The 144,179-nt window shown below is 33.4% G+C and overlaps 1 protein-coding gene across 7 annotated transcripts; it reads left to right on the forward strand.

The window, feature by feature from the left end:
* The first annotated feature begins 24,683 nt into the window (after positions 1-24,683).
* On the forward strand, positions 24,684-76,291 carry LOC138713443 (uncharacterized). Of its 7 annotated transcripts, XR_011335869.1 has the most exons (8): positions 24,684-25,360; positions 28,684-29,020; positions 33,976-34,175; positions 42,947-43,058; positions 60,419-60,511; positions 62,530-62,613; positions 65,416-65,734; positions 73,948-76,283. XR_011335869.1 is itself a non-coding variant. In XM_069845549.1 (5 exons), the coding sequence occupies exons 1-5, from the start codon at positions 58,978-58,980 to the stop codon at positions 72,689-72,691; spliced, it is 864 nt and encodes a 287-aa protein (XP_069701650.1). In that variant the 5' UTR covers positions 58,362-58,977; the 3' UTR covers positions 72,692-76,285. The 7 variants fall into 7 exon arrangements, 3 of the variants coding, with proteins under 3 accessions (XP_069701653.1, XP_069701650.1, XP_069701651.1); XR_011335870.1 differs by lacking the exon at positions 73,948-76,283 and adding an exon at positions 72,261-72,300 and having other exon boundaries at positions 60,419-62,613; XR_011335868.1 differs by lacking the exons at positions 60,419-60,511; positions 62,530-62,613; positions 65,416-65,734; positions 73,948-76,283 and adding an exon at positions 51,904-52,769.
* The last annotated feature ends 67,888 nt before the right edge of the window (positions 76,292-144,179 follow it).

The following is a 144,179-nucleotide window of genomic DNA, read 5'->3' on the forward strand; positions in this document are numbered from 1 at the left end:
CGGTCCTCTGTTATGAATTCGGGTGGTCCCTGGTTAGGTTATAGGCTCGGCGCCAGATATGCAGGGAAACGCCACTTTCATAGTACTTTAAATTCCTCTTTTGTTGCTGAGAATAGAGTGGGAAATGGGTAGACAGGTGGGGTAAGAAATTTCATAAAATATTAGTAGGCCTACTGGGAGAAAAAGTGAAAGGCGATTGACATGAGTCATTTCCAAACTCTGATATTTTCAGCTATAGTGTGATACACAATTCGTTTGATTTTTTTCTGTCTTTTTCGAAGGACCAGAAGGGCAGAACTCGAGGACCACAGGTGGTCCGCGGACCATAGTTTGAGAAACGCTGTGTCAGAGCATTAAAGGCAAGAAAATACGTACGCAGCAATTTATAGAATACATGCTCATACATCCATAAATAGGCCTACACAATACACATTACAGAATGTATAATTTTACGATAATCAGCATATTGTTAGGTTTCAGAGAATCTAAAATTATATTAACATACATTACTCTTAGATCACAAGATATAAATATATGCACCTTGATTACACAAATTCTTATGGCGTCACGTGACGCTGCCTACAGGAAGTATAGACACAATAAATCTAAGCAAAACTTTTACAGCTATAAAAAATTAGGAACAGAACAACGCAAAGCATTAGAAATGCCAAACGCCGTCATGCTCTCAGTCTTGTCGACCCCTCCATTTCCTCACGGTGTCATTGGAAGCATTTGCGTGACATGAGAATAGGAAGTAAAACCACAGAAACTGAAATCGCAAACATATCACTTGATAAACTTAATCAATATTTTACTTCACCACTCACCTCACAACCTGATAAACAACAAAAACTTAACACCATGAATACACTCTTAGCCATTCCTCTTCCTACTCGCGAAAAATTTTTCTTTTCTAACATTACAGACACTGAAGTTAGGCAGGCTCTTAAAACACTAGATCTACAGCGCAAAGCTCTGACAACATAAACATTGTTTTTATTAATAAATTAATCGATATCGTGCTTCCTGTGATAACACATATTTTTAATTCTTCCATCATTACCTCTACCTACCCAAATCTCTGGAAAACGGCTTTAGTGCGTCCAGTACCTAAAGTAAACACACCTACATCTCGTAAAGATTATAGGCCAATCTGCATTCTTCCCGTTCTATCAAAGGCTCTTGAACGTATTATCCATAAGCAATTAAGCAAATATCTGATTTAATTTAATATTATCGACCCCTTCCAATCTGGATTCAGAAGTGGGAATAGCACTTCCACTGCTTTCTTGAATTTAATTGAAGATATACGAGACGCTATGGATAAACGACTAGCTCTGACAACATAAACATTGTTTTTATTAATAAATTAATCGATATCGTGCTTCCTGTGATAACACATATTTTTAATTCTTCCATCATTACCTCTACCTACCCAAATCTCTGGAAAACGGCTTTAGTGCGTCCAGTACCTAAAGTAAACACACCTGCATCTCGTAAAGATTATAGGCCAATCTGCATTCTTCCCGTTCTATCAAAGGCTCTTGAACGTATTATCCATAAGCAATTAAGCAAATATCTGATTTAATTTAATATTATCGACCCCTTCCAATCTGGATTCAGAAGTGGGAATAGCACTTCCACTGCTTTCTTGAATTTAATTGAAGATATACGAGACGCTATGGATAAACGACTAGCAACAATATTAATTTTATTGGATGATTATAGCAAAGCATTTGACTCTGTTGACATGGATCTACTACTAACTAAACTTCGAGTGTTAAATTTTTCTGACAGCGGTATCACCTGGATGCATTCCTACCTCACTGGCCGCCAGCAGCGTGTTGTCTTCAATAATCGGTTTTCTTCCTGGCAGACAGTAGAGTCAGGATTTCCCCAGGTTTCGGTATTGGGCCCACTGCTTTTCTGTCTCTATATTAACGATATCGCTAAGTCATTTAAGCATTGCAGATATCATATTTATGCAGATGACGTTCAATTATACATTTCCGCCAGTCCTGATACACTAAGTGACTGTATTAATAGACTCAATAAAGATCTCGAATCTGTATCATCTTGGTCTCAACAATTCCGACTTAACTTAAATACAGATAAATCACAGGCTATCTTATTTTCGAATAAAAGATTAATCCCCGATATTTATAAGCGGAACCTTCCTCCTGTGACTCTGAATAAAGCGATCATTCCATTCAGTTCAACTGTAAAAAACTTGGGAGTTTATTTTAAATCTAATCTTACCTGGGACACGCATATCAACCACACATACAAGAAAGTATTTTCCACTCTTCACTCATTAAAAAGACTGTACCACTATCGAGCTATTAAGGCAGACGTTTGTAAGACTCTTATTATGTCACATTTCAATTATTGTGATGCTTTATTCAGGTGGATTTATCCCATAAACTGCAACGTGTTCATAATGCGTGTGTTTGCTTCATTTGTAATGTCCGCTACTACGATCACATTTCGCCTTCTTTCGATAAATTATCGTGGCTCAGGTTAAATGAGAGGAGAAAGTTACATTCCTTTTTCTCCTATATCGAATTTTGCACAACTCTGCTCCCTCTTACTAATTTGTCCGATTCCACAATCTTTCTCGCTATCATAACTTAAATACTCGGGCACAATATGATAACACGCTAGAAAGGCCACTCCACACATCATCTCTTTATTCTTCATCTTTTACTGTTGCTACTTCTCGTCACTAGAATTCTCTACCGCCTGAAGTCAAGGGCTGCCGAACTTTAATTTCTTTTAAACGTAAATTAGAAAAATATCTTATGATTAGTTGTCAGACCAAACGCGTTGCAAATATTTAATATAATGTATTCCACTGTATTTATTTTTATTGTTTGTTTCTTATTTTTATTGTGTAAGCATGTAAATCGTGTTTATTTATCACTTAACACCAATATGTATCCTATTGTGTTGTTTTTTATTATTAGTCTATTTTTTATTGTGTACATTTTATTCAATTGCCGATTTCTGGTTTAATTGTGTGAATCCTAATTACTTGATATCTAATACTAATATATATTCCAATGTGTTTATTTTTATTTTTATTTTTACTGTGTACATTTTTTTATTGAATTATCGGCTTCTGTTTTTATGTGATTCGTATTTGATTTTAACATTAATATGTATTCCACTATGTTTATTTTTATTTTATGAGGTAAATTTTTATGTAACTACTTCTTTTGATCTCATTATGTACCTAAATTGTATCAGTATGTAATTACTTAATTTCGATCCACTTGTATGTTCAACTATGTAAGCAAGTTTTAATCCTGGTTGAATGTAAGACAAGATCTAACGGCCTTAACTCTGCCAGGTTAAATAAAGCCATTATTATTATTATTATTATTATTATTATTATTATTATTATTATTATTATTATAATCAAATTCTTAAGTGAAATAAAATATGTGATAATCGGTATAGACCTGTTGTTAAGTTTTAGAGAATCGAAAATTATATTACTGGTACTTCTAGACCACAGGACATAAGTAATCTGGCAAAATATAATGCGCAAAGGTAGTCAAATTACATTGAATTCATTCTTCAATTAATAAAGGGAATGCTATCAATTATAAAAAATACCGGTACCTAATACATTGCAAACAATAGGTAATGTGAAGACCTAAAAATAAACATAATCACTTTATGCAAAATAAAAAAAGACATAATTTTTATGTGTGGATTTCTTTACATATTGTATAGTTATTTTAAATAAATAAAACAGATATATTACCATTGCTTGCGGAGTGATGGTACATAATTTTTATGCACATATGTAATATCAATAAGATGCCATTCCTTGCTTTTTTTAATAAGATATATTCGGCAAAATGTAGAAGAGTTATTTATAGGTGAACTCTGAATCATAAGTTCAAAAAGAAGGCTCATTCATTCATTCATTCATTCATTCATTCACTCATTCATTCATTTATTTATTTATTTTGAACGAAAGTTGATTATCTTGCAGATAAATTCATTTGCATAATAAAAACAAAAAGTTATCTTTCCACTAATATGTTTAACATCTGATGTGTAAGTCTAAATAATTCACTCAGTGGGATTTCTCTACAGTCTAGTATACCTGTACTAACAATTAAGTATTCTTTATTGTCGTAAACTACTGATTGATTTTAATGATAGTGATAGTGTAACAACAGAGATAATATTATATCCTTCCTTTTGCAAATGGCTTGGAAAATTAAACAGGGATGGTATATCATCTTTCAAAATTCTATTGCCATTATTTCCCCAAAAATCTGTATCTTTAAAATGAGACGAACACAATTTTACATAATGTGAAGACACAAATTTGTCTCTTATTATAAGAACAAGCTCGGGCTTCTTCAAAGTAAACCTGTAAACACAGATTGTTGCCTAATTATAAACTTTTTCAACTATGGTATCTAAGATATACATATGTTACAGTTGCAATGTAGCCTCCAGAATTCAATTTTATTATCTTAAAGCGTTTGTACTTACTTGTGAAAAGAAATTCCTGACCCACTAAGCCACGTGTTATTGCACTTAAACGTCGTACATGAAAACACTATTTTTCACTATTTACAAAGCACATCACTTCAGATCGAATACGCCGGCAACAGCCGAGCAGTGCACATCATTCCGAGTGACTAGGAAGCGGAGCTGTTTTTGTGTTACGTTATAGTTTGATCAATAATAGGAATATAATGGCAACTAAAATAGTGCGTCAACATACATTGCGAACATTTGATAAAGAACAACAATGACCTACAGCCTTAGATGTTCACCGTTAGATAGAAGAAGTATTGAAGATGAAGGACGATGAACTACAAACCATTCAGCTTGTTGGTAAGCAAAATGCAGCATATTAAAAATTTACTTCCTCTGCCAATTATGAGCGCTACTTACAGCGACATACTGGAACATCAGTAGTGGAATTACTTAATGGTGCTACGACGACAGTGACAATTACACCTGCTAAAGATGATTATGTTTCCGTCCGTGTATTAAATATCCCACCGGAAGTTCCCAATAATATGATTAATAATAATTCTTTATTTATACGGCAGAATTAAGCCCATAGGACCTTCTCTTACACTCTACCAGGTCACAAAGTATACAATCAGTGAAAAATTTAACAAAAAGTTAAAGAACAGAATACTAACATATTACAAAAAAATAATAATAGCATAATAAATCGACACTAAACAACATGAAAATAATACCATAATAGAAAAAAAGGAAAGTAAAATACACTGAAATATAGTAAAAGCAACTGATTTAGTACAAATAATTAATATGAAGAACGTAAGGAAGAATATAACAAAGTGAAATGTAATAAAACTAATAAAAAATAAAAGAAATACGAAAATTAAATAAAATTCACAATAAAAGGGTATGATAATAAATTCATCTTGTGATCAAGAGAACAAAAAGGGGAAAGGAAGAAAAAAGATATTTATATATTTTTACAAAACTATCGCAGAGAAAAGGGCTTATAACTGAAAGAAATCAGAATTGAAAAAATGCAATTTTAGTTTATTTTTGAAACTAGACAGTGTCCGACAGTCTCTGACATGTTGTGGTAGAGAGTTCCAGAGATGAGCTGCAGAGACGGTAAAAGATGAAGAATAGAAGAATGTTCTGTGTTTAGGAATGGAGAGTGTGATATAGTGTTGTGAGCGAGTATTTACTCGTATTTCGTGATATGAGGACAAATGTTGAAAACTAGAAGTTAAGTAGCTAGGGTTAGAGTTTTGAAGAATATTGAAGAGTAAAGTGAGAGAGTGAATAGTTCTTCGCTCTTTGAGATGGACCCAGGACAGCATATTTAGTGAAGGTGTGATACGGTCAAATCTACGGACGTTGTAAATAAATCGAACACATGCATTATGAACACGCTGTAGTCTGTCTGTCAGTCTCCTGTTAAGGTCAATGTAGAGAGTGTCACAGTAATCAAAATGAGGCATCAAGAGCGACTGTACTAAATTCTTCTTAAGAACCAACGGAAGGAAATTTCAAATTCTTTTTAGTATGTTATGTTGCAGACCCCAAATGCGTCTCGAAAAAGAGAGATCTATTTTCAATTTCAAAATTAGAAGAGAAGTGGGTATTCAAAGGATCAGAATAGGCCTATTAAATGTAGTTGTCAGTATGTCAGTATGCCACTTGATACTTTGGTTTTGATATATTCTATAGGCCTACATCTCCATGTAAGGTGTAGTGCCCAATGTTCGTCCTCTTGCCTAAATTCGTCCCCCTGGTTTTCCCCTATAATATGTCGCACCCTGGTGGTTGTGAGTAGAAACCATCCCTTCAATTGGAGCGAGTATTATTGTCTGTTTCGCTGTTATTTAAGTTTTTAATAATGAGTGAAGTTGGAAAACTATTCTTCTTATATATTCTCAGTAGTGCTTCACAGCCCAATGTACGTATTTCCGAAATATTTTTGCTTCTATATAGATTAAAGTGTCTATACAGTCAGCGGATCGGATATAGCAGCGTAGCTAGGACAAGATGCCGCTATACGTTTTTGGTACACATATCTATATTTCGTCCACCAGGATCTGTCTAAATGTTGTCCCCAGGACGAAATTCAGAACTTTATTCCCATCTGTTGGATTTTAAGAAGATTGCTGTCATTTATATTTCAGGCCTGACTAAAACGCATTGAACTATTTAATCTCGGTTTAAACTGTGTACAATGTTTTCAAGTTGTTAAAAAATATCATAAATCAAAGATGTGTTTTTTTTCCGAAATGTTTTTAAAATATTACATATTTTCAATGATCATTAGTTATTAATAAAGTTGTTTTTGTTCTATTTCTTTTAATTTCACTGCATTATTAAAATAATTTCCACTGAATGCGTTAAAAAGCATAGGGGACGCAATGTAGACCACTTCATTGAAATGTCAAAAAATGCATCAATTCATTCTTCATGTTTTATATTCCATTTGTTTCCACATTTATAAATTTATAATTCTGTATAGTACATTGTAGCTAGATGTTGAAGGATCTTAATTACATAATTTTCTAGTCTTCAACTTTAATGACTAGGGCTAGGATTTTGATGACCTATAAATCATGAAACAATATCCTAAAAACAATGCATTTATGATCTAAAAATCTTTCAAAATGCCCTAAAAATTGATCTCACATAATTGGCTTAGTGTCCACACCTGTGGAGTAACTGTCAGCGAGCCTGGCCGCGAAATCAGGTGGCCCGGATTCGAATCCCGGTCGGAGCAAGTTACTTGGTTGAGGTTCTTTTCCGGGGTTTTTCCTCAAGCCAATAGGAGCAAATGCTGGGTAACTTTCGGTGCTGGACCCCGGACTAATTTCACCGGCATTATCACCTTCATTTCATTCAGACGCTAAATAACCTGAGATGTTGATACAGCGTCGTAAAATAACCCAATAAAATAAATAATTGGCTTAGTAGGAAAAGAGATTTTGTACTACTTAATATTTAGACTAGTAATTAAATTAAATTCTAGTGCCAACATTTAAGTTTATTTAATTTTACATAATTTTTTCTAAGTAGTACAGTTTAATTTGATTGTCCACACCTGTGGAGTAACGGTTAGCGTGTTTAGCCGCGAAACCAGGTGGCCCAGGCTCGATTCCCGGTCGGGACAAGTTACCTGGTTGAGATTTTTCCGGAGTTTTCCCTCAACCCAATATGAGCAAATGCTGGGTAACTTTCGGTGTTGGACCCCGGACTCATTACACCGGCATTATCACCTTGATCTCATTCAGACGCTAAATAATCTAAGATGTTGATAAAGCGTCGTAAAATAATCTACTAAAAAACTTTAATTTTACCTGATGTAGTTTCCATATAGTCCACCGCAAGGCCAGTCTTATCCGGAACTAGCAGGCATTGAGGAGTCTATATTGAAGGGGTGGTTGTACTGATCCATTACGTGGGGTGTACTATGTTAATGTGGCAATATTTGTGTAGAAAAACGATTAAAATATTATACAAAATAATGGGTATTAATGAACAAAATATGTAGAGAAAATATCAAAGGAAACAAACATTATTTTACATTAGTAATGGGGATATATGGCCAAAATTAAAAGCAAATGCCTAAAAAATGACCGAATAAAACAAAAAATGCTCTTATGAGTTGGAACAGGAAAAAAAATGCAAAACAATACCCTAACAAATATGTCTTAAAACACTCAGTTTATCACATAACATATATGTAAATACTAAAGCAGCAATGTTTCTGGCTTACTAGAAAAAAGATGAAATTTCATCAAAATCCTAGCCCTGTTAATGGCTAAACAAAAGCAAAAACCAAATGGGGCACGATAAATGGGCACCTTACATTATGCTTCGTTTTTTTTTCTCTTGTACGGAGCAGTGACCCGAAGGCTACACTGCAGCAGGTTTATTGCGCTTACCACTTCTTTTCTTGTGAATGATTGGGAAGCCGAACGACCGCGCTCTTGTACGTACACTTAACGGCAAAAAGAATGGGCCGTCGACAATTTCCAAGTTCCAGATACACAACATTGGGACATGCAAATCACAGAAGCCTGCAGAAAAGTATATTCTATTGTCCATGTGCTAAAAAGGATAAATGTTCTTCTCCCCTCTTGCTTAAAAAAGTCCCTTGTGCAGACACTTGTATTTCCCTATTTTGACTATGCTGACATTTTACTGACTGACCTCTCTAGCGACAACAAAACGAAACTTCAACGTGCTCATAATTTGTGTGTACGTTTTGTAAGCAATGTTCGTAAATATGATCATATTACCTGGAAGCAATAGGTTGGCTTAAACTAAGTAAGAAAAGAAATTTACATTCACTTCTCTTTCTCTTCGAAATATTGAACTCTTCTATTCCTTCGTACCTGTCGTCTCGCTTCACGTACCTTTCTTCCCACCATAATCTGAACACACGCTCTCGTCATGAAACAATACTAACAATACCATCCCATCGCACCTCTTCATACTCATCTTTCACAATAGCCCTGCCAAGACTCTGGAATTCGCTACCTGCTAGCATCAGGGACTGTCGAAATAAAATTGAATTCAAACGCAAACTTACTAGGCACTTGGTCAGTAATTGATTTTTGTAAATAGTTTCCATAATCTATCACAAAACATTTCAATATCCAGTAACTTCGTCACTATACAATTTTCTTATTCTAGGTTTAATTTGTAATTCAGTAAATATAAAATATTCTTTGTTTTTTTTATGATAAATTATCTAGCTTTCATTAGTCAGGTAATCTTTTCGTACTTTGATTTTTATTGTAATTTTAATTGTAAATTTAATATTTTAATTTTATTTGTAATTGTAATTGTAAATTTAATACTATTAAGTAATTTTATTCTTCATATTATAGTTTGAATCTTCTGGTTAAATAAATATAAATAAATACTACTAATACTACTAAACATTGCGCATGCTCGTCTTGTCAAAGCCGTAATTCACCAGGTAACATATAATAATTATTAATATCTAGCAAAACATTAGGAGATAGCTATTTTCGTTTGCTACTTTGGATTCAGTGAGGTCTAATTATAAAAACTCACCTATTCTTATTCAGGGGAAAATTGAAAATTTGAAATTTGTCGATCAGTGATTCTTGAAATAATTATATTACCGGAGATAAGAGTCGAACGATGCTACGATATTAGTTGCATTGTTGCGTTGCGTTTCCATGGAAATGTCTGAATTGTAAATAAGCATGAAGGATGAAGCAAGTTATTATCTCAGTGAGAAGTGAGGAAAGGTTCCTTCTTGGGCGTGCGTATTGCATAACATGGCGATGAAGGGGTAATGTGTGTGTCGTAAGCAGGATGAAAAGTGGGCAGCAAGAAGGTCAGTGGTTGCAGAACGCGACATTTTGAAGAGAGTAAAGCAGTATGTATTCAAAATATGTGTTGCCATGATCTGGTTATAAGAACTGATATATTGGAGTTTATTATTTTATTTTTGAGTTTCTAATTCAGATTTATATACTGATACTATTATTTTTAAACGTGTTTCAAGTGACAATGTTAGTAGCATAATTAACTCTTTATATTATGGATAAATCTTAAATTTACTTTTGGTCCTATTTGTTGACATGGTTTCTATGGACAAGAATCATACAATTTATTATGGATATAACTAATGAAATATTGTGGTCTTGTGGACAACTGTGTTATGCAAGAGTTTAATTCCCTCTATATCTCTTATGACTTTTGAAGATATTATCAATTTCTAGTGAATATTTCAGTTTTCTTTTGAAGTTTCAACTTGTGACTATACGTGTTTCTAATTTAGGTAAACAAACTATTGTAGGCCTATATATATAGGCTATATATATTTTTTTTGAAGACTTATTGATCGACCTCATTTTAATATTTTATGTCTTTGGTTGAAATTTGTGATGGTTTTGCGTGATTATGGATGATACTCCCACAACTTCAAATAGTATGGACAATACAAGATCCTTCGTAAATTGTAAAATCTATTATAAACAATTCACAACCAGAGGAATTGATATTCAGATCAATCGATGTCATAATAACGACTCTTTATCCCAAGCTGTTTCTAATGAGGAAACTACTCTTAATACTCAAAATTCAGATAAAAATGTATCACCTAAGAATTTACGTAAATGTGAAATATGTGGCCGTCTTTTTAAAAGCGTTAACCGTCATATTGTACGTGCCCATCCTGAAGTACATAGACATATCATCAATCACTCATATAATGATCCTGTACTCAACAATGAATTCACAAATTCTTCGTCTCACCCCGTTCCTTCTACATCTTCAACGTCTGAAGTACATAGAAATATTCTCAATCAGTCATATATTGATCCTGTACTCAACAATGAATTCACAAATTCTTCGTCTCAGCCCGTTTCTTCTACGTCTGATTCCCTACATGATAATTTTTATCTTAAGTATTGGGATACACAATTCAACACCTTAGCTTGTTTTGATGTCTCAGACAATGCCGTCTTTGATAAATGTGTTGAAAAATATTGTCATTACCTTAAACAATCAGTATCTCAATGTAAAGGGCCTCAACATCCTGCAACAACTTATTACAAAAAACGGCAAGGTAGGAAAAATAATCCAGATGGTATTACTTATAAACAGTGAAAAAATCCTAAAAATAGAAGTAAGAAGAATTCTGAGAGAAGGAAGAACAATATGCTTATGATTTAGCACAATTTAACTATTACTTCCAACTAGTAAAATAGTGCAGCATGTATTATCCTCTAAAGGTCCTATGCAATGTAAGTTACCCGTTTCTTCGGTATACGAATATTACAACAATTTATGTGGTGTCGCCAACAATTGCACACTTGATAACTATCAGTCATCTTCGGTACCCGATTATTCAGATCCTGACAATATTATCATCACCCCTGAAGAAATTGCATTTGCATGTAAGGGTATCAAGGTTGACACTGCACCAGGTGAAGATGGAGTCAGAATGAAGGTCATTAAAGAGCTCCGTTTATATAAATCTCTTCCATTGATTGCCACATGCTCCGTTGGGGACATGTTCCGCCCTGCCTTCGACGTGCACGCACAATTCTGATTTATAAGGATGGTGATCCAGATATTCTTAAGAACTGGCGTCCAATTACGATCTATTCTGTTCTGCGCAGAATTATTGAGCGTGTAGTAGATATCAAGTTACGATCTTATCTTGATTTAAGTCTTAACCAACGAGGATTTATGTCTGGTCCAGGTGTTTTCCTAAATTCCTCTAATGTTAATGGATGCCTTAAGGCCTTAAGGATTCAAAAGTTAATAAAAAGGATTGTTGTGTAGTCTTTCTGGACATTTCTAAGGCATTTGATCATGTCTCTCATCAACACATTAAATAAACTCTCAATGCTATGCCTGTACCTCCAAAACTCAAGATGCTTATAACATCGCTTTTAATAGGAAATTCTACTACTATCACTCTTAATAAAACTACAAAGACAACCCCTATAATGCTCAAGCTAGGAGTTGCACAGGGGGCTCCACTCTCACCAATTCTATTCAGTGTTGCTCTTGACTTCGTGATGAAGGAATTGCTGTGTATAGGCGTCACATTCACCCACTTCCAGTAAAGCTATGGACTGATCAACAATATCTTGATAGCCTCAGAATTAAGACTGTTTCATAGGACAAGGCCCGATTATTCGTCATCTTGATATGGTACACCAGACACCCATTTTCAGAGGACTCAGAGAAGACTCGACCACATGGTTAAGTTTAGGATTATAAAAATTCTGGCATTTAATAATTATTTTCGGAGCACTTCCTGGTGGAATTTCCAAAAAAAAAAAAAAAAAAAAAAAAAAAGTTCGAAACCTATCTTTAAAACATCAACGGATAACCCTCTATTGGCCCATGTGACCTGAGAGTCACATCCAGTAATATATTTTTTTTAACTAGAGAGGGAATGTTCTATTGTTGACTAATGTGACTCCAAAGCTATAATGTGGCTGCTGTTTCCTACATTTTTAATGTTCTCTTAAGTTCATATTTTGCTCACTAGATGTCAATATTTATTTTTTACCACCATGTCATGCTCGACCAGTGTTACCTGGAAGTCAGAACCATGTCTTGCAAAATAAAAATTAATAAAAAAATTCAATTTTTCCATTATGTGCTACATAGGAAATTAAACGCAGAATAAATATGGGAAATGCCTGTTATTATTCGGTTGAGAAGCTTTTGTCATCTAGTTTGCTGTCAAAAAATCTGAAAGTTATAAAACAGTTATATTACTGGTTGTTCTGTATGGTTGTGAAACTTGGACTCTCACTTTGAGAGAGGAACAGAGATTAAGGGTGTTTGAGAATAAGGTTCTTAGGAAAATATTTGGGGCTAAGAGGGATGAAGTTACAGGAGAATGGAGAAAGTTACACAACGCAGAGCTGCATGCATTGTATACTTCACCTGACATAATTAGGAACATTAATCCAGACGTTTGAGATGGACAGGGCATGTAGCACATATGGGCGAATCCAGAAATGCATATAGAATGTTAGTTGGGAGACCGGAGGGAAAAAGACCTTTGGGGAGGCCGAGATGGAGATGGAAGGATAATATTGAAATGGATTTGAGGGAGGTGGGATATGATGATAGAGACTGGATTAATCTTGCACAGGATAGGGACCGATGGCGGGCTTATGTGAGGGCGGCAATGAACCTGCGGGTTCCTTAAAAGCCATTTGTAAGTTGTATTATGTGCTACGTAGGCTACTATCAGCTGATACAGAGGCTTGAAAACATTTTCTAACTTTATAAAATAACTTGGGTTATAGATAATTAAAATAAAAATAAAACAAAAACAATCGGGCTGTAGCTGTGTTGGGGACACGGCCGTGGATTTTACGTGAATATGTCTAACTTAAATCGCCAGATCTAGACGAGATCTTTAGTTTGGTACAGAGTGCGAATTGAATGTTTTCTCCAGTGGGGGTGGGGGACATTAAATCTTACGGTCCCAAGCTTTTCAGCATCTTTCTTATACCAAGTGGAATAGTTTAAGTACCCCAGTAAATTTTTGTATATTTTCAGATGCTTAAAGCAATTTTCCATTATATAGTGGCATTATATCGTCGCCTGAATGCAAGAACTAGGTAACTTGATTTTTCATATTTTGTGACATTGCCTATTTACTTATTTATTGCACTAAGGAATATGTCTCGTTTTCTTTTACCTATTTGTTATATTGGAAAGTAGATGTCGCTGGTATCGTTCGGTCAGTTACCTAGATCCTGGATTACATTTTGTGCGATTTTTGCTATGCTATAAAAGAGGTAACTAAAAAACGCAAATTTCGAGTTCCTAGTTCTTGCATTTAGGCGACGATATTACCTTTATGTATATCTATCTGTCTATCTATCTAGCTGTCTGTCTGTCTGTCCGTCCGTCCGTCCGTCCGTCCGTCCGTCCGTCCGTCCGTCCGTCCGTCCGTCCGTCCATCCATCCATCCATCCATCCATCCATCCATCCATCCATCCATCCATCTATCCATCTATCTATCTATCTATCTATCTATCTATCTATCTATCTATCTATCTATCTATCTATCTATCTATCTATCTATCTATCTATCTATCTATCTATCTATCTATCTATCTATCTATCTATCTATCTATCTATCTGCCTGTTCGTCTGTCCGATCATCGCTGTCAGTCCGTCCATCCGCTCCCCTGTCCGTTCGTCCGTGTGTCCATCTGTACGTCCATCTGTCCGCCTGTCCGTCCCTTCCTCTGTCGATCTGTCCGTCCGCCCCTCTGTCCGTCTGTCCATCTGCCTGTCGTCTGTTCGTCTGTGTGTCTGTCCGTCTGTACAACACAAAAACAACTAAACGAATATGACAAATTTCCGAGAAAAGGAAGAAAACATTCCATTCCATTCCATACCACACCAAGAGGGGTAATTTGATTACCCCAGGCAGTTCTTAAACAATATTGCTAACTGAAATAGAAAACTATAAGTAAATAATGCATTGTTGTAATTTGAGAAGCTTATTTAACAAAACCTCAAAGCCACAATTGCGTGTTGTAGCGCACATTGATTTTATGCACTATTACCACAGTCTAGTAGTATATACAGTCACGAAGCTTGAGTTGTGAGGATGCTAGGAACAATAGACTGTGCCGATACTATTTCGCATTGTCTGTAATGAAGCGATATTAGCGATCCTGGTGGTTAGCAACTATCTATGGATGCGTATTTACTACGTATTAAGCTTCGTGACTGTATATATTAGACTGTGCTATTACACTAATGTTATAGCTAGGGTGGCCAGAATAACCCGCTTGGTATTTCAGGGTTAAAATAAAAAAAAAATTTGATATTCATTATTCGCTCTTCGTTCTTATCAATGCAGTTTTCTGAGCCCGATAAAAAGTATTTTCCTTCTTACAGTAGGGTTTAAATATTGCAATTGAAAAACTAATTTTTTTAAGTCTACAAATATAATGTGAGTTTTAGTATAGCCGATCACGTCCGGTTACAACAATTCTTTTACCATTTAATATAGCATCATTTAGAGTGTTGAGTTCTTGTTCTAAAGTTTGCGTGTTCTTGCGCATTTATCAGTAATTAATTTTTTTCAATGGTGGGGCATATGGCAACTGTTCCATGTTTGGCTTAACAGCAGAAAAGAATCATTGACTAAGGAAGTTTTTAATCACTGTGAGTGTTTTAGGCCTACAAAATTATTCACATGATATGGAATATCAGTTTAAAAATACATTGGACACATTTTTATCTAAGCTTAACAAACGCACAGTGAATCAGAACGCAAATCACTAGCTGGACAAAATTAATAACTTCTCTGCAGTCTAATGCATTGTTATGAAACTTTGTACATGTCATACAGGTGGCACATATGATTTGTGTACAAACTCTGATTATGTTTGCACAAGAAAAACTACCCCTTTATAGCGGGTGCATTTAGACAGAATAACTTTTATCCTATCTAAAAGATTTTTATGAAACGTTGTACGGAAGTTACAAGTAGCATATATTTTTTGTACAAAAACTATATTTACGGTTCCATAAGTGGAACTATTCCTTTTAGGGATACATTTAAACAAAATTAATAAATTCTCTCCTATCTAACAGATTTTTATGAAACTTTATACAGAAGTTTCAGGTGAATATATTTTTTGTCTACAAAGTCTGATTATGTTTTATATGAGGAACTACCTCTTTATAGTGGTGCATTTAGTAAAAAATTAACAACTTCTCTCCTATATAATATGTTTTTATGCAACTTTTTACAACTACTAGGCCTACAGGTAGCATTGATTTATTCAGGATTTGTACACAAAAAGTAACTTATATGCTACCTGTAACTCCTGTGCAAAGTTTCATAAAATCTGTTATGTAGGAGAGAAGTTAATCTTGCGTAAATGCACCCCCTGTAAAGGGGTACTTCCTCTTTTGAAACTGTAAATATACCTTGTACACAAAAAATATATCCTACCTGTTACTTCCGTACAATTTTTCATAAAAATCTGTTAGATAGGAGAGAAGTTACTATTTTTGTCTAAAACCACCCCGTAGAAGGGGTAGTTCCTCTTACACAATCGTAGTCAGAGTTTGTACACAAAGAATATGTGCTATCTATAAGGTCTGTACAAAGTTTCATAACAATCCGTTGGAATGAAGAGAAGTTATGAATTTTGTCCAACTAGATTTGCATTTTTGCACACTGTGTGACGGTCGGGAGAGAGAGTCATAATATGAGTAATAAAGAGAGCAAGTGAGAAAACGTGCTTGCAAGATGCGATAACAACCAAAGGGAGGATTCATAATCTTGATATTCATTGTTCAATTACAGAACACAGTAGATTCATTATAATTAATTAAAAAAATAAATCATAATGACGTAGTTTAGAAAAACACCTCAAAACTCTTTAAAGTTTATATTTCCCTGAAAATACCCCTAACATTTTTATCCCCCCAAACCTCTCCCTGTAAAAGTGTTTCACCCCAAATTGGGGGGGGGGAACCTCTAAGTTGGCAACACTGCAAGCAATGATTTCCAATAAAATAATCGTTAGCATAAGTGCAATTTGTGGAGAATGAGATTTCAGTACCTGGTATGGACAGTGTACTGATTTTGAGACATTAAGACAGTCAATACAATGATCAAAAGAGGCTGAAAAAAAAGTCGTTCGTCATAATTTACTTCATATAAAATATATTTTTTTAATGAACGTAGATGAAACACAAAACACGATGTCATACCCGCTAATACACCATCCCTACTACTTCCTATTCATCAGAGCCTATTACATCCTGGCGTCTTCTAGATATCGCGGTCTGTTGTAGGGGTGTGTTTGCGTGTTGAAAAGTGGAGTAGCCTATATATATATATATATATATATATATATATATATATATATATATATATATATATATATGCTACTCCACGAGATGGCATAACAAATTTCCACAATCAGCATGTATGGGCGTATGAAAACCCACGTGCAACTGTTCCATCTCATCACCAGGTGCGGTTCTCCCTCAACATGTGGGCCGGTATCATTGGTGATCGATTAGTTGGACCCCATGTACTTGTAAACAGACTTACGGGGCAGGCGTACACAAACTTCCTGGAAAACACCATACCTCATGTTTTAGAAGACACTCTACTGATCAATCGCCAACACATTCACTTCTTGCATGATGGCACTCCTGCACATTTCAGTCGTACGGCTCGCCGGTACTTGGATCGAAGGTTTCCTGATCGATGGATAGGTAGAGGTGGCCCAATTGCTTGGCCTCCACGCTCATCTTATCTGAACCCTCTCGATTTCTACTTGTGGGGCCATTTAAAATCATTGGTTTATTCGTCTCCGGTGCCTGATTTGGAATCCCTTTGGAATCGAATTGTGGCATGTTCTGAGGACATACACAATACTCCTGGAGTTTGGGATCATGTTCGCAGGTCAATGAGACATCGATGTGAGGTCTGTATTCAAGCAGGAGGTGGACATTTTGAACATCTTCTGTAATGACAACGACCTGCGGAAAGAAAAACGTTCCGGTGAATTTCAATGTTGTGAATGCCATAACTCGGAAATGAAACATTTCCGGACACATGTTGTAATGAACTATTTTGATTGTCTACATGTGGGAAATATATACCTGAAATTATGCCCCGTATTTTTTAAACATCCTGTATATATATTTAGTAGGTTATTTTACGACGCTTTATCTTAGGTTATTTAGCGTCTGAATGAGATGGTGATAATGCCGGTGAAATGAGTCCGGGGTCCAACACCGAAAGTTACCCAGCATTTGCTCATATTGGCTTGAGGGAAAACCCCGGAAAGAACCTCAACCAGGTAACTTGCCCCGACCGGGAATCGAACCCGGGCCTCCTGGTTTCGCGGCCAGACGCGCTAGCCGTTACTCCACAGGTGTGGACGTCTGTATACTTCGTATTGTTCTAGTGTGTTGGGTTTTTGGTTTTCGGGTTGTATGTGTAGGATTTCCATGTCTGTATTTATGTTATTGTATGTATGGTTAGCATTAGTTATGTGTTCTGCATATGTGTGTATATATATAAATTTGTTATGCCATCTCGTGTGAATTGTGCTTCATCTGTAAATAATACTAAAGCAGGAAAGTTCGGATTTACACCACACTGCTGCAAGAACCACTGACAGAACCTAACTCGTGCAGGGTAATCTGCTGGTGACAGGGCCTGTACACGTTGCAAATGATAAGGATACAATTGATACTCTTTCAACAGTCTCCAGACAGTCGTATGAGGAACACTGATTGACTTGCAACGCTATCCTTCGTGTGCTGATAGAAGAAGTCATGTTCACAGCCTCCAGAATCTCCTCCTGTACTTCTGGAATTGTAGATCTTGGTCGTCCCCTTCCCAAACCAGGAGAGTTAAATTTTCCATACTCGCACAGACGGTAATGGAGACGTACAAATGTCTTCCGATCTGACATTGTCGCTGTGGGTACCTCTCCTGGTACAAACGACGAGCCAGCGCAGCATTGCCGTCCGCCTTACCGTACATGAAGTGTATCTCTGCCAGCTCTTGATTTGAATACATGTCGCACGGTCTAACGCCTACACAACACTGAATGTAACCTTCGCCTCGGAATGAACTGTCAGAGTGCCCTCTTAATGTCTCCTTTGACGGCAACGACCTGCGGAAAGAAAAACGTTCTGGTGAATTTCAATGTTGTGAAGGCCATAACTCGGAAATAAAGCATTTCCGGATACATGTTGTAATGAACTATTTTGATTGTCTGCATGTGGGAAATACATATCTGAAATTATGCCCCGTATTTTTTAAACATTCTGTATAATTTTCCAGCAAGGTGGAGTTCTATCCCACTACCACATAAGAAACCACATAGTTTCTCATCGCAAAATAATGGATTAGGCTGTCCAGAACTGCAGTTCAGAAGCAAATGAATTTCTGAATTTAGGGCTTTGTAAGAGACAATGGATAAATATTACCCTATCATAAAATCTGCAAAAATTACAAGGAAAAATAGTATAGTGTTTTATATAGTGTTCTGCCACTGCTAGACTCTACCTGGTGGACAACAATGCATCACTGCTAGGCAGAACACGCTGTATAAAAACGAAAATTTGAGCATTTGAAATTAGAGAGATAAATGTAAGGAATGCTCAAATCTATTGGTTTCAAGTGGTATTGTCAATGAATGAAATTAATTGTTGGAACAAAATATACATTATGTGTTGTTACCATGGAAATGAATTTCGTTTACCTACTTCTTATGTAATGGAAAGTGACAGATTTTGCAGTGCTGATTAGTGATTTCTTACTAAGTAAGTACGAACAAAACAACAATATGCTGAAAGTTGTATTTTATGCTTCAGTTTTATTCTAATATAGCTTCTTGTACTTTGCTGATTTATTCGTCTTAACTTGACCTAAAATTTACAGCTTAGAACTGCCAAGCTTCTTTCTATGCCATTACAGTTGCACATAATGAACGTATTTATTATTATTATTATTATTATTATTATTACTATTATTATTATTATTATTATTATTATTATTATTATTATTATTATTATTATTATTATGCCAATAAATCCGTACTATTATTTTCTCGCGGTATATGGCATTCAAATCATTCTAACCTATCTGATATTTTTTTTCTCCCTTTCTTAACTGTAAATGAGCACAAACGCTACTTAGGTGTAAATTTTTCTGACATTTTGTATATTCGATTCCCTAACCGTTTCAAATGTATATATTTTACCTTTTAGGTGTGTTTCCAAATTATATGTAATACGCTTTGTCAAATCTGGCAACCTTTTCATAAGGGAAGCTAAATTTATATTATATTATTACGAGGTTTTACAATGCCCTAGGTCATCTTTCTCTATCCATTTTCAGGATTTCATAGCCTGTCTCCATTTCTCTCTATTCTCCCATGTTCCATCTTCCAAACTCCTTTCTCTCATCATTCTAATTTTTCCTTCTGTTAATGTCAGTTTTGATCATTCCCTCTTTTTTCCCCGTTGGAATCCATTCTTACACTTTCTTCGGCAGTCTGTCTTCTATTATTCTTTTCATATGACCAAACCATCTTAATTGTTTTGTTTTAATATAGTCTGCAAGGATCCTTGCACTTTCATTTTTTCTCTTAATTTCATTTAATCTAATATACTGTAGGAAAACTGAACACTATTATACACCATGTAGCAGTTTATAGTCTTTATATTATCACTCAGATGAGGCGTAGAAAGTTGTTTGTAGGCTCAAATGAAAGAGGAAGGAAGACAGTTTTAGTTGCATGCATGCGCAGATAGCTTTCCTTTGTTTAGTTTCCTTGGCAGCGATAATAACAAAGAAGGCGACTCCTCAAGAGAAAGCATTTTGTGTTTTGAAGTTTGAGAGTTGTAAATCGGTTATAACAGTTCAACGTGTGTTTTGTAGGCAGTTTAATCGTGATCCCCAAATACCAATATCGGTCGATGGCATAACCAGTTGGCAACGACCGGTTGTCTGTGTAGGCCTAAAGGTAAAAGTATGGGACAACCAAGAGTGTCTGAGAACAATGTTTAGCGCTCTCAGGACTCTTTCTTACGAAGTCCTAAAAAGTCAGTTAGGAAGGCTAGTTGTGAACTTGCAATGTCAGTGATGACAGTACGGAAGGTCTAAGAAGATGCTTACATAATACATCCCTAAAGTTTACAAATTGTTACAGGCTTTAGAGCCTACTGACTATGCTGTGCGTTCCAATTTCGCGCTAGAAATGTTTCAACAGGAAAATTATGACGTTCTTGATTATGTTGTGATTGATGAATCAACATTTCATCTTAGTGGAAAGGTTAACTTGCTAACCTGTCAGAGTTGAGATATAGGATTCGAGAAGCTGTTGCTGCCATCACTTCAGACATGCTGATTAAAGTATGGGAGCAATGTCGTGTAACAAACGGGGCTCACATTGAACACTTATGAACTTACAATGTAAACTGGAGATATTACTCTTTCATTTAACATGAGTTTTGTTATTGTCATAGTTAAAGTCAGTGGCGGCTCGTGACTTTTTAAACGTATATGCTACAACAACAACATCACAATGATAATGATAATAATAATAATAATAATAATAATAATAATAATAATAATAATAATAATAATAGCACTCATCCTAATAACCAAAATTAAGTCCATTCTCCTTCCTGTTGGCGAACTTTTCTAATACCTTAGTATTGAAAAATGTTATGTTTTATTTAACGACGCTCGCAACTGCCGAGGTTATATCAGTGTCACCGTTGTGCCTGAATTTTGTCCCGCAGGAGTTGTTTTACGTGTCAGTAAATCTACTGACATGAGCCTGTTGAATTTAAGCATACTTAAATGCCATCGACCTGGATATACTTCGCACGAAAACATGACGACCTTTCCTCGTACCCTTCACCAGTTAACTGCAGGCACGCGCAAGGGATAAACCCTTAGCCGAGTTGCCAATTCTTGAAGTCATTGTGATTTGCGAACGTTTTTCAAACTGTGTTCCGTGAAACCGCGATTTTCAGCGAGACTATATTATCTTTGTAAATATACCTTAATTTATAATTACTAAAACAAAATTGGTATAAAAATGAACAAACTTATTTTTAAAACACTTTATATTTATATTTTCACTAACATGTTTTGCCTAAATAAACAAATAAATGCAGAATTATATAATAAGTGTTAATTAAGGATGTTGCGCTGGTAAAATTTTCGGGAACTGTGATCATTGAATAGCAATTTATAGTACAAGAGAGTAAAATTAGATTTTATCCGCTTCGCCTTGGGTGATAATTTCAACGAGCGCATAAAATCTGTTTACTCTAGTGTACTATGCAATATTTTATTCATTACTGGTATGTAAATTTAATTTTAAATTTTAGATCTTTTCTTTGTAATGTGTTGTTGGCGAAGAAGTTCATATATATTCATTTTAACTAATGCTAATATGTTGGTTGTCATGTAGAGAGTGATTTAAAAACATTTAATTCACTGCTGTAAGTTAGAAAACTTTTAAGCACTGCTGTGAATAACGTCATTATTTAGGTTGCTAAGGACGGTGAAATAAAGACCAGTTTAGATACCAGTCATGGATAAATGTATTCCTTTTACATCGTTTTTTCATAACAGGAAAATCATATTAAAGCACAAAAAATAATATATTTGTTTCTCTGCCAGTTTAGTTGCTGATTCGATGCAAATTTTCTGTAGGCCTAAGGAACGTTATAAGATACGAAATATGATTGAATTAATTAAGGGAGCATGTACATTTCTTATACCTTAAAATTCTGTTATATAAAATATAGGCCTAATATAAAATTTAAATTTCTACACCAACTATTGAAGTTCATTCAGGTAAAACAACCTGTATTAGTTTTTTTTTAGTTATTTAAAGACACTGTATCAATTACTAGGTTATTTAGTGTGGATGGGATGGTGATAGCAAAATGGTATTTGGCGAGATGAGGCCGAGGATTCGCTGTAGATTGCCTGACATTCGTCATACTGTTGAGAAAAACCTCGGAAAACCCCAATCAGATAAATCAGCCAAAGCGGGAACTGAATCCACGTCCGAGTGCAACTTCGGATCGGCACTCAACTCAGTCAACTGAGCTACGCCAGTGGCTCTGTATTAGTTCTGAAGTTATGATTTTTAATGTAAAGTGCGGCATTGGCTACAATAGCTGTTAAGTGGAAAACGGCATGAGCTTTTTTTCTTCGCAAACTATATTCCTTAAAAACCCTTTTCCTGGTAATTCCGAAAGTGCTGGATAGAATCGAATGACATTGTTTATGCATTCTTAAACATAATGTACAAATCAGGCCAGAATATTTCCGCAAGTTTATTTGCTGTTGGCGATATCTCTTTCGTGTATTGTTCACATTCTGTTCGACGAAGTAAATCACGCATAAAATCGTCTATCTTACCGAATTCTGTTTTAGTTTATTTTCTCTTCAGTTGGTGAACCGTAATTCTTAATTTCTATGCCCCATAAAAACGAGATACATATAGTATATTACGAAAAATTATACCCTATAGTTTTCATTACTGTTACAGTATCTAGAATTGTAATTAGTTGAAATAAAGCACTCATGCTTCATTGCGAAATTCTTGCACATTCATTTATGCACGTTTCAACAATTTTCAGTTGCATCACACGCATATTTTAATGTGTTGAAGTTATAGGTTATGTTTATTCTATCAGTACTTGCCTTATTTCCATATTCGCAATTATGCATTATAATTAAGCATAACGCTACGTATAACTTATAAATGCAATTTGTCTACACTTCAATTGTATTTATTCGTTTCAGACGGTACTCCAGTCTGAAGTCTGACTAGTTTAATATGTTACTAGGGCTAAACTAGCGCTGAGGTAGTTCCCTTCGTATTCATACATCTTGCATATACAAATTAGTTCGGTTCGTTCAGGATTTTAATATGCCTTGCTTATAGGATCAAATGCATCTCCACAAAAAATAAATTCAACTGTTTTCAGTTCAGAAATTACCGGAACTATACCTCAGCGCTACTAAGTAATATAACGTATGTATATTTCATATGAGGGACTGTGGTGAATTTTCTACATATAAGTAAGGACGGTAACCGTGTTCTGAAGTTTATCCTAAAAATATATTCTTCTTTATTAAATCTCAAAACCGTTTTCGTTCTCAACTTAAGCCTAAAATGTTGACGCAGATAGGTTATGTTAACATGGTAAATTGTCTTCACATAAAAATAACACAGTTTTATTTATTATTCCTGCCACATTATGCAACACATAAATGGAACTTATGCACATATTACATTAAATAAAAATTTAATTGTATTATTTATTTGTTCCCTACTATACTGGGTTGTAATGAATTGTATTTATCTAACCTACCAGATTAACACACAACTGTACATGGACTGATTTCATAGGAGGGACTGTGGTAAATTTTGTACCTACAAGTAAGGAAGGTAGACGTGCTAAATTAAAATCACAATATAAATAATTCTTCTTTATTAAATCTCAAAATAGCTTCCATTCCAAACTTAAAATGTTGATGCAACCAGGTTATGTTACCATGTAAAACTCCGTTCACATTAAAATAACACAGTTTTGTAATTATTTCTGCAACATATTATGCAATAAGAAGTGTGAAGGGGTCTTATACACACATTACACTAAATAAAATTGAGCGCCGACACGCTATAAAGTAATATATTTCACTCAGCTCCGTATACTCAAATAGAAAAGCCCGACTCATCGAGTGACGTCACACAACCTGCATTACGGCCTGGTCTAGATCACGATGGCAGTGGGTGAAACCCAACAGGTAGAGGCAATGACTTAAATTTGGCAATGCTGGGATCTATTGTATTTCTGCCACGCGGCTAGGGGTTGAGTAGAGGATGGAGGTTTATGAGGGATTACCAATTCCAAGAAGAGAGGCCGTCATGTTTTCGAGGCAAGTACATGTCTAATTTTATGAACTAAAAGAATTGAAAGTGATGGGTAAAAACCACATTTCTAATAGAAAAAATAAATGTTTTAGGCTGTATTTAAATACATTTTTAATAAATGAAGTTTTAGGTACTAAATACGTAAGTTGGCTATTCTGTTCTGGCTATTCTTTGGTGCATAGACTTACTAAATAACCCTTTGGCAAGAGGAGTAGTATTTTTACTCCTCTTGCCCTTTGGTGAGCACAGAAGGGACCAACGAGATAGAAAGAGAAGAATCTTTCTCTTTCTAACTCGTTGGAAGGGACAGTAGTTTCACGAGGTTTTCGGTGTTTGCGGGGAAGTGAAAAGCAAGGTCCGTGGACGGTCTGTCGCTATCGCTCTCACAGGTCCCTTCATAACAGCCTTTGAAGGCGTTGTAAATCTGTGACGTCATCATGGGGAGACACTTCATTGTCAACCCCTCGGCTTGCGCTGTCTTTATTAGTAGTTATTAGAATTTAGAAAACGCAGGGTGTGTTTGTGATTTTGTATAGCCCTTCATAGTGTGCTGTTTATAATAGGCCTAAATTGTTACTATTATAGCATGCAAAATGCCAAATTGTGCGGTGAGCAAGTGTCAGAATTTCAGCAGGAAAACTAAAGGCTCGAGTGTTATTTATCATGCGTTTCCCTCTGTTCCGAAGCTCCGAAAGATTTGTAGTAGGCTAAGTGTTATCGAAAAGATGAATTTGATGTTTCACCTGATCTTGAAACTGCGCGTATTTGTTCCGAATATTTCACATCTGATTCCTATGAGCGTGATTTGAAAGCCGAGCTTTTAAACATACCAGCAAAGAAAAAATTGTTGCAGAAAAAAAGTTTTGTCTGAGGTAAGTGAACCATTAGATGCAAAAACCAACAGTGCGGCAGGACGATCCATTGGGTGTGTTATCTTTCGTCTGGTCATTAGAAAATGAGGGGCTGGAACTCAAAAAAGAAACTGAAGAACTACGTATAGAAAATGAAAAACTTAAATTAGACAATGAAAAGTTAGAGTCTAAATTAAAAGCATTACTTACTTACAAATGGCTTTTAAGGAACCCGAAGGTTCATTGCCGCCCTCACATAAGCCCGCCATCGGTCCCTATCCTGAGCAAGATTAATCCAGTCTCTATCATCACACCCGACCTCCCTCAAATCCATTTTAATATTATCCTCCCATCTACGTCTCGGCCTCCCTAAAGGTCTTTTTCCCTCCGGTTTCCCAACTAACACTCTATATGCATTTCTGGATTCGCCCATACGTGCTACATGCCCTGCCCATCTCAAACGTCTGGATTTTAAGTTCCTAATTATGTTAGGTGAAGAATACAATGCGTGCAGTTCTGTGTTGTGTAACTTTCTCCATTCTCCTGTAACTTCATCCCGCTTAGCCCCAAATATTTTCCTAAGCAACTTATTCTCAAACACCCTTAACCTATGTTCCTCTCTCAGAGTGAGAGTCCAAGTTTCACAACCATATAGAACAACCGGTAATATAACTGTTTTATAAATTCTTTCAGATTTTTGGACAGCAGACTGGATGATAAGAGCTTCTCAACCGAATAATAACACGCATTTCCCATATTTATTCTGCGTTTAATTTCCTCCCGAGTGTCATTTATATTTGTTACTGTTGCTCCAAGATATCTGAATTTTTCCACCTCTTCGAAGAATAAATCTCCAATTTTTATATTTCCATTTCGTACAATATTCTGAAAAGCATTACAAATAAAATATAAAAAGCAAGTATATTTCAGGGTCAATCAAAGTTCACAACGACAAAGAAAGTGTTTAAATCGCTTAGTAAATGGAAAAGTAAAACATTTATTAGCTAAAGTGTTCACTCCAGGGCAAATAAAAATGCTTATTAGCGGGAAAAGAAAGCAAAAATGGGAAGAACAACACAATTCCGGCATTAGCTCACAAGCAAACGTTCTGATGGGGCAGATAAAAAATTTAAATTTTCTTCTTCCACCATGTTAATAATGTCAAAATAAGTGTTTATACAAATTTTGGCCACTCGACCACAATTACGAGACCGTCCAGAAAGTGATTTTCCCTGGGGCCGTTTACAGAAAAAAAGCACAATTACATGGAAAGATTTATTGAAACAGATACAGCAATTATTACTACATTTGTCAACATATCCCCCACTGGGATTGAGACATTTGTCATACCATGGGATCAATTTTTGTGTCGTAGAAGTCAGCTGCCTGCGATCGGTACCAGAATTTGACTGCGTCAGCACCTCTCTCTGTCGATCCCATGATATAAGAAATGTCTCAATTCCGGTGGAAAATATGTTGAAAAATAGCTCAACAATTTCTGTGTCTGTTCCAATAAATTTTTTCAATGAAATTGTCTTTTCTTTTTCTGTTAACGTCCCCTGGCAAACTTATTTTTTACGGTCCTCGTAATTGCGGTCGAGTGGCCGAAATTTGCATAAGTACTACTTTTGACATTATTAACATGATGAAAGAAAGAAATTTAACTTTTTTATCTGCCCCCATCAGAACGTTTGCTTGTCAGCGAGCAATTAGTGATAAAGTGTACAATCATTTGAGATCACAGGTGGGAATTCCTCTACCAAGCGTTGCTATCCTGCAGCGTTAGACAAAAAAATTGCCCTTTTCTCCTGGTATTCTTATATCTGTACTGAAAATTTTAAAAGAACAGGGGCTGTCTTTGAGCGAAATGGATAAGTTATCAGTGTTACTATTTGATGAGATGAATGTCAATGGTGTAATTTGTTACGATCACGGGAACGAATCGATATTGGGCCCTCACAGAAATGCTGAAATCGTAATGATCCGAGGATTGACAGGTGAGTGGAAGCCAGGGGCGTATTTTGCGGGCTACCGGCGGTAGCCCAAGGAAATTACAAAAGAAAAAGTTTATAATATAACATAATGTAATAATTTTGTATTATTAGTTTTACCATAGTAATTAAAATTAAAGTAATTGTTAGATATATTTTGTGTAATAATAGGGTCAGCGGTAGCCCAAACCCTTTAACCAGTATACGCCTCTGGTGGAAGCAGACCATCTGTTATGATTTCGATAAAACAATGAACAGAGAGCTACTGTTCGAAATTATAACAGAAATTGAAGTGGCAGGTTTCAGAGTAGTTGCAATTGTTTCTGATCTGCATGGCAGCAATAAAAAGACTGTGGAATGAGTTGCAAATAAATGTAAATCAAACCTACTTTTCAAATCCTGCTTCCGACGAAAATATTTGGGTTTTTGCAGATTTTCCCCATCTGATTAAGTTATTAAGAAACCATTTTATTGACAGTGGATTTCAATTGAATGACACAATTATAGAAAAAAATGTAATTGAAAGGATTATTAAATCCGATTCTTCGGAGTTGCAACTATTCCCGAAATTACATTGGGGTCACAATACTGTGCAAGAGAATGATAGGCAAAGAATTGCACCAGCCATGGAACTTTTTTCGCATCACACTGCTGCTCTGATTAAATATTTGGTACCTGAAAGGAAGAAGTTCATGAATTTTTTCAACTCACAAATGACTTCACAGATGTAATGAACTAGGGAATTCCGAAAGATCCTACACACAATAAACTGCAATGTGCCTTCGGGATTAACCACAAGGAACAAGTAGAGATATTAGATAGAAGAACTGAGAGTCAGAAGCAAAAATACTCTTCTACCTTTCCAGAATGGCTTCCTTACCTCTATTAAGAGCTTGAAAGGATTGTATAGCGATTTAAAAGAAAAAGGAATTGATTATATAATGACCAGGAAACTCAATCAAGACGCCCTGGAAAACCTGTTTTCCCAAATTCGTGGGATGGGATATTTTTATAATAACCTTCTACCCGTCGAAGTAAAAAATCGCTTGCACCTATTAATATTAGGATGTCGCCTGCCAGAGCCTATAAGTGTCCCTGTAGAAGATTTGGGTGGGTAATAATAACAAAGCAAGTTTTTCGGGATCTCGTAGACATTTCTCATGAAAGCGTGAACGAAATCCCTGAGGAAATAAACTCATTAGAAGTGGATATTGATGACAGAAACTCATTAGAGGTGGATATTGATGACAGAATTGACACAACAGAGCTAGTGTAAAGGGAAGAAATGGAAGCACTTAGATATTTTGCTGGTTATATTGCTAGAAAATGTAATAACAAAAGTGCTAATTCCAGTCAACAATCTCCAGGATGGATATAGGTCGTTTCACGTGGTGGACTGGTTTATTCCTCTTCTCAGTGAATGGGAACAATTGAAGAGTGTGAAGTTATATTTAGAAAATTTCATAAAAAATCACTCGACAGAAAAAAGAATGTAATTGGCCGTTTATTTAGATTTTTGAGGAAAAAGTTTCCAAATGAAGATCCGGAATTATTGAAGTTATTTAGTAGAGCACGGACATTTTTTAGAATTCGTTACCTAAATAGAAGAAAACAGGACGTCAAAAGAAGAAACCGTATGAAGCGGAAACAATGGTTGCAGAGCTGCTTGTCACATCCTTCACAAGACTAGGTGAGTCAGTTTAAATTTTGTGAAACATTCTTAAAATAAATTGTTCTATTTGTAAAATCAGTGTCACAATTGGGATACTTTCAGTCCCCATTGCTATTGAAATCCCTCCTCAACCACTTCACTAAATAGTGTAGGTTAGTTTACAAAATATTCATTTAATAATTCTGTATATAAAATTAATTATTAATTAGTTTTAGTGTACACACTACTCCTGTGTTATTAAGGCAAATTTAATACATTTTGCATGCGTAATTTAAATTCTGTCGTTCACTAGTGTAGTTTTTATTTATTGAACACTACTTTAATATAATTAATATTTTGAGGCTCGAAAACAGAAATTGAAGTGTAAAATAAACTAAATATACCTATTGTGCAATGCGTATTCGTTAATAACTTTCTTTAAAATTGGACAGAAATATTCTACAAATGTTAGAGATACAATGAAGCATTCATAATAATTTTTATATTGTTATAAGAATTTGGAAAGTAAACGGTCATTGAATTAAAAAAAGAAGATGGGATATTGAAGTGGGAGTTCTACTCCTCCTCTACTTCTTTACTCCTCCAGTGTGTATGTGACCCAAACAAATATATAAATATAGATCTTTAAATCACTTGATTATTGCTAGAAAATGCAAGCTGAGGGTTGGCAATGAGTATTGAAGCACGCGCATTTCTCCATGTCGACATCTTTCCTGTGCTTTGCACATCTCGCACTACAGTGGAGGGCGAATGATAAAACATGTCAAGATGGACGATTCAAATGCTTTAACGATGTAGAATGGAAACATATGGTAACTATTTAAATTAAATAAATATTTTTTGAGGGTTTTAAAACAAAACATGTTTTTCTCTTTTACTTTTATTATGTACTGTAGCACATGAGCACATAAGTACTGGCCGGCCCAGGTTAAAGTATCAGGTCAATTCCACGATAGGTTGGACATTGAAGTTAAAAATTAAATTTCGTGTTCAGTATATGTTCTTTATATCATTTTCTTCGGGAAAGTTCATATTTTCAGGAATTAACAGAAAAGTTCGATTTATTTAATTCATCTTTGTTTTACATACATCCGAAGTGAATATTTTTAGTGTGTACTTTTGATCTGTCAAATTTACTTTGGCAGTTTGTTGCCAAACCATAACTTAAAATTAATAAACAAGGCTGTTCTCTATTGTAATTCTATTAACAGAAAGAGAAGACTTTAAAATCAGTGTCAATTTACTTTTATGAATGTCAGTGAGTTTAAAAATTTGCTATTTTTAAAATAAGTGTGTTTTATGTAACACCCGTCACAGAATATGCTTAAAGTTACTCTCTTGCTCTCAGTTTTTGTCCTGAAGGCATCAATTTTTGAAACAAAGTCGAAATATGATGCCAAAAGTATAGTATTTTTAATTTTTCTTTTAAACTAAAAATAACAAGTGTTTTAATGTGACGGGTGTTACAAAATTAGAGCATGGAGAACACAGGAATTCTGTACTTTGATTTATTGCAGGTAGTTCCCACAACACATTATTCAATAGGTTTCAAATGTTGGTAAATCTGAAGTTTAAGTTATCAACAGTCGTCAATACCTGTTTCCTCCAAAATCTTACTTGTCTGAAAGATTTCCCACCAAATTTACATTAAGCTGAATGTTTGGTCGAAAGTTCTGATTTACATAAAAATTATAGGCTACAAAGGTAAATGTACTTATGTTCTATTTTAGTTAATCATAGTACTTTTCTATTCTATAACATTATTTCTTGCTTACTTAACAAGGAATGAATTACTGAAGATATTAACCACTAGCATAACCTAAAAATAAATGTAGATTGAGCTGCTGCATTTTTAGGATACACGAAGCTGCATGTTAACGATGCAATTATTTATTGTAACGTTTTGAGATAGCTGGATACCGTATATATTTAATTGCAGAATGGGGAAATCAGCAGCTGAGAGGCAACCTGAATGCCCTAGGCGAAGAAAATTAAATAAAGATAAAATTCTGTGGTGTTTGAGTAAAGGGGAATAAGAAATTTTTTGTGCAGATGGAATTTTGTTCCCCAGATGAACACACAAGTTAAATTATACAAGTTAGTGTGCAAAAATGAAAAGAATACTAGAAGTTGTGTTTTGTGTAGAAAAGTATTTTCAGTAAGAGTTCCAAGTTTAAATTTCACTTATCACCAAGCTCATTTTATGACATCTCCCTTTACCCAAACAACACAGATACGAAGACTATTTGCAGAAGGAGAGAGAGAGGGACAAGCTTAGGAGAACAAAGAAGCTATCAAGAAAAGAATTTACTGCTCACAGTAAGAAAACAAAACTGAAAGTTTAAAACTAAAGGGCAAGAAAAGCTGCATTAATAAACAATAGTGTTTTCAGTGAAACGAAATTCCAGTCACTAGGAAAAGCTGTCCAAATAGCAAAAATTATGACAGCTCTGAGTATGATGCTGCTTAAGTTGTTGTATTTTGTTTTGTAATTACAGTTTTAGTAAAATTTATTAAATTCCATTGTGAGAAATATAAATTTATATTTAGTATTTGTTGAAGTGAGCATATAAAGGCCTACTAAAAAGTAAATTTATGTTAGGAACAACAGTTTAATATCAAAAGCGAATCTGTACTTCTAGCCACACTATTTTGATTTTATGGCTGTATTTTTTATTGTTTCTATTAAATATTTGTATTAATTTACTTTAGAGCGTCAGAAGTACAATTTTGAAGCTGTAAACATCATATTTGTAATTTACTAAGTGAAAGTTAACTTAAAAAAAATTGCACACTTTGAAAACATATGTCTATCATTGATATTAGGCTACCAGTACTCTTAAGTCTATGTAGTGAACTACAGAAAATGTATGTTCTATGATTTGGGGGAAAAAAAAAAAAAAAAAAAAAAAAAAAAAAAAAAAAAAAAAAAAAAAAAAAAAAAAAAAGTGAAATTTCTTCAGACAAGTAACACCAGTCACATTATTAAGTAACACCCGTCACATAAGATTAATTAAATTAAGTGTAGGGCTTAATATTTTAATTACATCCATTATATCACTCGATTCCTTGAACTTTCCTCTCACTGAAAATAGGTAACACAATTAATTCAAACTGTGAACTTCACAGAGTTATCAGTTAAACTGTATCATTAATTTATGCATGTCTTTTTCATGTTACACCCGTCACATTGTTTATTTCACTTATATCACCTGACAAATAATGGTTACAAAAAAAAATAATTAGTTGTGTCTGACAAGCAAGAAGTGGAGATTCATTGGAGTATAAAAGAACTAGTAAAAATATTTTATTAATTATTGTATTCTAATTAAATTTCGAAGAATCTCTTTCTGAAAGTAACACCCATCACAGTGGAATTGATCATCATTAAACACCTTTAAAATCACTATATTCTTTTATTTATACTCCGTATAAGTACCGGTACTAAGGTTTTATCAACATTAAGTGCTAGTTTATCTGCACTACATCAATCAACATTTCTTCATTAGATTCAACACTGTATTAGAAGTGATCATATTATTTACTTCGATAATCACACTTATATCATCTACAAATGAGATTACCTGGGATAAAATAATGTATGGTTGAGGCTCAACGTTTAATATAAACTAGAAACAATATCATGTATGTTTAGGCAACAGTCCGAAGACTGGTTGGAACCTCATAAGCCATAAGTAACACCAATAAGGCATCACTCATGAGGCAGCTAAGCCAGGAGATAATTGGGTAGAGTGGCCAGTTCCTTTTCCTCTCCATTGTATACATCGCTGACTAGTAACATATTACACTAATCAGACTTCAGATACCGGTATATACAAATAATTGTTCTTCTAACACATATCATCAAATGGAGTGTACTGCATGATAATAGACATAACAACCAGAACCAAAATAATGGTCTTGCTCGTGAAATTACTTAAAATTTATGCACAGACAAGCTTTAAACTGGACTGTCTTGATATTCAGCTTCAACACAGTCCTCAGCTTTCTGCATGTAATGTAATGGTAGCTGCTGATACAAAAAAAAAAAATAGAAAATGGGTATTAATTAAGCTGAAACTAATCAGAAAGATGGAGTGACTTAAATAATTGATTAAATGGCGATCTTACTCGTGTTAATTACGTAAGCATGTGCGGCTTACAGCTGTTTCGGTGCTACTTAACACCATCCTCAGAGCCTACTAGATCTCTGCACTATCTCAACTTCGCTGCCTGTTGTGTGGGTGCGTTCGTGTGATGAAGAGTTGTGTCAAATAGTGTGTGTGTTCTGAAATTGATCTGTGTTTTGAGAATTTGATTAGGGTGTGTTTTAGTGTGTCTGTATATTTCATATTGTTCTAGTGTGTTGAGTTTTTGGTTTTTGGGTTGTATGTGTAGGATTTCCATGTCTGTATTTATGTTATTGTATGTGTGGTTAGCATTAGTTATGTGTTCGGCATTAGTAGATGTATTGTGTCCTCTGATTATTGCTTTAATGTGTTCTTTGTATCGAGTTTGGAATGATCTGCCTGTCTGTCCAATGTAGAAACTGTCGCAACTATTGCATGTGACTTTGTATACGCCTGTGTGGTTGTATTTATTTGTTTGTGTTGTTTGTTTGTTGAGATGTCTTTGTAGTGTGTTTTCTGTTCTGTATGCTATGTTGTATTTCTGTTTTCTGAATGAGGATGCGATCTTGTGTGTGTTTTTGTTTTCGTATGTTAGTGTGATGTATTTCTTGTGTTTGTGTTGTGTTTGTTGAGTTTTTGTTTTGTCTTCCTTATGATGTTGTCTATTATGTTTCAACATGGAGTGACTTAGTTCTTAAGTATTTACCATTGAAAGCCAACCAGTCAAATAACATAGGTAGGCCTACTTATATTCAGTCTTCTTGAAGGTAATTTCTGCAAGTAATATTTAAGAAAATTTGTTGTGTAGCCAGCAGTATGTCTGTAGTTGCAATTCTATTACAGCAAGATCGGTGTCTGAACGAGCTGCAGATGCCTGCTACAAACAAGATTGTAATGCTCCCCAAAGTGATGTCTCAGCTGAGGAAGCACAACTTGAAGCACACGGCGTGTTGTCTGTGCTGGCTGCCTGGTTAGCAGCCATGCCTGACCTCAGCATGCTCAGCCTCAAGATCAGAGATAACCTCCTCAAGCTGCTCTGGGAGGTAAGTCAGTCTTGTACCCCTCATAGTGTATACACTCAAAGAAACAAAAAAATTATCGACCGTGTTTTTTGATGGTACAGTTATCCGCATTAATTCAACCCGAATATAAGTTAATTAACACAATTAAAAGTAATCCTGATGTTATGCACAGTAATCAAGATTTAGAATGGTCAGAAGCTACATTTATACCTGTAAGTTAAATGCGTATTGATCTAGAGATTTATATTAGAGAGAATATTAGTATAAGGGTGAAGCCACAGTATTTCTGTTCAGAAGAGACCAGACATAGAATGAGTGAAAGACAATTGTGTAATACATCATTTTAAAGCTTGAAATCTCTATTACTTAGATCCATGGATAATTTTGCAAAAATTTACAGAATTTTGAAAGGGAGCTTGAAAATGTTTCCCGTGGTGTAATTTTGTGTTATTTAAAAAGGCTTAAAGTTTAAATAATTTATTTGAAATATTTCTACTTATGTTTTCAAAGATATGTACTTAAAAGTCTTTCATATCATGCATTTAAAAGATTTATCCAGTTTAAAAGTTAGTGGTATTCTGTTAAAAATGAAGACGATGTCCCATATGTAACAAATTAATCGACATTTTTAAACTTTGTGCCTTGTTATCAATGCAGAACAATTTTTAGTATCTATTTTTTAAAGTATGGTGTTATATTGTAACTGAAAATACATAAAAAATGTGGGGTATGAAATAGGCATTAAATTTTATTTTAAAATCTGTTACTAATGGGACTGTTTCCTTAGATATTAAGGAAATTCCATTTTAGGGAGATATATGTTCTGTAATATTTGAGAATTTATCAGCTAGTCAGGTTGCCAGCATTATGGAGGAAAAGCCAACCCCCTATTATGGCTTTGGTATACATGATAGCAACATATAATTAGTAGCCCATACATAAAAAACTTGATTTAATTAAAAAAGATAAGTTTCATTACTTATACGATTTCAGTAGGGCTGCTTGAACTAATGTTATTTTGATCATTATAATAATTTAACTTGTGAAGGAAGTTTTTGTTTCACTTATTTGATTAGTTATTTTTTATTCATAAATATTGGTTACATAATTTTGAGGTTAAGAAGCAAAAATATTTAGGTACAAAATTTATTGTAAATGTTATATAGGCATACAAAATGATGTAATAACCCTTCATGGTGTGCTATTATTATCCACTTGTAAGTTATGGCTCCTATGGCAGTTGCAGAAAGAGTGAGAAAATATAGGCAAAAAATAAAAAATAAAGAAAATCCAGAGCTTAGGGAAAGTGAAAAAAAGAAAGAAGGAGAGAGATTGAGAGTATATAGAAATACTTAAGAGCTGTAAAATGAATAAGAGAGAGATTGATCGAGAAAGAATTTGGAAAAAAGAGAAGAAGAGAGTTCAAAGAGAGAGAAAAAAGTTACAAGCTGCTCAATGTCAGATATCAGAGGCATCAACATAAAAGATTTCACTACAATTAATAGGCAAGGTATTCACATGGGTTGAACGCAATCTTCAAACATGTCGGCCTCGGTAGCGTAGTTGGTATAGCTCTAGTCTTCTATGCCCGAGGTTGCGGGTTCAATTCCAGCCCAGGTCGATGGCTTTTAAGTGTGTTTAAATGCGACAGGCTAATGTCAGTAGATTTATTGGCACGTAAAAGAACTCCTGCAGGACAAAATTCCGGCTCATGGGCGACACTGCTATAACCTCTGCAGTTGCGAGCATTGTTAAATAAACCATAATTTAATTTATCTTTCAACATCTCCAACAAAACAAGTTCATGTTCTTTCCAACACCATTCAAAATCTGTCACCTTCAAAGCTAAAAATTACTTTCTGAAAACCTTAAACTCTATTTGATAAGTGATCTAAAGGAAAGAAAGAAACGGAGTGATGCACTAAGTGAAGAATGAAAGTGTGAAGTGATACAGTTCTACAGAAGGAATGACATAAGAGAATAAGACCAGGAAAGAGGGAATATGTTTCTGTGAAAAATCTCGAAAGCGGAAACAAATACAAAAGCATATTTTAATCGTGAAAATTCAAGAGGGAGTCAGTTTTAAAAACTGATCATAATTTTAAAATAGGATTATCCATGTTTAAAACATTGAGACCATCGGAAGCATTTCCAATATCATGCAGAGTTCACAGTGTATGCATGTGCTCATATGAAAACATAGAAATGCTTGTGGAAGGGCTGAATAAAATAAATGCAAATATTTGCACTTCCAGCTGATGAAATTAAAATGATTGAATCCAAAATTCAAAATTTGGGTATGTAAGGCACACTCTGAAACAATCTTTTAGTTATTATTGTTAAGTTGAATACGATAACTTAATACTAGTGTGTCCCATACATAGCTAAACACTTGTCACACTTCTCAGAAATTATATTTTTGTGATTGGATCATATAAAGGAAAATCTTTGACCTGATAGTACATGTTAAGTATATATTGTAAAGTAATGCTGAGCACCAAAAAGCATTTTTAACTATAAGTAATTTCAGAAAAAATGAAGTGGAAATAAACCAGTAATTTTCTACTGTGCCCTACGTAACTGGTATTATTTTTTTTTTGCACTGAAATAAGATTTTTGGATTCCTGACTGTGGTATAATGTAAGGAAAGGCATTCTGTTGAATTATATGTGAGTCTTTATTTTTAAAAACTGTAAATTATATTCCAGTTCAAGAAAATGTATTGCAAAATGTCCCATATGTAGCACACAAATACTGTGGCTTTACCCATATGCTAATCACTTTCAATGTTATACACGTGCATATTGTATCTCATTCATAACAAATGGAAAGCACATCAGCCTATTAAGAAAATGTTCCATGTTCAAGCCCTGGCTGCGAGTATTTTTTATTAGGGTCTATTGTCACATCTTTACAATTTGAACGTATGTTGCTCAGAATTATTTTGTGTTTCCTGAATACATTTTGGGAAAATTATGTAGCCCGGAAAAGGGCTGTTATTGGCTGTCATTCAATATACACATCCTTAATCTCTATTTTCACAGATTTCTTGTATTCGAGTGGGAAGGGATATGCTAATTAACCCTAGAATGTTATCGTACGTAATTTTGACGTATAATTGATCCTCCTGATTTTCCCGTCAAGCGAGCCCCTCCTTTTTCTAGCTATGCCTCCATCTGTCAGTTGCTCACTATCAGTCATGACAGCAGGTTGTAACTTACACGTTTAGCCAAGTTATTATAAGATATATGTATTTCATGTAAGTTTATTTTCATGAAAATAAAAATTAGAAACGAAAAAGAGACCTAAACAAGTAACACTGCAAAGAAAAGAATAAAAAAATTCTATTCCGAAACGAATATAGAATCCAAAAGCACTCTTTTCGCCTATTATGTCATTTTTTCGTATGGTAACAATAGCAATACAGTACTACACAATGACGATAGCATTCTAGGGTTAATACTCACGGAAGCATATTATAAGATTGAAACGGATATATAGACCAGAACAATAATTTATAATTGCCAATTATAATATAATTACGAGTAACGTTATCAAGTCGCTATGGCAATTCTTGTAGCTTCATCTTCAATAATTACTATCTATCTTTCCTTTGAAGGACATGGTGGAGGCATAGTGAACCCTTAGCTAAATTAGGAATCTATAAGAAGAACAAAGTATTCTAATTAAACATTCCTTGCAATTGCCATAATAAAACGAAGTGATTTCAATGAAAATAGAGATTTTTTAACTTCAATATGAACAAGAAAAGGTATTATTTTTAATAGCACTGAATCTCACGTGACAAAAATATTCATATGACAGGAACAAAATTAATGAAAACCACAATTATTAAAAGTTGAATATGAAACACCAGTACAGATACAAAAAAAAAATTAAATGTATTTTAATGAATATAATAAAAGTTTAAAGACTTCAGACAGAAGAATACAAGGAAAGAATTTGTTGGAACAGGCGATTTAAAATTATCTTGGGTGACAAAAAATTCTGTCAGCCTTAGGAACAAAATTTTTGAAACTGCTCTCATAGTTGACACACCCTGTCAGCTTTTGGTACAGAACTTCCTATTGCCAGTAAATTTAAATACCAGGTTCTTGTAACGTTTCTGGAATAATATGAACAAAAAACTAATTTAAATGTGATTTTTTTTTTTATTTCACCAAAGCCTGACACATTGTGTCAGACACTGGAACATCTGTAAAATTAAGAGTACCAATGGCTGACACCCCTGTGACAGGTTATTCTATCTTCGTTTTCAAACAAACCATGTTCTTACTATCTTCTGCATACAATTTTACATATTCAGTATTAATAACAACTTAAAATTCCACATAAAATTGGCATTATGATTAAAATAATTGTATGTGCACGCTTACCGTTTTGCTTAACAATAATGGCTATTCCATGCAAAATGATAGAACAGTCTACTTTATGCAGCATCCATCATGTTGAATTCAGGTGTATTTCCAGGAGAATAATGTGCGATGTTGCCAAGATAACAGGAAGTTAGAACAACTTCAGACATTCTGTTTCTGACTACATGTAATCTTATTACGACACATTGAAACTGAAAGTGTCAGGCTTTGGGTCAGTGTCAGCTTTCGGTGCAGTTACCTTAGCTATGCTTAATTCTTTGGAAGTAAAATTTTGATGGAATATTTCAGGTTTTGTGATATTGTTTTTATTATATTTATGTAATTCTCTTTTGATAAATTTGTTAGTTTTTTTGATATTGGGATGTAATCTGTGAGAGTTTGAGTAGTGTTTATTAAATGCATTTGCTGTATCTCTACTATCTGTTAGTGTTTTGTTTAGTATTATTTATTATTTGAATAATAGGTTGGCTAATATTTTCCTGTGTATTGGAAATATTCTTCAGAAATTTATATGTTTTAGTGCTATCGGTTCTGTAATTAATATTTTCAATAAATTTATTAAAACTGTTCTTTTTTGCTGTTATAATTGCTTTTTTAAGAATGGCAGTCTTCCTCCTCCAATCTTGAGTATCTTCTGGTGTTTTTCTGTGTTCTGCTTTGATTCTTGCTTTATCTCTATCTTGTTTCAATAAATTCAGGTTTTCTGTCCAGAATGGGGTGTATTTTTTTATTTTGCCTCGTGGGATGTGCTTTTTTCCAATTTTAAGAAAGCACATCCCACGAGGCAAACCATAAAATATTTAAAAGTTCTTGTTAAATAAAATAGTCACAAATTCAATAATAATTTACAGAGTGTAACTCAGTTTTTATTATATATATATATATATATATATATATATATATAATATATTTTTTTTCACAACTGGAATTACTGTATAACATTCATATTATAAAAATGTTAACAATATAATATTAAGTAAAAGAAACAAGAATGAATGTGTATAAAAGGGTAACATAAATTTAATTACTGAATTTTTAAAATAAATTTTACAATCAATCAATCAATCAATCAATCAATCAATCAATCAATCAATCAATCAATCAATCAATCAATCAATCAATCAATCAATCAATCAATCAATCAATCAATCAATCAATCAATTTTGTTAATGTATCCAGCTTTTTGCTGACAACATAAAGTTCACTGTAGTCTATTCAGTGGTTGTTTTTCACGAGAAATGAGGGATATTTTGATCGGTGTTCATTATAGATGCCTGTTGCTAGTAGCCAGAGTTGGGATTTGGTCAATATATACTGCAGGGCTGTGTCTTCTGCAACTAGTACTGATGATTTTAATTGACTACTTTTGTGGTTTATGGATGGACAGTATAGAAGAATGTGTTCCAGATATTCATCATGATTATTACACCACAGACAAGGAGGATTATCAGAAATGTGAAATCGGTGTAGGTACAATTGTGTGACAATGTGACCTGTTCTGGCTCTAGTTAAAAATGTTTGAACATGTCCAGGTAAGTTTTTGTACATTTCCAGGTCATTTGGTTTCTTTTGTACAGATTAAAATTTTTCCTTTCTCAGAAGAGAGCCAATTGTTGATCCATAGGTTTATAAGATGAGACTTTACTGAAGCAAAAGCACTGGATAGAGATATCACTTGAAGAGGTCTTGGTTGCAAATATGTTGCCTGTTTTGCAATATTATCGACTTTCTCGTTTCCAGGTATACCACAATGACTAGGTATCCAATAATCATATGAATGAAAGAGAAAATACAGCTCATGAACATTTTTGATTCTCAATGGGTTTTAACATTAGAAATACGTTTCATAGCGAATACAACACGAGGTGCAGACAGAATCATGCAATAAGGCAAGCTCTGTCAAAGCTGTTAAACTAAAATTGGTATTGTCAGTTCGAAATAGTTTATCGTTTTTCATTATTATATTATCATGTAATGCACATTATATTGTTCTATAGCAATATACTTCAACAAAATGTTACGACAGTGACAAACTACAGGACAAACATGAGTTTGGCATTCCAGGAACTACTCCAAGTTTTACAAATTATGTTGTTGTTGTTTTCTAATGCCAGGCGTTTGACAATAAAGTCATTTGACCTCTTGCACTCCAATATTTTTCAAATATATTATCATGACCAGCCACTGAAGCACAGATTTTGAGGTGTTCCGAATCCATTTCTTGGTTTGAGTTGCACAATGGACAGTTAGGGGACAGATATACTCCAATTCTATGCAGGTGTTTGGCCAAACAATCACGGCCTGTTGCCAATCTAAATGCAGCTACAGACGACCTTCGTGGTAAATCGGGAATTAACTGTGGATTTTGATGCAGAGAGTTCCATTTTTTCCCTTGGGATTGTGTTATCAAATTTTGTTTGTTGAAGTCTAAGTATGTAGGTTTAATAAATCTTTTCACAGAGTAATACGTAGATTTAGTAACAAGTCTGTAAGTAGCAGTGCTGCCCTTCTTTGCTAAAGCTTCCGCATTCTCGTTTCCCAGGATTCCACAATGGGATGGTATCCATTGGAATACAATTCTTTTATTGAGTGATATTAATTGAGAGAGCATTTTAGTTATTTCTGCTGTTTGAGATGAAGGTGTGTGTTTAGAGACTATTGATAGAAAAGCTGCTTTGGAGTCTGACAATATAACTGCATTCCTAAATTTATTGATGTGACATAGAAGATTCCTGAGACTTTCACTTATTGCAATGTTTTCACCATCAAAACTTGTTGTTCCATATCCAAGAGATCTATAAAGTGAGAAGAGACAGCACGTAACACCTGCACCGGCACCTTGTTCTCTGGAGATCAAGGATCCGTCGGTGTATAAATGAAGCCAGTTTTGTGGAGGGTACCTAATATTAATTGTCTCTAAAGACAATTGTTTCAGTATTTCAGTGTTTACTTCTGATTTCAGTATTTCTTCTGTTAAATTTAAATTATATTCTATATTTAATAGAGTTAAAGGGTTTGGTTTAATTTGTAAGTTTTCTTTTAAATTCGGGATATTGATTTTCTGTTTTAATTCTTGAACAATGGATATGAAACTTTTTTGAGTTTTCAATCTACAGAGAGGACTGTATGAATGCCAGTTGTTTCCTGGTAATCTGATAAGTTTTTCATATTGAATCAATGCTTTTTCTTCTATTGTCATTTTGATGCTGTTAATATTAGTGAGGAATCCCATAGAATCTATTGGAGTTGTTTTGATTCCACCAGTACAAATTATAGGTCTACTGATCTGTCCCATCACAACTGCATCTGCAGAAAACACTTTTTCTGCATCAAGACGAAAAAAAACTTACACCAGGACAACCATGTCAAGCACAAGGCTTTGTAATCTAGCAATTTCATCCGTCGAGAGGAAGAAAAGTTGGAATTTGTTGAAGGACCCATCATCAGTGGTCAACAAATTCGTTGCTAGGAAATCTCGACAGCTCCAGTTCAACTTATGAAGCATTTTTGTAGGTATGACTTGCATGATTGTTTATCATAATTTTGAATTTTACAATTCATTTTGATTTTTCAGATAAATCTATTCAATAATGATAAATTTATTGCATAAACATACACCATTTGTCTACATCGTAATAATGCATAGCACTATGTGATCTGGTCTAATCTAGACACAAAGTATAACATTATATAAATTTTATAAATTTTAACTATTTTATCTTTACAATAAGTGATATCGGTATTTAACAATGTAACATGAGTTATATGTATTAACATTCACATCCACAATCTTAAATTTCATACTTTATTTTCCTGCAAAACAAATTACACAAATTCAAAATTGAACATTTCCACCAATAAGTTTTCCACTACATAAAACGCATGATAAAATTAATCAACTTTGTTATACATATTACTTTGTACAGTTTAATGGATTAAGGTTAGATTTCGTCAATTTTTAAATATCTGATGATGCTGAACAGGCGAAAACGTTCATATCTATTTGAGATGTAATAACAAATAATAAAATTTGCAAATAGATAAATGTTATTGATTGAGCAATTAAAATAAATTTATCATAATTTTGCATGTTATCAAATAAGACTTCCGAGAACGAGTTTCAAGGCATTGCCAGGTACTTTATAAACCCTGCATAACTGGCCCACCCAAAATAATTAGCCTGGCTATGCTACCGACACAGAGATTACAAACAGTCAACACAGATCTCGTAGGCTATAGGTAACTTTTTTCACTAGGAACAGTGCTCGCAATGGCTACTTTCCTTAAAAGTGTTGAGATCTCCCAAAATGACCCTACTCTTAATTTTCGCGACATCTCTTGTAGCTTTTATAAGGTTAGTTTCAATGACTACACAGGTCGTTTGTAATGTTTCAGACCACTCCGTCCTGGAGAGAAAGGTTGGGTGGCTAGTGCAAGTGCGCCAGAACCTACTAATAAGGACTATTTTGTGCATCCCAAATGGGAAAATGAGACAGACATTAGTATGGTAAGTGTGCCATGATTGACAGCAACTATGCTGTGTTAAATGGGATGGTTCTTGTAAGAAATTCAGGAACAACTTTGATTTTTAATTTCTCTTCACAATAATTGTAATTTCCACTTACACTAATGAAAGAGAAGATCTATCATTTTGTCATTTTATATTAAGATATTGCGAGTTGCATAATGTTTTTGCTATGCATGTTTTAATTCTGTAATTCGAAGTTGCCTTATCAATTTTTGGCGAAAACTGTATTTTGTAATATGTTGTGAATCCTAAAGGTATCTATGTTGTGACAAAAGATGATATGCATATCTCTGGTATTTTTCTGTCTAACCCATTGTTATGTACTGATTATTATGACTTCATACAGTCGTTCAAACCTTAAAAGCATAGGTCTTGAAAAACTGCAATAAATGACATATCACATTTTGTCTTGAAGCCACAGATTTATCGGAAATACTGTATGTTGTTGTCGAATGAAAATTAAAAGTTGATTTGCATCATTCTTTCTCTAGTTCGAGTTACGCCATACCTTGGTAGGTACTCATGGTGGAACACAAACCCACAATCCCTGATATCCGATATATGCAGAACCTATATGTATGTATACATTATTCAGTTACTGCATTACAGTTTAGCAAATACCGTACACTATTTACAATATTTACAGCTAAGTGTCATTTTCACCAATGCCGGTAAATTAATTTATCTCAGTTTGCTAAAACTCAGTTAATACACTGAGAAACGGGAAACACTCAACTCTGTGGTAGCCACACCTTTTATTATCTTAGTTTTCTAAAACGTAAATTTTGTTTAATTCACTTTGATCCTTAAAATTCTCATTTTGGAACCATCTCGAAAGAAGACCATCTTGGAAGAAAAAGTGACTAGCATCATACGAGTTCTTCATTATAATAAAAGCAGAAACAACTGAATATGAGTATCTCGACGGAGTAGTTGATTATGAAAACAGTTTTGTTACCGTAAAGAACCATGCGCGTTGATGGAGGAAGAGAAGAAGAAGATGAAGAAGAAGAAGAAGAAGCCTAACATGACATACAAAGAGAAAGATCTGTCATTGGAACTCGTACAAAAGCATATAAATGTGGCTGAAAACAAATTAAAGTCATGGAGTTACACCCAAATTTAAAAATGATAAGTGGAAAGATATAGCAAACAGCTTTAATAAAATCTCAGGGAATATAACTGTCATTTAATACGTTTGTATCATAGTGAAGCTATTTTTACATAAAAAGGTAACAATATTTATTGCCAGTCACGTTAGCTAAGAATAACATTTTTAGTTTGAAACTGTTCGCTTGCACAAGTAAACGTCGGCTCTCAGCAAGGTGGAAGTGTTATGCATTAGTGTACTGTGACAATACTTGCAAAATGCAACACGTTGTTGTCCTGATGGATAAGGAGCCATCCAGTTCGTAATGCGAGAACGAATTATGAGAAATCCAAAGAAATTAAATAATTAATTTAAAATGATATATGTTTTATATTACTATTTTGAAGCCTACCAGTTTATTTATAAAGTAATTTAAAGGATATGTACTATTGGAATAAATATCTTATTTTAATAATTAAAAATCCTTGCACATTAGAAATTAAATAATTCTTGTTTGTACTGCCACATATAAATATCAACTCTGTAACATAAGTCGATAACTTACCTTTCAACAATGAATTTGTCTCTCAGAGCATTGCATATTTTTTAATATACCGGTATCTTCATTTTTTTCCCTTGAATGTCATATTTGAACACATTGTGCAACTAATGCAAATGCAAACACTTAAAAATCAAATTCTCAAGAAATCGTCTATCAGTGCAAGGACATACAGGATTGTACTGTGAGTATTTTATTCTATTGCATGTCAGTGTTCATGAGTATGATTATTTCTTCTATTCAATTGTGTATGTATAATAGGCCACTGCATGAGGATACAAAAAAAAATATTTTTTTAAATTTCCGAGTTGCATCCCTTCTATATTGTTTCACTTGATAAAATACAGTACGTGTATATACCAAGTTTTAGATAATTTGGTCATGTCTTGACCCCCGTCCAACATGGCTGATTAACAAGACATTCTCTTCTTATAGTAAAATAATGAGAAAATGTAATATTAAATGTTTCTCTTTTCAGAATATGTATGATAAGACTTTCTTGTGTTAAATTCTAACGTACCTTGTTTACATGTTTCTCTTTTAATGCAGTTCATTATACAATGCTGTAAATCCACATACATAGTAATTAACAAGTACTGTAATTAAGTCTTGCCCTCAGCTATATAATATCCACATCAAATTACTATATTTACTGAATTTAAGGTTTGTTTGAGGCTGCAGTTAATATCTTTAATGTCCCTTTTTTATAGTTGGGAATTTGTTTGCGATGATATTCAACCACTTGCAATAAGTATTGTTTTTGAGTTTTGTCATTGGTAACACTAGTTTAGAAGTCTTGAATCACCTTCACGGCCCATTCAGAGAGATCATTCACCACTTTGACATGCCGTACGTATGCTTCAGCTTCTTGATAATTGAGATCAAGTTGCCATTGGCTAACGAATTTTCCAAGCCATTGCATTTCTCGCAATACAGCACTCCAACCGGTTAGCAACTGAGAGTACAGTGAATCCTGTCTAAAGCGGCCATCTGAAGTTACCTTGTAAAATGGCCGTTTTATCAGGTGGCCGCTGGATTAGGTTGCGGTTTTTTTATGAATCACTGAATTTCACTGACTTTTTAAGACTGCGCGTACAACAATCATGCATATTAATATCAGCCTCTTCCATTCTTGCAACTAGCCTTTTCAAAACTGGTTTGCTGTACCGGTACCTCAGTTTAAATGACTGGATAATACAGTACCTTGATCAAGGGACTGGAGGTGTATTGGGAAGAAACACCAATTTCACGGATCACAATGCGATTTTGTCGTTTAATCTTAGAATTGAAATCATATAGCTAATGCTCAAACAATGATGATGTCATCCAAGCTTTATTATTGGCAGTCCACTTCATCCCCAGTAAGCCCATGTCAGTATTTTTCAAACATCTCGGTTTTAATGATTTCCCTATCATTAAGAGTGGTTCTTTTTCTCCTGCAGCATTAAAACAAAAGAGCAGGGTTATTCTGTCTTTTGCAAACTTCCCCTCTTTACACTCTTTTTTCTTAAAACTGAAGTTTTGTTAGGGAGGGCCCTGAAGAAAAAACCTGTTTCGTCAACATTGTAAATGTATCTGAGTTCATATTCCGCAAGAATTGAAGACAGTCTATTTTTTCCATTCTTCAATAACATTGGTTGCAATGTCACCTCCTTCACCAGACATAGAACGAAATGCAATGTCATGCCGTTTTCTGAAGCACTCTAACCACCCATTACTAGCAATAAAATTTCTTACATTGAGTTCTTTGGCAATTTCAAGAGCATTCTCCTGAATCATAAGCCCACTTATTGGCAATTTCTTCGCCCTCGCACACTTGAACCATTCGTAAACGAAATCATTCAAATTATTAAACACAGATTCTCTCTTCCTCCCATTCTTTTAATATTTCATCTTTATTCTTAATTATACCGTTTATTTGTGTCCCTACACATTGAATAATTCTGCAGTTTTTCTCGCAGATGTTCCTTTTTTACTTTCTTCAATCATTTTTCGTCTCACTTCTAAACTTAACACCACTCTAAATTTATTGTTAGACATGATTTGTCTCTCAAACTAACTTCACAGTTCCTCTGAATTAAGTGAATGAAAAGAAGAAAAATTCGTAAAAGCTGGTCCATATAGAGAAAGATAGAAAGAGGAGAAAAAAAAAATCGAATGTGTAACTACCTAAAACATACTGTGACATTTTCGATAGAAAAAGTCCGTGTTTCAATCCTTAAAAAACGAGTAAGTATTTATAGCTGTGCAGGGTCGGAGTGGAAAGTGACAAAATAGCCATGAAACAGTAACCAACTAACCCCAAAGATATGGAGGGTGTACTGTTTATACTTAGCTATTGCTTCCTGTCCTCTAACCATCGAAAAAATAGGTCAGACAGTATCCATGAAAAGATTTTTTGTTGGACAGTGACCGTTACAGTCAGGTTCCAATCCAAATAGACCCCGGCCGCTGGCCGGCGCATGAGATGGCTGCTAAATAAAGAGATAATTTGTATTGATCTTATGGAAAATCCAATTGGTTCCAGAGAAAATTGGCCTTTTGGCCAGGTGGCCGTTTAAATGAAGTGACAGCAAAGGCAGATTTCACGGTACTAGGAACAATAGACTGTGCGATAGTAGTGATCTTAATGGCTAGAGCAACTAAAGTTCAACTGTCATTGGATGCATATTCCCTACGTATGAGATTCGTGACTGTATGTACTAGACGCTGGTAGTACTTCCCTTTTCAGTCTCTAGCCAATATTGATCCTATTTTTTAATAACATGTTTCGCTTTATACAGCGTGAATCAAAAGTCTGGAACCATATAAATATCTTCCATATGCTTGATTTTCGATTAGGTGTTACCAATATTTGTAAGACCAAATGCTCTACCAGTGACACATTTGGTTCTAGCCCTCAGCTAACTCAAAAGCCGCCATTTTGAATGCAACTTTGAAATTTTAAATGGAAAGGAGGTCATGTAGGTACTCAGAATCATTGAAATTTTCTGAGAAAAACAATGGTGCAATCCGTTTTGAGATATCTCTAATCGTTTTCAAGTTATTTAAAGATAACTGTCATTATGACGCAAACATTAGTTACTGCATCTACAGATATTTTGTAACGTGGTACAGTACTAAGGAGGCTTTGGAAAAGGTATTTTTATGCAATTCTGGTAATTAACTTTTCCTGCTTTACTGTTTGATTAAACTGTGACAGTTTCAATGCATTGTTGTGATTATTTGAAGCTTTCCTGTAACAAATTTCTTGATTTTCGTGATGGCATTATCGAAAGAAGGAAGTTTGATAGGCTATGAAGAGAAAATTGAGAATGTGGATAGAATATTTTGTAGGATTTCTGGGGTGACTTTAGCACAGGCTTCAATGATACGGTTCTTTAGATGTTCCACATTCTCAATTTTCTCTTCATCCTCCCAAGGTCTTTATGTAACCCCAAAAGAAAAAAATCAAGGGGTGTTAAAAGGGGAGATCTGTCCAACCATCCTCCTGGTCCACGTCGGCCAATCCAGTGTCCAAGGAACTGTTCGTCCAGTCTGCTGCAACATTTCTGTGAATTAACCTACCAGAATGAAGAATTATATCAATTCTTTCCTCTTTCGATAATGCCATCACGAAAATCAAGAAATTTGTTACAGGAAAGCTTCAAATAATCACAACAATGCGTTGAAACTGTCATAGGTTAACCAACCAGTAAAGCAGGAAAAGTTAATTACCAGAATTGCATAACATTACCTTTTCCAAAGCCTCCTTAGTACTGTACCACGTTACAAAATATCTTTAGATGCAGTAACTGTTTGTGTCATTATGACAGTTATCTTTAAATAACTTGAAAACGATTAGAGATATCTCAAAACGGATTGCACCATTGTTTTTCTCAGAAAATTTCACATGATTTTGAGTACATACATGACCTCCTTTCCATTTAAAATTTCAAAGTTGCATTCAAAATGGCGGCTTTTGAGTTAGGTGAGGGCTAGAACCAAATGTGTCACTGGTAGAGCATTTGGTCTTACAAATATTGGTAACACCTAAAGTAATCGAAAATCAAGCATATGGAATATATTTATATGGTTCCAGACGTTTGATGCAATCTGTATAATAGATGCAGAAATTATGCTATTGTTTTACACGCACAGTTTCAGCGAGAAAGAACAAGTAACGTTTAAAGTGAGAATTTCCTTGCAATAAAAGGAAAGTAATAATAATAGCATATCCATGAACCCAGAAAAGACGAAACTAATGACTAACGCTTCTGAAGACTGGATCCATTTAAGTGGCCAGCCACTAGGATATGTGGAAGATTATACCTACCTGGGCCAGAACCTGCCCTTCTCCAGCAACCCAGAGAAAGAAATAAAGAGACGAATCAGCATGGCGTGGAAGAAGTTCTGGTCTCTAAAGTTCTTACTTACAGACAAATTCCAGAAGCTAAGCTTAAAGGTTGAGATCCTGGAAAAATGTATATTACCAGTTCTACTGTATCGATGCCAAACCTGGTCCCTAACATCAAGACAGAGGCATATGCTTCAAAGCTGCCAAGGCAGTATGGAAAGAAAAATCCTGCAACTTTCTCTGAGGAACAAAGTAAGAAACGAGGAGTTACGCAACCATACCGGCATGAAAGACGTCCTAAACACCGCAGAAAGCCTAAAGTGGAAATAGGGAGGGCACATGGTAACGATGGACCACAGAAGATGGACGCATAGACTCACATTGTGGGATCCCAGGATCGGCAGAAGAATAGTGGGATGCCAGACGACTAGATGGGCCGATTTCTTCAAGAAGAAGGCAGGAGCACAATGGACGAGCAGAGCAAGGGACAGACAGCTATGGAGAGATCTAGAAGCAATTGTTCTCAGTGTGTAGTGTGGTGCGAATAGGGAGCTTACAAGTGCATATAGTATTTAGCTTAAACATAGAAACGAAGAAATGCAGCCAAGTTCGATGATATTACTCCTTAGGACCAGCTCACCTAACGAGTGAAATCTATTGAGCCAAGTTCTGTCAATCAGGAGGCCCTTGCCCTTATGGGATCTAGCAGGCTAAATTTATTTATTTATAAAATCATATATTCGGAAATGAGTTTATTACTAACAGATGACAATATTATATTCATTGTTATTTGCTGATGATTAATTGGTAAATGCAGAAGAATATGAAGATATGGAGTATATGACAAGGAAACTTACAGAGGAATATGGGAAATGGGATCTGAATATAAATCTTAATACCGGTAATAATAATAATAATAATAATAATAATAATAATAATAATAATAATAATAATAATAATAATAATAATAATAATAATAATAATAATAATAATAATAAATTTAGCTTCCCTTATGAAAAGGTTGCCAGATTTGACAAAGCGTATTACATAATTTGGAAATACACCTAAAAGGTAAAATGATACACATTTGAAACAGTTAGGGAATCGAATATACAAAATGCCAGAAAAATTTACACCTAAGTATCGTTTGTGCTCGTTTACAGTTAAGAATGGGGGGGAAAAAAAATATCATCAGATAGGTTAGAATGATTTGAATGCCATATACCACGAGAAAAATAATAGTACGAATTGGTTGCCATTGATATCTAAACCAATCAACAGCCATCGGTTAAGATAACTTCAAATTTCCATTATCACTCCCATACGAGTGATTTCTCAATATCTGAAGAGATCCTTTGAGGGCAATAGCTGCAGATTCAAAGGATTTAATTTAGGATAGTGGAAAAGAAAACATAAATCATTATGATGAATACACATATTTAGGATAAACGAACATTAAAAGCACAATATCATATCTTGGGCTCAGAAGTCATTTGAAGTCAAGGACAGCAGCAAAACTACATTTTACAGAGACGAATTTCTGCAGAACTGCAAGAGTATCAAGGAAGGACAAAATTAGAAATAATGTTATAAGAGAAAAAGTGAAAGTGCAAGGATCGCTTGTAGACTATAAACAAAACAAAACAATTAAAATGGTTTGGTCATATGAAGAGGATGCCGAAAAAAAAGTAATGAATGTATTCTAATGGGAAAAAGGAAGAGGCGAAGACCAAAATTGACATGGGCACAAGGAATAATTAAAATGATGAGAGAAAGAGAATTGAAAGATGGGGCATGGGAGAATAGAGAGGAATGGAGAAAGGCTATAAAATCCTGAAAATGAGTATAGAAAGATGCTCTAGGGCATTGTAAAACCTGATGATGAAAATAATAATAATAATAATAATAATAATAATAATAATAATAATAATAATAATAATAATAATAATAATAATAATAATTTTCCAAATATAAACGACACTCGGGAGGAAATTAAACTCAGAATAAATATGGAAAATGCGTGTTATTATTCGGTTGAGAAGCTTTTGTCATTTAGTCTGCTGTCAAAAAATCTGAAAGTTAGAATTTATAAAACAGTTATATTACCGGTTATTCTGTATGGTTGTGAAACTTGGACTCTCACTTTGAGAGAGGAACAGAGATTAAGGGTGTTTGAGAATATGGTTCTTAGGAAAATATTTGGGGCTAAGAGGGATGAAGTTACAGGAGAATGGAGAAAGTTACACAACACAGAGCTGCACGCATTGTATACTTCACCTGACATAATTAGGAACATTAAATCCAGACGTTTGAGATGAGCAGGACATGTAGTACGTATGGGTGAATCCAGAAATGCATATAGAGTGTTAGTTGGGAGGCCGGAGGGGAAGAGACTTTTGGGGAGGCCGAAATGGAGGTGGGAAGATAATATTAAAATGGATTTGAGGGAGGTGGGATATGATGGTAGAGACTGGATTAATCTTGCTCAGGATAGGGACCAGTGGCGGGCTTATGTGAGAGTGGCAATGAACCTCCAAGTTTCTTAAAAGCCAGTAAGTAATAATAATTTTCCAGATATATTCTATATGAGTGACAATGCGTTTTGTGCGTGTGTGAATATTTTCTTTTTAAATAGATACAGTTAATATTTTCAGTAGACTATGCGTTGTACAGCATAGCAGTACACATTTTCTCTACTAGCCCAAGGTGTGGCATAGCCCACGACTTTAGAACAGCTTTAGACATTCTGCACTTTAATAAGATGGTTCCCGTTATTGTAAAGGTTTAATGATAACCTTAAATGAAGCTAATTTTGCTTGTCACTTTTGTTTTGCTTCAGTCCATAAAGAAAAGGTTGAACCCTTCGAAAGGTGTTTGCTGAACATGAAGCGACTCAAGATGCAGGAAAGACGAACTATGTCTGTGACTGTATCTATTGACGGTAACAAAATGGAAATATGAGCTGTTTAATTGCTTGGAGAGTCTGAGAGTGAAGAACTTTAGTGTCGTGAAATTTGTGTGTAATATCGATATTTTGTTTGTTTTAATGTTAAAATTTTGTTTAATAAAATAAAATTACGCATTTTATTTCTGTTATGTTGCAATCTCTTTCACTAGAATTGAGATATATTACAGAGTTCCTTATTGTTGTTCACGTAGCCTTTTCTTTAGTTAAATTCCTACGTGAGGAAACAGACTGGAGATTAAGGGAATTACAACAAATTTTAACAAAAAAATGAAATTTTGGTCTTATTGTTTTTCGGTAGTTTAATAAGTATAAAATGATAATACGATTTTAGGCCTATTTCTTCTAATTGTCAGCTTTTAGCCCTATCTTCGGCAAAAAATATTGTAGTAATTCTTAATGCAAAAAATGTTGTGAATGAATTCTTTTTTTCGTCAACAACTCAGTGAAATTTTAAAGTTATTTAGCCGATTCTGTACATAAAAGTATGTTACATAATTTGCCTTGTTTTTCCTACATTTGTATCCTTTATCACTTCTGAGAAAAGTGCTTCCAAAATTGAGGAATTTAACATTGCATGATATGGAAACTTTGACACCATTTTTCTGCACTTTCTTATTATTGTGATATTGGTGCACTTTTCTCAGAAAGTATTGTATCCAGAAGGCTGAAATTAATATAAAGTATCAATGTGATGACATTTTACACAGTAGGTTAAATAAATTAAGTTTATTTCTATCTTCAGCAAAAAAAAAAAAAATTGTAGTAATTCTTAATGCAAAAAAATGTTACGAATAAAAAAAATTTTTTTTTGCTAACCGCTCAGTGGAATTTTAAATTTATTTAACTGGTTATATACATAAAGGTACGTTACATATGCCCTATTTCTTTCTACATTTGTATCTTTTACAAATTCTGAAAAAAGTGTACCCAGAATTGAGGAATTTAACATTGTAAGATATGGAAGTACATACTCCTTAAAATTTTCAGGGACGTGATTTTTATTGCCCTTTAGATTATTCATAAAGGAAAACCGGTATAACTTGCCAAGTCAAGTTTAAGGAGATATGGGGACAGAGCAAGTCGAAATTTGTAGTCCAAATTTTAAAAAATCTTAAGAATATTGTTTCTCGTAATTTCTTAAGTAAACTCTGTGCGTTATATTCAGCTTTTCATTTAGAACGACATTATCACTATTTCAATGTTTTCACGATATTTAACTAAGTTCCTGAGTATAGAGTGATTTTATAACTATCCCATCCCACTTCATCTACAGAACTGCTTACAGAAAGCTGGACATTAATTAAGATTAATAAATGTTGTATAGTTTTCGAGCTGTTTAATATTCATTGAAATGCATCACAATATGACCAACATACTTCAAAGTACATTTTGATATTGGATAATGCTTCCTGGAGAATGCAATTTGAATAAGAACTCTCATCTCTCGAATTTGATTTGCTTTTATATATTATCTTCAATGTAATGTAAACAGTCTGACAAGAAAACTTCAAGAATGATGAATATCACTGTAATATTTGTAGCCCAAATCTGTCCGACATAATTATATAAAATGATTGAGGCAAGAGCAGTTTTTTTTTTTTTGGCGGAAAGCGCCGAAATGGCACCTTTTTAACGTGAATTCGGTCCAATATACCTAATAGGGTGTCAGCCCAGAAAGTCGACCAACACATTTTCAGGCCAGTTTAGTCGTGTCTTTAATTTCCAAACTGCACAACATAATTCAATGAAGTAAGTGACGATTGACAAACGAAATATAAAGATGTATCCAACGTGACCTTGAGTTGGAGCAAATGACACCATGTAGGGAAACAATGAATGAGGAATTTGGCGGATTGCACAGTAGCCGAGGCAGTTTAACTCGAGAATGTGAAGAGATACAGTATCTCGTTCATAGCAATGTCATTTTTACATCACCCTCGTCTGTGTATGTTTATAAATATCTGTGTAATCATATTGCCAATATTGCCAATGTTAAGCATTGTGGAAAGAACAATATCTTAATTTCTAAAATATATGTCACTCATAACATGTATGTTAAACAGTGACTTCTCGCGAAATTATACTGTACGTTTTTCTTTCTGTTTATAAAATAAAAAATAATATAATTAATATGATCTGAATTTGAGAGATAATCGAAATTTCTCAAGTCATATTTTAAAAACCTGATATGATATAAGTGAGCATACAGTGGTTAAGAGGTAAAAAAAAAACTTTTAATATAAATTAAATTACATACGTATATGTATATGTACAACAGATTAGATAAATTATCGCTCACGATAACACCCCAATGGGTTCTGACTGGGAACAAGGTAATTCCTTATTTATCATCAGCTGTTTCTGAATTTCAAGTGAAAGCACACATAGACACAGCTTGAGATCAATGTACAGATCTTATAATAATTTTATTTCTGCCTCTGTACAACATCACATTTGCGATGGAGAGGAAAGGAGACGGCAGAAAAGTTGCAATGCTTTTAGATATGCTGACGCCCACGAATAAGATAAGCCACTTGAATTAGTGGGTGTATAGATACCGGGTATATGTTTGCTTTGCTGAACTTGAAGACAATGCTAATTCATTTAAATCTTGTGTTGCTGTAGCCTGTAAATATTTTTGTTTGGTTTTACTTTGTTTATAGTTTGATTTTTTTCTGTTATTTTATTTATATTTCTGGTGGTGTGGAAGAGGAGGCCTGATGGCCTTAACTACATCAGAATAAATAAATAAATAAAAATTAATTAAAACAAGCAGTTGAACGCAAGGCATATGATGAAATGTTTTCTTTTCGATGCCTGATCTACACCTGTTTTATATTGAGTGACCCTGGCAGGCATTTGGCTAAGAAGTAAGTGACACTATGTAAAGATTATCTTTATGGACGAGAAAACTTAGTACAGGCAATTCGTTTTGGTTGTCTATAGTTGAGTTTCCGAGATTTCTGTAAAACCTAACAACCAGTTTAATTAAAAATAGAAGCAAAAAGGAAAACCCGGACAACACTTGGTGCTTTCAATTAGTAAGACATAAAAATCACATTACTTTGTTTTGTTATAAAATAAAATGAATTACTCTACTAAAGGACAACGTTTTATAGCTAGAAGAAAAAGTAATGGCATTTCAGCAACATCCTCTAGGATTCCAGAATGGACACTATTTTCATTGATATTAATGCATTTTCCAAATGTAAGCTTCGAAAATAATTGAAATGAAATGTTAATTATGAACATTAGTTTTAAAAGTAATTACTAGGCGAAACAGACATTTATTCCAATTGTTACATGTCGAATAACCTACTTCTATTGTATTATTATTTGAAAAAGTCTCGACTTCTACAGAGGTTTCTAGTCTATATTTTCCATCAGTACGTCAGTTACCACATGACTGAAATAATGTAGTATGATATAAAAAAACCTGAAATTTTAACTGTCTACGTTCACTAGTTCTAGAGAAAATGGGGACACATAAAAAGAAACATAATTTAAAAAAAATCAAATACACAGATGAACACGTAGGAAGAACTATGATTTCTTAACTGCATAGTTGCAACATTAAGATTCATCTTCTATTACAAAAACGCAGCCAACATAGTATAGAATGAAGTTTCAGCTATAAAATTAATAAAAGACGGGGAAGAAGATCTCTAGGCTAGTTCCATTTTTTCTTTCTCTTTGTAATTGGCATTCATCGCTCAATGCTTAACAATGCCGTCTTCAACAATGCATATGATAAATTGGACCGCCATTATGAGTTTTCATTTCAATTATAGCAAGCAAAAATGGCGTTTTATGGAGAGTATGTATATTGACGAGCTTGGTTCGATTCCCATGGGAGAACCAGGATGAACCTCTTTCCACTGAGGTAAGTTTTCTAAGTTATATTAAGATTCCTACTTGAAAACTGCTACAGTAAGTAGGGAAAAAAATATTTACGTTATTTAGCATCAATAGTGATTATAGGAATAAATGTTTATATTGGGAGTTAATAATTAACCCTCGATTGAACAGGCACATTTAAAAACACTACCAAAATCGCCACGCAATTTTAAATTACTGAGAAGAATGATGTTTTATGGTTTTAAAACATTACATTGTTTTATAACCGTCCTTCCATTTCAATAAATACGAACAAAATAAATCGTATAATGCATCGCTTGTGTAAGTGTGGACTTTGGTGAATCGTAAATTGGCCTATATATAAATAGTATTTCAAATTTGAAGAATAGGCCTACTGCAAAATGTGTACGAAGTCACGAAAATACGAATCAATAAAAACATGAAACTTCATCATTAATAATAGTTATAATAAAGGCCTAATCGTAAAATTACAAAATAAATATTAACAATTATTACATCCAATTATTATTATTAATAACATTAATACTATTACAAATCTAAAAAAATAATATTAATCAGTTTCATATCTGGATTCTCTGCATATTTATCCATGAAAACAAATTACCGAAATAGGGTAAATGCAAAACCAGAAATGAGACTACAGCTTTCCGCCCTAAAATTAGATAATTCTAAAACATTTGTATCCTTTAAAAAGGAACGTATTAATCCCATAGAACAGAATAATTAAATACCGGTACTAGACTTTATATAATTACGTGTGTTAATTTTTAAATACTATTAAAATATGTTAACATTTATAGTGTAAGGATTATTTTGTTTTGTTTTTATTTTAACGATTTTATAAAAGTTCAAAGTAGGTATACTAAGTATAGCGAATGTGTATTTTAAAATAAATTGAAAATGCAAGTTTCTGACAATGTACGGTATGTGTGTCATTAACATAGTTTCAATTTTACATTTACAACCACTTCAATAAATAATAATAATAATAATAATAATAATAATAATAATAATATTATTATTATTATTATTATTATTATTATTATTATTATTATTATTATTATTATTATTATTATTATTATTATTATAATTGTAACACTAATGAAACTTCAAAATTCTCCCAATACCACACATTAAACTGTTAACTCATTTGCGTTTTGTGAATTCATGATCAAATGAAAGTGAGGAATGTATTAATATTAGAAAGGATAACACTTTTTGGAAAGAAACTGAGAGAAATTTTGACATATTTTAGGAGAGCAAAGAAACTTATTTTCAGGAATAGGCTAAATACGAGTGTACCAGTCCACTACTATAAAAAATAACTTGATGTTAGAGATACAGGGGAAGGTTTGACTAAGTTCCTTTCTTTGTAAATCAATACGGTACTTCATGGAAATATTAATCATTTCATCACAAAAAATGCAAATTTAGAATTAGCTCCTTTCTAAAACTTGAGATTCAAATCTACAGGTGGCACATTTATAGAGTAAGGTAAACATATTTTATCGCTGTATTACATATTTGGGTAGGCCGCGGTACTGTTTTCTTAAAATCATACTTGCTCCTCATAAAATACTACTTTTTACTAAATTTCAATATTATTACTATTATTATTATTATTATTATTATTATTATTATTATTATTATTATTATTATTATAACAATATTAATAATATTTAATTACAAATGGCTTTTAGAGAACCAGAGGTCCATTGCTGCTCTCACATAAGCTGGCCATCGCACAGTTTGAAATTTTCTTAATGTAGCTGGACATCATTATCATGTTCCCTTCTATTTAACAGATTTTCATGAAATTTTATGTAGAACTTTAAGGTAGCGTATTTGATTTCAGTATGAACTCTGATTACGATTGTGTAGGGCGAACTACATCTTTTATAAGGGTGAATTTAAGCAAAATTAATAAATTCCTCCCTATCTAACATATTTCCATGAAACTTTATGCAGAACATAAAAGTAGCTATGTGATCTGAGTACAAACGCTGATAATGTTTGTGTCAGATAAACTCTCTCTTTGTTGGGGGTTAATTTAGGCAAAATTAATAGCTTCCTTCCTATCTAACAAATTTTCATGAGACTTTATGCAGAACTTAAAGGTAGCTATGTGATCTGATTACAAACTCTGATAATGGTCGTGTAAGGGAAACTACCCCTTTATGGTTGGTTAATTTAGGCACAATTAGTAACTTCTTTCCTATCTAACATATTTTCATGAAACTTCAAGTAATTTTATGGTAGGTATGTGATGTGAGTACAAAATCTGATAAAGTTTGTGTAAGGGAAACTACCCCTTCATAGCGGGTTAATTTAGGCAAAATTAATAACTTCCGTCCTTTGTAACATAGACTATTTTCATGAAACTTGATATAAAACTTTAAGATAGCTATGTGATGTGAGTACAAACTCTGATAATATTTGTGTAAGGGAAACTACCCCTTTCTAGCGGGTGAATTTAGGCAAAATTAATAACTTTCTTCCTATCTAACATAATTTGAAGAAACTTCATGCAGAACTTAAAGTTAGTTATGTGATCTGTGTACAAATTCTGATAATGTTTGTGTAAGGAAAACTACCCCTTTAGAGGAAGTGAATTGAAACAAAACTTATAATTATAACCTCTTTCCTACCTAATGTTTTTTCATTAACTTCATGCCGAACTTGAAGAGAGCATATGTGACTGTTAACCTTAATTTTAAAGCTTTTTTTTTTTGGCTAATTTTCTTGGTGTCTGTTCGATAAGAATCTTTTTTGGCCTTATCACATTGATGATCTCTATAATCCTTTAGCCCAAATATGGGGGGCAAAGGCTAATTGGGATTTCCCGGTCTCTGATTGGGTCAAAAACCCTGATGGATCTGATATTTAATCCTTGTGGTGAATTTCGGTGAAGTCCGGAGGGCCTAATTAGTCAAATCCACTCTCCTCACCTCCACGCTGGGGCCCCCTGGGATCTTTTAAGATGCGAAAGAGAGAGTGGTGTGCGGAGAGCAATGGGAAGCTTCCGCATTTCTCCATCCCAAAGAAGATGTGAAAAGAAATTATGCTATGATGCGTCCTTTCTCAGTAAAAGATTCCGGACGTAAACTATCCCCCCATTCGGATGTCCGGGAGGGGGATACTGAGGAAGAGCATATCATGGCGGAAGCCGTGACCATAGAAGAAATAAGAGCTATTGAATCTCTACACCTGCCAGGTAAGATGGAAAACTTGAAGGAAGTAAGGAGAAGAAACAGAGTAGATGTCATGGGAATATCAGAAAGGAGGTGGAAAAATAGTGGAGAGTTGATGAGTGATGAATAGGGCTGGAAGTTGATGAAATATCATTTTTTTTTCTGAGATATGACAGATAATGCAGGATACAATATAAACTCCTTTCATTTCAACACGAACCAATATATTCTATGTCTACTTTTATTTTGCATTTATTTATATTTTTTTGTCTTTTATTGTTTACTGGTCATTTTTAGGAAATGTTCTAATTTTTGTTGCATTATTGCCCTTTCCTTGTTTTGAACGGAATTTTTTTATAGTGTAATCGTACCCTACATTCCAGAATCTAGTGCAGTTTGTGTCATGGAGGAATTTGTCTTATGGCTGCATCAACCTTAACTCCTGACCATGTGTGTAATGTGCTTGCCCCCATTCAATGCAACAGTACAAATACTGCAGCCGCAGTGCTCGCAGTCAGCATACTGTATCTTACAAGTGAAGACAGTATAGCTAGAGAAAGTGTTGCTTCTACAGCAGTTTCTCAAGGCTTGCTGTCTGATCCTCAAATTCATATATCAATGGTAACTTTTCAATTTTGGCAATAACAAAAACATGAGAAAGGAGATGAGAGCATTCATTCACCAGTCAAAAATGTTAAAAGTTTCGTAGAAAATTTGCAACAGTGAGTAGGAAATTTGGATAAGAAGTAAGAGAGAAAATGAAAAAAAGTATTGGAAAACAACATTGGGCATCAGTCACGTCGAAAGCCGATAAAGTTATGCAAGTTGAAAACACTGACTTCAGTGCTTTTGATGAAGATTTTTTACCAGTGGACCTTGGTCACTTCACGTATGTGCCCATGACGTCAGTTGAAGGAGGGAAGAGCTTTTCAATACACAGGAATGTCTTTCAAGACAACCGGCGATCCTTCAAGTCTGAGATTCTAGAAATCATTTTGATGTCATATTTTTTACAATTTTAAAGCCATATTATAAGTCATTTTCCTGTGATTTTTAGGTCATCAATTTCCGAGCCCTATTTACAAATAATTGTAAAATATATACTCTCCATACAATGCTTTGACTTGTAAGTCAAGTAAATAAACAATTATTAATTATACTGACTTAGCCACTGGCTACGTGTGGATTTTAAAATATTCAATGACCCATAGTAATGCGAACAAAATAAAATGTTTGAGGAAAGGAAAACAAACTTAAAAGTGTGTAATTTAGTTATATGTTGTTCAATGTTATATTGAGTTTGCACTGCTTAACAGGTTCAGTGGAGACCAAGAGCCTAACAAACATCCGGGAGGCTCTTGAGACAGAGAAGACGAAATACTGGCATAAATTCCTAAAAGATTACTCAGGTAACATTCCGAATTTAAAAGAGTTACCTTCTGTTCACAGTAACATCAACCTTAATATCAACCTTAAACATTCACTTACAGCTAATAATAACACATTCAGGGCAAATTTTTTTTTTTTTATCCAATGCCACCAGGTTGTCTTTTCGACATTTCTGGCTGTGGCTTAGTTGTAACCCACTTCTGAGGTTGGGGTGCCTGGAAGGCGGAGACAAAATTTTAATATTTGTATTTCAAAATTTGCAAGTTCTTGGTCACATGTGAGTAAATGAGGTAATGACGACATTATGTAATTGTAAAGAATAGTAAAGACAAAGAGGGGAACGAACTGGCCATCCTAACCCATTATCTCCTGGCAGATTTCCTCATGAGTGGTACCTTATTGGTGTCACTCGAGAGTTCAGGCCTGTCTTTTCCAGCAGCTGACTAAACAACAACAGTACTGACAATTAATACAGAGTGTTTTAAAAAATGGACTGAAAGTAATCAAAGTATCAGGGAAATGTTAGCTAATAATTGTTAGACTTTGAAATGTACCGTAACTTTTCGGAAAATGTGTTACATGTAATCATACCTGGGGAATCACCAGTATCTTGTTCTGAAAATTGATACCTGGACTGTTCTAGGAAATAGTTTGAGGAGAGCAGCAAGAAACCTAAGAGACGAAAAGTTGAAACATTATTAGCAGGAACGAGTAGACGCAAACTGACTTATTCTGGTCAGAATAGTTTACGATCGGAATAATGTTAAAATTATGTTTTAGAGAGCATTTTCTATAACTGTTTTCTTTTTAATTTTTTATTTTGTTTGAAGAAGACAAACCATCTCCCAAGAAATGGTTCGTTTTTTATTTTTATTTTTTATTTTTTTGAGCCAGGTCAAGTCTAATAATAACTGGTAGGATATGGGCAATAATTATTCCACTTTCTGTTGAATAAACTGAAACATCGGTCACATGACTCTGTAAAATAAATTCTATTTTCGAGTTATACAAGAAATAAAAATCACTACGCCCAGGCTCAAATCCGCTCTTCTCTGCATGACTCACACATGTCTGAACTAACTGAGACGAGACGGAAGACTTCACTTCTGCGCAGCATGTCAGTTTCCTCACCAAGGTCTAAATATAGTACACTATATAGACGGGCCAGTTCAAAAGGGAAACAACTCAAAATTTAAAGTTACGAGAAACCAGAATTTTAAAGCTTCATGTTGCTGTGAAAAATCCAATTAACACATTCTAATTATTTGAAACTTATAGTATAACTTTATGAAAAATCATTAACAGAATTCTGGAGTAATTTCAACGATTCTTTGGTTTCTCACAGCAACATATTGCTTTAAAATGTAGTTTTCTCAAAACTTTAAACTTTCATTTGTTTCCTTCTGAACTGGGTCGTTCATATAAATTATACATCAAATCCATTTTCTTCGTATTTTCTCAAGTGCGTTTCAGAACGGTTTACGACAGCACTCGAAATAGAACGAATTTCAATAACTCCTCTAGCGATAATTTGTGTATGTATGCTCTATGTCTCTGAGCATGTGCAGTTTCTTGTATCTGGAGTTTAGAATATTCAAAGGCCCATTATTTTTTTTCTGACAGTGTACATAACTAGGGCTCCCTAAAAATGTTTTACTTATTGTTGATAGTTTGATGACGTACATGCTATCATTCTTATCTAATATGCACTGTTTATCCTGTTCATTAGCTAGCAATCAGTGTGATAACGACGATTTTCATTCATAATTATTGTTGTTTATACAACTGTCCGAAGACAAGTCTGAACCTCACAAGTGATACAAACAAGACACCACTTATGAGGTAACTAGGTTAGGAGATAATAGGTTAGGGTGGCCAGTTTCTTTCCCACTTCAGTGCAGACAACATCGACTAGCTACATATTACACTAGTCAGACTTCAGATGCATACAAACAATAATTGACACATATGGTCAAGTGAGATGTACTGCCTGATAATATATGTACATATCAACCAGAAACTCAGTCTTGCTTTTCAGATGGACCCAGAACAGAAGAGGAGACAGATGCGATCCAGATGATCTACGAATCCATACATTTCACCGATTCGACCTCTTCTCAAGGTACAGTAATATTTCAAAATAGGGAAGCAGTAAATAAATAGGCTACAATGAATACGCAGAGTGTTTCATGAGGAATAGTAAATAATTTAGAGAGTGGTAGTATGGAGTATTGTGTGTAAAAGAGTTCATATAAACATGTGTCCAATTTTTAATGTGTGTTGAAATACAGCTCTTAGAATGTTACATATAACAAGCCTTAGAAATGATATGAAGCAAATGACTATGCACAAAAGAATAATACGTGTTGCCCTTGTAAGATCGTCTGAGGGTAGCACTGGTCATAAAGGGATGTAGAGAAATAGCCGTTGGTATTTCCTTTAGCCACAAAGATGGGCATGTTCGTCCAGCATGACAGAGTGCCTGTAAATTTTACCCTCCAGGTAACTCATTTAATGTCACATTCCCCAAAAGATGAATCAGCCGCAGTAGTCACATCCTTTGGCCTCCAAGGTCCCCAGACCTTAATCCTGTCGATTTTGTCTTTGGAATCAAAGAGTACAAAAACCTAGCAAACACAAGGATCAAATTATTGGTCGCTCACATTATGAATAGTACTGCTCTCAAAAGGAACAACAAGACGACCTGAGAAGAACAGAGCGGAAGAATGCATTGAACTGTTGAATAATGTTGATACCATGTAAGTAAACAATAAATGTAGTTGTTAAGTCATTTGTGTTTCCTCTTTGTCTTGTAGGCTAGTTATGCACAACATACAAAGAGTTGTATTTCCATATCCATTGAAAATTGGACACATGTTTATATAAACTCTTTTACTCATCATAGTCCATACTACCGGCCTCTAAATATTTACTATTCCTCCTGAAACATCCTGTATTTAGAAAATAAATTACCTACCCATCTGTCATTTAAACTGCAGAATGATTCTCCCATTTTGTTTGTCAAACTCATCTATGACGACATGGTAAAATCTAAATTTTTGTGACAGTTCCTAAAAGATTTTTTTAATTTGAAAACTGCCGACTGTGAAATTGTCTCTTGGCATATAGAGTTTATCACAAATGTCTTCAACATCTTCAGAACAGAGAGGAAGTAATCGTAGGAATTATTAGTGTAAGTTCACAAATTTTGACAACTGCACAGTTGGCCGTCTCTAATTTATTTTCCTCAACAAATTTCAACAGCTTACTCAACCAGAGATAATACAATATGGATCTTGAAACTTTTAACTTGCTGTGCTGTAAAAACAGTACTACAAACTGAAGACTGCATGTTTTTGGACGATTAATACTTCCCACTCCTCCCACTTCGTTGTCGCAACAAAAGAATCTACCTGCAACCCTCCTGCACCGATGGCAAGAATACCTTAGGTCTCAGCTCTAAACTCGTCAGAGGAAGACAGTACTTGTCTGTCCAGCAACATGGCCCGTCATAAAGAAAATTCTTTCCTAAAAATTCTGCTTTGTCAAGTCTTCTTCCTATATAGATCCTCTCATGTTTTATGATTTTAATTTTTCTGCTGATATCTTTATTCCTTTCATTTTTTATTCTTCTGGCCACAATTTTACTGTCCCTCATAGGAAAAGTCCATTAAAAATTAATACTATGAAGGCAATGGAAAGAAAGTTTGATATTCTGAACACAGCCTTGTTAGTGGAAGTTGTGAATGAATTTTTGCCTTTCCTCACTGCTTCAGTCTGTTTTTCGTCATGTTTTGTGTCGGTAGGCCTATGTCGAGCTATTCAGATGTGATAGGACTAATTTTTAAAATATAATTTAATTTACTTATTACTTTATTAGTTGAAGACATTAAGTGTGTTTCAGTTTTTAATGGATTTCTAATAACGAACCTATAATCTGTGATGATTGTACAGGGAATAAATAAATACAATACAATACAAACTGTGTTAGAACCTACCTGTACTATATAAGTTTTTGTAATTTTATGTTGCAATGTGAAAATGAATCCGTTCAATGACACAGTGTGTACATTAATTCAAACCTCGTTTAATCGCTGGTGTGAACAGGACAAGAGATATCTATTGTTTCTATACAGAAAACCAATTTATACATAAACTGTAAAAAGTTAAACTGACAAGCTGGTAAATCATACGAACTTAATTTTAAAATTTCATGGTACTGCAAGCATCAGTGAGTGGTTGTGTGGGAGCCACTACATTGAAATACTATTTTGTTAGTCACGCCTTACTACATGTGTGGAATGAAACTGGATTCAGTGATTTTCTAAAATAATGTTAGTCGTGCTCTATAAAAACATGGAAATTCGGTGGAACATTTAAAGTGCAATTCAAACATTTACAGAAGAATATGAACACTATTGGGAATATTCTGAAAGAAAATGCTAGGCTGTTGTTAGTGCAATATATTGAAAATGTTCGTTTAAACAGACATGTTATGCTGTCAGTCATCGACGCCGCTTTGTATTTAAGCAAGCAGGAATTATTTCGGGGCCATGACGAAAGCACTTCTTCGCTTAATGTGGAAATTTCAGATACTGTACTATGCTAGAATTTTGAACATAGCAAAAATAGAAGTGAATTCTCAGGGAGAAAGTATAGACTGCTGCTACAGTGGAAAAAGTGATGTAGAACATGATCTTAATTACAAGATATTGTTCTTTGAGATCATTGACAACATTATCATGCAGATTGATAAAAGATTTGGGGATTTAGAAGAACTTCGTTTCGTCAGCCTTGCTGATACTTCAAAATTTGACATAGTAGAAACTTCCAACATGATCCGCTTTTTTCACTGTAAGCTAGCTATTTTAGCATATTAAAAAAGGCGCAGATTCTAAAAACTGAACTTATGCTTTTGTTCCAGAACAGTGATATAGAAATATACCAGTTAAAAAGTGCTAGACTTCGTGACACAAAGATGTATTTGGAGAAGTGTATAAGTTATATTCCCTCATTTTAATACTACCGTCTACTAGCGTATCGGTCGAGAGGAGCTTCTCGTGTTTGAAATGAATTCAAACAAAAAATGTCACAGAAGAGACTGTCAGCTTTAAGGAATATTTCGCTCCAAACAGATATGTTGGACAAGATGATGGAATCACAGCCCTTCCATGAGAACGTTATTGGCAGGTTCGCAGCCCTGAAGGAACGGAGGATCAACTTAGTGTACGTTCGAAAGATAGGTAAGCAATAAGTATATCTTAATTTACATGTACCGTTAAGTGCACTGATAGCTGACAAATAAATACATTGAAATCACTTTCACGATTGAATATCATGAGAATTTATGGGAGGGAATTACTTTAGTTACATAGAGTTCCGATTATCAATGTAACTAGCCTACATGGGCTTTGAAAACCTTGCAAGAATTTTATGCTTCACCTACTTTTTCAGGCATGAGCTGCTACTGTTTCAAATGTGTTTTAATTTGTATGTATGTATGTATGTATACATGTATATATGTGTGTGTGTGTGTGTGTGTTTATTTATTTATTCTGGCGTAGTTAAGGCCAACAAGCCTTCTCTTCCACATCACCAGAAATACAAATAAAAAATCAAATTATAAATAAAGTAAAACCAAACGAACATAGGCCTATATATAGGCTACAGTCACACAAACTTTAAACGAATTAGCATTGTCTTGAAATATAGCAAAACAAAATCACAACCCTCGGTCCCTATAGGCCCACTTAGCATTGTATCAATGTTCTACAGATCTTACATTTTATCTCTGCCGGTCAGTGACTGTTAGATTTCAAGTAGCTATCTTAGTCATAGGAATCAACGTATTAAAAAGCATTACAACCTTTCTACTGTCTCCTTTCCTCCCCCGCAATTGTGACGCTGCACAGAGGCAGAGATAAAATAATTATTATAAAATCTGTACATTGATTCTGAAGCTCTGCAATTCACGCAATTTCAGGTCTGTGTATGCTTTCGCTTGAATTTCAGAGACAGCTGACGATAAACAGGGAATTCACTTGCTCCCAGTCTGAACCCGCTGGGGTGTCATCGAGAGCCAAAATTTATCTATCGATCGTACCAAAGAATCAATATATACGTAGATATATAAATTTATATTGGAAGATTTTTTACCCGTTGACTGCTGTATGCCTTTTTTTTTAATATGACTTGAGAAATTATAGCTCACAAATTCAGAACATCTATCTATATATTTAATTTGAACTATGGCAGATAATTTTGTGAAAACTATACATCCTGCAAGGTTGTGTGATGTCTCAATGGAAAGCTAATAATATTAATACTGCAGGAAAATCTAAATAGGTTGTAGCGAAGTTCATAAGAAGCTTTAAATTAAAAAAAAATATGTATGATCGTCGCAGTAAAGCGTATACTGTAGGACATCTTGCAGTTCGTTTCGTAGTGTTGTGCAGAGGGCCATGGTTCACGTAATGTACTTTATCTTCATTTGAGTTATTAATACAGCTTTTTGAGATTTTTTTGAAGATCATGAATAGTGTCAGTAATGCGGGACTTCGTGTATAGGAAAGGCTACGTTTCAAATAATGAAATTTCAAACATCGTGTTTCCTTAAAACGTTCACAAAATGTAGTTATCGAAGCCATGCGAGATGTTGACGTCACAATATCATGCTTTTCGAGATCTCGATACCGTAATAATGGTTTGTTCTTCTTTCAACTGTCACGTATTTTTTTCGTGCTTCAATATTAGTGCGTGTGTTTTTATCTGGCATTACTTAAAAGTAATAGTGTTGTTACGTTGTGAATTTAGTCTGTTCTCCTTTATTAGTTCATTATTATGAATGTAGCTGGTCGACCAAGAAAATGTGGTAGAAATGTATTGCATTAAGAACTCATAAACGACTATGTAAAAAATGATGTTTGTAACAACGTTTCAAGAAGTGAAATTATGCATGAAGACAGTATTACATATTACGATGTAAAAATTAAAAAAGAATATGTGCGTCCATCGCAGCAAAAACATATACTGCAGGACATCTTGCAGTTTATTTTGTAGTGTTGTGCAGTGGGCCGTGGTTCACGTAATGTACTTCATCTTCATTTGAGTTATTAATACAGCTGTGTTAGGGTTTTTGAAGGTCATGAATAGTGTCAGTAACGTGGGTCTTTGTGTATAGGAATTTAATTGTGATTTTCAATGTCTATCAAGCAGCAGTTGCTGCTACAAGCCACAAGTATTATATTAATTCTTATTTTATACACAGAATACAGATACAATATAAACTCGCAGTACATCATTTTTCAGCATAAAGACTAATATTCTGAGAGACGTATACCGTTTTTTTCTCTTTTTTTAGAAATTAAGAGATTTTTAATTCCACAACGCATAGCATATTACATTGGCAACGTGATTATACAGTTAGAATTTCGCAATAACACATTTTCGAACATAACAATATTCTGAAAGACGTATATTTTAGAATTAATACAGTGTTATTTTCTGTCGTCTTATGTACATTCACATACTACATTAGCAATATGACAAAAGTATCATTTAATTGCTTTTTTGATGTGTGTAAAATCTTCCTTTTTTTTCCTACTTCTTTGTATAAAATATGTTGTTGTTGTTGTTTTCTAATGCCAGGCGCTTGACAATAAAAATAAAATAAATAAAATATAGTTGAGAATGTGAAAAGTACGGACTTCTTAAGTTAATGTCTGCAACTTTGAGCGACTGTCCGTGAACTTAATTTTAATATGGCCAGCACTGAAATTGCTATTACTTAAAATGGAAAGGCATTTTAGTGGGTATCATTGGAATGTGTGGGATTAAAACATCTTTCGTTTTGCCAGTTAATATTGTCACTTCTTACGTTTTGAATGAGTTTTTTGACACCAATTCTTGTTCCATTGCTTAATTTTAGTAGGCCATTATTTCGCAATAGTACTAGTGGTGATTCAATAATAAGTATTAAATTATATAGTAGCAATCCTTGTGGTTTCAAAGAATTCAGTTGGATAAAACACAGTCTGCTCACTATCTACAACTGCGTAAAGATACTTATTGCATGAATTTTATTGTCTAGTTTTAGCCTTCAAGATGTATATCAACAATGTTATTTAATTTCGTGTTATAATTTCCATGGCCTCGTGAAAGTCGATGTTGAATACAACAGACAATAATAAAAAGATTGCATTTTAGTATTACACATATTTTTTAAAATTAATTTAACGTCCATTGTAACAATTTTAATATAGCCTATGTTTTTCTCCTCGTTGTGAAGGTTAAATGTGCAAATTTTGGCACATATCGGTCAAAGCGTGTAGATATGTATAGAGAACATATACACATAGGCATACATACTGTACTCCAACCAGGATAAAGTCTCAGGGGAATGACACGCAGCGGGGTAATGCTGTGAATGAATGTTGATGTCATAAGATGTCATAAGGTCACACACGTGGGTACACGAATCTTCATTGGCTAACTATCAAAGAACAAACGATAGCAGTGATACACACATATTTATACTACCCTAATTACAAAATTAGATCACGGTTAATCTCCTGGAGCCGTATTCATAGACATTTTTAGCGCGGGCTTCCGGTGGATGATCAGCGTTTTTCATATTCGTAAACCAGTGTTAGCGATAGGATATGATTTGAATTCTGTACTAGTGACCAGTGGATAGCCGGGGCTAGCTTAGTACGCTCGTAGCGCGTGCTGCGAAATCTCTATGAATAGCACCTCTGGTCTTTTAATCTCTCCATACAGGAAATAACATATGCAGGAGAACCCATGTTTTTTAAACTGACGTTATAACGGTAACATTATCTATCTACTTCGCTCTAATAGATGACGCAATAGTAAGCACATCCTTTCACGGTTAATCTCCTGGTTGGAGAACAGTACATACCCACATTCACTTTTATATATTAAGATATTGTTCTCTTAATGTTAATTATTTATTTATGTATTAAATTCAATGTATATAGTGAACTGTGTTCCATTATGTTAATGTAGCCTACTAATGAGATAACTCGGGAGGTCATTATAACAAGGTCCACATAATTCCTGTAAATATGGAGGGGACAGCAAGCTTTACACAATATGTATTGTGTTTATTGCCTTGTGTGATCGTAAAACATAAGTTGGAGCCACGAGGTTCACTTACACAGAGATTACAAACACAGTCAACACAGATATCATATAGTTCGAACTGTTTTCACTAGAAACAGTGCTCGCAATGGCTGCTTTTCCGAAAAGTGTCGAGATCTCCCAAATGCCGAGCACTGCCAAAACGACCCTATCTGTACCAGTAATATCGTAATTTAACCCATAATTCCGAAGTATGAATATAGGTATCCCCTAGCGGAGACTTCCTTGCCTGCAAGGAATTTAATTACACTTATTTGCCGACAGGGGGCAGAGACACAAGTGGTAAGCTCATCGCCTGAAACGCCAACTAATATGAAACGAAAGTATTACTGGGACACAAGAGAAAGGATAATTTAATCTTCATTAACATTTTCATTACCAACTCTTGCTCTGGACCTTGTTTTCTACGTATACGCTTAACTGCAGTAACCTCAACCAAAGTCTGAATATAGGTATCTTGAGAGTTTTTATTTTCAAGAGAATGAAAACACCTTCATGCAGTGGCGGTTACGCCATTAGAGCACTTGAGCACGTGAAACCCCATTAAAAATAGTAGTATACTAATATTAAATAAATAAATAAAATATATAAATTATGTATTATATAATATATTACGACACTATAAAAAACAGCGTAGAATTATATGCTTCTGAGCGCTCTAAGAGAGAATAAACAATCTTGAAACGAGGCAGGAAGAATGCATTTGTCGTCTGCTCAGTAGCACGTGTTATGACACGTCAGTGGGAGCTGATGGGATTAAGATCGGCCGACTCTTAGAAGCGAGATGGTGGGGGAGCTTCCCCATAAGCTACCGTGCGCGCCCTTATCAGTCGTGCTCAGGCACCCTGTGAGGATAGCTGTTAAAGTTAGTCAGTTGAAAAAACTGCTGTTCTCCAACTTGTCGTTGGATAATAAGAAGATAGAAATTAAACAAAGTGGTAGACCAACACCTCAGATCAACATTGTACAGGTAACAAAATCTAAAAACAGAGATTTTGAAAGGGAATTTAAGTATGGTATTTATTAAAGAAATTCATGGGTTTGCGGCTGCGAGGTGACCAGTCGTTGGTATTGTTTTCCATGCTTGTTATTTGCGAGAGAAGGTGGCGGGCGAACTTAGAGTCGACGGCAATTCGGAAGGCGGTAGTCTGCTAGCATTTGCGTCGAGAGAGACAGATAGAGAGAACAAGGCTGTGTACAACATTGCCACATCGTACTTCACAAGCACGTGCATTACAAATAGCGCAGGAGAGAATTCAAATTATCAAAAGATAATAATGACCTTAGCCATTGATTACTGTAAGCATGACACCAAACAAACCCTCTTTCCTTCACTAACAGTATTCTTTGCACGGTTCTCAATCCCACACCACATGCTTCTGCAATCGTTTCTTGCTAGCTGGCAACTTTGCAGTCAGCATCAAGATGGCCGGCAGCGTTCTGCTCGTCAACGTTTTTAAAATAATTATACAACTTAAACACTATTTTCCGCGCCTGCATGTTCAATATTTGTCTTTTTACAGTCTCTTCTTCCATTTATTTATCTTACAGACTCACAGAAAATGTTAGTTTTACTTATTCAATGTATTGAAACACTCACACGTGAACAAACGAACTCGGGAAGTACTGTACTTGTTATAGACCGATTCCGATTGGTTCTACTGTACAAGCTTGTGACGTCACATAACAGAAATGCTACGGCGCATATTGCAGCTGACTGCCTTCCGAAATGCCGTCTAGTCTAGTTGGGTAAGAATTAGTGTCCGTGATTTGGCTCCCCTGAGTCAGAAAACAAAGAAACATGAACGTGCGCAGTCACACTTGAATTCTGTCCTGGAGTTCAATATTTTAGGGAAAGTGGACATTCGCCAACAACTGGATAGTGCTTATCGCCTGAACATAAAGAGACATAATGAACAAATCTCGAAAAATCGTTATATGCTTTCTAAAATTATCGACTGCATTAATTTTTGCGGTGCATTCGAAATAGCACTTCAGGGCCATAATGAAAGTGTAGACTCGAGTAATCCTGGTGTTTTAAAAGGTCTCATAAACTTCTCGACAGAGTTAGATGCTTCTTTAAGGGACCATCTTACCAGTGCTACTGTGTTCAAAGGGACATCTAAAGAAATACAGAATGACTTATTAGAGTGTGTGCTTACAGTATGTCAGAACTACATTAAACAAGAAATCTCAAACGCAGAATTTGTTTCGGTAATAGCAGATGAAACAACTGACATTTCATCTGCTTTCCGATTGGTTGTTGTGTTCAGATATGTGTTAAACAATGGGCAACCAGTTGAACGATTCTGGGAATTTTGCAATCCTTCTGGACATGACTCTACATCAATTGCTCGATGTATTCAAGATGTCTTGGAAAAAGTTGTTAACCCAGACAAATTAGTTTCCCAGAGCTACGATGGTGCCAATGTTATGAATGGTCAACATGCTGGTGTCCATGCTATTATTAAGCATACTTACAAAAATTATCATTTTGTGCATTGTTACGCTCACCAGCTCAATTTAATTGTAGCTCAATGCACTAGTCAGAACCAAAGTGTTCGTATTTTTTTTTTCCAACCTAAGCGATATTACTAATTTTTTCAGTAACTCGCCTCAGAGAATTGCCATTCTGGACGAAGTGGTTGGAAAAAGTATTCCACATGCTTCTGCTACGAGGTGGAACTTCAAAATTAGAACTGTTAACACAGTATTTGAGAACAGAGAACAATTCAATTCAGTGCATGGAGAGAATAGAATCGATGTCCAAACAGTCTGTTACAATAAACCAGGCAACAGCAATTCGACGGATGCTCGAGGACTCCCATTTTCTCTTCTGGTTAACAGTTTTCCACAACATTATGCCAGACGTGGATACCTTATTTAATCAAGTTCAGAAGAGGGGTACTGATGCTCTACAAATAAGAAAGAATGTAGACACATTTCAGAAAGCAATTCAGAAGGAAAGTGAGAGAATGGAGACAGTAAGCATGGAAGTTGAGAATGCGGAGGTGCCAACAAAAAAAAATATGAACTGAAAATACTTACATTAATAGAACTGTGGCAGCTAAGGAAGTCTGCGACATCAGCGCAAATCGAGCGAAAAGAAGATTTTCTTTTACTGCTCACTTTTCTGCCGTGTCTCTCTATGATACCGAAAAATTTCAACAATATGAGAAACACTTCCCTTATGAACTATTTGAAGAAATAATGGATGTTTATGAACTTCTGGAATTTTTTTTTATTTTTTATTTTATTTTATTGGGTAATTTTACGACGCTCTATCAAAATCTAGGTTATTTAGCGTCTGAATGAGATGAAGGTGATAATGCCGGTGAAATGAGTCCGGGGTCCAACACCGAAAGTTACCCAGCATTTGCTCATATTGGCTTGAGGGAAAACCCCGGAAAAAACCTCAACCAGGTAACTTGCCGCGACCGGGATTCGAACCCGGGCCACCTGGTTTCGCAGCCAGACGCGCTGACCGTTAGGCCTACTCCACAGGTGTGGACTTTTTGGAAAAGGATCGCCTTAAAACAGAATTGCAGATTATCTACAGAAGATCAGATTTTAGAAATATGAGTGGCGCTGTCAGTCTTTTGCAATTTCTCATAGAAAATAACTTACAAGATACATTTTCAGAGACTTACAAACTATTGCTCATTGTTACTACAATTCCTATGACAACTTCTGAGGCCGAAAGATGCTTCTCAACCTTAAAAAAGGATAAAGACCTTTCTAAGAAGCACCATGACCGAAAGAAGGTTAAGTGCATTAGCAATGCTTTCTATTGAAAAAAAGCATGATTACCAATATTGCAAATTTTAATGAAACTAATTGAGGGGCTTAGAACATAAAGCAGGTAAGTGACATTATTAAAAATGAGTTAAGTGCTGCTGTGATATCCCAAAAGGATGTTTCTTTGGGATAAAATCAGGTAAGTGATCACACTGTGCAGTGCTGCTATATGGGCATCATTTCACCAAACTAGTGTATAATATTTCATTGCATGTAGAACTTTAACTGTAATTTCCTCAAAACTAGGTTTCCGTCACTTACCTGCTTTTTGTTCTAAGCCCCTCAATTGATTTGTTTGCTTCGAAGAAAGAAAGAAGGGTGGACTTTATATACCAAAACTGTACATGAACATTGTTTTACTGTGTGCCAAATTCTTAAATATTGTCTTATTTTGTGTGAAATCTTATATGCTTGTATTATATTGTCTTATTGTATGTAAAGCTTTAGATATTGTTCTATTATGTGCTAAATTTTTAGATAACTTATATTTCCGCAGATAAGACGAGGTATAAATTTCGAGAACAGTATTATGGTTTTACCGTAGCTTATACCTGTCCTTCAAGACGAACCTCAAACTATCAAACGTCTATGAACATGTGTGCTGCGTCACTTGATGTGCTGAATGACTTCGCGCTAAAATCATGGAAAAAAGTGAAAGTGGAAACAGTGATAAATCCTTTAAAAAATAAGTGCGGAATTTCTAACGCTATGGATGTCACAGAGAGTGATTTGTTATGGAATACTGATGAAGTAGAACCGACTCGCCACATTCAGAATGGGACCCATATGACGACGCTGTTAACAGTGAACGTGAGGACGTGCTTGACCAGTTCTTTGCCTTGGACGACGAAAATGATGATTTCGCAGTATTTTAAATATACAAGTAAGTGATTTGTTCTATTTTGTAATGGTTTTAGTCTAGAATTTTAAGGTCTCCTTTTTGTATTTGTCAGATGAGACTACCCCCGTTTTGTGGATATTTTTATAATTCAACTGTCGTCTTATCTGCAGAAAAAACTGTATTTGTGTTATTGCGTGTAAAACCTTGAGATATTTTCCTACTGTGTGAAAATATTTAGATACTTTCTTATTTTGTGTCAAATCTATAAATATTAGGCCTACCTTATTTTGTAACTGATCATTGGGCCTACGTGTCTTATTTTATGTCAAAGCTTCATACATATGTGTTAACATTTCCCTACCGCGTGTTAGATCTTTAGATATTTGTGTTTATTGTGTGTCAAATCTTTAGATATTTTCCTACTGTGTGTAAAATATATAGATGTCGTTCTATCTTATTTTGTGTCAAATGTACAAATATTGTCTTATTTTATGTCCGATCTTTAGGATGTCTTATTATGTGTGAAATATTTAGATAATTTCTAATTTTGTGTCAAATTTAACATACAGTCTCATTGTGTATCAGATCTTTTGTTTATATTTATCTTATACATGTACAGGGACATCATTTTATTTTTACTTCAATTTTTATTGTACCTGAGTTTTTTTAATGTACTTCACTCCCACCCCTTCTACTAATGGAGTTCGACTCTCCTCACAAAGATCCAAGACCGCATATACAGTCATAGTAGTATCACGGTCACAGTAAACAGTACGTTCCAAAAATATGTTCGCGTTTTCCAGTGACGAAAGAGCTTTCAATATTGAGTCATTTTCGCACAGGTACTGTCGTCCATTTGCCTACGTCGCATCCCGATTTCCCTCACCAGCATCCCGGCTTTATTCGCCCCTCTGTAAAGGCTAGTGGCTGGGGTTTCTTAGCTCTTTTCTGAAAACATTTATTTCTGTTAGGAATTGGACGTCTACGTAAAATTATACAACTGTTTAAAATAACTTAAATAAAAGGACCTCGTTAAGTAATTAACTGTCACGTGATTTTCCCCCTTTCTACGACCCTGCGACATAACCACTTGGACGGACAGTAGATAGCACGTCTGAGTAATTTTATCTTTTCGGATCGGGCAGAAGTGAAGATTGAATTTACAGTACGTAAGGTACTCTTTTATAGAGTAGGTACAGAATTATTTCAACATGAGTTACTGGTACGAAGGACGAAAGTGGTAATTGGAATTAGGTATAATAGTCTATAGTGCGATAATATGCACATTAAAACTGAAGCCTGTATCGAAATGAACGGCCACAATTTTCAAAAATGTGTTTAAATATCCATATTTGAATATTTTTCAATTTAACTTCATTCGCTATATTGTACGCTAATGTGCTGTAGACAGTATAATATACACTGGATAATAAATACGTCCGCATGGACATCTCAGTTCTTGCGTGAAAACACTAATTGTTAATACTGTACTGTATTTTGATTAAACAAAAACCTAATGAAAATTATCAAACTCAAAACCGCGATATTTCCTAGTTTACGTAAATGGATGAACTACTTTTCTTCCCTCCTATACCTAGTAAAGTGATTTGTTTGTATATTGCGCCAGTATCATCTAACTCCAGTCGTGAAAGGGAGTAGCAAACGGTGTTTACTGTTTTCAACCGTTGATCAAAAGGTATAGCCAGGTTAATATTAGAAATGCTAGTAAAAATAAAATGATGTCCCTGTATAAAGGATAGAAGAAAAATCGAAGTTCAACCGTGACAAAAACTGAAAGATGCAGTATTCCTAATGGATACTTTTAAGATAATACACTTTTCATTTTTTAAGTACAAATTATCAAATTGTTTTAATAAAAGAAAATGCTTATTGTAGAAACAAATAGTAAAACAAGATATTAAATGCTTTTACTTTGATATTTTTAGATATGAACTTTAATTTTAATCTTCATATTAATTATTATTTAAATTTAGTTCCAGACCTTGTCAAAATGAATATCTCTCCCAGTATTTAAAAATATTTGTCTTATATTATTGGCAATTAAGACACATAAGAAAAGGACAACATTTAATCAATAGTCTCTTTTGTTATTCATATACTAATGTGAACCCCCAATTTAATAATTCACGAGCCGCCACTGCCTTCATGTTTCATTTATCACTTCCTCATTAATGTTTAAATAACATTTCGTATTGCACTTACAAGTGAGAATGTCGGGCTTGGTTTTCTGAGGTACTTCCCTGCCAGAATAAAAAACATAGCCTTCTCCTTTTACCATTTCATTCCGAATAGTAGGCTATTACGTTTATAAATGTTTTCGTTTACCACTCCTTGCTTCCCTTTAGGTACAGGCTCGTCTTCGGAACTTTGAGACATTTCACTACGCCTATAGGTGTGCGCTAACCATAAAACACTTTTTCAATCAGTTGGTCACAAAACTATGAACACAAAATGTACCCGCAGTTTACTGCAGAAACCAGCTAAACGCTGTCGCTTGACTGATTTCTGATCTAAACACGAAATTCAACGTAACGTATGGCCGTTACAGGAGGACGGCATTTGACTGTTTTCAGCACAAAAATGTACGTACACCCTCATAGAACATTATGCCACCATTAACTCATTTTTTCTTGTTTTGGCGTTTGACTGATTTCTGAAATAAACGATTTAAATGTCGTATATCGTATAACACCCAAGGTATATAGTCGCATCACTAGATGCCAATGTGACGTATAGTTATTGCATGAGTATGGGGTTGCAGCACTACGGGGATGGCAGTGTGATGAAGTTATCGCACAGAATGATGTTACGTGTAATGTGTAGTGCAGTTGTGAGTCGACATCCGTGCTAAATGAATATCATCCGATAGTTTTCAGGGTGAGTAAGTATGTATATTTTAATGCTATTCCAATTACGTGTAAGCACGAGTAGCATTATGCTGTGTCGTTTATGAATGTTTGATCGCTATTCTACCATATTTTACCCCACTAGCACACATACTGCCTTTCAAGTAGCACATACATATAACCTGCCCTTTCAAGTAGCATGATGCTGTGTCGTTTATGGGTGTTAAAATGTTATGTTTTATTTAACGACGCTCGCAACTGCAGAGGTTATATCAGCGTCGCCGGATGTGCCGGAATTTTGTCCCGCAGGAGTTCTTTTACATGCCAGTAAATCTACTGACATGAGCCTGTCGCATTTATGGGTGTCTAATTCCTATGCCATCGGTGTCCATTACTCACTCTGTAATCACTATGCAACCTGCAATATATATTCTCCTCAACCCTTCTGCGTCTCCATAAAGCTCGGATAAGCATCATCCCCTGTTTAATATCACTAGAACACGAACGCAGTGAAGCACATCAAGAGTATGTCTATATCAAAGCCTTAAAACTAAGACTAAGACAGAGAGAGAGAGAGAGAGAGATTTAATTTAGAGTGGGAAGAAGAGTTTTTCTGCAGTATTGGCGACAATATAAACTGCTTTATAATATACCGTAGAGCGTCCCGTTTAGGCACAGTGAAAACGTAAGCAAAGTGCAGGTAACGTGTGGGGGGGGGGGACGAGCCGTGCCATAAACACGAGGGATGCACAAGGTTTTAGTTACATTTATGGCGGAGCATTAATTGAAATTATATTTTCCAAAAACACATAAAACAAAAGAACACATGTTAACAAACGAGCAATTGTAACGTTGAAATAATTCAATATAACAAATCCAATTTTGCTACTTATAGAATGTTGCTTTCTAGCAGCATTTTCTACAGTCATGAATTTCAGTCTCTGTATGACTAACATAATATCACCGTCTTCTGTGGCCGAATTAACAAAACTACAGTACTGTAATTATGTTTAGGAAATAATGTTGTCACTTCAGACCAATATACTATAGATTTTGTTAATTCTGCCAAAGAAGACGATGATATTATGTTAGTCATACAGAGAATGAAATGACAGTAAAAAGTGCTGCTTGAAAGCAACATTATATAAGTAGAAAAATTTGATTTGTTATATTGAATTATTTCAACGTTACAATTGCTTGTTTGTTAAGATGTGTATATGATAACGTTATGCAATTTGTGTTCTTTTGTTTTGTGTGTTTTTAGAAAATACAATTTCAATTAATGCACCGCCATAAATGTTGTAACTGAAACATTGTGCATCCCTCGTATTTATCACACGGCTCTTTCTCCCCCCACACGTTACTTGCACTTTGTTTACGTTTTCACTGTTTCTAAACGGGATGCTCTACTGCAGCCGTGGCGAATATCTGACTCACGAGCACATTGTGGCTCGCAATGGTTTCTCTTGCTTTCTACCTCCCACAACCGCCACTCTCTCACTCACTGGAGTCAAACTCTGATCTGCGAGTGGCATATAGTCGCAATGTCTCTCTCGAATACATGTACATCTACAAAAATGAAAGTTTCAAGTAGGATGGGAGGACGCATTTTTTTGCTGCCAATATGATGAGAATATTAAATGTGTGATTTGCTCACAAGTATTACGAGGAAACGGTTGTATAACATAAAACAGCATTATACTACATGTCACTCATGAAACATTAAAAGCTTAAGTGTTGCTATTATTATTATTATTATTATTATTATTATTATTGTTATTATTATTATCTCTGTACGTCGATCCTTTTTCAGCAGATGTACGAATAATGCGGTTAGATCTTCAATTTAAACTCACAGATTTACAATGTGATGTTAAATGAAAGCTAGACTTGACAAATGTTTAACTTTTCAAATCTTCGCCAAAAATAAATATCCGAAGTTTCGTTCTTTCGCTTTCTCTTTCGAAGCCATGTTCGCTACAACTTACGTTTGTGAAAAATTATTTTCAACAATGAAAATAGTAAAAACCAAATTTAGATCACGACTGACAGACAAATACATTCGTGATCTACTAAGTGACATCATTCCTGATTTTGAAACTCTGTCGCAGAAACATTCTGAAGACAGTTAATTTTAGGTTGCGATAATGTATCCTACGTTTCATTGTTCATTTCTTTCTTCGTTACACGCACTAAATATTAGTTTGTAGCATTGTACTATATAAAATTGTAATCAAGTGCTTGACGTAAGGAAAATGAAAAACCGTTAATAAGTCAGACAATTGCTTCACTTCCCCTTCGGGTTTCCGCCTCCCTTCATAGGTGTTATGCATGTTGCAGGTTAAACAGTGGCTCGGCGCACGATTACATTTTCGCCACGCCTGCTCTACTGTAATACAGAAAGATTCAACCCTGCTCCAGCTTTGTGGTAGCCATGTATGGAACTATTTTATGCTATATAATCATGAATAAAATTTACAAATCCCATCGGATTTCTCTAGTTTATTTAAAAAATGCCAAATTCGTGTGTACACACGTATTTCTATCCAAAGATTCATGTTCGCGTCCAGAAATATATGCGTTTGCTAGTGTATGGTAATAAGTGGAAAAATCGTCGTTTCTCGGGCTAGAAATGCGGTTTTTTCTATATACATTAATAAAACCTACAAATTCCAAGCGATTGTGCGAATTCTTTCTGAATGGCTTTAACATTCACAATGAAACCGCATTTTAACACTCGTTTCGATTTTCGACTCATACAAAATTTCTCTTAAAATTTGGTTTTTGCGAGATTTTAAGCTATATAATCATGAAAAAAATCTACAAATCCCATCCGATCTCTCTGGTTTCTTAAAAGAATGTCAAATTCGTGTGTACACACCTATTTCTATCCAAATATTCATGTTCGCGTCCAGAAATATATGCGTTTCTTAGTGTATGGCAATAAATGGAAAAATCGTCGCTTCTCGGGCTAGAAATGCGTTTTATCATATATACATTAATAAAAACCTACAAATTCCAAGCGATTGTGCTAATTCTTTCTGAATGGGTTTAACATTCACAATGAAACAGCATTTTATCACTCGTTTCGATTTTCCACTCATTTAAAATTTCTCTAAAAATTTGGTTTTTGCGAGATTTTAAGCTATATAATCATGAATAAAATCTACAATTCCAATCGGATCTCTCTGGTTTCTTAAAAAAATATCGAATTCGTGTGTACACACATTTCTATCCAAATTTTCATGTTCGCGTCCAGAAATATATGCGTTAGCTTGTGTAATGTAAAAAGTGGAAAAATCGTCGTTTCTCGGGCTAGAAAGGCGTTTTTTCGGATATACAATAATAAAACCTACAAATTGAAACCGATTGTGCTAATTCTTTCTGAATGGGTTTAACATTCACAATGGAACCGCATTTTATCACTCGCCTCGATTTTCCACTCATACAAAATTTCTCTAAAAAATTTGGTTTTTGCGAGATTTTTAGGTATATAATCATGAATAAAATCTACAAGTCCCATCGGATCTCTCTGGTTTCTTAAAATAAAGTCAAATTCGTGTGTACACACCGATTTCTATCCAAAGATTCATGTTCGCGTCCAGAAATATATGCGTTTGTTAGTGTATGGTAATAAGTGGAAAAATCGTCGTTTCTCGGGCTAGAAATACGTTTTTTCCTATATACATTAATGAAACCTACAAATTCCAAGCGATTGTGCTATTTCTTACTGAATGGCTTTAACATTTACAATGAAACCGCATTTTATCACTCGTTTCGATTTTCCACACATACAAAATTTCTCTAAAAATTTGGTTTTTGCGAGAATTTAAACTATATAATCATGGATAAAATCAACAAATCCCATAGGATCTCACTGGATTCTTAAAAGAATGTCAAATTCGTGTTTAAACACATATTTCTATCCAAAGATTCATGTTCGCGTCCAGAAATATATGCGTTTGCTAGTGTATGGCAATATGTGGAAGAATTGTCGTTCCTCAGGCTAAAAATGCGTTTTTTCCTATATACATTCATAAAACCTACAAATTCCAAGCGATTGTGCTAATTCTTTCCGAATGGTTTTAAAATTCACAATAAATCAGCATTTTATCACTCGTTTAGATTTTCCACTCATTTAAAATTTCTCTAAAAATTTGGGTTTTGCGAGATTTTAAGCTATATAATCTTGAATAAAATCAACAATTCCCATCGGATCTCTCTGCTTTCTTAAAAAAATATCAAGTTCGTGTGTACACATGCATTTCTATCCAAAACTTCATGTTCGCGTCCAGAAATATGTGCGTTTGCTAGTGTATTGTAAAAAGTAGAAAAATCATCGTTTGTCGGGCTAGAAAAGCGTTTTTTCTTATATATATTAATGAAACCTACAAATTGGAATCGATTGTGCTAATTCTTTGTGAATAGGTTTAACATTCACAATGAAACCGCATTTTATCACTCGCCTCGATTTTCCACTCATACAAAATTTCTCTAAAAATTTGTTTTTGCGAGATTTTAAGCTATATAATCATGAAAAAAATCTACAAATCCCATCGGATATCTCTGGTTTGTTAAACGAATGTCAAATTCGTGTGTAAACACGCATTTCTATCCAAAGTTTCATGTTCGCGTCCAGAAATCTATGCGTTAGTTAGTGTAATGTAAAAAGTGGAAAAATCGTCGTTTCTCTGGCTAGAAATGCGGTTTTTCGTATATACATTAATAAAACCTACAAATTCCAACCGATTGTGATAATTCTTTGTGAATGGGTTTAACATTCACAATGGAACAGCATTTTATCACACGTTTCGATTTTCCACTCATACAAAATCTTTCTAAATATTTGGTTTTTGCGAGATTTTAAGCTATATAATCATGAAAAAAATCTACAAATCCCATCGGATCTCTCTGGTTTCATAAAAGAATGTCAAATTCGTGTGTACACACCTATTTCTATCGAAAGATTCATGTTCGCGACCAGAAATATATGCGTTTGCTAGTGTATGGCAATAAGTGGAAAAATCGTCGTTTCTCGGGACAGAATTGCGTTTTTTCATATATACATTAATAAAACCTACAAATTCCAAGCGATTGTGCTAATTCTTTCTGAATGGGTTTAACATTCAGAATGAAACGGCATTTTATCACTCGTTTCGATTTTCCACTCATTTAAAATTTGTCTAAAAATTTGTTATTTGCGAGATTTTAAGCTATATAATCATGGATAAAATCTGCAATTCCCATCGGATCTCTCTGGTTTCTTAAAAAAAAATCAAATTCGTGTGTACACACGCATTTCTATCCAAAGTTTCATGTTCGCGTCCAGAAATATATGCGTTTGTTAGTGTATTGTAAAAAGTGGAAAAATCGTCGTTTCTCGGGCTAGAAATGCGTTTTTTCTGATATTCATTAATAAAACCTACAAATTGAAACCGATTATGCTAATTCTGTTTTGGGTGGGTTTAACATTCACAATGAAACAACATTTTATCACTCGTTTCGATTTTCCACTCATTTAAAATTTCTCTAAGTATTTGGTTTTTGCGAGATTTTAAGCTATATAATCAAGAATAAAATCTACAAATCTCATGGGATCTCTCTGGTTTCTTAAAAGAATGTCAAATTCGTGTGTACACACCTATTTCTATCCAAAGATTCATGTTCGCGTCCAGAAATATATGCGTTTGCTAGTGTATGGCAATTAGAGGGAAAATCGTCGTGTCTCGGGCTAGAAATGCGTTTTTGCGTATATACATTAATAAAACTTACAAATTGAAACCGATTGTGCTAATTCTTCCTGAATGGGTTTAACATTCACAATGAAACAGCATTTTATATCTCGTTTCGATTTTCCACTCATTTAAAATTTCTCTAAAATTTTGGTTTTTGCTAGATGTTATGCCATTTAATCCTGAATAAAATCTACAAATCCCATCGGATTTTTCTAGTTTCTTAAAAAAAGATGTCAAATTCGTGTGTACCCACGTATTTCTATCCAAATATTCTTGTTCGCGTCCAGAAATATATGCGTTTGCTAGTGTATGGTAATAATGGAAAAATCGTCGTTTCTCGAGCTAGAAATGCGTTTTTTCGTATATACATTAATAATACCTATAAATTGAAACCGATTGTGCTAATTCTTCCTGAATGGGTTTAACATTCACAATGAAACAGCATTATATCACTCATTTCGATTTTCCACTCATATAAAATTTCTCTAAAAATTTGGTTTTTGCGAGATTTTAAGCTATATAATCATGGATAAAATCTACAAATCCCATTGTATCACTCTGGTTTCTTAAAAGAATGTCAAATTCGTGTGTACACACGTATTTCTATCCAAAGATTCATGTTCGCGTCCAGAAATATATTCGTTTGCTAGAGTATGGCAATAAGAGGAAAAATCGTCGTTTCTCGGGCTAGAAATGTGTTTTTTATAACATTACTAAAACCTGCAAATTCCAAGCTATTGTGCTAATTCTTTCTGAATGGGTTTAACATTCACAATGAAACAGCATTTTATCACTCGTTTCGATTTTCCACTCATTTAAAATTCCTCTAATAATTTGATTTTTGCGAGATTTTAAGCTATATAACCATGAATAAAATCTACAAATCCCATCGGATTTCTCTAGATTCTTAAAAAAATGCCAATTTCGTGTGTACACACGTATTTCTATCCAAAGATTCTTGTTCGCGTCCAGAAATATATGCGTTTGGTAGTGTAATGTGAAAAGTGGAAAAATCGTCGTTTCTCGGGCAAGAAATGCGTTTTTTCGTATATACATTAATAAAACCTACAAATTGAAACCGATTGTGCTAATTCTTCCTGAATGTGTTTAACATTCACAATGAAACAGCATTTTATCCCTCGTTTCCATTATCCATTCTTTTATAATTTCACTAAAAATTTGGATATAGCGAGAATTTATGCTATATAATCATAAATAAAATCTACAAATCCCATCGGATTTCTCTAGTTTCTTAAAAAAATGTGAAATTCGTTTGCACACACGTATTTCTATCCAAAGATTCATGTTCGTGTCCAGAAATATATGCGTTTGCTTGAATATGTTAAAAAGTGGAAAAATCGTCGTTTCTCCGACTAGAAATGCGTGTTTTCTTATATACATTAATAATACCTACAAATTCCATGCGATTGTGCTAATTCTTTCTGAATGGCTTTACCATTCACAATGAAACAGCATTTTATCACTCGTTTCGATTTTCCAATCATACAAAATTTCTCTAAAAATTTGGTTTTTGCGAAATATTAAGCTATATAATAATGAATAAGATTTACTAATCCCATCGGATCTCTCTGGTTTCTTAAAAGAATGTCAAATTCGTGCGTACACACACCTATTTCTATCCAAAGATTCATGTTCTTGTCCAGAAATATATGCGTTTGCTAGTGTATGGCAATTAGTGGAAAAATCGTCGTTTCTCGGGCTAGAAATGCGTTTTTTCGTATATACATTAATAAAAGCTACAAATTGAAACCGATTGTGCTAATTTTTTCTAAATGAGTTTAACATTCACAATGAAACAGCATTTCATCACTCGTTTCGATTTTCCACTCATTTAAAATTTCTCTAAAAATTTGGAATTTGCGAGATTTTAAGCTATATAATCATGGATAAAATCTGCAATTGCCATCGGATCTCTCTGGTTTCTTAAAAAAAAATATCAAAATCGTGTGTACACACGCATTTCTATCCAAAGTTTCATGTTCGCGTCCAGAAATATATGCGTTTGTTAGTGTATAGTAAAAAGTGGAAAAATCGTGGTTTCTCGGGCTAGAAATGCTTTTTTTTTTCTGATATTCATTAATAAAACCTACAAATTGAAACCGATTATGCTAATTCTGTTTTGGGTGGGTTTAACATTCACAATGAAACAACATTTTATCACTCGTTTCGATTTTCCATTCATTAAAAATTTCTCTACGAATTTGGTTTTTGCGAGATTTTAAGCTATATAATCAAGAATAAAATCTACAAATCTCATGGGATCTCTCTGGTTTCTTAAAAGAATGTCAAATTCGTGTGTACACACCTATTTCTATCCAAAGATTCATGTTCGCGTCCACAAATATATGCGTTTGCTAGTATATGGCAATTAGAGGAAAAATCGTGTCTCGGGCTAGAAATGCGTTTTTGCGTATATACATTAATAAAACTTACAAATTGAAAGCGATTGTGCTAATTCTTCCTGAATGGGTTTAACATTCACAATGAAACAGCATTTTATATCTCGTTTCGATTTTCCACTCATTTAAAATTTCTCTAAAAATTTGGTTTTTGCTAGATGTTATGCCATTTAATCATGAATAAAATCTACAAATCCCATGGGATTTTTCTAGTTTCTTAAAAAAATGTCAAATTCGTGTGTACACACGTATTTCTATCCAAATATTCGTGTTCGCGTCCAGAAATATATGCGTTTGCTAGTGTATGGTAATAATGGCAAAATCGTCGTTTCTCGGGCTAGAAATGCGTTTTTTCGTATATAAATTAATAATACCTACAAATTGAAACCGATTGTGCTAATTCTTTCTGAATGGGTTTAACATTCACAATGAAACAGCATTATATCACTCATTTCGATTTTCCACTCATATAAAATTTCTCTAAAAATTTGGTTTTTGGGAGATTTTAAGCTATATAATCATGGATAAAATCTACAAATCCCATTGTATCACTCTGGTTTCTTAAAAGAATGTCAAATTCGTGTGTAGACACGTATTTCTATCCAAAGATTCATGTTCGCGTCCAGAAATATATTCGTTTGCTAGAGTATGGCAATAAGAGGAAAAATCGTCGTTTCTCGGGCTAGAAATGCGTTTCTTTATAACATTATTAAAACTTGCAAATTCCAAGCGATTTTGCTAATTCTTTCTGAATGGGTTTAACATTCACAATGAAACTGCATTTCATCACTCGTTTCGATTTTCCAATCATTTAAAATTCCTCTAATAATTTGGTTTTTGCGAGATTTTAAGCTATATAACCATGAATAAAATCTACAAATCCCATCGGATCTCTCTGGTTTCTTAAAAGAATGTCAAATTCGTGCGTACACACACCTATTTCTATCCAAAGATTCATGTTCTTGTCCAGAAATATATGCGTTTGCTAGTGTATGGCAATTAGTGGAAAAATCGTCGTTTCTCGGGCTAGAAATGCGTTTTTCGTATATACATTTCTTAAAAAAATGTCAAATTCGTGTGTACACACGTATTTCTATCCAAATATTCTAGTTCGCGTCCAGAAATATGTGAGTTTGCTAGTGTATGGTAATAATGGAAAAATCGTCGTTTCTCGGGCTAGAAATGCCTTTTTTTTTCGTATATACATTAATAATACCTACAAATTGAAACCGATTGTGCTATTTCTTTGTGAATGAGTTTAACATTCACAATGATATAGCATTTTATCGCTCGTTTCGATTTTCCACTAATATAAAATTTCTCCAAAAATTTGGTTTTTGCGAGATTTTAAGCTATATAATCATCAATAAAATCTACAAATCCCATCGGATTTCTCTAGTTTCTTAAAAAAATGTCAGATTCGTGTGTACGCACGTATTTCTGTGCAAAGATACTTGTTCGCTTCCATAAATATATGCGTTTGCTTGCGTATGGTAATAAGTGGAAAAATCGTCGTTTGTCGGGCTAGAAATGCGTCTTTTCGTATATACATTAATAAAACCTAAAAATTAGAACCGATTGTGTTATTCTTTCTGAATGGGTTTAAAATTCCCAATGAAACTGCATTAAATAACTCTTTTCGATTTTCCACTCATATTTAATTCTCGAAAAATTTAGATTTTGCGAGATTTTAAGCTATATAATCATGAATAAAATCTACAAAACCCATCCGATTTCTCTGGTTTCCTAAAAAAATGTCAAATTCGTGTGTACACACGTATTTCTATCCAAATATTGTTGTTCGCGTCCAGAAATATATGGCATTGCTAGTGTATGGTAACAAGTGGAAAAATCGTCGTTTCTCGGGCTAGAAATGCGTTTTTTCGTAACATTAAAAAACCTACAAATTGAAACCGATCGTGTTAATTCTTTCTGAATGTGTTTAACATTCACAATGAAACAGCATTTTATCACTCGCCTCCATTTTCCACTAACACAAAATTTCACTAAAATTTGGTTTTTGCGATATTTCAAGCTATATAATCATGAAAAAAATGTACAAATCCCTTCGGATCTCTCTATCTTCTTAAAAGAATGTCAAATCAGTGTGTACACACCCATTTCTATCCAAAGATTCTTGTTCGCGTCCAGAAATATATGGCATTGCTAGTGTATGGTAACAAGTGGAAAAATCGTCGTTTCTCGGGCTATAAATGCGTTTTTTCGTAACATTAAAAACCTACAAATTGAAACCGATCGTGTTAACTCTTTCTGAATGTGTTTAACATTCACTATGGAACAGCATTTTATCACACTTTTCGATTTTCCACTCATACAAAATTTCTCTAAAAATTTGGTTATAGCGAGATTTTTACGTATATAATCATGACTAAAATCTACAAATCCCATCGGGTCTCTCTGGTTTCTTAAAAGAAAGTCAAATTCGTGTGTACACACCTATTTCTATCCAAAGATTCATGTTCGCGTCCAGAAATAATTGGTTTGCTAGTGTTGTAAAAAGTGAAAAAACCGTCGCTTCTCGGGCTGGAAATGCGTTTTCTCCTATATACATTAATAAAACCTACAAATTCCAAGCGATTGTGCTAATTCTTTCTGAATGGCTTTAATATTTACAGTGAAACCTCATTTTATCACTCGTTTCGATTTTCCACTCATACAAAATTTCTCTAAAAATTTGGTTTTTGCGAGATTTTAAGCTGTATAATCATGAATAAAATTTACAATTCCCATTGGATCTCTCTGCTTTCTTACAAAAATATCAAATTTGTGTGTACACACACATTTCTATCCAAAGTTTCATGTTCGCGTCCAGAAATATATGCGTTTGTTAATGTATTGTAAAAAGTGGTAAAATTGTCGTTCCTCGGGCTACAGATGCGTTTTTTCCTATATACATTAATAAAACCTACAAATTGAAACCGCTTGTGCTAATTCTGTTTTGAGTGGGTTTAACATTCACAATGAAACAACACTTTATCACTCGTTTCGATTTTCCACTCATTTAAAATTTCCCTAAAAATTTGGTTTTTGCGAGATTTTAAGCTATATAATCATGGATAAAATCTACAACTCCCATCGTATCACTGTGGTTTCTTAAAAGAATGTCAAATTCGTGTGTACACACTTATTTGTATCCAAAGATTCATGTTCGCGTCCAGAGATATATTCGTTTGGTAGTTATGGCAATAAAAGGAAAAATCGTCGTTTCTCGTGCTAGAAATGCGTTTTTTTATAACATTAATAAAACCTACAAATTCCAAGCGATTGTGCTAATTCTTTCTGAATGGTTTAACATTCACAATGAAACAGCATTTTATCACTCGTTTCGATGTTTCACTCATTCAAAATCCTCTAATAATTTGATTTTTGCGAGATTTTAAGCTATATAACCATGAATGAAATCTACAAATCCAGTCGGATTTCTCTAGTTTCTTAAAAAAATATCAAATTCGTGTGTACACTCGTATTTCTATCCAAATATTCTTGTTCGCGTCCAGAAATATATGCGTATGCTAGTGTATGGTAATAATGGAAAAATTGGCGTTTCTCCGGCTAGAAATGCGTTTTTTCGTATATACATTAATAATACCTACAAATTGAAACCGATTATGCTAATTCTTTCTGAATGGGTTTAACATTCAATATGAAACTGCATTATATAACACGTTTCGATTTTCCACTCATACAAAATCTCTCTAAAAATTTGGTTTTTGCGAGAATTTAAGCTATATAATCATGGATAAAATCTTCAGTACCCATGGGATCACTCTGGTTTCTTAAAAGAATGCCAAATTCGTGTGTACACACGTATTTCTATCCAAAGATTCATGTTCGCGTCCAGAAATATATTCGATTGCTAGTTGATGGCAATAAGAGGAATAATCGTCGTTTGTCGGGCTAGAAATGCGTTTTTTATAAGATTAATAAAACCTACAAATTCCAAGCGATTGTGCTAATTCTTTCTGATTGGGTTTTACATTCAAAATGAAACAGCATTTTATCACTCGTTTCGATTTTCCACTCATTTAAAATTTGTCTAAAAATTTGGTATTTGCGAGATTTTAAGCTATATAATCATGGATAAAATCTGCAATTCCCATCGGATCTCTCCGGTTTCTTAAAATAAAATATCAAATTCGTATGTACTCACGCATTTCTATCCAAAGTTTCATGTTCGCGTCCAGAAATATATGGGTTTGTTAGTTCATTGTAAAAATTGGAGAAATCGTCGTTTCTCGGGCTAGAAATGCGTTTTTTCTGATATTCATTAATAAAACCTACAAATTGAAACCGATTGCGCTAATTCTTTCTGAATGGGTTTAACATTCACAATGAAACCGCATTTTATCACTCGAATCCATTATCCATTCTTTTAAAATTTTACTAAAAATTTGGTTTTTGCAAGATTTTATGCTATATAATCATGAATAAAATCTACAAATCCCATGGGATTTCTCTAGTTTCTTAAAAAAAATTCAAATTCGTGTGCACACACGTATTTCTATCCAAAGATTCTTGTTCGCGTCCAGAAATATATGCGTTTGCTAATGTATGGTAATAAGTGGAAAAATCGCCGTTTCTCGGGCGAGAAATGCGTTTTATCGTATATACATTAATAACATCTACAAATTGAAACCGATTGTGCTAATTCGTTTAGAATGGGTTTAACATTCACAATGGAACCGCATTTTATGACTCGCTTCGATTTTCCACTCATACAAAATTTCTCTAAAAATTTGGTTTTTGCGAAATTTTTAGGTATATAATCATGAATAAAATTTACAAATCCCATCGGATCACTCTGGTTTCTTAAATGCAAGTCAAATTCGTGTGTATTTACCTATTTCTATCCAAAGATTCATGTTCGCGTCCAGAAATATATGCGTTTGCTTGTGTATGGTAAAAAGTGGAAAAATTGTCGTTTCTCGGGCTAGAAATGCGTTTTTTCCTATATACATTAATAAAACCTACAAATTGAAACCGCTTGTGCTAATTCTGTTTTGGGTGGGTTTAACATTCACAATGAAACAACATTTTATCACTCGTTTCGATTTTCCACTTATTTAAAATTGCTCTAAAAATTTGGTTTTTGCGAGATATTAAGCTATATAATCATGAATAAAGTCTACAAATCCCATCGGATCTCTCTGGTTTCTTAAAAAAATGTCAAATTCGTTTATACACACCTATTTCTATCCAAAGATTCATGTTCTCGGCGAGAAATATATGTGTTTGCTTGTGTATGTCAGTTAGTGGAAATATCGTCGTTTGTAGGGCTAGATCTGCGTTTTTGCGTAGATACATTAATAAAACCTACAAATTGTAACCGATTGTGCTAATTCTTTCTGAATGGGTTTAAAATTCACAATGAAACAGCATTTTATCACTCATTTCGATTTTCCACTCATTTAAAATTTCTCTAAAAATTTGGTTTTTGCTAGATGTTATGCTATTTAATCACGAATAAATTCTACAAATCCCATCGGATTTCTGTAGTTTGTTAAAAAATGTCAAATTCGTGTGTACACACGTATTTCTATCCAAGTATTCTTGTTCGCGTCCAAAAATATATACGATTGCTAGTGTATGGTAATAATGGAAAAATCCTCGTTTCTCGGGCTAGAAATGCGTTTTTGCTTATATACATTAATAAACCTTACAAATAGAAGTCGATTGTGCTAATTCTTTCTGAATGGGTTTAACATTCACAATGAAACAGCATTTTATAACTCGTTTCGATTTTCCACTCATTTAAAATTTCTCTAAAAATTTGGTTTTTGCTAGATGTTATGCTATTTAGTCACGAATAAATTCTACAAATCCCATCGGATTTCTGTAGTTTGTTAAAAAAATGTCAAGTTCGTGTGTACACACGTATTTCTATCCAAGTATTCTTGTTCGCGTTCAAAAATATATACGATTGCTAGTGTATGGTAATAATGGAAAAATCGTCGTTTCTCGGGCTAGAAATGCGTTTTTTCGTATATACATTATTAAAACCTACAAATTGAAACCGATTGTGCTAATTCTTTCTGAATGGGTTTAACATTCACAATGATACAGCATTTTATCTCTCGTTTCGATTTTCCACTAATATAAAATTTCTCCAAAAATTTGGTTTTTGCGAGTTTTTAAGATATATAATATTGAATAATATCTATAAATCCCATCGGATTTCTCTAGTATCTTAAAAAATGTCAATTTCGTGTGTACATATTTATTTCTATCCAAAGATTGTTGTCCGCTCCAGAAATATATGCGTTTGCTAGTGTATGGTAATAAGTGGAAAAATCGTCGTTTCTCGGGCTAGAAATGCGTTTTTTCATATGTACATTAATAAAACCTAAAAATTGGAACCGATTGTGCTAATGCTTTCTGAATGGGTTTAAAATTCACAATGAAATAGCATTATGTCACTGGTTTTGATTTTCCACTCATATAAAATATCTATAAAAATTTGGATTTTTGCGAGATTTTAAGCTATATAATCAAGAATAAAATTTACAAATCCCATCGGATTTCTCTAGTTTCCTACAAAAAAATGTCAAATTCGTGTGTACACACTTATTTCTATCCAAAGGTTCTTGTTCGCGTCCAGAAATATATGCGATTGCTAGTGTATGGTAACAAGTGGAAAAATCGTCGTTTCTCGGGCTAGAAATGCGTTTTTTTGTATATACATTAATAAAACCTACAAATTCAATCTGATTATGTTAATTCTTTCTCAATGGGATTAACATTCACAATGAAAAAGCATTTTATCACTCGCCTCTATTTTCCACTAATACAAAATTTGCCTAAAAATTTGGTTTTTGCGATATTTTAAGCTATATAATGATGAAACTAATCTACAAATCCCATCGGATCGCTCAGGTTTCTTAAAAGAGTGTCAAATTCGTGTGTACACAAGCATTTCTATCCAAAGTTTCATGTTCACGTCCAGAAGTATATGCGTTTGCTAGTGAATTGTAAAAAGTGGAAAAATCATCGTTTCTCGGGTAGAAATTAGTTTTGTCTTATATACATTAATAAAACCTACAAATTGAAACCGATTGTGCTAATACTGTTTGAATGGGTTTAACATTCACAATGAAACAACATTTTATCACTCTTTTCGATTTTCCACTCATTTAAAATTTCCCTAAAATATTGGTTTTTGCGAGATTTTAAGCTATATAATCAGGAATAAATTCTACAATTCCCATCGGATCTCTCTGCTTTCTTAAAAAAATATCAAATTCGTGTGTACACATGCATTTCTATCCAAAGTTTCATTTTCGCGTCCAGAAATATATGCGTTTGCTAGTGTAGGACTATTGTAAAAAGTGGAAAAAATCGTGATTTGTCGGGGTAGAAATGCGTTTTTTCGTATATAAATTAATAAAACCTACAAATTGAAACCGATTGGGCTAATTCTTTCAGAATGGTTTGACATTCACAAAAAAGGGCATTTTATCGCTTGTTTCGATTTTCCACTCATACAAAATTTCTCTAAAAATTAGGTTTTTGCGAGACTTTAAGTTATATAATCATGAATAAAATTTACAAATCCCATCGGATTTCTCTAGTTCCTTAAAAAAGTGTCAAATTCGTTTGTACACATGTATTTCTACCCAAAGATTCTTGTTCGCGTCCAGAAATATATGCGTTTGCTAGTGTAATGTAAATAGGGAAAAATCGTCGTTCCTCTTGTAGTAAAGCTTTTTTTCGTATAAACATTAATAAAGCCTACAAATTCCAAGCGATTGTGCTAATTCTTACTGAATGGCTTTAACATTTACAGTGAAACCGCATTTTATCACTCGTTTCGATTTTCCACACATACAAAATTTCTCTAAAAATTTGGTTTTTGCGAGAATTTAAACCATATAATCATGGATAAAATCAACAAATCCCATAGGATCACACTGGATTCTTAAAAGAATGTCAAATTCGTGTGTGCACACCTATTTCTATCCAAAGTTTCATGTTCGCGTCCAGAAATATATGCGTTTGCTAGTGTATGGCAATATGTGGAAGAATTGTCCTTCCTCAGGCTAAAAATGCTTTTTTTCCTATATACATTAATAAAACCCACAAATTCCAAGCGATTGTGCTAATTCGTTCCGAATGGTTTTAAAATTCACAATAAATCAGCATTTTATCACTCGTTTAGATTTTCCACTCATTTAAAATTTCTCTAAAAATTTGGGTTTTGCGAGATTTTAAGCTATATAATCTTGAATAAAATCAACAATTCCCAACGGATCTCTCTGCTTTTTAAAAAAAATATCAAGTTCGTGTGTACACATGCATTACTATCCAAAACTTCATGTTCGCGTCCAGAAATATGTGCGTTTGCTAGTGTATTGTAAAAAGTAGAAAAATCATCGTTTGTCGTGCTAGAAAAGCGTTTTTACTGATATACATTAATGAAACCTACAAATTGGAACCGATTGTGCTAATTCTTGTGAATAGCTTTAACATTCACAATGAAAGCGCATTTTATCACTGGCTTCGATTTTCAACTCATACAAAATTTCTCTAAAAATTTGTTTTTGCGAGATTTTAAGCTATATAATCATGAAAAAAATCTACAAATCCCATCGGATATCTCTGGTTTGTTAAAAGAATGTCAAATTCGTGTGTAAACACGCATTTTTATCCAATGTTTCATGTTCGCGTCCAGAAATCTATGCTTTAGTTAGTGTAATGTAAAAAGTGGAAAAATCGTCGTTTCTCTGGCTAGAAATGCGTTTTTTCGTATATACATTAATAAAACCTACAAATTCCAACCGAATGTGCTAATTCCTTGTGAATGGGTTTAACATTCACAATGGAACAGCATTTTATCACACGTTTCGATTTTCCACTCATACAAAATCTTTCTAAATATTTGGTTTTTGCGAGATTTTAAGCTATATAATCATGAAAAAAATCTACAAATCCCATCGGATCTCTCTCGTTTCATAAAAGAATGTCAAATTCGTGTGTACACACTTATTTGTATCCAAAGATTCATGTTCGCGACCAGAAATATATGCGTTTGCTAGTGTATGGCAATAAGTGGAAAAATCTCGTTTCTGGGGATAGAATTGCGTTTTTTCATATATACATTAATAAAACCTACAAATTCCAAGCTATTGTGTTAATTCTTTCTGAATGGGTTTAACATTCAGAATGAAACAGCATTTTATCACACGTTTCGATTTTCTACACATTTATAATTTTTCTAAAAATTTGGTATTTGCGAGATTTTAAGCTATATAATCATGAATAAAATCTACAAATCCCATTGGATTTCTCTAGTAACCTAAAAAAAATGTCAAATTCGTGTGTACACACGTATTTCTATCCAAATATTGTTGTTCGCGTCCAGAAATATATGGCATTGCTAGTGTATGGTAACAAGTGGAAAAATCGTCGTTTCTCGGGCTAGAAATGCGTTTTTTCGTAACATTAAAAAACCTACAAATTGAAACCGATCGTGTTAATTCTTTCTGAATGAGTTTAACATTCACAATGAAACAACAATTTATCACTCTTTTCGATTTTCCACTCATTTAAAATTTCTCTAAATAATTGGTTTTTGCGAGATTTTAAGCTATATAATCATGAATAAAATCTACAAATCTCATGGGATCTCTCTGGTTTCTTAAAAGAATGTCAAATTCGTGTGTACGCACCTATTTCTATCCAAAGATTCATGTTCGCGTCCAGAAATATGTGTTTGCTAGTGTATGGCAATTAGAGGAAAAATCGTTGTATCTCGGGCTAGAAATGCGTTTTTGCGTATATACATTAATAAAATATACAAATTGAAACCGATTGTGCTAATTCTTTCTGAATGGGATTAACAGTCACAATGAAACCGCATTTTATCAATCGCCTCGATTATCCACTCATACAAAATTTCTGTAAAAATTTAGATTTTGCGAGATTTTAAGCTATATAACCATGAATAAAATCTACAATTCCCATCGGACCACTCTCGTTTCTTAAAAAAAGTCAAATTCGTGTGTACACACTTATTTCTGTCGAAAGATTAATGTTCTAGTCCAGAAATATATGCGTTTGTTACTGTATGGTATTAAGTGGAAAAATCGTCGTTTCTCGGGCTAGAATGGGTTTTTTCGTATATACATTAATAAAACATACAAATTGGAACCGATTGTGTTAATTCTATCTGAATGGGTTTAACATTCACAATGAAACCGCATTTTATCACTCGCCTCGATTTTCCACTCATAGAAAATTTTTCTAAAAATTTGTTTTTGCGAGATTTAAGCTATGTAATCATGAAAAAAATCTACATATCCCATCGGATATCTATGGTTTCTTAAAAGAATGTGAAATTCGTGTGTACACACGCATTTCTATCCAAATTTTCATCTTCGCTTCCAGAAATAAATGCGTTTGCTAGGGTAGGCCTATTGTAAAATGTGGAAATATCGTCGTTTCTCGGGCTAGAAATACATTTTCTTGTATATACAATATTAAAACCTACAAACTGAAACCGATTGGATAATTCATTCTGAATGGGTTTAACATTCACAATGAAAGAGCATTTTATCACTGGTTTCGATTTTCCACTCATATAAAATTTGTCAAAAAATTTGGTTTTTGCGAGATTTTAAGCTATATAGTCATGAATAAAATCTACAAATCCCATCGGATTCCTCTAGCTTCTTTAAGAAATGTCAAATTCATGTGTACACACGTATTTCTATCCAAAGATTCTTGTTCGCGTCCAGAAATATATGCGTTTGCTAGTGTATGGTAACAAGTGGAAAAATCGTCGTTTCTCGGGCTAGAAATGCGTTTTTTCGTAACATTAAAAAACCTACAAATTGAAAGCGATCGTGTTAATTCTTTCTGAATGAGCTTAACATTCAGAATGGAACAGTATTTTATCACACTTTTCGATTTTCCACTCATACAAAATTTCTCTAAAAATTTGGTTATAGCGAGATTTTTACGTATATAATCATGACTAAAATCTACAAATCCCATCGGGTCTCTCTGGTTTCTTAAAAGAAAGTCAAATTCGTGTGTACACACCTATTTCTATCCAAAGATTCATGTTCGCGTCCAGAAATAATTGGTTTGCTAGTGTTGTAAAAAGTGAAAAAACCGTCGCTTCTCGGGCTGGAAATGCGTTTTCTCCTATATACATTAATAAAACCTACAAATTCCAAGCGATTGTGCTAATTCTTTCTGAATGGCTTTAATATTTACAGTGAAACCTCATTTTATCACTCGTTTCGATTTTCCACTCATACAAAATTTCTCTAAAAATTTGGTTTTTGCGAGATTTTAAGCTGTATAATCATGAATAAAATTTACAATTCCCATTGGATCTCTCTGCTTTCTTACAAAAATATCAAATTTGTGTGTACACACACATTTCTATCCAAAGTTTCATGTTCGCGTCCAGAAATATATGCGTTTGTTAATGTATTGTAAAAAGTGGTAAAATTGTCGTTCCTCGGGCTACAGATGCGTTTTTTCCTATATACATTAATAAAACCTACAAATTGAAACCGCTTGTGCTAATTCTGTTTTGAGTGGGTTTAACATTCACAATGAAACAACACTTTATCACTCGTTTCGATTTTCCACTCATTTAAAATTTCCCTAAAAATTTGGTTTTTGCGAGATTTTAAGCTATATAATCATGGATAAAATCTACAACTCCCATCGTATCACTGTGGTTTCTTAAAAGAATGTCAAATTCGTGTGTACACACTTATTTGTATCCAAAGATTCATGTTCGCGTCCAGAGATATATTCGTTTGGTAGTTATGGCAATAAGAGGAAAAATCGTCGTTTCTCGTGCTAGAAATGCGTTTTTTTATAACATTAATAAAACCTACAAATTCCAAGCGATTGTGCTAATTCTTTCTGAATGGTTTAACATTCACAATGAAACAGCATTTTATCACTCGTTTCGATGTTTCACTCATTCAAAATCCTCTAATAATTTGATTTTTGCGAGATTTTAAGCTATATAACCATGAATGAAATCTACAAATCCAGTCGGATTTCTCTAGTTTCTTAAAAAAATATCAAATTCGTGTGTACACTCGTATTTCTATCCAAATATTCTTGTTCGCGTCCAGAAATATATGCGTATGCTAGTGTATGGTAATAATGGAAAAATTGGCGTTTCTCCGGCTAGAAATGCGTTTTTTCGTATATACATTAATAATACCTACAAATTGAAACCGATTATGCTAATTCTTTCTGAATGGGTTTAACATTCAATATGAAACTGCATTATATAACACGTTTCGATTTTCCACTCATACAAAATCTCTCTAAAAATTTGGTTTTTGCGAGAATTTAAGCTATATAATCATGGATAAAATCTTCAGTACCCATGGGATCACTCTGGTTTCTTAAAAGAATGCCAAATTCGTGTGTACACACGTATTTCTATCCAAAGATTCATGTTCGCGTCCAGAAATATATTCGATTGCTAGTTGATGGCAATAAGAGGAATAATCGTCGTTTGTCGGGCTAGAAATGCGTTTTTTATAAGATTAATAAAACCTACAAATTCCAAGCGATTGTGCTAATTCTTTCTGATTGGGTTTTACATTCAAAATGAAACAGCATTTTATCACTCGTTTCGATTTTCCACTCATTTAAAATTTGTCTAAAAATTTGGTATTTGCGAGATTTTAAGCTATATAATCATGGATAAAATCTGCAATTCCCATCGGATCTCTCCGGTTTCTTAAAATAAAATATCAAATTCGTATGTACTCACGCATTTCTATCCAAAGTTTCATGTTCGCGTCCAGAAATATATGGGTTTGTTAGTTCATTGTAAAAATTGGAGAAATCGTCGTTTCTCGGGCTAGAAATGCGTTTTTTTCTGATATTCATTAATAAAACCTACAAATTGAAACCGATTGCGCTAATTCTTTCTGAATGGGTTTAACATTCACAATGAAACCGCATTTTATCACTCGAATCCATTATCCATTCTTTTAAAATTTTACTAAAAATTTGGTTTTTGCAAGATTTTATGCTATATAATCATGAATAAAATCTACAAATCCCATGGGATTTCTCTAGTTTCTTAAAAAAAATTCAAATTCGTGTGCACACACGTATTTCTATCCAAAGATTCTTGTTCGCGTCCAGAAATATATGCGTTTGCTAATGTATGGTAATAAGTGGAAAAATCGCCGTTTCTCGGGCGAGAAATGCGTTTTATCGTATATACATTAATAACATCTACAAATTGAAACCGATTGTGCTAATTCGTTTAGAATGGGTTTAACATTCACAATGGAACCGCATTTTATGACTCGCTTCGATTTTCCACTCATACAAAATTTCTCTAAAAATTTGGTTTTTGCGAAATTTTTAGGTATATAATCATGAATAAAATTTACAAATCCCATCGGATCACTCTGGTTTCTTAAATGCAAGTCAAATTCGTGTGTATTTACCTATTTCTATCCAAAGATTCATGTTCGCGTCCAGAAATATATGCGTTTGCTTGTGTATGGTAAAAAGTGGAAAAATTGTCGTTTCTCGGGCTAGAAATGCGTTTTTTCCTATATACATTAATAAAACCTACAAATTGAAACCGCTTGTGCTAATTCTGTTTTGGGTGGGTTTAACATTCACAATGAAACAACACTTTATCACTCGTTTCGATTTTCCACTTATTTAAAATTGCTCTAAAAATTTGGTTTTTGCGAGATATTAAGCTATATAATCATGAATAAAGTCTACAAATCCCATCGGATCTCTCTGGTTTCTTAAAAAAATGTCAAATTCGTTTATACACACCTATTTCTATCCAAAGATTCATGTTCTCGGCGAGAAATATATGTGTTTGCTTGTGTATGTCAGTTAGTGGAAATATCGTCGTTTGTAGGGCTAGATCTGCGTTTTTGCGTAGATACATTAATAAAACCTACAAATTGTAACCGATTGTGCTAATTCTTTCTGAATGGGTTTAAAATTCACAATGAAACAGCATTTTATCACTCATTTCGATTTTCCACTCATTTAAAATTTCTCTAAAAATTTGGTTTTTGCTAGATGTTATGCTATTTAATCACGAATAAATTCTACAAATCCCATCGGATTTCTGTAGTTTGTTAAAAAATGTCAAATTCGTGTGTACACTCGTATTTCTATCCAAATATTCTTGTTCGCGTCCAGAAATATATGCGTATGCTAGTGTATGGTAATAATGGAAAAATTGGCGTTTCTCCGGCTAGAAATGCGTTTTTTCGTATATACATTAATAATACCTACAAATTGAAACCGATTATGCTAATTCTTTCTGAATGGGTTTAACATTCAATATGAAACTGCATTATATAACACGTTTCGATTTTCCACTCATACAAAATCTCTCTAAAAATTTGGTTTTTGCGAGAATTTAAGCTATATAATCATGGATAAAATCTTCAGTACCCATGGGATCACTCTGGTTTCTTAAAAGAATGCCAAATTCGTGTGTACACACGTATTTCTATCCAAAGATTCATGTTCGCGTCCAGAAATATATTCGATTGCTAGTTGATGGCAATAAGAGGAATAATCGTCGTTTGTCGGGCTAGAAATGCGTTTTTTATAAGATTAATAAAACCTACAAATTCCAAGCGATTGTGCTAATTCTTTCTGATTGGGTTTTACATTCAAAATGAAACAGCATTTTATCACTCGTTTCGATTTTCCACTCATTTAAAATTTGTCTAAAAATTTGGTATTTGCGAGATTTTAAGCTATATAATCATGGATAAAATCTGCAATTCCCATCGGATCTCTCCGGTTTCTTAAAATAAAATATCAAATTCGTATGTACTCACGCATTTCTATCCAAAGTTTCATGTTCGCGTCCAGAAATATATGGGTTTGTTAGTTCATTGTAAAAATTGGAGAAATCGTCGTTTCTCGGGCTAGAAATGCGTTTTTTTCTGATATTCATTAATAAAACCTACAAATTGAAACCGATTGCGCTAATTCTTTCTGAATGGGTTTAACATTCACAATGAAACCGCATTTTATCACTCGAATCCATTATCCATTCTTTTAAAATTTTACTAAAAATTTGGTTTTTGCAAGATTTTATGCTATATAATCATGAATAAAATCTACAAATCCCATGGGATTTCTCTAGTTTCTTAAAAAAAATTCAAATTCGTGTGCACACACGTATTTCTATCCAAAGATTCTTGTTCGCGTCCAGAAATATATGCGTTTGCTAATGTATGGTAATAAGTGGAAAAATCGCCGTTTCTCGGGCGAGAAATGCGTTTTATCGTATATACATTAATAACATCTACAAATTGAAACCGATTGTGCTAATTCGTTTAGAATGGGTTTAACATTCACAATGGAACCGCATTTTATGACTCGCTTCGATTTTCCACTCATACAAAATTTCTCTAAAAATTTGGTTTTTGCGAAATTTTTAGGTATATAATCATGAATAAAATTTACAAATCCCATCGGATCACTCTGGTTTCTTAAATGCAAGTCAAATTCGTGTGTATTTACCTATTTCTATCCAAAGATTCATGTTCGCGTCCAGAAATATATGCGTTTGCTTGTGTATGGTAAAAAGTGGAAAAATTGTCGTTTCTCGGGCTAGAAATGCGTTTTTTCCTATATACATTAATAAAACCTACAAATTGAAACCGCTTGTGCTAATTCTGTTTTGGGTGGGTTTAACATTCACAATGAAACAACACTTTATCACTCGTTTCGATTTTCCACTTATTTAAAATTGCTCTAAAAATTTGGTTTTTGCGAGATATTAAGCTATATAATCATGAATAAAGTCTACAAATCCCATCGGATCTCTCTGGTTTCTTAAAAAAATGTCAAATTCGTTTATACACACCTATTTCTATCCAAAGATTCATGTTCTCGGCGAGAAATATATGTGTTTGCTTGTGTATGTCAGTTAGTGGAAATATCGTCGTTTGTAGGGCTAGATCTGCGTTTTTGCGTAGATACATTAATAAAACCTACAAATTGTAACCGATTGTGCTAATTCTTTCTGAATGGGTTTAAAATTCACAATGAAACAGCATTTTATCACTCATTTCGATTTTCCACTCATTTAAAATTTCTCTAAAAATTTGGTTTTTGCTAGATGTTATGCTATTTAATCACGAATAAATTCTACAAATCCCATCGGATTTCTGTAGTTTGTTAAAAAATGTCAAATTCGTGTGTACACACGTATTTCTATCCAAGTATTCTTGTTCGCGTCCAAAAATATATACGATTGCTAGTGTATGGTAATAATGGAAAAATCCTCGTTTCTCGGGCTAGAAATGCGTTTTTGCTTATATACATTAATAAACCTTACAAATAGAAGTCGATTGTGCTAATTCTTTCTGAATGGGTTTAACATTCACAATGAAACAGCATTTTATAACTCGTTTCGATTTTCCACTCATTTAAAATTTCTCTAAAAATTTGGTTTTTGCTAGATGTTATGCTATTTAGTCACGAATAAATTCTACAAATCCCATCGGATTTCTGTAGTTTGTTAAAAAAATGTCAAGTTCGTGTGTACACACGTATTTCTATCCAAGTATTCTTGTTCGCGTTCAAAAATATATACGATTGCTAGTGTATGGTAATAATGGAAAAATCGTCGTTTCTCGGGCTAGAAATGCGTTTTTTCGTATATACATTATTAAAACCTACAAATTGAAACCGATTGTGCTAATTCTTTCTGAATGGGTTTAACATTCACAATGATACAGCATTTTATCTCTCGTTTCGATTTTCCACTAATATAAAATTTCTCCAAAAATTTGGTTTTTGCGAGTTTTTAAGATATATAATATTGAATAATATCTATAAATCCCATCGGATTTCTCTAGTATCTTAAAAAATGTCAATTTCGTGTGTACATATTTATTTCTATCCAAAGATTGTTGTCCGCTCCAGAAATATATGCGTTTGCTAGTGTATGGTAATAAGTGGAAAAATCGTCGTTTCTCGGGCTAGAAATGCGTTTTTTCATATGTACATTAATAAAACCTAAAAATTGGAACCGATTGTGCTAATGCTTTCTGAATGGGTTTAAAATTCACAATGAAATAGCATTATGTCACTGGTTTTGATTTTCCACTCATATAAAATATCTATAAAAATTTGGATTTTTGCGAGATTTTAAGCTATATAATCAAGAATAAAATTTACAAATCCCATCGGATTTCTCTAGTTTCCTACAAAAAAATGTCAAATTCGTGTGTACACACTTATTTCTATCCAAAGGTTCTTGTTCGCGTCCAGAAATATATGCGATTGCTAGTGTATGGTAACAAGTGGAAAAATCGTCGTTTCTCGGGCTAGAAATGCGTTTTTTTGTATATACATTAATAAAACCTACAAATTCAATCTGATTATGTTAATTCTTTCTCAATGGGATTAACATTCACAATGAAAAAGCATTTTATCACTCGCCTCTATTTTCCACTAATACAAAATTTGCCTAAAAATTTGGTTTTTGCGATATTTTAAGCTATATAATGATGAAACTAATCTACAAATCCCATCGGATCGCTCAGGTTTCTTAAAAGAGTGTCAAATTCGTGTGTACACAAGCATTTCTATCCAAAGTTTCATGTTCACGTCCAGAAGTATATGCGTTTGCTAGTGAATTGTAAAAAGTGGAAAAATCATCGTTTCTCGGGTAGAAATTAGTTTTGTCTTATATACATTAATAAAACCTACAAATTGAAACCGATTGTGCTAATACTGTTTGAATGGGTTTAACATTCACAATGAAACAACATTTTATCACTCTTTTCGATTTTCCACTCATTTAAAATTTCCCTAAAATATTGGTTTTTGCGAGATTTTAAGCTATATAATCAGGAATAAATTCTACAATTCCCATCGGATCTCTCTGCTTTCTTAAAAAAATATCAAATTCGTGTGTACACATGCATTTCTATCCAAAGTTTCATTTTCGCGTCCAGAAATATATGCGTTTGCTAGTGTAGGACTATTGTAAAAAGTGGAAAAAATCGTGATTTGTCGGGGTAGAAATGCGTTTTTTCGTATATAAATTAATAAAACCTACAAATTGAAACCGATTGGGCTAATTCTTTCAGAATGGTTTGACATTCACAAAAAAAGGGCATTTTATCGCTTGTTTCGATTTTCCACTCATACAAAATTTCTCTAAAAATTAGGTTTTTGCGAGACTTTAAGTTATATAATCATGAATAAAATTTACAAATCCCATCGGATTTCTCTAGTTCCTTAAAAAAGTGTCAAATTCGTTTGTACACATGTATTTCTACCCAAAGATTCTTGTTCGCGTCCAGAAATATATGCGTTTGCTAGTGTAATGTAAATAGGGAAAAATCGTCGTTCCTCTTGTAGTAAAGCTTTTTTTCGTATAAACATTAATAAAGCCTACAAATTCCAAGCGATTGTGCTAATTCTTACTGAATGGCTTTAACATTTACAGTGAAACCGCATTTTATCACTCGTTTCGATTTTCCACACATACAAAATTTCTCTAAAAATTTGGTTTTTGCGAGAATTTAAACCATATAATCATGGATAAAATCAACAAATCCCATAGGATCACACTGGATTCTTAAAAGAATGTCAAATTCGTGTGTGCACACCTATTTCTATCCAAAGTTTCATGTTCGCGTCCAGAAATATATGCGTTTGCTAGTGTATGGCAATATGTGGAAGAATTGTCCTTCCTCAGGCTAAAAATGCTTTTTTTCCTATATACATTAATAAAACCCACAAATTCCAAGCGATTGTGCTAATTCGTTCCGAATGGTTTTAAAATTCACAATAAATCAGCATTTTATCACTCGTTTAGATTTTCCACTCATTTAAAATTTCTCTAAAAATTTGGGTTTTGCGAGATTTTAAGCTATATAATCTTGAATAAAATCAACAATTCCCAACGGATCTCTCTGCTTTTTTAAAAAAAATATCAAGTTCGTGTGTACACATGCATTACTATCCAAAACTTCATGTTCGCGTCCAGAAATATGTGCGTTTGCTAGTGTATTGTAAAAAGTAGAAAAATCATCGTTTGTCGTGCTAGAAAAGCGTTTTTTCTGATATACATTAATGAAACCTACAAATTGGAACCGATTGTGCTAATTCTTGTGAATAGCTTTAACATTCACAATGAAAGCGCATTTTATCACTGGCTTCGATTTTCAACTCATACAAAATTTCTCTAAAAATTTGTTTTTGCGAGATTTTAAGCTATATAATCATGAAAAAAATCTACAAATCCCATCGGATATCTCTGGTTTGTTAAAAGAATGTCAAATTCGTGTGTAAACACGCATTTTTATCCAATGTTTCATGTTCGCGTCCAGAAATCTATGCTTTAGTTAGTGTAATGTAAAAAGTGGAAAAATCGTCGTTTCTCTGGCTAGAAATGCGTTTTTTCGTATATACATTAATAAAACCTACAAATTCCAACCGAATGTGCTAATTCCTTGTGAATGGGTTTAACATTCACAATGGAACAGCATTTTATCACACGTTTCGATTTTCCACTCATACAAAATCTTTCTAAATATTTGGTTTTTGCGAGATTTTAAGCTATATAATCATGAAAAAAATCTACAAATCCCATCGGATCTCTCTCGTTTCATAAAAGAATGTCAAATTCGTGTGTACACACTTATTTGTATCCAAAGATTCATGTTCGCGACCAGAAATATATGCGTTTGCTAGTGTATGGCAATAAGTGGAAAAATCTCGTTTCTGGGGATAGAATTGCGTTTTTTCATATATACATTAATAAAACCTACAAATTCCAAGCTATTGTGTTAATTCTTTCTGAATGGGTTTAACATTCAGAATGAAACAGCATTTTATCACACGTTTCGATTTTCTACACATTTATAATTTTTCTAAAAATTTGGTATTTGCGAGATTTTAAGCTATATAATCATGAATAAAATCTACAAATCCCATTGGATTTCTCTAGTAACCTAAAAAAAATGTCAAATTCGTGTGTACACACGTATTTCTATCCAAATATTGTTGTTCGCGTCCAGAAATATATGGCATTGCTAGTGTATGGTAACAAGTGGAAAAATCGTCGTTTCTCGGGCTAGAAATGCGTTTTTTCGTAACATTAAAAAACCTACAAATTGAAACCGATCGTGTTAATTCTTTCTGAATGAGTTTAACATTCACAATGAAACAACAATTTATCACTCTTTTCGATTTTCCACTCATTTAAAATTTCTCTAAATAATTGGTTTTTGCGAGATTTTAAGCTATATAATCATGAATAAAATCTACAAATCTCATGGGATCTCTCTGGTTTCTTAAAAGAATGTCAAATTCGTGTGTACGCACCTATTTCTATCCAAAGATTCATGTTCGCGTCCAGAAATATGTGTTTGCTAGTGTATGGCAATTAGAGGAAAAATCGTTGTATCTCGGGCTAGAAATGCGTTTTTGCGTATATACATTAATAAAATATACAAATTGAAACCGATTGTGCTAATTCTTTCTGAATGGGATTAACAGTCACAATGAAACCGCATTTTATCAATCGCCTCGATTATCCACTCATACAAAATTTCTGTAAAAATTTAGATTTTGCGAGATTTTAAGCTATATAACCATGAATAAAATCTACAATTCCCATCGGACCACTCTCGTTTCTTAAAAAAAGTCAAATTCGTGTGTACACACTTATTTCTGTCGAAAGATTAATGTTCTAGTCCAGAAATATATGCGTTTGTTACTGTATGGTATTAAGTGGAAAAATCGTCGTTTCTCGGGCTAGAATGGGTTTTTTCGTATATACATTAATAAAACATACAAATTGGAACCGATTGTGTTAATTCTATCTGAATGGGTTTAACATTCACAATGAAACCGCATTTTATCACTCGCCTCGATTTTCCACTCATAGAAAATTTTTCTAAAAATTTGTTTTTGCGAGATTTAAGCTATGTAATCATGAAAAAAATCTACATATCCCATCGGATATCTATGGTTTCTTAAAAGAATGTGAAATTCGTGTGTACACACGCATTTCTATCCAAATTTTCATCTTCGCTTCCAGAAATAAATGCGTTTGCTAGGGTAGGCCTATTGTAAAATGTGGAAATATCGTCGTTTCTCGGGCTAGAAATACATTTTCTTGTATATACAATATTAAAACCTACAAACTGAAACCGATTGGATAATTCATTCTGAATGGGTTTAACATTCACAATGAAAGAGCATTTTATCACTGGTTTCGATTTTCCACTCATATAAAATTTGTCAAAAAATTTGGTTTTTGCGAGATTTTAAGCTATATAGTCATGAATAAAATCTACAAATCCCATCGGATTCCTCTAGCTTCTTTAAGAAATGTCAAATTCATGTGTACACACGTATTTCTATCCAAAGATTCTTGTTCGCGTCCAGAAATATATGCGTTTGCTAGTGTATGGTAACAAGTGGAAAAATCGTCGTTTCTCGGGCTAGAAATGCGTTTTTTCGTAACATTAAAAAACCTACAAATTGAAAGCGATCGTGTTAATTCTTTCTGAATGAGCTTAACATTCAGAATGGAACAGTATTTTATCACACGTTTCGATTTTCCACTCATACAAAATTTCTCTAAAAATTTGGTTATAGCGAGATTTTTACGTATATAATCATGACTAAAATCTACAAATCCCATCGGGTCTCTCTGGTTTCTTAAAAGAAAGTCAAATTCGTGTGTACACACCTATTTCTATCCAAAGATTCATGTTCGCGTCCAGAAATATATTGGTTTGCTAGTGTTGTAAAAAGTGAAAAAACCGTCGCTTCTCGGGCTGGAAATGCGTTTTCTCCTATATACATTAATAAAACCTACAAATTCCAAGCGATTGTGCTAATTCTTTCTGAATGGCTTTGATATTTACAGTGAAACCTCATTTTATCTCTCGTTTCGATTTTCCACTCATATAAATTTTCTCTAAAAATTTGGTTTTTGCGAGATTTTAAGGTGTATAATCATGAATAAAATTTACAATTCCCATTGGATCTCTCTGCTTTCTTACAAAAATATGAAATTTGTGTGTACACACACATTTCTATCCAAAGGGTCTTGTTCGTGTCCAGAAATATATGCGTTTGTTAGTGTATTGTAAAAAGTGGAAAAATTGTCGTTCCTCGGGCTAGAGATGCGTTTTTTCCTATATACATTAATGAAACCTACAAATTGAAACCGATTGTGCTAATTCTGTTTTGAGTGGGATTAACATTCACAATGAAACAACAATTTATCACTCTTTTCGATTTTCCACTCATTTAAAATTTCTCTAAATAATTGGTTTTTGCGAGATTTTAAGCTATATAATCATGAATAAAATCTACAAATCTCATGGGATCTCTCTGGTTTCTTAAAAGAATGTCAAATTCGTGTGTACACACCTATTTCTATCCAAAGATTCATGTTCGCGTCCTGAAATATGTGTTTGCTAGTGTATGGCAATTAGAGGAAAAATCGTTGTATCTCGGGCTAGAAATGCGTTTTTGCGTATATACATTAATAAAACATACAAATTGAAACCGATTGTGCTAATTCTTTCTGAATGGGTTTAACATTCACAATGAAACAGCATTTTATAACTCGTTTCGATTTTCCACTCATTTAAAATTTCTCTAAAAATTTGGTTTTTGCTAGATGTTATGCTATTTAATCATGAATAAAATCTGCAAATCCAATCGGATTTCTCTAGTTTCATAAAAAAAATATCAAATTCGTGTGCACACACGTATTCCTATCCAAACATTCTTGTTCGCGTCCAGAAATATATGCGTTTGCTAGTGTATGGTAATAATGGAAAAATTATCGTTTCTCGGGCTAGAAATGCGTTTTTTCGTATATACATTAATAATACCTACAAATTGAAACCGAGTGTGCTAATTCTTTCTGAATGGGTTTAACATACACAATGAAACAGCATTATATCACTCATTTCGATTTTCCACTCATATAAAATTTCTCTAAAAATTTGGTTTTTGCGAGATTTTAAACTATATAAAAATGGATGAAATTTACAAATCCCATCGTATCACTCTGGTTTCTTAAAAGAATGTCAAATTCGTGTGTACACACTTATTTCTATCCTAAGATTCATGTTCGCGTCCAGAAATATATTCGTTTGCTAGTATATGGCAATAAGAGGGAAAATCGTCGTTTCTCGGGCTAGAAATGCGTTTTTTATAACAATAATAAAACCTACAAATTCCAAGCGATTGTGCTAATTCTTTCTGAATGGTTTAACATTCACAAAGAAACAGCATTTTATCACTCGTTTCGATGTTCCACTCATTCAAAATCCTCTAATAATTTGATTTTTTCGAGATTTTAAGCTATATAACCATGAATGAAATATACAAATCCCATCGGATTTCTCTAGATTCTTAAAAAAAATGCCAAATTCGTGTGTACACACGTGTATCTATCCAAAGATTCTTGTTCGCGTCCAGAAATATATATGCGTTTGCTAGTGTATGGTAATAAGTGGAAAAATTGTCGTTTCTGGGTCTAGAAATGCGTTTTTTCGTATATACATTAATATAACCAACAAATTCCAACCGATTGTGCTAATTCTTTCTGAATGGGTTTAACATTCACAATGTAACAGAATTTTATCACACGTTTCGATTTTCCACTCATACAAAATCTCTCTAGAAATTTGGTTTTTGCGAGATTTTAAGCTATATAGTCATGAATAAAATCTACAAATCCCATCGGATTTCTCTAGCTTCTTTGAGAAATGTCAAGTTCTTGTGTACACACGTATTTCTGCTGAAAGATTCTTGTTCGCGTCCAGAAATATATGCGTTTGCTAGTGTATGGTAATAAGTGGAAAAATCGTCGTTTCTGGGTCTAGAAATGCGTTTTTTCGTATATACATTAATATAACCAACAAATTCCAACCGATTGTGCTAATTCTTTCTGAATGGGTTTAACATTCACAATGAAACAGCATTTTATCACTCGTTTCGATTTTCCACTCATACAAAATTTCTCTAAAAATTTGGTTTTTGCGAGATTTTAAGCTATATAGTCATGGATAAAATCTACAAATCACATCGGATATCACTAGTTTCTTAAAAAAATGTCAAATTCTTGTGTACACACGTATTTCTATCCAAAGATTCTTTTTCGCGTCCAGTAATATATGCGTTTGCTAGTGTATGGTAATAAGTGGAAAAATCGTCGTGTCTCGGGCTAGAAATGCGATTTTTCCTATATACATTAATAAAACCTACAAATTGATACCGATTATCCTAATTCTTTCTGAATGGGTTTAACATTCAAAATGAAACAGCATTTTATCACTCGTTTCGATTTTCCACTCATTCAAAATTTCTCTAAAAATTTGGTTTTTGCGAGATTTTATGCTATAATCATGAATAAAATCTACAATTTCCATCGGATTTCTCTTGTTTGTTAAAATAATGTAATATTCGTGTGTACACACGTATTTCAATGCAAAGATTCTTGTTCGCGTCCAGAAATATACGCGTTTGCTAGTGTATGGTAAAATGTGGAAAAATCGTCTTTTCTCGGGCTAGAAATGCGTTTCTTCGTATATACATTAATAAAACATACAATTTCTAAGCGATTGTACTGATTCTTTCTGAATGGCTTTAACATTTACAAAGAAACCGTAATTTATCACTCGTTTCGGTTTTCCACACATACAAAATTACTCTAAAAATTTGGTTTTCGCCAGATTTTAAGCTACATATTCATGAATAAAATCTACAACTGCCATAGGATCCCTCTGGATAGATAAAAGAATATCAAATGCGTGTGTACACACTTATTTCTTTCCAAAGATTGATGTTCCCGTCCAGAAATATATGCGTTTGCTAGTGTATGGCAATAAGTTTGAAAATCGTGGTTTCTCGGGCTAAAAATGAGTTTTTTCCTATATTCATTAATAAAACCTAAATTTGAAACCGATTGTGCTAATTCTGTTTGAGTGGTTTTAACATTCACAATGAAAAAACATTTTATCACTCGTTTCGATTTTCAACTCATTTAAAATTTCACTAAAAATTTGGTTTTTGCGAGATATTACTCTATATAATCATGAATAAAATCTACAAATCCTATCGGATTACTCTAGTTTCCAAAAACAAAATGTCAAATTCGTGTGTACACACGTATTTCTATCCAAAGAGACTTGTTGGCGTCCAGAAGTATATGCGATTGCTAGTATATAGTAACAAGTGGAAAAATCGACGTTTCTCGGGCTAGAAATGCGTTTTTTTCGTATATACATTAATAAAACCTACCAATTGAATCTGATTGTGTTAATTCTTTCTGAATAGGTTTTAACATTCGCAATGAAAAAGTATTTTGTCACTCGCCTCGATTTTCCACTAATACAATATTTCTCTAAAAATTTGGTTTTGCGAGATTTTAAGCTCTATAATCTTGAAAAAAATTTACAAATCCAATCAGATCTCTCTGGTTTCTTAAAAGACTGTCAAATTCGTGTGTACACACACATTTCTATCCAAAGTTTCATGTTCGTGTCCAGAAATATATGCGTTTGCCAGTGTATTGTAAGAAGTGGAAAAATCGTCGTTTCTCGGGCTAGAAATGCGTTTGTTCGTATATACATTAATAAAACCTACAAATTGAAATCGATTGTGCTAATTCTGTTTGAATGGGTTTAACATTCTCAATGATACAATATTTTATCTCTAGTTTCGATTTTCCACTTACCGGTATTTAAAATTGCTCTAAATATTTGATTTTTGCGAGATGTTAAGTTATATAATCATGAATAAAATCTAGAAATCCCATCGGATCTCTCTGGTTTCTTAAAAGAATGTCAAATTCGTTTACATACCTATTTCTATCCAAAGATTCATGTTCTCGGCGAGAAATATATTTGTATGCTAGTGTATGTCAATTAATGGAAATATCGTCGTTTGTCGGGCTAGAAATTCGTTTTTGCGTAGATACATTAATAAAATCTACAAATTGAAACCGATTGTGCTAATTCTTTCTGAATGGGTTTAACATTCAAAATAAACTTCATTTTATCACTCGTTTCGATTTTCCACTCATTTGAAATTTCTCTAAAAATTTGGTTTTGCTAGATGTTATGCTATTTAATGACGAATAAATTCTACAAATCCCATCGGATTTCTGTAGTTTGTTAAAAAAAAGTCAAATTCGTGTGTACACACGTATTTCTATCCAAGTATTCTTGTTCGCGTCCAAAAATATATACGATTGCTAGTGTATGGTAATAATGGAAAAATCGTCGTTTCTCTGGCTAGAAATGCGTTTTTTCGTATATACATTAATAAAACCTACAAATAGAAACCGATTGTGTTAATTCTTTCTGAAAGGGTTTAACATTCACAATGATACAGCATTTTATCACTCGTTTCGATTTTCCACTAATATAAAATTTCTCCAAAAATTTGGTTTTTGCGAGATTTTAAGCTATATAATCATGTATAAAATCTACAAATCTCATGGGATCTCTCTAGTTTCTTAAAAGAATGTCAAATTTGTGTGTACACACCTATTTCTATCCAAAGATTCATGTTCGCATCCAGAAATATATGTGTTTGCAAGTGTATGTCAATTAGAGGAAAAATTCTTCGTATCTCGGGCTAGAAATGCGTTTTTGTGTATATACATTAATAAACCTTACAAATTGAAACCGATTGTGCTAATTCTTTCAGAATGGGTTTAGCATTCACAATGAAACAGCACTTTATCACTCGTTTCGATTTTCCACTCATTTAAAATTCGTCTAAAAATTTGGTTTTTGCTAGATATTATGCTATTTAATCACGAATAAATTCTACAAATACCATCGGATTTCTGTAGTTTGTTAAAAAAAAGTCAAATTCGTGTGTACACACGTATTTCTATCCAAGTATTCTTGTTCGCGGCCAGAAATATATACGATTGCTAGTGTATGGTAATAAGTGGAAAAATCGTCGTTTCTCGGGCTAGAAATGCGTTTTTTCGTATATACATTAATAAAACCTACAAATTGAATCCGATTGTGCTAATTCTTTTTGAATGGGTTTAACATTGACAATGAAACAGCATTTTATCACTCGTTTCGATTTTCCATTCCTATAAAATTTGTCTACAAATTTGTTTTTTGCGAGATTTTAAGCAATATAATCATGAATAAAATCTACAAACCCCTTCGGATATCTCTAAGTTTCTCAAAAAAATGTCAAAGTCGTGTGTACACACGTATTTCTATTCAAAGATTCATGTTCGCGTCCAGAAGCATATGCATTTGCTAGTGGATGGTAATAAGTGGAGAAATCGTCGTTTCTCGGGCTAGAAATGCGTATTTTCGTATATACATTAATAATACCTACAAATTGAAACCGATTGTGCTAATTGTTTTTGAATAGGTTTAACATTCACCATGAGAGAGTATATTATCACTCGTTTCGATTTTCCATTCCTATAAATTTGTTTTTTTGCGAGATTTTATGCTATAAAATCATGAATTAATTCCACAAATGCCATCGGATTTCTCTAGTTTCTTAAAAAAATGACAAATTCGAGTGTACACACGTAGTTCTATCCAAAGATTCTTGTTCGCTTCCAGAAATATATGCGTTTGCTAGTGTAATGTAAATAGGGAAAAATCGTCGTTCCTCTTGTAGTAAAGCTTTTTTTCGTATAAACATTAATAAAGCCTACAAATTCCAAGCGATTGTGCTAATTCTTACTGAATGGCTTTAACATTTACAGTGAAACCGCATTTTATCACTCGTTTCGATTTTCCACACATACAAAATTTCTCTAAAAATTTGGTTTTTGCGAGAATTTAAACCATATAATCATGGATAAAATCAACAAATCCCATAGGATCACACTGGATTCTTAAAAGAATGTCAAATTCGTGTGTGCACACCTATTTCTATCCAAAGTTTCATGTTCGCGTCCAGAAATATATGCGTTTGCTAGTGTATGGCAATATGTGGAAGAATTGTCCTTCCTCAGGCTAAAAATGCCTTTTTTTCCTATATACATTAATAAAACCCACAAATTCCAAGCGATTGTGCTAATTCGTTCCGAATGGTTTTAAAATTCACAATAAATCAGCATTTTATCACTCGTTTAGATTTTCCACTCATTTAAAATTTCTCTAAAAATTTGGGTTTTGCGAGATTTTAAGCTATATAATCTTGAATAAAATCAACAATTCCCAACGGATCTCTCTGCTTTTTTAAAAAAATATCAAGTTCGTGTGTACACATGCATTACTATCCAAAACTTCATGTTCGCGTCCAGAAATATGTGCGTTTGCTAGTGTATTGTAAAAAGTAGAAAAATCATCGTTTGTCGTGCTAGAAAAGCGTTTTTTCTGATATACATTAATGAAACCTACAAATTGGAACCGATTGTGCTAATTCTTGTGAATAGCTTTAACATTCACAATGAAAGCGCATTTTATCACTGGCTTCGATTTTCAACTCATACAAAATTTCTCTAAAAATTTGTTTTTGCGAGATTTTAAGCTATATAATCATGAAAAAAATCTACAAATCCCATCGGATATCTCTGGTTTGTTAAAAGAATGTCAAATTCGTGTGTAAACACGCATTTTTATCCAATGTTTCATGTTCGCGTCCAGAAATCTATGCTTTAGTTAATGTAATGTAAAAAGTGGAAAAATCGTCGTTTCTCTGGCTAGAAATGCGTTTTTTCGTATATACATTAATAAAACCTACAAATTCCAACCGAATGTGCTAATTCCTTGTGAATGGGTTTAACATTCACAATGGAACAGCATTTTATCACACGTTTCGATTTTCCACTCATACAAAATCTTTCTAAATATTTGGTTTTTGCGAGATTTTAAGCTATATAATCATGAAAAAAATCTACAAATCCCATCGGATCTCTCTCGTTTCATAAAAGAATGTCAAATTCGTGTGTACACACTTATTTGTATCCAAAGATTCATGTTCGCGACCAGAAATATATGCGTTTGCTAGTGTATGGCAATAAGTGGAAAAATCTCGTTTCTGGGGATAGAATTGCGTTTTTTCATATATACATTAATAAAACCTACAAATTCCAAGCTATTGTGTTAATTCTTTCTGAATGGGTTTAACATTCAGAATGAAACAGCATTTTATCACACGTTTCGATTTTCTACACATTTATAATTTTTCTAAAAATTTGGTATTTGCGAGATTTTAAGCTATATAATCATGAATAAAATCTACAAATCCCATTGGATTTCTCTAGTAACCTAAAAAAAATGTCAAATTCGTGTGTACACACGTATTTCTATCCAAATATTGTTGTTCGCGTCCAGAAATATATGGCATTGCTAGTGTATGGTAACAAGTGGAAAAATCGTCGTTTCTCGGGCTAGAAATGCGTTTTTTCGTAACATTAAAAAACCTACAAATTGAAACCGATCGTGTTAATTCTTTCTGAATGAGTTTAACATTCACAATGAAACAACAATTTATCACTCTTTTCGATTTTCCACTCATTTAAAATTTCTCTAAATAATTGGTTTTTGCGAGATTTTAAGCTATATAATCATGAATAAAATCTACAAATCTCATGGGATCTCTCTGGTTTCTTAAAAGAATGTCAAATTCGTGTGTACGCACCTATTTCTATCCAAAGATTCATGTTCGCATCCAGAAATATGTGTTTGCTAGTGTATGGCAATTAGAGGAAAAATCGTTGTATCTCGGGCTAGAAATGCGTTTTTGCGTATATACATTAATAAAATATACAAATTGAAACCGATTGTGCTAATTCTTTCTGAATGGGATTAACAGTCACAATGAAACCGCATTTTATCAATCGCCTCGATTATCCACTCATACAAAATTTCTGTAAAAATTTAGATTTTGCGAGATTTTAAGCTATATAACCATGAATAAAATCTACAATTCCCATCGGACCACTCTCGTTTCTTAAAAAAAGTCAAATTCGTGTGTACACACTTATTTCTGTCGAAAGATTAATGTTCTAGTCCAGAAATATATGCGTTTGTTACTGTATGGTATTAAGTGGAAAAATCGTCGTTTCTCGGGCTAGAATGGGTTTTTTCGTATATACATTAATAAAACATACAAATTGGAACCGATTGTGTTAATTCTATCTGAATGGGTTTAACATTCACAATGAAACCGCATTTTATCACTCGCCTCGATTTTCCACTCATAGAAAATTTTTCTAAAAATTTGTTTTTGCGAGATTTAAGCTATGTAATCATGAAAAAAATCTACATATCCCATCGGATATCTATGGTTTCTTAAAAGAATGTGAAATTCGTGTGTACACACGCATTTCTATCCAAATTTTCATCTTCGCTTCCAGAAATAAATGCGTTTGCTAGGGTAGGCCTATTGTAAAATGTGGAAATATCGTCGTTTCTCGGGCTAGAAATACATTTTCTTGTATATACAATATTAAAGCCTACAAACTGAAACCGATTGGATAATTCATTCTGAATGGGTTTAACATTCACAATGAAAGAGCATTTTATCACTGGTTTCGATTTTCCACTCATATAAAATTTGTCAAAAAATTTGGTTTTTGCGAGATTTTAAGCTATATAGTCATGAATAAAATCTACAAATCCCATCGGATTCCTCTAGCTTCTTTAAGAAATGTCAAATTCATGTGTACACACGTATTTCTATCCAAAGATTCTTGTTCGCGTCCAGAAATATATGCGTTTGCTAGTGTATGGTAACAAGTGGAAAAATCGTCGTTTCTCGGGCTAGAAATGCGTTTTTTCGTAACATTAAAAAACCTACAAATTGAAAGCGATCGTGTTAATTCTTTCTGAATGAGCTTAACATTCAGAATGGAACAGTATTTTATCACACGTTTCGATTTTCCACTCATACAAAATTTCTCTAAAAATTTGTTTTTTGCGAGATTTTTACGTATATAATCATGACTAAAATCTACAAATCCCATCGGGTCCCTCTGGTTTCTTAAAAGAAAGTCAAATTCGTGTGTACACACCTATTTCTATCCAAAGATTCATGTTCGCGTCCAGAAATATATTGGTTTGCTAGTGTTGTAAAAAGTGAAAAAACCGTCGCTTCTCGGGCTGGAAATGCGTTTTCTCCTATATACATTAATAAAACCTACAAATTCCAAGCGATTGTGCTAATTCTTTCTGAATGGCTTTGATATTTACAGTGAAACCTCATTTTATCTCTCGTTTCGATTTTCCACTCATATAAATTTTCTCTAAAAATTTGGTTTTTGCGAGATTTTAAGGTGTATAATCATGAATAAAATTTACAATTCCCATTGGATCTCTCTGCTTTCTTACAAAAATATGAAATTTGTGTGTACACACACATTTCTATCCAAAGGGTCTTGTTCGTGTCCAGAAATATATGCGTTTGTTAGTGTATTGTAAAAAGTGGAAAAATTGTCGTTCCTCGGGCTAGAGATGCGTTTTTTCCTATATACATTAATGAAACCTACAAATTGAAACCGATTGTGCTAATTCTGTTTTGAGTGGGATTAACATTCACAATGAAACAACAATTTATCACTCTTTTCGATTTTCCACTCATTTAAAATTTCTCTAAATAATTGGTTTTTGCGAGATTTTAAGCTATATAATCATGAATAAAATCTACAAATCTCATGGGATCTCTCTGGTTTCTTAAAAGAATGTCAAATTCGTGTGTACACACCTATTTCTATCCAAAGATTCATGTTCGCGTCCTGAAATATGTGTTTGCTAGTGTATGGCAATTAGAGGAAAAATCGTTGTATCTCGGGCTAGAAATGCGTTTTTGCGTATATACATTAATAAAACATACAAATTGAAACCGATTGTGCTAATTCTTTCTGAATGGGTTTAACATTCACAATGAAACAGCATTTTATAACTCGTTTCGATTTTCCACTCATTTAAAATTTCTCTAAAAATTTGGTTTTTGCTAGATGTTATGCTATTTAATCATGAATAAAATCTGCAAATCCAATCGGATTTCTCTAGTTTCATAAAAAAAATATCAAATTCGTGTGTACACACGTATTCCTATCCAAACATTCTTGTTCGCGTCCAGAAATATATGCGTTTGCTAGTGTATGGTAATAATGGAAAAATTATCGTTTCTCGGGCTAGAAATGCGTTTTTTCGTATATACATTAATAATACCTACAAATTGAAACGGAGTGTGCTAATTCTTTCTGAATGGGTTTAACATACACAATGAAACAGCATTATATCACTCATTTCGATTTTCCACTCATATAAAATTTCTCTAAAAATTTGGTTTTTGCGAGATTTTAAACTATATAAAAATGGATGAAATTTACAAATCCCATCGTATCACTCTGGTTTCTTAAAAGAATGTCAAATTCGTGTGTACACACTTATTTCTATCCTAAGATTCATGTTCGCGTCCAGAAATATATTCGTTTGCTAGTATATGGCAATAAGAGGGAAAATCGTCGTTTCTCGGGCTAGAAATGCGTTTTTTATAACAATAATAAAACCTACAAATTCCAAGCGATTGTGCTAATTCTTTCTGAATGGTTTAACATTCACAAAGAAACAGCATTTTATCACTCGTTTCGATGTTCCACTCATTCAAAATCCTCTAATAATTTGATTTTTTCGAGATTTTAAGCTATATAACCATGAATGAAATATACAAATCCCATCGGATTTCTCTAGATTCTTAAAAAAAATGCCAAATTCGTGTGTACACACGTGTATCTATCCAAAGATTCTTGTTCGCGTCCAGAAATATATATGCGTTTGCTAGTGTATGGTAATAAGTGGAAAAATTGTCGTTTCTGGGTCTAGAAATGCGTTTTTTCGTATATACATTAATATAACCAACAAATTCCAACCGATTGTGCTAATTCTTTCTGAATGGGTTTAACATTCACAATGTAACAGCATTTTATCACACGTTTCGATTTTCCACTCATACAAAATCTCTCTAGAAATTTGGTTTTTGCGAGATTTTAAGCTATATAGTCATGAATAAAATCTACAAATCCCATCGGATTTCTCTAGCTTCTTTGAGAAATGTCAAGTTCTTGTGTACACACGTATTTCTGCTGAAAGATTCTTGTTCGCGTCCAGAAATATATGCGTTTGCTAGTGTATGGTAATAAGTGGAAAAATCGTCGTTTCTGGGTCTAGAAATGCGTTTTTTCGTATATACATTAATATAACCAACAAATTCCAACCGATTGTGCTAATTCTTTCTGAATGGGTTTAACATTCACAATGAAACAGCATTTTATCACTCGTTTCGATTTTCCACTCATACAAAATTTCTCTAAAAATTTGGTTTTTGCGAGATTTTAAGCTATATAGTCATGGATAAAATCTACAAATCACATCGGATATCACTAGTTTCTTAAAAAAATGTCAAATTCTTGTGTACACACGTATTTCTATCCAAAGATTCTTTTTCGCGTCCAGTAATATATGCGTTTGCTAGTGTATGGTAATAAGTGGAAAAATCGTCGTGTCTCGGGCTAGAAATGCGATTTTTCCTATATACATTAATAAAACCTACAAATTGATACCGATTATCCTAATTCTTTCTGAATGGGTTTAACATTCAAAATGAAACAGCATTTTATCACTCGTTTCGATTTTCCACTCATTCAAAATTTCTCTAAAAATTTGGTTTTTGCGAGATTTTATGCTATAATCATGAATAAAATCTACAATTTCCATCGGATTTCTCTTGTTTGTTAAAATAATGTAATATTCGTGTGTACACACGTATTTCAATGCAAAGATTCTTGTTCGCGTCCAGAAATATACGCGTTTGCTAGTGTATGGTAAAATGTGGAAAAATCGTCTTTTCTCGGGCTAGAAATGCGTTTCTTCGTATATACATTAATAAAACATACAATTTCTAAGCGATTGTACTGATTCTTTCTGAATGGCTTTAACATTTACAAAGAAACCGTAATTTATCACTCGTTTCGGTTTTCCACACATACAAAATTACTCTAAAAATTTGGTTTTCGCCAGATTTTAAGCTACATATTCATGAATAAAATCTACAACTGCCATAGGATCCCTCTGGATAGATAAAAGAATATCAAATGCGTGTGTACACACTTATTTCTTTCCAAAGATTGATGTTCCCGTCCAGAAATATATGCGTTTGCTAGTGTATGGCAATAAGTTTGAAAATCGTGGTTTCTCGGGCTAAAAATGAGTTTTTTCCTATATTCATTAATAAAACCTAAATTTGAAACCGATTGTGCTAATTCTGTTTGAGTGGTTTTAACATTCACAATGAAAAAACATTTTATCACTCGTTTCGATTTTCAACTCATTTAAAATTTCACTAAAAATTTGGTTTTTGCGAGATATTACTCTATATAATCATGAATAAAATCTACAAATCCTATCGGATTACTCTAGTTTCCAAAAACAAAATGTCAAATTCGTGTGTACACACGTATTTCTATCCAAAGAGACTTGTTGGCGTCCAGAAGTATATGCGATTGCTAGTATATAGTAACAAGTGGAAAAATCGACGTTTCTCGGGCTAGAAATGCGTTTTTTTCGTATATACATTAATAAAACCTACCAATTGAATCTGATTGTGTTAATTCTTTCTGAATAGGTTTTAACATTCGCAATGAAAAAGTATTTTGTCACTCGCCTCGATTTTCCACTAATACAATATTTCTCTAAAAATTTGGTTTTGCGAGATTTTAAGCTCTATAATCTTGAAAAAAATTTACAAATCCAATCAGATCTCTCTGGTTTCTTAAAAGACTGTCAAATTCGTGTGTACACACACATTTCTATCCAAAGTTTCATGTTCGTGTCCAGAAATATATGCGTTTGCCAGTGTATTGTAAGAAGTGGAAAAATCGTCGTTTCTCGGGCTAGAAATGCGTTTGTTCGTATATACATTAATAAAACCTACAAATTGAAATCGATTGTGCTAATTCTGTTTGAATGGGTTTAACATTCTCAATGATACAATATTTTATCTCTAGTTTCGATTTTCCACTTACCGGTATTTAAAATTGCTCTAAATATTTGATTTTTGCGAGATGTTAAGTTATATAATCATGAATAAAATCTAGAAATCCCATCGGATCTCTCTGGTTTCTTAAAAGAATGTCAAATTCGTTTACATACCTATTTCTATCCAAAGATTCATGTTGTCGGCGAGAAATATATTTGTATGCTAGTGTATGTCAATTAATGGAAATATCGTCGTTTGTCGGGCTAGAAATTCGTTTTTGCGTAGATACATTAATAAAATCTACAAATTGAAACCGATTGTGCTAATTCTTTCTGAATGGGTTTAACATTCAAAATAAACTTCATTTTATCACTCGTTTCGATTTTCCACTCATTTGAAATTTCTCTAAAAATTTGGTTTTGCTAGATGTTATGCTATTTAATGACGAATAAATTCTACAAATCCCATCGGATTTCTGTAGTTTGTTAAAAAAAAGTCAAATTCGTGTGTACACACGTATTTCTATCCAAGTATTCTTGTTCGCGTCCAAAAATATATACGATTGCTAGTGTATGGTAATAATGGAAAAATCGTCGTTTCTCTGGCTAGAAATGCGTTTTTTCGTATATACATTAATAAAACCTACAAATAGAAACCGATTGTGTTAATTCTTTCTGAAAGGGTTTAACATTCACAATGATACAGCATTTTATCACTCGTTTCGATTTTCCACTAATATAAAATTTCTCCAAAAATTTGGTTTTTGCGAGATTTTAAGCTATATAATCATGTATAAAATCTACAAATCTCATGGGATCTCTCTAGTTTCTTAAAAGAATGTCAAATTTGTGTGTACACACCTATTTCTATCCAAAGATTCATGTTCGCATCCAGAAATATATGTGTTTGCAAGTGTATGTCAATTAGAGGAAAAATTCTTCGTATCTCGGGCTAGAAATGCGTTTTTGTGTATATACATTAATAAACCTTACAAATTGAAACCGATTGTGCTAATTCTTTCAGAATGGGTTTAGCATTCACAATGAAACAGCACTTTATCACTCGTTTCGATTTTCCACTCATTTAAAATTCCTCTAAAAATTTGGTTTTTGCTAGATATTATGCTATTTAATCACGAATAAATTCTACAAATACCATCGGATTTCTGTAGTTTGTTAAAAAAAAGTCAAATTCGTGTGTACACACGTATTTCTATCCAAGTATTCTTGTTCGCGGCCAGAAATATATACGATTGCTAGTGTATGGTAATAAGTGGAAAAATCGTCGTTTCTCGGGCTAGAAATGCGTTTTTTCGTATATACATTAATAAAACCTACAAATTGAATCCGATTGTGCTAATTCTTTTTGAATGGGTTTAACATTGACAATGAAACAGCATTTTATCACTGGTTTCGATTTTCCATTCCTATAAAATTTGTCTACAAATTTGTTTTTTGCGAGATTTTAAGCAATATAATCATGAATAAAATCTACAAACCCCTTCGGATATCTCTAAGTTTCTCAAAAAAATGTCAAAGTCGTGTGTACACACGTATTTCTATTCAAAGATTCATGTTCGCGTCCAGAAGCATATGCATTTGCTAGTGGATGGTAATAAGTGGAGAAATCGTCGTTTCTCGGGCTAGAAATGCGTATTTTCGTATATACATTAATAATACCTACAAATTGAAACCGATTGTGCTAATTGTTTTTGAATAGGTTTAACATTCACCATGAGAGAGTATATTATCACTCGTTTCGATTTTCCATTCCTATAAATTTGTTTTTTTGCGAGATTTTATGCTATAAAATCATGAATTAATTCCACAAATGCCATCGGATTTCTCTAGTTTCTTAAAAAAATGACAAATTCGAGTGTACACACGTAGTTCTATCCAAAGATTCTTGTTCGCTTCCAGAAATGTATGTGTTTTCTAGTGTATCGTAATAAGTGGAAAAATCGTCGTTTCTCGGGCTAGAATGTGTTTTTTCGTATATACATTAATAAAACCTATAAATTGAAACAGATTGTGCCAATTCTTTCTGAATGGGATTAACAGTCACAATGAAACCGCATTTTATCAATCGCCTCGATTATCCACTCATAGCGAGATTTTAAGCTATATAACCATGAATAAAATCTACAATTCCCATCGGACCACTCTGGTTTCTTAAAAAAAGTCAAATTCGTGTGTACACACTTATTTCTGTCGAAAGATTAATGTTCTAGTCCAGAAATATATGCGTTTGCTACTGTATGGTATTAAGTGGAAAAATCGTCGTTTCTCGGGCTAGAATGGGTTTTTTCGTATATACATTAATAAAACATACAAATTGGAACCGATTGTGCTAATTCTATCTGAAAGGGTTTAACATTCACAATGAAACCGCATTTTATCACTCGCCTCGATTTTCCACTCATAGAAAATTTTTCTAAAAATTTGTTTTTGCGAGATTTTAAGCTATTTAATCATGAAAAAAATCTACAAATCCCATCGGATATCTATGGTTTCTTAAAAGAATGTGAAATTCGTGTGTACACACGCATTTCTATCCAAATTTTCATCTTCGCTTCCAGAAATAAATGCGTTTGCTAGGGTAGGCCTATTGTAAAATGTGGAAATATCGTCGTTTCTCGGGCTAGAAATACATTTTCTTGTATATACAATATTTAAACCTACAAACTGAAACCGATTGGATAATTCATTCTGAATGGGTTTAACATTCACAATGAAAGAGCATTTTATCACTGGTTTCGATTTTCCACTCATATAAAATTTGTCTAAAAATTTGGTTTTTGCGATATTTTAAGCTATATAGTCATGAATAAAATCTACAAATCCCATCGGATTCCTCTAGCTTCTTTAAGAAATGTCAAATTCATGTGTACACACGTATTTCTATCCAAAGATTCTTGTTCGCGTCCAGAAATGTATGCGTTTGCTAGTGAATGGTAATAAGTGGAAAAATCGTCGTTTCTCGGGCTAGAAATGCGTATTTTCCTATATATACATTAACAAAACCTGCAAATTGAAACCGATTGTGCTAATTCTTTCTGAAGGGGTTTAACATTCACAATGAAGCAGCATTTTATCACTCGTTTCGATTTTCCACTCATACAAAATTTCTCTAAAAATTTGGTTTTTGCGAGACTTTAAGCTATATAATCATGGATAAAATCTACAAATCACATCGGATATCACTAGTTTCTTAAAAAAATGTCAAATTCATGTGTACACACGTATTTCTGTCCAAAGATTCATGTTCGCGTCCAGAAATATATTCGTTAGGTAGTGTAATGTAAAAAGTGGAAAAATCGTCGTTTCTCGGGTAAGAAATGCGTTTTTTCGTATATACATTAATAAAAGCTACAAATTGAAACCGATTATGCTAATTTTTTCTAAATGGGTTTAACATTCACAATGAAACAGCATTTCATCACTCGTTTCGGTTTTCCACTCATTTAAAATTTCTCTAAAAATTTGGAATTTGCGAGATTTTAAGCTATATAATCATGGATAAAATCTGCAATTCCCATCGGATCACTCTGGTATCTTAAAAAAAAAAATATCAAAATCGTGTGTACACACGCATTTCTATCCAAAGTTTCATGTTCGCGTCCAGAAATATATGCGTTTGTTAGTGTATAGTAAAAAGTGGAAAAATCGTCGTTTCTCGGGCTAGAAATGCTTTTTTTTTTTTTTTTTTTTTTTCTGATATTCATTAATGAAACCTACAAATTGAAACCGATTATGCTAATTCTGTTTTGGGTGGGTTTAACATTCACAATGAAACAACATTTTATAACTCGTTTCGATTTTCCAATCGTTTAAAATTTCTCTACGAATTTGGTTTTTGCGAGATTTTAAGCTATATAATCAAGAATAAAATCTACAAATCTCATGGGATCTCTCTGGTTTCTTAAAAGAATGTCAAATTCGTGTGTACACACCTATTTCTATCCAAAGATTCATGTTGGCGTCCAGAAATATATGCGTTTGCTATTTTATGGCAATTAGAGGAAAAATCGTGTCTCGGGCTAGAAATGCGTTTTTGCGTATATACATTAATAAAACTTACAAATTGAAAGCGATTGTGCTAATTCTTCCTGAATGGGTTTAACATTCACAATGAAACAGCATTTTATATCTCGTTTCGATTTTCCACTCATTTAAAATTTCTCTAAAAATTTGGTTTTTGCTACATTTAATCATGAATAAAATCTACAAATCCCATGGGATTTTTCTAGTTTCTTAAAAAAATGTCAAATTCGTGTGTACACACGTATTTCTATCCAAATATTCTTGTTCGCGTCCAGAAATATATGCGTTTGCTAGTGTATGGTAATAATGGAAAAATCGTCGTTTCTCGGGCTAGAAATGCGTTTTTTCGTATATACATTAATAATACCTACAAATTGAAACCGATTGTGCTAATTCTTTCTGAATGGGTTTAACATTCACAATGAAACAGCATTATATCACTCATTTCGATATTCCACTCATATAAAATTTCTCTAAAAATTTGGTTTTTGCAAGATTTTAAGCTATATAATCATGGATAAAATCTACAAATCCCATTGTATCACTCTGGTTTCTTAAAAGAATGGCAAATTCGTGTATTTCTATCCAAAGATTCATGTTCGCGTCCAGAAATATATTCGTTTGCTAGAGTATGGCAATAAGAGGAAAAATCGTCGTTTCTCGGGCTAGAAATGCGTTTCTTTATAACATTATTAAAACCTGCAAATTCCAAGCGATTTTGCTAATTCTTTCTGAATGGGTTTAACATTCACAATGAAACAGCATTTCATCACTCGTTTCGATTTTCCACTCATTTAAAATTCCTCTAATAATTTGGTTTTTGCGAGATTTTAAGCTATATAACCATGAATAAAATCTACAAATCCCATCGGATCTCTCTGGTTTCTTAAAAGAATGTCAAATTCGTGCGTACACACACCTATTTCTATCCAAAGATTCATGTTCTTGTCCAGATATATATGCGTTTGCTAGTGTATGGCAATTAGTGGAAAAATCGTCGTTTCTCGGGCTAGAAATGCGTTTTTCGTATATACATTTCTTAAAAAAATGTCAAATTCGTGTGTACAGACGTATTTCTATCCAAATATTCTAGTTCGCGTCCAGAAATATGTGCGTTTGCTAGTGTATGGTAATAATGGAAAAATCGTCGTTTCTCGGGCTAGAAATGCGTTTTTTCCTATATACATTAATAAAACCTACAAATTGAAACCGCTTGTGCTAATTCTGTTTTGGGTGGGTTTAACATTCACAATGAAACAACACTTTATCACTCGTTTCGATTTTCCACTTATTTAAAATTTCTCTAAAAATTTGGTTTTTGCTAGATGTTATGCTATTTAATCACGAATAAATTCTACAAATCCCATCGGATGTCTGTAGTTTGTTAAAAAATTGCCAAATTCGTGTGTACACACGTATTTCTATCCAAGTATACTTGTTCGCGTCCAAAAATATATACGATTGCTAGTGTATGGTAATAATGGAAAAATCGTCGTTTCTCGGGCTAGAAATGCGTTTTTTTCGTATATACAATAATAAAACCTAGAAATTGAAACCGATTGTGCTAATTCTTTCTGAATGGGTTTAACATTCACAATGATACAGCATTTTATCAGTCGTTTCGATTTTCCACTAATATAAAATTTCTCCAAAAATTTGGTGTTTGCGAAATTTTAAGCTATATAATCATGAATAAAATCTACAAATCTCATGGGATCTCTCTAGTTTCTTAAAAGAATGTCAAATTCGTGTGTACACAACTATTTTTATCCAAAGATTCATGTTCGTGTCCAGAAATATATATGTTTCCTAGTGTATGGCAATTAGAGGAAAAATCGTCGTATCTCGGACTAGAAATGCGTTTTTGCGTATATATATTAATAAACCTTACAAATTGAAACCGATTGTGCTAATTCTTTCAGAATGGGTTTAGCATTCAGAATGAAACAGCATTTTATCACTCGTTCCGATTTTCCACTCATTTAAAATTTCTCTAAAAAGTTGGTTTTTGCTAGATGTTATGCTATTTAATCACGAATAAATTCTATAAATACCATCGGATTTCTGTAATTTGTTAAAAAAATGTCACATTCGTGTGTACATACGTATTTCTATCCCAGTATTCTTGTTCGCGTCCAGAAATATATACGATTGCTAGTGTATGGTAATGAGTGGAAAAATCGTCGTTTCTCGGGCTAGAAATGCGTTTTTTCGTATATGCATTAATAAAACCTACAAATTGAAACCGATTGTGCTAGTTCTTTCTGAATGGGTTTGACATTCACAATGAAAGAGCATTTTATCACTGGTTTCGGTTTTCCACACATACAAAATTTGTCTAAAAATTTGGTTTTCGCCAGATTTTAAGCTATATAATCATGAATAAAATCTACAAATCTCATGGGATCTTTCTAGTTTCTTAAAAGAATATCAAATGCGTGTGTACACACCTATATCTTTCCAAAGATTGATGTTCCCGTCCAGAAATATATGCGTTTGCTAGTGTATGGCATTAAGTTTGAAAATCGTCGTTTGTCGGGCTAAAAATGAGTTTTTTCCTATATTCATTAATAAAACCTACAAATTGAAACCGATTGTGCTAATTCTGTTTGAGTGGGTTTAACATTCACAATGAAACAACATTTTATCACTCGTTTCGATTTTCAACTCATTTAAAATTTCTCTAAAAATTTGGTTTTTTGCGAGATTTTTCTCTATATAAACAGGAATAAATTCTAGAAATCCCATCGGATTTCTGTAGTTTGTTAAAAAATGTCAAATTCATGTGTACACACGTATTTCTATCCAAAGATTCATGTTCGTGTCCAGAAATATATGCGTTTGCTAGTGTATTTTAAAAAGTGGAAAAATCGTCGTTTCTCGGGCTAGAAATGCGTTTATTCATATATACATTAATAAAACCTACAAATTGAAATCGATTGTGCTAATTCTGTTTGAATGGGTTTAACATTCTCAATGATACAACATTTTATCTCTCGTTTCGATTTTCCACTTAATTAAAATTGCTCTAAATATTTGGTTTTTGCGAAATATTAAGCTATATAATCATGAATAAAGTCTACAAATCCCATCGGATCTCTCTGGTTTCTTAAAAGAGTGTCAAATTCGTGTGTACACAAGCATTTCTATCCAAAGTTTCATGTTCACGTCCAGAAGTATATGCGTTTGCTAGTGAATTGTAAAAAGTGGAAAAATCATCGTTTCTCGGGCTAGAAATTAGTTTTGTCTTATATACATTAATAAAACCTACAAATTGAAACCGATTGTGCTAATACTGTTTGAATGGGTTTAACATTCACAATGAAATAACATTTTATCACTCTTTTCGATTTTCCACTCATTTAAAATTTCCCTAAAATATTGGTTTTTGCGAGATTTTAAGCTATATAATCAGGAATAAAATCTACAATTCCCATCGGATCTCTCTGCTTTCTTAAAAAAATATCAAATTCGTGTGTACACATGCATTTCTATCCAAAGTTTCATTTTCGCGTCCAGAAATATATGCGTTTGCTAGTGTAGGTCTATTGTAAAAAGTGGAAAAAATCGTGGTTTGTCGGGCTACAAATGCGTTTTTTCGTATATAAATTAATAAAACCTACAAATTGAAACAGATTGGGCTAATTCTTTCAGAATGGTTTGACATTCACAAAAAAAGGGCATTTTATCGCTTGTTTCGATTTTCCACTCATACAAAATTTCTCTAAAAATTAGGTTTTTGCGAGACTTTAAGTTATATAATCATGAATAAAATTTACAAATCCCATCGGATTTCTCTAGTTCCTTAAAAAAATGTCAAGTTCGTTTGTACACATGTATTTCTATCCAAAGATTCTTGTTCGCGTCCAGAAATATATGCGTTTGCTAGTGTAATGTAAATAGGGAAAAATCGTCGTTCCTCTTGTAGTAAAGCTTTTTTTCGTATAAACATTAATAAAGCCTACAAATTCCAAGCGATTGTGCTAATTCTTACCGAATGGCTTTAACATTTACAGTGAAACCGCATTTTATCACTCGTTTCGATTTTCCACACATACAAAATTTCTCTAAAAATTTGGTTTTTGCGAGAATTTAAACCATATAATCATGAATAAAATCAACAAATCCCATAGGATCACACTGGATTCTTAAAAGAATGTCAAATTCGTGTGTACACACCTATTTCTATCCAAAGATTCATGTTCGCGTCCAGAAATATATGCGTTTGCTAGTGTATGGCAATAAGTGGAAAAATCGTCGTTTCTGGGGATAGAATTGCGTTTTTTCATATATACATTAATAAAACCTACAAATTCCAAGCTATTGTGTTAATTCTTTCTGAATGGGTTTAACATTCAGAATGAAACAGCATTTTATCACACGTTTCGATTTTCCACACATTTAAAATTTTTCTAAAATTTTGCTATTTGCGAGATTTTAAGCTATATAATCATGAATAAAATCTACAAATGCCATCGGATTTCTCTAGTAACCTAAAGAAAATGTCAAATTCCTGTGTACACACCTATTTCTATCCAAAAATTCATGTTCGCGTCCAGAAATATGTGTTTGCTAGTGTATGGCAATTAGAGGAAAAATCGTTGGATCTCGGGCTAGAAATGCGTTTTTGCGTACAGTGAGTCACTGAATTATTCGGACATGAATGGCATACGTGCACTAAGGACATTTTGCCTCTTTACACATAACCTTTGAAAGGAAAAATATAATTCTTTACTCTTCTCACATATATACAATCATATCTTAATTAAACATATACGTTAATAGTTATAAACAGAAACAAAATTCACAATAAATTGAAACTTAAGTCATTCTTTGGTTAACAAAATTATTCGGACACAGGATATCTTTCTAAATAAAATTAGTTCTGTATCTGTATAAAAAATATTCAATACCTGGCTGGCTTCCCTTTCATTTTTATAACTTCTGCTAATCATTCAGACATACTCTGCACCAATTTTCTTGTGTAAACCTTGCACAGGTTTCGCCATTCTTTCTGAAGCCTCTCCTTAAGATGTTATTTTCATTTTATTGGAGGTTTCCTCACGTGTTTTTCAAACCTGTCCTATAAATGTTCAATCACATTCATGTCTGAAGACTGCGGAGGAGGATGGAGTACCTTGGGGCAGTGGTACAGTGACCAGAGTTGTACAATATAGGATGTACGCTTGTAGTCACTATCTTGGTAGATGGAAACCGGTCATAAATCCCCATTTTTTCCGCACTTTGTTGTAGATTATCCTTCGGGAGTAGAAACTATGAATACTTGTCCATTTTTCCGTCAATGAACACTAGATTTCCAACTCCGCTTGCAGACATACACCCCCATACCACTGCACTGCCGACATCATGCTTAACTGTTGCTTGCATATTTTGCTCTCTAAGCTCTTCATTGGGTCTTCGCCATACTGTAATCTGGCCATCTGATTCGCTGATATTAAATTTACTCTCGTCTGAAAGGATAATTCGATTCCACCAATCCTGATCCTTTTCTAGGTACTCTTTTGCGAACAGTAGTCTTTTACTCTTGTTTCTTTTGTTGATGTAGGGCTTGTTTCTTGCCACCCGGCCATGAAAATTGTTTCTCCTGAGAACTTTTCTAACAGTCTCGGGATGGACTTGTTTCCCAATTCTTCATTGACCTCAGAAGCGATTCTTGGAGCACTTAATCTAGGATTTGTTTTACCTTCCGTACTATTATTGCTTCTTCTCGCATAGAAAATGTCCTTGGACGTCCTGAGTGAGGATACGATTCAAGTCTGTTTTCATCTCTGAATATCTCTAAACAATATCTGCCCCTGTGCTTTTCTTCGTCTCTAGTATATCGGCTATGTATCGGTAAGATTTTCCCCTTGCATGGTGGAAGACCACTGACTGACGCTGCTCGAACATACTATCTTTTCCTCTATGCCCCATTTGTTTCTGTCCACTACACAATACTGAGCTACTGAAGGCACACACTGTTACTGACTATTCGTGTATCTACCTACATTATTCTATAGATTGCAGATAACTTATCTGTGGCCTCTGATTGGTGTCCGAAAAATTATGTTGATGTCACATTATGGCGTATATGGTTTCGAATCCCATTATTGCTTCCTAATCAAAGTAAAAATATACATTAAACCCACTATGTATTATCTTTGAAAAGTAAACTTTCCAACAGTTCACTTAAAATTCTTTATTAATACTTTTTACACATGTGACCATATTATTTAGTAATATATGGGCATTGTCCGAATAATTTAGTGATTCATTGTATATACATTAATAAAACATACAAATTGAAACCGATTGTGCTAATTCTTTCTGAATGGGTTTAACATTCACAATGAAACAGCATTTTATCACTCGTTTAGATTTTCCACTCATACAAAATCTTTCTAAATATTTGGTTTTTGCGATATTTTAAGCTATATAATCATGAAAAAAATCTACAAATCCCATCGGATAACTCTGGTTTGTTAAAAGAATGTCAAATTCGTGTGTAAACACGCATTTTTATCCAATGTTTCATGTTCGCGTCCAGAAATCTATGCTTTAGTTAGTGTAATGTAAAAAGTGGAAAAATCGTCGTTTCTCTGGCTAGAAATGCGTTTTTTCGTATATACATTAATAAAACCTACAAATTCCAACCGAATGTGCTAATTCCTTGTGAATGGGTTTAACATTCACAATGGAACAGCATTTTATCACACGTTTCGATTTTCCACTCATACAAAATCTTTCTAAATATTTGGTTTTTGCGAGATTTTAAGCTATATAATCATGAAAAAAATCTACAAATCCCATCGGATCTCTCTCGTTTCATAAAAGAATGTCAAATTCGTGTGTACACACTTATTTCTATCCAAAGATTCATGTTCGCGACCAGAAATATATGCGTTTGCTTGTGTATGGCAATAAGTGGAAAAATCGTCGTTTCTGGGGATAGAATTGCGTTTTTTCATATATACATTAATAAAACCTACAAATTCCAAGCTATTGTGTTAATTCTTTCTGAATGGGTTTAACATTCAGAATGAAACAGCATTTTATCACACGTTTCGATTTTCCACACATTTAAAATTTTTCTAAAATTTTGCTATTTGCGAGATTTTAAGCTATATAATCATGAATAAAATCTACAAATGCCATCGGATTTCTCTAGTAACCTAAAAAAAATGTCAAATTCCTGTGTACACACCTATTTCTATCCAAAAATTCATGTTCGCGTCCAGAAATATGTGTTTGCTAGTGTATGGCAATTAGAGGAAAAATCGTTGGATCTCGGGCTAGAAATGCGTTTTTGCGTATATACATTAATAAAACATACAAATTGAAACCGATTGTGCTAATTCTTTCTGAATGGGTTTAACATTCACAATGAAACAGCATTTTATAACTCGTTTCGATTTTCCACTCATTAGAATTTCTCTAAAAATTTGGTTTTTGCTAGATGTTATGCTATTTAATCATGAATAAAATCTGCAAATCCAATCGGATTTCTCTAGTTTCATAAAAAAATATCAAATTCGTGTGTACACACGTATTCCTATCCAAACATTCTTGTTCGCGTCCAGAAATATATGCGTTTGCTAGTGTATGGTAATAATGGAAAAATTATCGTTTCTCGGGCTAGAAATGCGTTTTTTCGTATATACATTAATAATACCTACAAATTGAAACCGAGTGTGCTAATTCTTTCTGAATGGGTTTAACATACACAATGAAACAGCATTATATCACTCATTTCGATTTTCCACTCATATAAAATTTCTCTAAAAATTTGGTTTTTGCGAGATTTTAAACTATATAAAAATGGATGAAATTTACAAATCCCATCGTATCACTCTGGTTTCTTAAAAGAATGTCAAATTCGTGTGTACACACTTATTTCTATCCTAAGATTCATGTTCGCGTCCAGAAATATATTCGTTTGCTAGTATATGGCAATAAGAGGGAAAATCGTCGTTTCTCGGGCTAGAAATGCGTTTTTTATAACATTAATAAAACCTACAAATTCCAAGCGATTGTGCTAATTCTTTCTGAATGGTTTAACATTGACAAAGAAACAGCATTTTATCACTCGTTTCGATGTTCCACTCATTCAAAATCCTCTAATAATTTGATTTTTTCGAGGTTTTAAGCTATATAACCATGAATGAAATCTACAAATCCCATCGGATTTCTCTAGATTCTTAAAAAAAATGCCAAATTCGTGTGTACACACGTGTTTCTATCCAAAGATTCTTGTTCGCGTCCAGAAATATATATGCGTTTGCTAGTGTATGGTAATAAGTGGAAAAATCGTCGTTTCTGGGTCTAGAAATGCGTTTTTTCGTATATACATTAATATAACCAACAAATTCCAACCGATTGTGCTAATTCTTTCTGAATGGGTTTAACATTCACAATGAAACAGCATTTTATCACTCGTTTCGATTTTCCACTCATACAAAATTTCTCTAAAAATTTGGTTTTTGCGAGATTTTAAGCTATATAGTCATGGATAAAATCTACAAATCACATCGGATATCACTAGTTTCTTAAAAAAATGTCAAATTCTTGTGTACACACGTATTTCTATCCAAAGATTCTTTTTCGCGTCCAGAAGCATATGCATTTGCTAGTGAATGGTTATAAGTGGAAAAATCGTCGTTTCTCGGGCTAGAAATGCGTATTTTCGTATATACATTAATAATACCTACAAATTGAAACCGATTGTGCTAATTGTTTTTGAATAGGTTTAACATTCACCATGAGAGAGTATATTATCACTCGTTTCGATTTTCCATTCCTATAAATTTGTTTTTTTGCGAGATTTTATGCTATAAAATCATGAATTAATTCCACAAATGCCATCGGATTTCTCTAGTTTCTTAAAAAAATGACAAATTCGAGTGTACACACGTAGTTCTATCCAAAGATTCTTGTTCGCTTCCAGAAATATATGCGTTTTCTAGTGTATCGTAATAAGTGGAAAAATCGTCGTTTCTCGGGCTAGAATGTGTTTTTTCGTATATACATTAATAAAACCTATAAATTGAAACAGATTGTGCCAATTCTTTCTGAATGGGATTAACAGTCACAATGAAACCGCATTTTATCAATCGCCTCTATTATCCACTCATACAAAATTTCTGTAAAAATTTAGATTTTGCGAGATTTTAAACTATATGACCATGAATAAAATCTACAATTCCCATCGGACCACTGTGGTTTCTTAAAAAAAGTCAAATTCGTGTGTACACACTTATTTCTGTCGAAAGATTAATGTTCTAGTCCAGAAATATATGCGTTTGCTATTGTATGGTATTAAGTGGAAAAATCGTCGTTTCTCGGGCTAGAATGGGTTTTTTTCGTATATACATTAATAAAACATACAAATTGGAACCGATTGTGCTAATTCTATCTGAATGGGTTTAACATTCACAATGAAACCGCATTTTATCACTCTCCTCGATTTTCCACTCATAGAAAATTTTTCTAAAAATTTGTTTTTGCGAGATTTTAAGCTATGTAATCATGAAAAAAATCTACAAATCCCATCGGATATCTCTGGTTTCTTAAAAGAATGTGAAATTCGTGTGTACACACGCATTTCTATCCAAATTTTCATCTTCGCTTCCAGAAATCAAAGCGTTTGCTAGGGTAGGCCTATTGTAAAATGTGGAAATATCGTCGTTTCTCGGGCTAGAAATGCATTTTCTTGTATATACAATATTAAAATCTACAAACTGAAACCGATTGGATAATTCATTCTGAATGGGTTTAACATTCACAATGAAAGAGCATTTTATCACTGGTTTCGATTTTCCACTCATATAAAATTTGTCTAAAAATTTCGTTTTTGCGAGATTTTAAGCTATATAGTCATGAATAAAATCTACAAATCCCATCGGATTCCTCTAGCTTCTTTAAGAAATGTCAAATTCATGTGTACACACGTATTTCTATCCAAAGTTTCTTGTACGCGTCCAGAAATGTATGCGTTTGCTAGTGAATGGTAATAAGTGGAAAAATCGTCGTTTCTCGGGCTAGAAATGCGTATTTTCCTATATTTAAATTAATAAAACCTGCAAATTGAAACCGATTGTGCTAATTCTTTCTGAAGGGGTTTAACATTCACAATGAAGCAGCATTTTATCACTCGTTTCGATTTTCCACTCATACAAAATTTCTCTAAAAATTTGGTTTTTGCGAGACTTTAAGCTATATAATCATGGATAAAATCTACAAATCACATCGGATATCACTAGTTTCTTTAAAAAAAATGTCAAATTCGTGTGTACACACGTATTTCTGTCCAAAGATTCATGTTCGCGTCCAGAAATATATTCGTTTGCTAGAGTATGGCAATAAGAGGAAAAATCGTCGTTTCTCGGGCTAGAAATGCGTTGCTTATAACATTACTAAAACCTGCAAATTCCAAGCGATTGTGCTAATTCTTTCTGAATGGGTTTAACATTCACAATGAAACAGCATTTTATCACTCGTTTCGATTTTCCACTGTTTTGAAATTCCTCTAATAATTTGATTTTTGCGAGATTTTAAGCTATATAACCATGAATAAAATCTACAAATCCCATCGGATTTCTCTAGATTCTTAAAAAAATGCCAATCTCGTGTGTACACACGTATTTCTATCCAAAGATTCCAGTTCGCATCCAGAAATTTATGCGTTTGATAGTGTAATGTAAAAAGTGGAAAAATCGTCGTTTCTCGGGCAAGAAATGCGTTTTTTCGTATATACATTAATAAAACCTACAAATTGAAACCGATTGTGCTAATTCTTCCTGAATGTGTTTAACATTCACAATGAAACAGCATTTTATCCCTCGTTTCCATTATCCATTCTTTTAAAATTTCTCTAAAAATTTGGTTTTTGCGAGATTTTAAGCTATATAAAAATGGATGAAATTTACAAATCCCATCGTATCACTCGGGTTTCTTAAAAGAATGTCAAATTCGAGTGTACACACTTATTTCTATCCTAAGATTCATGTTCGCGTCCAGAAATATATTCGTTTGCTAGTACATGGCAATAAGAGGGAAAATCGTCGTTTCTCGGGCTAGAAATGCGTATTTTATAACATTAATAAAACCTACAAATTCCAAGCGATTGTGCTAATTCTTTCTGAATGGTTTAACATTCACAAAGAAACAGCATTTCATCACTCGTTTCGATTTTCCACTCATTTAAAATTCCTCTAATAATTTGATTTTTGCGAGATTTTAAGCTATATAACCATGAATAAAATCTACAAATCCCATCGGATTTCTCTAGATTCTTAAAAAAATGCCAATTTCGTGTGTGCACACGTATTTCTATCCAAAGATTATTGTTCGCGTCCAGAAGCATATGCGTTTGCTAGTGAATGGTAATAAGTGGAAAAATCGTCGTTTCTCGGGCTAGTAATGCGTATTTTCGTATATACATTAATAATACCTACAAATTGAAACCGATTGTGCTAATTGTTTTTGAATAGGTTTAACATTCACCATGAAAGAGTATATTATCACTCGTTTCGATTTTCCATTCCTATAAATTTTTTTTTTTGCGGTTTTTTATGCTATAAAATCATGAATTAAATCCACAAATGCCATCGGATTTCTCTAGTTTCTTAAAAAAATGACAAATTCGAGTGTACACACGTAGTTCTATCCAAAGATTCTTGTTCGCTTCCAGAAATATATGCGTTTTCTAGTGTATCGTAATAAGTGGAAAAATCGTCGTTTCTCGGGCTAGAATGTGTTTTTTCGTATATACATTAATAAAACCTATAAATTGAAACAGATTGTGCCAGTTCTTTCTGAATGGGATTAACAGTCACAATGAAACCGCATTTTATCACTCGCCTCGATTTTCCACTCATAGAAAATTTTTCTAAAAATTTGTTTTTGCGAGATTTTAAGCTATGTAATCATGAAAAAAATCTACAAATCCCATCGGATATCTCTGGTTTCTTAAAAGAATGTGAAATTCGTGTGTACACACGCATTTCTATCCAAATTTTCATCTTCGCTTCCAGAAATAAAAGCGTTTGCTAGGGTAGGCCTATTGTAAAATGTGGAAATATCGTCGTTTCTCGGGCTAGAAATGCATTTTCTTGTATATAGAATATTAAAACCTACAAACTGAAACCGATTGGATAATTCATTCTGAATGGGTTTAACATTCACAATGAGAGAGCATTTTATCACTGGTTTCTATTTTCCACTCATATAAAATTTGTCTAAAAATTTGGTTTTTGCGAGATTTTAAGCTATATACACATGAATAAAATCTACAAATCCCATCGAATTCCTCTAGCTTCTTTAAGAAATGTCAAATTCATGTGTACACACGTATTTCTATCCAAAGATTCTTGTTCGCGGCCAGAAATATATACGATTGCTAGTGTATGGTAATAAGTGGAAAAATCGTCGTTTCTCGGGCTAGAAATGCGTTTTTTCGTATATACATTAATAAAACCTACAAATTGAATCCGATTGTGCTAATTCTTTTTGAATGGGTTTAACATTCACAATGAAACAGCATTTTATCACTCGTGTCGATTTTCCATTCCTATAAAATTTGTCTACAAATTTGTTTTGTGCGAGATTTTAAGCAATATAATCATGAATAAAATCTACAAACCCCTTCGAATATCTCTAGTTTCTCAAAAAAATGTCAAAGTCGTGTGTACACACGTATTTCTATTCAAAGATTATTGTTCGCGTCCAGAAATATATGCGTTTGCTAGTGTATGGTAATAAAGGAAAAATCGTCGTTTCTCGGGCTAGAAATGCGTTTTTTCGTATATACATTAATAATACCTACAAATTGAAACCGATTGTACAAATTCTTTCTGAATGGGTTTAACATTCACAATGAAACAGCATTATATCACTCATTTCGATTTTCCACTCATATAAAATTTCTCTAAAAATTTGGTTTTTGCAAGATTTTAAGCTATATAATCATGGATAAAATCTACAAATCCCATTGTATCACTCTGGTTTCTTAAAAGAATGTCAAATTCGTGTGTACACACGTATTTCTATCCAAAGATTCATGTTCGCGTCCAGAAATATATTCGTTTGCTGGAGTATGGCAATAAGAGGAAAAATCGTCGTTTCTCGGGCTAGAAATGCGTTTCTTTATAACATTATTAAAACCTGCAAATTCCAAGTGATTGTGCTAATACTTTCTGAATGGGTTTAACATTCACAATTAAACAGCATTTCATCACTCGTTTCGATTTTCCACTCATTTAAAATTCCTCTAATAATTTGATTTTTGCGAGATTTTAATCTATATAACCATGAATAAAATCTACAAATCCCATCGGATTTCTCTAGATTCTTAAAAAAATGCCAATTTCGTGTGTACACACGTATTTCTATCCAAAGATTATTGTTCGCGTCCAGAAGCATATGCGTTTGCTAGTGAATGGTAATAAGTGGAAAAATCGTCGTTTCTCGGGCTAGAATGGGTTTTTTCGTATATACATTAATAAAACATACAAATTGGAACCGATTGTGCTAATTCTATCTGAATAGGTTTAACATTCACAATGAAACAGCATTTTATCACTCGTTTCCATTATCCATTCTTTTAAAATTTCACTAAAAATTTGGATATAGCGAGAATTTATGCTATATAATCATGAATAAAATCTACAAATCCCATTGGATTTCTCTAGTTTCTTAAAAAAATGTGAAATTCGTTTGCACACACGTATTTCTATCCAAAGATTCATGTTCGTGTCCAGAAATGTATGCGTTTGCTTGAGTATGTTAAAAAGTGGAAAAATCGTCGTTTCTCGGACTAGAAATGCGTGTTTTCTTATATACATTAATAATACCTACAAATTCCATGCGATTGTGCTAATTCTTTCTGAAGGGCTTTACCATTCACAATGAAACAGCATTTTATCACTCGTTTCGATTTTCCAATCATACAAAATTTCTCTAAAAATTTGGTTTTTGCGAAATATTAAACTATATAATAATGAATAAGATTTACTAATCCCATCGGATCTGTCTGGTTTCTTAAAATAATGTCAAATTCGTGCGTACACACACCTATTTCTATCCAAAGATTCATGTTCTTGTCCAGAAATATATGCGTTTGCTAGTGTATGGCAATTAGTGGAAAAATCGTCGTTTCTCGGGCTAGAAATGCGTTTTTTCATATATACATTAATAAAAGCTACAAATTGAAACCGATTGTGTTAATTTTTTCTAAATGGGTTTGAAATTCACAATGAAATAGCATTATGTCACTGGTTTTGATTTTCCACTCATATAAAATATCTATAAAAATTTGGATTTTTGCGAGATTTTAAGCTATATAATCAAGAATAAAATTTACAAATCCCATCGGATTTCTCTAGTTTCCTACAAAAAAATGTCAAATTCGTGTGTACATATTTATTTCTATCCAAAGATTGTTGTCCGCTCCAGAAATATATGTGTTTGCTAGTGTATGGTAATAAGTGGAAAAATCGTCGTTTCTCAGGCTAGAAATGCGTTTTTTCATATGTACATTAATAAAACCTAAAAATTGGAACCGATTGTGCTAATGCTTTCTGAATGGGTTTGAAATTCACAATGAAATAGCATTATGTCACTGGTTTTGATTTTCCACTCATATAAAATATCTATAAAAATTTGGATTTTTGCGAGATTTTAAGCTATATAATCAAGAATAAAATTTACAAATCCCATCGGATTTCTCTAGTTTCCTACAAAAAAATGTCAAATTCGTGTGTACACACTTATTTCTATCCAAAGGTTCTTGTTCGCGTCCAGAAATATATGCGATTGCTAGTGTATGGTAACAAGTGGAAAAATCGTCGTTTCTCGGGCTAGAAATGCGTTTTTTTGTATATACATTAATAAAACCTACAAATTGAATATGATTATGTTAATTCTTTCTCAATGGGATTAACATTCACAATGAAAAAGCATTTTATCACTCGCCTCTATTTTCCACTAATACAAAATTTGCCTAAAAATTTGGTTTTTGCGATATTTTAAGCTATATAATGATGAAACTAATCTACAAATCCCATCGGATCGCTCAGGTTTCTTAAAAGAGTGTCAAATTCGTGTGTACACAAGCATTTCTATCCAAAGTTTCATGTTCACGTCCAGAAGTATATGCGTTTGCTAGTGAATTGTAAAAAGTGGAAAAATCATCGTTTCTCGGGCTAGAAATTAGTTTTGTCTTATATACATTAATAAATTTGCGAGATTTTAAGCTACAAATTGAAACCGATTGTGCTAATACTGTTTGAATGGGTTTAACATTCACATTGAAACAACATTTTATCACTCTTTTCGATTTTCCACTCATTTAAAATTTCCCTAAAATATTGGTTTTTGCGAGATTTTAAGCTGTATAATGATGAATAAAATTTACAATTCCCATTGGATCTCTGTGCTTTCTTACAAAAATATCAAATTCGTGTGTACACACACATTTCTATCCAAAGTTTCATGTTCGCGTCCAGAAATATATGCGTTTGCTAGTGTATGGCAATATGTGGAAGAATTGTCCATCCTCAGGCTAAAAATGCGTTTTTTCCTATATACATAAAAAAAACCCACAAATTCCAAGCGATTGTGCTAATTCGTTCCGAATGGTTTTAAAATTCACAATAAATCAGCATTTTATCACTCGTTTAGATTTTCCACTCATTTAAAATTTCTCTAAAAATTTGGGTTTTGCGAGATTTTAAGCTATATAATCTTGAATAAAATCAACAATTCCCAACGGATCTCTCTGCTTTTTTAAAAAAATATCAAGTTCGTGTGTACACATGCATTACTATCCAAAACTTCATGTTCGCTTCCAGAAATATGTGCGTTTGCTAGTGTATTGTAAAAAGTAGAAAAATCATCGTTTGTCGTGCTAGAAAAGCGTTTTTTCTGATATACATTAATGAAACCTACAAATTGGAACCGATTGTGCTAATTCTTTGTGCATAGCTTTAACATTCACAATGAAAGCGCATTTTATCACTGGCTTCGATTTTTCACTCATACAAAATTTCTCTAAAAATTTGTTTTTGCGAGATTTTAAGCTATATAATCATGAAAAAAATCTACAAATCCCATCGGATATCTCTGGTTTGTTAAAAGAATGTCAAATTCGTGTGTAAACACGCATTTTTATCCAATGTTTCATGTTCGCGTCCAGAAATCTATGCTTTAGTTAGTGTAATGTAAAAAGTGGAAAAATCGTCGTTTCTCTGGCTAGAAATGCGTTTTTTTCGTATATACATTAATAAAACCTACAAATTCCAACCGAATGTGCTAACTCCTTGTGAATGGGTTTAACATTCTCAATGGAACAGCATTTTATCACACGTTTCGATTTTCCACTCAAACAAAATCTTTCTAAATATTTGGTTTTTGCGAGATTTTAAGCTATATAATCATGAAAAAAATCTACAAATCCCATCGGATCTCTCTCGTTTCATAAAAGAATGTCAAATTCGTGTGTACACACTTATTTCTATCCAAAGATTCATGTTCGCGACCAGAAATATATGCGTTTGCTAGTGTATGGCAATAAGTGGAAAAATCGTCGTTTCTGGGGATAGAATAGCGTTTTTTCATATATACATTAATAAAACCTACAAATTCCAAGCTATTGTGTTAATTCTTTCTGAATGGGTTTAACATTCAGAATGAAACAGCATTTTATCACACGTTTCGATTTTCCACACATTAAAAATTTTTCTAAAAATTTGGTATTTGCGAGATTTTAAGCTATATAATCATGAATAAAATCTACAAATCCCATCGGATTTCTCTAGTAACCTAAAAAAAATGTCAAATTCGTGTGTACACACGTATTTCTATCCAAATATTGTTGTTCGCGTCCAGAAATATATGGCATTGCTAGTGTATGGTAACAAGTGGAAAAATCGTCGTTTCTCGGGCTAGAAATGCGTTTTTTCGTAACATTAAAAAACCTACAAATTGAAACCGATCGTGTTAATTCTTTCTGAATGAGTTTAACATTCACAATGAAACAGGATTTTATCACTCGCCTCGATTTTCCACTAATACAAAATTTCACTAAAACTTGGTTTTTGCGATATTTCAAGCTATTTAATCATGGAAAAAAATGTACAAATCCCTTCGGATCTTTCTGGTTTCTTAAAAGAATGTCAAATTAGTGTGTACACACCCATTTCTATCCAAAGATTCTTGTTCGCGTCCAGAAATATATGGCATTGCTAGTGTATGGTAACAAGTGGAAAAATCGTCGTTTCTCGGGCTAGAAATGCGTTTTTTCGTAACATTAAAAAACCTACAAATTGAAAGCGATCATGTTAATTCTTTCTGAATGAGGTTAACATTCAGAATGGAACAGTATTTTATCACACGTTTCGATTATCCACTCATACAAAATTTCTCTAAAAATTTGTTTTTTGCGAGATTTTTACGTATATAATCATGACTAAAATCTACAAATCCCATCGGGTCCCTCTGGTTTCTTAAAAGAAAGTCAAATTCGTGTGTACACACCTATTTCTATCCAAAGATTCATGTTCGCGTCCAGAAATATATTGGTTTGCTAGTGTTGTAAAAAGTGATAAAACCGTCGCTTCTCGGGCTGGAAATGCGTTTTCTCCTATATACATTAATAAAACCTACAAATTCCAAGCGATTGTGCTAATTCTTTCTGAATGGCTTTGATATTTACAGTGAAACCTCATTTTATCTCTCGTTTCGATTTTCCACTCATATAAATTTTCTCTAAAAATTTGGTTTTTGCGAGATTTTAAGGTGTATAATCATGAATAAAATTTACAATTCCCATTGGATCTCTCTGCTTTCTTACAAAAATATCAAATTCGTGTGTACACACACATTTCTATCCAAAGTGTCTTGTTCGCGTCCAGAAATATATGCGTTTGTTAGTGTATTGTAAAAAGTGGAAAAATTGTCGTTCCTCGGGCTAGAGATGCGTTTTTTCCTATATACATTAATGAAACCTACAAATTGAAACCGATTGTGCTAATTCTGTTTTGAGTGGGTTTAACATTCACAATGAAACAACAATTTATCACTCGTTTCGATTTTCCACTCATTTAAAATTTCTCTAAATAATTGGTTTTTGCGAGATTTTAAGCTATATAATCATGAATAAAATCTACAAATCTCATGGGATCTCTCTGGTTTCTTAAAAGAATGTCAAATTCGTGTGTACACACCTATTTCTATCCAAAGATTCATGTTCGCGTCCAGAAATATGTGTTTGCTAGTGTATGGCAATTAGAGGAAAAATCGTTGTATCTCGGGCTAGAAATGCGTTTTTGCGTATATACATTAATAAAACATACAAATTGATACCGATTGTGCTAATTCTTTCTGAATGGGTTTAACATTCACAATGAAACTGCATTTTATAACTCGTTTCGATTTTCACTCATTTAAAATTTCTCTAAAAATTTGGTTTTTGCTAGATGTTATGCTATTTAATCATGAATAAAATCTGCAAATCCAATCGGATTTCTCTAGTTTCATAAAAAAAAATATCAAATTCGTGTGTACACACGTTTTCCTATCCAAACATTTTTGTTCGCGTCCAGAAATATATGCGTTTGCTAGTGTATGGTAATAATGGAAAAATTATCGTTTCTCGGGCTAGAAATGCGTTTTTTCGTGTATACATTAATAATACCTACAAATTGAAACCGAGTGTGCTAATTCTTTCTGAATGGGTTTAACATACACAATGAAACAGCATTATATCACTCATTTCGATTTTCCACTCATGTAAAATTTCTCTAAAAATTTGGTTTTTGCGAGATTTTAAACTATATAAAAATGGATGAAATTTACAAATCCCATCGTATCACTCTGGTTTCTTAAAAGAATGTCAAATTCGTGTGTACACACTTACTTCTATCCTAAGATTCATGTTCGCGTCCAGAAATATATTCGTTTGCTAGTATATGGCAATAAGAGGGAAAATCGTCGTTTCTCGGGCTAGAAATGCGTTTTTTATAATATTAATAAAACCTACTAATTCCAAGCGATTGTGCTAATTCTTTCTGAATGGTTTAACATTCACAAAGAAACAGCATTTTATCACTCGTTTCGATGTTCCACTCATTCAAAATCCTCGAATAATTTGATTTTTGCGAGATTTTAAGCTATATAACCATGAATGAAATCTACAAATCCCATCGGATTTCTCTAGATTCTTAAAAAAAGTGCCAAATTCGTGTGTACACACGTGTTTCTATCCAAAGATTCTTGTTCGCGTCCAGAAATATATGCGTTTGCTAGTGTATGGTAATAAGTGGAAAAATCGTCGTTTCTGGGTCTAGAAATGCGTTTTTTCGTATATACATTAATATAACCAACAAATTCCAACCGATTGTGCTAATTCTTTCTGAATGGGTTTAACATTCACAATGTAACAGCATTTTATCACACGTTTCGATTTTCCACTCATACAAAATCTCTCTAGAAATTTGGTTTTTGCGAGATTTTAAGCTATATAGTCATGAATAAAATCTACAAATCCCATCGGATTTCTCTAGCTTCTTTGAGAAATGTCAAATTCTTGTGTACACACGTATTTCTGCTGAAAGATTCTTGTTCGCGTCCAGAAATATATGCGTTTGCTAGTGTATGGTAATAAGTGGAAAAATCGTCGTTTCTGGGTCTAGAAATGCGTTTTTTCGTATATACATTAATATAACCAACAAATTCCAACCGATTGTGCTAATTCTTTCTGAATGGGTTTAACATTCACAATGAAACAGCATTTTATCACTCGTTTCGATTTTCCACTCATACAAAATTTCTCTAAAA

This window comes from Periplaneta americana, chromosome 14, assembly GCF_040183065.1.
Source record: "Periplaneta americana isolate PAMFEO1 chromosome 14, P.americana_PAMFEO1_priV1, whole genome shotgun sequence".
NCBI classification, from domain to species: Eukaryota; Metazoa; Arthropoda; class Insecta; order Blattodea; family Blattidae; genus Periplaneta; species Periplaneta americana.

What these genes read in the sequence shown, in the direction of transcription:
- LOC138713443 (XM_069845549.1), top strand. Translation starts at nt 58,978, where the DNA reads ATGATGCGTCCTTTCTCAGTAAAAGATTCCGGACGTAAACTATCCCCC. An exon ending in CGATTCGACCTCTTCTCAAG is followed by an intron (nt 62,614 to 65,626) that starts GTACAGTAATAT and finishes CGCTCCAAACAG; the next exon opens with ATATGTTGGACAAGATGATG. An exon ending in AGTGTACGTTCGAAAGATAG is followed by an intron (nt 65,735 to 72,260) that starts GTAAGCAATAAG and finishes TAATTTTTTCAG; the next exon opens with TAACTCGCCTCAGAGAATTG.